Source organism: Notamacropus eugenii, chromosome 1 (assembly GCF_028372415.1).
Source record: "Notamacropus eugenii isolate mMacEug1 chromosome 1, mMacEug1.pri_v2, whole genome shotgun sequence".
In the NCBI taxonomy this organism is placed as follows: Eukaryota; Metazoa; Chordata; class Mammalia; order Diprotodontia; family Macropodidae; genus Notamacropus; species Notamacropus eugenii.
This window is the reverse complement of record NC_092872.1, coordinates 414,455,486-414,559,580: the sequence shown is the minus strand read 5'-3', so window position 1 is coordinate 414,559,580 and position 104,095 is coordinate 414,455,486. Positions and strand designations below refer to the sequence as shown.

Here is a 104,095-nt window from a genome sequence, read left to right as displayed (position 1 = left end):
ATGCCTCCCATCCCCCAACACATTCTACTCTCTATCACCTAGGTCTCTATGGAAAGTGGGCTCAGATTTAAGATAGTTTCTATATAGCATTGGTCCCAACAAGTTCACGTCCAAGTGCAGATGAGTTCTGGTCACAGCTACCACTACCCAATAGTTGTTCCTCAGAAGAAAGAAAAGAAGAAAGAAAGGAGGAAGGATGGAAAGAGAGAGAGAGAGGAGTATACTAGGTGCCAAGCACTTGGCAAATATTACCTCACTGAGTACTCACAAGCACACTGGGAAGTAGGTATTATAATTATTTCTATTTTATAGATGAGCAAACTGAGGCAGACAGAATTTGCCCAAATAACTGATGTTTGAAGTCATAGTTGAATCTGGTTTTCCTGACTCCGGGCCCAGCACTCTATCCATGGCACCATCTAACACCTCTCTCTCTCTCTCTCTCTCTCTCTCTCTCTCTCTCTCTCTCTCTCTCTATATATATATATATATATATATATATATATATATAGATATATATATATATAGATATAGATATAGATATAGATATAGATATATAGATAGATATAGATAGATATAGATATAGATAGATATAGATAGATAGATAGATAGATAGATAGATAGATAGATAGATAGATAGATAGATAGCTGATTCTTCTGACTATTCGAAACTTACAAGGTCAGGACCTTCAATTTCCTTTACCTAAAACAAAAGCACAATCCCCAAAGCCACATATTGTCCTAGGATGGGGATGGGTAGGTGGAATGGAGGCTTCTTCCTTCACAGCATTGTCTCTTACAAGCTGCCAAGAAGTCAAAACGAAAGAGAATAGATCAGACTGACTAGTGCCTTTGGAGTGTGACCTCAGGTCCAGCCACACAACCACAGTCAATCAGAAGCTTCTTTATACCATGTAGTTAGTAGGCTAGACCCAGTTGGAGTTCATGCTCCAAACTTCTCCAGCATACTTCCATTGAGTATCATCATGACATTCCCAGATGCAGACTACCAAACCTCTACCATAAGGAGAATTATATTAGTGGCACTCTTGCATGATTATAGTGGCCAGACTCAGTGGCCAGTCTCCCGTTACATTCAGAAGATTTTCAGTTTTATGTAGATTGTCCATTTTATTTTTTATAACCACTTCTGTCCCCTGTTTAGTTAAAACTTCTTCCTTTAGCTATAATTGTGAAAGACTATTCCCTATTCTTCTTCTATTCCCTAATTATGTGGGACCTTATATATTTGTGTCATGTTTCTATATCGAGTTTATTGTGGTACTTAGTGTAAAATACTGGTTCAACCTAATTTCTACCAGATTCCTTTCCAGTTTTCTCTGCAGTTCTTCCCCCCAAAGAGGGAGTCCTTACCATATAAGATGATATCCTTGGGTTTTTAAATGTTCTATTAGTCTTTTTTATTGAATATCTATACAATCAACTAAACTTGCTTAGTAACTATTATTTAAAATAATTAATTTCAACGCATAAAATCAGTACACATTTTCAGGCATTCCCTCTGTCCTGATAAGTCTTTGTGTATTCAATCTTATTTACTTTTCATCTTAAATGGTCATAATTTATGTTTTTCCTAGTCTTCTGGTTTTATTACTTTCTCTTCACAGAAAAGGTATTTTTAGATTTCTTTGTATATTTCATATCTATCAGTCATCTGAAATATAGTATTCTACTATTACTACTACAGTTTATTTAACCAGTTTCATCCTGGACATTAAGTTGTTTCCAGATTTTTTTTTCAATTATATATCATACTGCTACAAAAACATTTGCACAGTTTAAAGTGCTTAGATTGAGTAGATAACTCTTTTTATTTTTTTTAAATAATACTTTCAGGGCATATTTTCAACAATGAGATTATTGGGTTAAAGCATATGATTATTTTTCTAATTTTTACTCTGCACTGCTAGACTGTTCTCCAAAAAGAATCTGCATGTTTCCATCAATAACAGATGAATGTACCCGTTACACCACAACCCTTCCAGCACTGAGTGGAACATGCAGATATTTAAATCCAGCTCAGAACAGCAAGATATTGCCCTTTACCTTGCTTTCAATTCCCTTCAGGAGGATAATTCTCATAACTGATGCCACCTTCCTAAGCTCCCTTTCGTTGTTGAATTGTTTTTCAGTTGTGTCTGATTCTTTGTGACCCCCATTTGGGGGTTTTATTGACAAAGATACTGGAGTAGTTTGTCGTTTCCTTCTCCAGCTCATTTTATAGATGAGAAAATGAGACAAATAGGGTTAAATGACTTGTCCAGGATCGCATAGCTATTAAGGGTCTGAGACTGGGTTTGAATTCAGAAAGATGAGTCTTTCTGGTTTCAAGCCCAGTGCTCTATCTACTACGCCACCGAGCTGCCCCCAAGTTACTATAGCAACCATGGAACCAGTTAGTCCTGGACTAACCTTGCCAGTGCTTCCATGCGATGCTCACCAAGGATTACCTTTATCCACTACTTGAGGTTAGAGGTGGGATGTTATCTTAATGGAAAGAATACTGGATTTGGGTTTAGAGAGATTGAGTTTGAGGCTTACCTCTTGGTACCATCTGTGTGATTATGGGCAACTTTTTTATCATCTATTTAGATCTGGGAGGGATCTTATAAGTCACTTAGTTTAATCCCTTCATTTTAATCTGTAAGCAAAACTAAGACCCATACAGGTTAAGTGACTTGGCCAAGGTCATGCAGAGAAGCCTTGGCAGAGCCAAGAGTTGAAACCAAAACTGATCTCTTTAATCCACATCATGTGACATCTCTCAGTCTCGGTTTCTTCAACTATAAACTAATATAAAATAGTTACAAAAATACTAACACTTGTAAAGCTATTGAGGGACAAATGAGACTGTATATAAAACACTGTGTAAACATCAACAATTAGAATAGCCTTGGGTTCAAGTCATAAGATTATCCTCATTGTTGCTCAGTTGTATCCCACTCTTTGTGACCCCATTTGGGGTTTTCTTGGCAAAGATGCTGGAGTGGTTTGCCATTTTCTTCTCCAGCTCATTTTATAAATGAGGAAATTGAGGCAAACAAGGTTAAGTGACCTGCCTGGATTCATTCAGTTAACAAGTGTCTGAGGTTAGATTTGAACTCAGGTCTTCCTGACTCCAGGCCCAATGCTCTATGTACTGAGTGACCTAGTTACCACCTTGTCCTCTTTATAAGAATCAAGTAATTTTCTCCATCAATTAGGATGGTCTTTTGCAAATGTACATGGATTGAATCCTGCATTATAATTATTATTCACATTAGACTTTAGCCTCACGAATTCCCAATCTCTCCACTACGTGTTTTCTCCTTGGCCAAAGTATAGGCCCTCTCTCTTCTTTTCATCATTCTGGTCCTCCTGTCCTGCTCCCTTTGTCTTTTGCACACACTATGTGGCCTTTATGACTGCTTCCTTGACCATTGCTTTAATGGAGTTGTCAGTCAAAGGCTCTTTAGTTCTCACATGAAGAGATTGCTGGATAATGGCTTTAGTACTGGAAGGGATGGCATTAGTGGCCATCTAGACTGCTGACCTCCCACGGACGTTAAGTGATCTACCCAGGGTCACCCAGGTGGAAGTGGAAGAATCAGGATTCAGATGCTGGCCTCCATCTTCTCCCTGTCTTATCTCGCCATCTCCCTTGCTTTCCCCATGTGTATATGCTTTCAGTGCTCACAGGAGAAGAACCATCTTCTTGTTCTAAACTAGGAGGTTGAGAGTGAGGTAGGGAGAGCATCTTGGCCGGTCCTTCCTTGTCCTCTCACTTGCTTCTTATTATTCTTAACTCCCACCTCTAAGGGATATCCTTAAAGCTGGACAGTTGACTTTCTCGATTCACACCCATCATGTCCACATTAAGCATGGGGAGGGATCCAGACCTTGCTCAACAACACCAGTTTCTAAGGTACAGATTTCCCTCTGAGAACCAATCTAGGGGACTTTGTCCAAGGCTTTTTCTTTTACTATTTTGTAAACCTTGCACCAATCCCTAGCCCCTGACTTGAGGGACCCAGCCCCTTTGACCTTCATCAGACTCAAGCCTTCTTGGCTCCTTGGGTGATCTATTCAGGTCTCTTCCAGCTCTATCTGTGTGTTTTATCTGTCTCATAGCCAGCTCCTTCTTAGAGGGAAAGGGCCTCTCCGATACTCTCTGACCTTGTGATCTGTCATCCCTCTGCTATGCAGAATGACCTCCCCCCTTCTTTTGCAGCAGCCACTATAAACAGATGCCAGACTTTGACCTCTGTTCCTTTTCCTTACCACATCCTAGCTATATTTCGTGTAAGAGAGGATATTTATTTACAAGGGTAAAAATAATATTGATTCAGAAATAGTACATGACAGAAAGTACTTAAAGCATATTGCAGTAGAAAGAAGTCTGTGCTAGGAGTCAGAAGACATGACCTTGAATCCTAGTTTTGCCATTTTCTATCTATGACTGTGTGTGAATCAATTCCTTTCTCTGTGCCTCAGTTTCCTCTTCTGTAAAATGAGATGTTTGGATGAAATGATCACTAAGGGTCCTTCCAGTTCTGACAAATCTATGAATCATGAATCTGAAAGTGGGTTTAAACATTTTTTTTCACTCAGCCTAAGTGGGTGGTTCTCATAGAGAAGCAGAGATTTAAATCTGGAAGGAAGCGTAAGAGTTACCTAGTCCAATATTTCCATTTTACAAATGAGGAAACTGAGGACCAGAGAAAAGAATTGACTCACCCCATCATAAGATTTAGAGCTAGATGCACCCTTAGAAGTCATGTAGTCAAACCCCCTCATTTTACAGAACAAGAAACCGAGGCCCAGAGAAATCAAGTGACTTGTCTGAGGTCACGTAGTAAGGACCAGGATTTGACCTCAAGCTCAGCACTCTTTCCATTGCATCTAATCTATGTCACACACAAAGTGACAGAACTGAGATTCTGGTTCCAGTCTTCTGACTCCAAATCTAATGCTATTTCTACTGTTCCACCCTATTTCCCTCAGATTCTCCTGGCTGAGTGTGGTGGGCCCAGAAGGATTCCCCTATAGGCTTGGAGTCTGAGGTTCCCACATCTATTTCTCTTACTGCCTCTCAAACAGAATGCCCACCTTGGTCTGGAATATCCCAAGCACACTTGGTCTCTGTTCACCTGGGCCAAGCTCCTTTCCCAGTTTAGAATGACAAACTCTCCATCAGCCAATTAGGAAGTCTGCTGATTGTTGGCAGACTTCTTGCAATCCACCCACATTCCTAGGTAATTATTAACCAACTGCTCCTTCCTCCTACAATCATAGATTTAGAACTGAAAAAAACCATAGAGATCACTGAGTCCAACCCTCCCCCCACCCCTCATTTTGCAGAGGAGGAACTGAACCTGAAAAAGGGGAAGTGATTTGGTCAAGGTCCCAGAGATCATAGGAAGTAGGGTGGGATTTGAACCCAGGTCTTTGGACTCCAAAAATAACATTGTTTGCCCTACACCATGCAGCTCCAACTCCTACTGAGGAACTGATAAGAAAAGTTCAAGCAAGAGACCCTAGAATCAGATAATTTATACTTGGGTCACTGGGTGGCAAAGTATATAGAGTTCCAGGTCTGGAATCAGGAAGATTTGAGTTCAAATCCAGCCTCAGACACTTCCTAGCTGTGTGACCCTGGGCAAGTCACTTAGCTCTGTTTGCCTCAGTTTTCTCATCTGCAAAATGAGCTGGAGAAGGAAATGACAAACCACTGCAGTACCTTTGCCAAGAAAACCCCAAATGGGGTCATGGAGTCAGACATTATTCAACAACAACAAACACCCTTGGAAGAGACCTTGGAGACCAATCCTCAGGAAACTAAAGCTCATGTTGGTTAAAGGATTGGCCCAAGGTCACAAGGCTAGTAAAGAACAGAACTGATATCTGAATCCAAGTCTTCCGACTCCAAACCCAGCACTCTTCCCACTACATCCTGCTAGTTCAACCTGTAACATCATCAGTGTATCCAGAGCTCAGTGAAACAAGAATAATTTTACTGACCACTCAGAAGGTTTGCAGAAAGATGCTTCCTTGGATTCTATGGCCTCACCTGCTGTTCTTGGGCAGCAAACATTGATTCAAGCACCCACTGATATTATTTTCTCAGTTTTAAGTTCCAGCTTCAGTTCCAGCTTAACCACGTAACAGTCAAGAATCACATCTGTATTTGCCTCTGTATTTTTTTGAAGTAATACTTCCTTCTAAAGTATAACAAGGACAAATATTCAAACATCCTTCCCAACGTGTGGAGGCATCACCACCTCAGTCTCTAGGGAGGGGAAGGGGATTAAGTGCATGGCTTAGCTCAGTTCCTATGTAGCACAATCACATCAAGTTCCAAGTCCAGAGACCTCTTTGGTCTGCGTTCTGGTACTCTGGTTTCTCTCTGGGCTTCCCTTCTGGCCTAGCAGCAATATCCATCCTGGAATCCTGCCTTCAAAGTCACCATGGCTCAAGCTCTGTCATCTGGGGACTCAACTATGTGCGCCTAAAATGGAAAAAAGGCAAAGGAAGCAGACTAAAATTCCCAGCCTAATTCTTGGGGTCACAGGGATTAAAAGAGGGGAAGGAAGGCAGCCCTTCCTCCCACCCAGTGCAGTTCATGGTATCTGTGCTATCCATGAATGGGACCTTCCCTCTTTGACACAGCTGGAAAGAGAAAAAGACTGTTCTGGTCTGCTAGTTTTAAAGATGCAGCCTGTTCCTGATCTGCACCCAATGGGAAGACCTCCCACCTTCACACTAGGGGAACATAGATTGTCTTCTCTCAGAAGCAGGTCCCTGGCATCTTCTACAAGGGAGCCTTGTGGGGCTGGAGACAGTAGAGAGATCAGTCCTAAGTTCCCTAACTGCCTCTCCAGGACAGAGTAAGTGGGGATTTGGTTTTCTTAGGTATTGGGACATGGAAAGAGAAGAAGAGCCTTAGAAATGAAGCCCTCCATCTAGGGTCTGGTACCTAAAAGTTATAGGGCTTTGAGCCAGACATGTTGCTCTTCTCTGAGAATCTGCCAGTTACCATTTTTTTTCAGGCTGGCATCAAAGATTCTTTCACGACATGGAGGGCCCAGGTGCCTTTTGGAGAATTTTCTCACTCCTGAGGCATGACAACACCAGTCCTGGGTGTTGAGGTGCAATCCCCTCTGGCAGGCATTCTGTTCAGTGTTATAAGACAAAGATTTATTCAAAGGAAGAAAGCAAAACAGAAATCCTTGATGGATTGACCATTAATCCCAAAGTGAATCTCTAGTTACTCATAGTCCCAAATGTGCTTTGCTCCTCTGGCAAAGGCCAGAGATGAATTCCTGGAATTCATGGAAATGAATTCTTTCCCCACCCATGTCTCTCCACTATTTGTCAGATGCTGGGCGGTCCCATATTCGTCCTGACAGCTAAAGCAGTCTACAGAGCACCAGAGGGTGCAGGGGTTAATATCAAAAGCTCTACAGCTCTCAGAAAGCCAGCAAGCAGTATCTCTGATCTGTAGCCCTTGTGTGGTAGTAATGCTTGCTTTTTTGGTGTAGGAATTTTGGGTGCGTTTGGTTGTGTGTGCATTATACAATTAGACTTTTATGGCTTATACTGCCCCCACCCACCGGGAAATTGCATTTTCTTCCCTCCGTTCTGCATGTCCACGAAATCAAATAGATAATATACATGGCATAATGGAGGCAATAAAGCAAGAATGACTTACTCATAATCAGAAGTAAAGGAATGAAAATCCAATATATTAAAATACAAAATATAAATATATATGTTTGGTCATTTTAGTCAGGCCTGACTCTTTGTGAACCCATTTGGGATTTTCTTGGCAAAGATACTAGAATGATTTTTCATTTCTTTCTCCAGATCATTTTACAAATGAGGAAACTGAGGCAAACAGGGTTGAGTGACTTGCCCAAGTTCACACAGCTAGTGTCTAAGGCTGGCATTCTATCTACTGCTCCACCTAGCTGCAATATGTGTATGTGTATACAAATATATATATATATACACATACATACAAACACACATACACATATATACATGTACATACATATACACATATACATGTATATATGTGCATATATATAATTTTATGTGTACATGTGTACATACACACATATATACAGATAGATAAACAATTAACATGTCTGTCCCACCCCAATCCCCAAATCTCCCAGTCCCCCAAATATGTACATACTCTTCCCCAAACCAGCAATCTAGGCACTTTTTGGTCTACAAGCAAGCCAACGCATGAATTTAAAGGGATACATGTCAAGTGCTTAGATTCAGACCTTCCCATTGCCTGTAAGTTCAAGTACTTGGGTTCTAGCCTCCCTTTTAGCAAGTCTCACGGAGAACTAGAAGGCATCCTTCCCCCCGCCACCCCAAGCTATTTCATTAATGGTCAAAGTTCCCAGAAAGTCAACATCTAGTCAGCGGACTAAAGAAAGCGGGCATCTCCCACTGGTTTTTGATTACCATCCCCAGACCTTCCCTCTGACTACTGGCCAGCATGGCTGGTTCCTCGGCTACCCACAACAAGACTCTTCTCACTCCTCACTGCATGCTTACCATTTACGAGAGAGTGAAATTGGGATCAAGGGCAGGAATGGAGAGACTCCCCAATTCTTCCTTCTCTCTGAGGACACATTTGCATGCTGGGTGCATCCTAAGAGTCTTCCTAGCTCCTGTGCTAGAAAGGTGGGCAAGTGGGGGTAGGGATGGGAAGGATTGAAATGAAACGTAATGACATTCCTCGCTGCCTTTTACTTGTAAGTTCTACCTGGTCTCTTGGTAGAGTTTTATTCATATTATCTGCCACATTGAACCCAGTGATCTGTAAGAACTCCAGAATATTTTTAACTCATGTGTTCCATTAAGTATGATACTCTAACAGGCTCCACATTTAACCACCAGAGGGTGCTGATGCCCAGTTGACTGATCTTGTTCAATAATAAATCCCACCACTGGCACTCACTCCGACAGGATGGCACCCAAACCTGAGGGCTCTCTCTGGGTCTCAGGGAGCTGGCTACCTCTTTCTCTTTGGCCCACTCTTTTTGTGGATGTCAGTGCTCATCTTGTTAGTTCAGAGATGTGGTGTTTTTGATTTATCTAATTAGACTTGTATGGTTTGTGGTGCCTCTATCCACCAGGAAACTTCATCTGGTTCTTCCCTTCCTGTATTTCTATGGAGTCATTAACACCAGTAAGGTTTAACTTTTTACTCATAAATGAGCAAAAAAGAATAAAAACCAGATACATGAAAACAACTATAATGCTGGCTCACTAAACTACTATAAGGAGGCCCACTCATGGCAACCCCAAAACTGTCCATAGGCATGGCCCAAATCCAGGGCTCTCAAGAACGCTGGATGCTTAGATTCAGACCTCAGATTAACATCTTATATCCTTCCATAGGTATCCCCCAAGGCTCTTTTTACTCACAATTACACCTTGCTGAGGGTCAACATCCTGTTAAATTGGAGACTTTGTACTTGGCAAACCTTGACCAATTCTCTTCAGTGGTATCCACTTCTATCTGGATTAGATGCTGCTTCCTTTTCAGCTATACTGGCCTCCCCAGCTGCTACTCAATTCTCTGCCCTGGACATGCTTCCAGCTTTTTCTACCATATACATTCTTGGATCACTTTGTAGCACCCCGTCTGGGGCTACTTCTCAATTTTCATTCACATGTTCCCAGACAGCAACTGACCGTTCCTCTCTTCAGAGTCCCAGAAGTAGCCCTGAGGGGTTTGTGGGAGTGGGAGGAAAGGCAGAGTCCTAGTACTTTTGCTCACAACACCCCCATCTGTTGTGGTCCTCTTGATTATCAATTAGTCAGTGAGTCTTAATTACTTTTTAGTTAGGAGTATTTATTAAGCAGTCATAATCAGAACAGTTAGTACAAAACCAACTCCCCTAAGCTGGAGCGTGGCATACAATCTCCCACAAATATATACAGAGTGCAAGGGGAAAAGGAACTGTAACTTAGGTAGTCCATGCGCCAAAGCAGTAATTCAAAGTTCCTGATTATTAGAAGTTTTTTCCTCTCTTGATAGAATCCTCATGAAGTTCCCCTGGGGGAATAGTTTTCCGTTGGTCTCTGAGGGTGTCTTGGTACAGTTTATAGCTATAACTCTTTTCACCTTAAAGAGGTCATGCTTCCTGAAGCTGCCTTTCCTTGGAATACCTAGCTTAATTTAGCTTAATTAATTTATATAACAATTATTAATAATTCATTTAACTTAGTTCCATGGGTTACTATTACTTCCAAAACATTGGTACTAATTAGGCAGGGAAGTCCAAACATTCTGACTTTTTGACATATACTAGGTCATCCTCTGGTCAATAAGTTGAGGAGAGGAGAGTGTGACATTCCTTTTCAGCTCACTCCTGACCCTCCTATCCCTGACTGGTATATGATCCAATGGTATAAGGACCACTCATCACCTGTAGAAGTGGAAGCAGAGGGTAACAATCCTCTCCCTTCTCCCATATCAGGAATTCACCACCTCCTGGAACAGTCTATTCTACCATTGATCAGTTCCATTAGAAACATTTTCCTTTCATTGAGCTGAAACTTTCCTTCCTCTAAATTCCACCCAATGCCCCTAGAGTTCTGCCCTCTAGGGACAGAAGAGAGCAAACCTAACCTCTCTTTCCAGTAACAACCTTTCACATATTTTAAAGGCCAAGATCATATTCCCACTGTCTTCTCCAGGCTAAGCATACCCAGCTTTATTAGCCAACTCTTGTAACTTCATTAGCCAACTCTTGTACGGCACACTCTCTAATCCTCTCACCATCTTAACTGCCCTCCTTTGGATGTTCTCCAGATTGTTGGCGTACTTAAAATGTGGTGCCAAAAATGAACTTGATACTTCAGTACTCTGAGGTCTGAGCAGAGCATGGTAACTGACAAGAGGACTTTCATCTTCCTTCTTCTGGACCCTGTGATGCTCTTAATGCAGTCTAGGGTTGCACGAGCCTTGTTGTCTGCCATATCCTGGCTGCTGATTGCTTGGGCACTGACTGATTTATTGACTGACTCATACTGAGCTTTTAAAATATGTACAAGCACAGAAACAAATATGGTGAAGGAAGGAACTTCATTAAAGCCAATGTAAGACTTCCAGCAGAGGAGACCTCACAGGAACCTGGAGCCCACCTATCTTCTTTTTGATATGCAGATACCACAATACATTTATTTTTCCATAGCCTGTTGGGGTATAATGTGAATGGAACACATGTGCTCCACTTACTCCATCATGCCCACATGTTTCCGGGACCAATGTGGAGTTAATATATGCCTAAAGCCCCCATCCAGTGCCTACTCTATTAATAGACCAGGCAGCAACCATAAATCAAATAGCAACACATTTAATTGAGATGAATGCTAAACTGAATAAGGGAAAAGGCAAGTGGTAGAATAATTTTCATCCCCTCCTTTACACAAATGAGTACAAATCTCCCACTGACAAACGTGCTGATTTAGGACCTGCCTCCACAAGCATATTCCAAGAAAATTCATAATCCAAGGTAGAAAAGTATTGAGGCTTCCATGGTAACTGCCTCATGTCATAGTTAAAAGATTTCTCCTGCCTGAGTCCTTAAGGTTCCATCTCCCAGTGACCCCTAAGCTTGTTGGCTCCATCTCTTGAAGCTCTTTAGCATAGTCCAAGAGAACTCCCTTGTCATTAGTACTTTGCCCCGAAGCCCAGCAAAGATAGGTGGCCCGTTGGATAGTGTGTAAGATCTGGGATCAGAAAGATGTGAGTTCAGATCCAGCCTCAGACCCATACTAACTCCATGACCCTTTGCTAGTCACTTCTTTCTGCTTCAGTCAGTCAATCAATAAGAATTTATTAAGTGCCAGGCACTATTCTAAGTGCTAGGGAAACAAAGAAAGGCATAAGATAGTCCTTGTACCGAAGGAACTTACAGTCTAATGGGTGAGACAACAAACAAACAAATTCTGATAAAATTATTATTGTGATAAATTACGATTAAAAAAAAGCTATATACAAGACAAATAGAAAATAATTGATAAATTGGAAATAAGTAAAATAGGAAAATAAAATATATAATAACAAAATAATATAAAATATTTTATTAAGATATTACAATAATATATATTACATATAAAATAATACCAAAGTCTAGGATGCCCTAAAATTAAGAGGGATTGGGACAGGCTTCTGTAAAGATAGGGCTTTAGTTGGGACTTCAAGGAAGTCAGGAAAGCCAGAAGACAGGAGGTGAGGAGAGAACATTCTGGTGTGGGGAACAGTCAGAGAAAATTCCTAGGGCTGAGAGATGGAGTGGTCAGGAGGCCAGTGTCATTGGATGGAAAAGTATCTGAGGGAACGCAAGGTTTCAAACCAGAAAGGAGGTCTAGGTTATGAAGGGTTTTGAATGCTAAACAGAGCATTTTACATTTGATTCTGAACTTTCCTTAGTGGGGTAGCTACCTAGTCAGACCCGTGCTTTAGGAAAATCACTTTGGCAGCTGAGTGGAGGGTGGACTGGAGTAGGGAAAAGACTTAAGGCAGGCAGAGGTGATGTGGGTCAGCAATCAAGGGGTGGCAGTGTCACTGGAGAAGGGAGTGTGTATTAAAGAGATGTTGCAAAGGTAAAACCAACAGGCCTTGGCAATAGATTACTTATAGGGGTGGGTGAGAGATAGTGAGGAATCTAGGACGACTCCCGGCTAGTGAACCTGAGGCACTGGGAGGACGGTGGCATCTTTGACAGTAAAAGAAAGTTTGGATGGGAAGAAAGTTTAAGGGGAAAGATAACGAGTTCAGTTTTGGACATGTGGAATTTAAAATGTATACTGGACATCCAGCTCCACATAGCCGAAAGGCAATTGGAGATAGACTGGAGGACAGGAGAGAGGGCTGGATTGGTAGACTTGAGAATCATTAGCATAAAGATAATCATTAAATCCATGTGACCTGATGAGACCACAAAGTGACATAATATAGAGAGGTGAGCCCAGGACAGAGCCCTATGGGATCCCCATGGGATCATGGCCTTGGATGAGGATCCAGCAAAGAGGAGGTGTGATATTCACTTTGGGCTCACTCCTGACCTTTAGAGGAGGATCATTCAGACAGGTAGGAGGAGAGCCAAAAGAGGTAGAGAGAAGATAGTATAGGCAAGAGGAGAGCGATTGAGTGTCTAAGGCCGCAGGGAGGTCAGGAAGGTGGAAGATTGAGAAAAGGTCATTCGATCTGGCAATTAGAGATCACCGGTAACTTTGGAGAGAGTAGTTTCAGTGGAAGGATAAAGTTGGAAGTCACTTGTAAGGGATTAAGAAAGGAGTGAGAGGAGAGGAACGGGAGGCAATTGTTGTAGATGATTTTCTGGAGGAGTTTTACCATAAAAGGCAAAAGAGACATAGTACCATAGGGGGCATAGAAGGATCAAGTGAGGTTTTCCTTATCTGTGAAATGGTGGTGCTAGCAGCACTTGCTTCCAGGGCTGCTCCTGTTGTAAGGATAAAATGAGGTAGTATTTGTGAAGTGCTTTGCAAACTTTAAAGCATGATATCAATGCTGTTTGACATTCAGAAGTTCTCTCTTTTGCTACCATACTCCACATCCTTGCCTGTCATCCACTGAGGCTATCTGGTGCTGCACCTATCGCTGCTGGTCTCCATAGCCACCATCCCTCCTTTCTGTTGCTCTCCACCTCCAAAACTGCCATCCTCTGGAACTCAACCAAACTGTCACTGCTGTTGCCTCTCTCAAATAGGAGGGCGGGGGCTATTCCATCTTTGTTTTTCTATCCTATGTCTAGCCCAGTGGTGGAGAACCTGTGGCCTCAAGGCCTTCTAGGTCCTTGGGTGCGGTCTTTTGACTGAGTCCAAGTTTTACAGAACAGATCCTTTTGTGAAGGGGATTTATCATGTGAGGTTTGAATTCAGTCAAAGGGCCACACTGGAAGACCTAGTGGCGTTGAGGCCAAAGATTCCCCAGCGCTGTCTAGTCCAATTCCTGGCACTTAATAGGCATTTAATAAATGCTTGTTTAATACTACCCTTAGAACTGGGAGAGTTTTGGAAGACCCTGCTCATTATGAAAAAGCACAAAAATTATTAAAATTTAAATGAAAGATATAGAATAAAACATGTTAACTATGAATGACCTGTGCAAAGAAGCAAATATTACCTTAGTTACATGGAATATATGGCATAGGATATGGGAACATCCAAATACACCTAAATTAAGCCAGCCATTCATCCTTGATTATATGGTGTGAAGGTGGTGCAAAGGCTGGGGAAATGCAGCATGAAGACTGGTGATAAAGCTCTCAGTTGGGAGCTAAGGTAGCTACCACAGTGTGTATGGTGGTGGTGGTAGCGGGGATGGCCTCCATTCTCTGATACATCATTGGGATTTTCCACTGTGTCCCACCTTCACATTACCCCTGGATCCTGGGGCCAGACTAGTGGCTGGGGGGACCATGTACTGGGATTGATAGAACAGGTTGCTACCTTTGCCTGATTTTTCCAGCAACCCCCAGAGCCTTCCTCCAAAGCCTGACTTGGCTGTGGAGCCACCCCTGATCTGAGAACTCTATTGAAGTGATTTTTCTTTGGATTCACAAAGTCCTCTGTATGAAGGAGGGAAAATGACAGCCAAAAATATTGAGAATATTCTCTCCAACAGCAGGATGAAGTGGAGAAGTGCTAGAGTGACCTGCCAATGTCATGTTCCTGCTCCAAATATTTTTTTCCCTCCCACCCACAGAACACCCTTGGGACGGGACGCACCATACAAAGGAAGAAAGGAAAGAAATAAAAGTTTATTAAGCATTTACTCTGTGCAATTCACATGCATGTCAGGACACCACCTTCCTGATATCCTTGGTCCTCTTGAAAACCAAGGCAACAATAGCACCTACAGACATCGTGCTGAGTGCTTTACAAATATTATCTCTTCTCAGCCTTAAAACAACCCAGGGAGACAGGTGTTTTTATCATTTCCACTTGATAGCTGAATAAACTGAGGTATGCAAAAGTTAAGTGACTTGCCCAAGGTTACACAGCTAGGAAGAACATGGGTAGGATCACTCGGGTCTTCCTGACTCCATCACTAATCCACTTGGACTGAACACCTCAATTACTATCTTTGAAACCTTAGAAATAGTAAATTTAGATTTAGAAATACACTTTCCCATTCTCTGTTGCTTCAGGGGTGAGGGGAGGGGCAGTCAGGAGGAGGTGAGGAACTAGAAGTAGAGGATGTCATCGTAAGGAGACGGTTCAGTTCAATGCAAGGAGCTGCTGAGAAGCAACTTGAGTAAGAACAAATTGACCCCAGACATATGCTAGTGGTGTCACCATGGGCAAGTCATTTCATTCTTGCTACCCTGACTCATCGTGCATCCCTATTAGTAAAAAAAGTGTGCTCTTTTATAAATTATATGCATGGACTGCTATACTAATGTGTCATATTATGAAATTGACACAAAAAATAGATATTAAGGAGCTAAAGGTAAAATCAACCCTTTTAAAATATTTTATTTTATTAATGGCACAAAACTCTCTTTGCTTTAGCTAAAATACTATTTTTAATCTTTAAATGTTTATATTAGTTGCAAATTCTTTTTGTTCTGAGTATTTAGCTGCTTGTGACATCTTGCATTTACTTCTTAGGGTTCTTGAGAACTTTTTTAGAATTACATATTCTTAAATATTATAACATGTATTGCGTTGTCTACTTAAAAATTATGAAAGCTTTACCAAAATTCTTCATAATCACAAAGTAAACCACTGCTTCTTCAAATTTGTCTTTAAAATATATTGTAATCGGTAGTGCTCTGACTGTAACCATAAATTTACATTAAAAAGTTCTGTCTGAAGAAGGAGCAGATTGACAGTCGACATCAAAGTGTGAATACTCACTGGCTCGTCACATGGTGTAAAATAACGTCTTCTGTTCTATAAAGCTGTGTTGGAGGCTGAGTAGTTTGCAGACTGGGATATTTTAATTTTGCACTTTCCACGTTTAGTATGTGTTGTAGCTAGCATACAAACTAGAGGGGGAAAGTGTGGTGAAATTTTTAACGTGAAAATATTCTTATGTCTGTATCAGCATTTGAAATGTAGCCTCCGTTTGATTTCATTTTCTTAAATCATGATTTTGATTTGCATTTGATAGAGATTATTATTTTTATTTGAAGCAAGATTGTGTATATCTGAAGTTTTGAAAAACAAGTCTTTATGACATTTTATTCTCTGGTTTATTTGTACTGAAAACATAATGAAATAATTTTAAAATAACCATTTAAACTTTAGTGTAAGTTGCAACAAGGATCAGTTTTTAAATGATCTATTTCATGAAAATAAATATCATGCTTTCTTTGAAAGGCCTTTTTTTCCAATACGAAACGTGCCAAAACGGAGTCCTGGGCAACAAGAAAAGTTTGTATTCACTGTGTTTAATTCCTTGGCACAAACTTTTACAGCAGAGCACTGAGTCTGGAGTCAGGGGGACTTGAGTTCAAATCTGGCAGATACTTTGCTACCTGTGTGAACTTGGCCAAATCACTTAACCTCTGCTGGCCTCAGTTTCATCATCTGTAAAATGGGGGTAATAACACCTTCTCCCGCAGTTGTTGTGAGGATCAATTGCGATAATATTTGTAAAGCATTTAGTTCAATGCCTAGTACATAGTAGATGCTATATAAATGTTAGCTAATATTTTTTTCAGTTTTTCTTAGTTTTATTGGGAAGGGATAGCAAGCTAGTATAGCTAGGCAGATCGGTGGATAGACTGCCAGGCTGGAGTCAGGAAAACTCATCTTCCTGAGTTCAAATCTGGTCTCAGACATGTTCTAGATGTGTGTCCCTGGGCAAGTCATTTAACCCCATTTGCCTCAGTTTCCTCCTATGTAAAATGAGCTGGAAAAGGAAATGGCCAACCACTCCAGTATCTCTGCCAAGAAAACCTCAAATGGGGTCACAAAGAGTTGGACAGAAGTGAAATGAATAAATGACAAAGTGGGCTACTAGGTATACTCTAATTTCTGGGTATTGACTATTGATTAGTGTTGTTGAGTTTTTTTGTTTTGTTTGATTAGTGTTTCTGAATAAGAAGCTATGACTTTTTATGGCATGTGGAGGGATTGCAGTGAGCTGTTACGTTGTGAATAGCCAGTGGAATGACTAAGGGGATTCATTCTTTACCTTCAGTGCATAGAACTGTAATGTGGGTGTTGCATGGTCTACAACAGTAATCTACATTTAGACAGCCATTTGGTCTCTGTACATTTCAGTGTTTAAAATCACAATATAATTCTCACAAAAGGGTAAACATTTCATGCTAATTATTCTAAATCTTCATCAATAAACAAGTATACCTCAGGTATTGTGATATCAATCTTGTGAGATCCATCTTGTGATAATTTTTAATCAAATTTTTTTTCATAAGAGCCCCACAAAAAATGTTTGTCCCCTTCTTCCCCTGGTTTCCCTGGGGCAGCTCTTTGATTGTCAAATGATTCTTGCTAAAAATGGAACTGAGGACATTAAAAAAATTGTAGCTAAATGGAAACACAGTTCACAGGTTCTCGTCAAAGAGGCAAATGAAAGATTTGTTAGAGTTGGTTTTGTCAGGAACCTGAAAGCTAGAAAACTGTCATTTCATGGGATAATTAGTCACCTTGACTTGTATAGCTCAGAATGAGTGCAAAAAAAATCCCCATGAAGATCATTGTAGCCCATGCACCAATATTTGTTATGGAAAAGAATTTATATAAAGAACTCACCAGGATCCTCTGAGCTGAGAGAAATAATTATTAAAAACCAATGATTTGGGGAGATCCAGAGTTCTCCCCTTTTTCTAAAGTCTTGATTTCTAAAGTTCAACCTCTATGAAGAACATTACTGATAATGAGACTTGACTAACTTATTTAACAGTCTTGTTCAGACTCCACCCAGGTGGAAAAGCCATTGTGCTCTGCTCAGCTTTGGTTGAGGATAATACTCTTAATAGATTGCCCAAGGATGGCGGTAACTTAGAAATAAATGATATAATCAAAATTCATTTAAATATGTTCAGTCCTTCATTGAAACATTCATTCTTTCATTACTTGTCAACCAGAGTTGATTGCCACCCTCAAAAATACCTCTCTTCTAATAGTCATCTAAGCCATGAACCTGCCACCATGATTGTCTTTGGTCTAAGAGAGAGATGGCCAAATGCTCATCTTCTTATTAATAAACATGCTAGCATTATTAATAAAATTATTAAATTACCCAGAAATTATATTTCTCAAATTTTTAAACACCACAGAGCCAAATCAGCAGATACATTGATACTTAGTGACTCCAGTATGAAGGTGGACATAGTAAGGATGGAGATATATATATCACAAAATAAAGTTCAGAATTAAGGAATGAAACCATCGAAAGACTTGTAGATTACTCCAAAGTCCCTCACTTCAATGTCATGAATACTTCCTTTGGTTCAGTGGGAAGCTATGAAACATGGTGAATACCAAAGGATAACACTAAATAAATAAATAAAATAGATTATATCCTAACAAAGAAATGACTGGTTACTTACATTGGAGTCATTCCTGAATCAGATGTGTGACCATTGGCTAGTTGAAGCAAAGGTCAGAATCAATTCTGCATTAGAAGAAAGGATAAAGGTAAGAAGACACTATGTACAATTAACAGCTCTTTCCTATCTAAAGTAACTGTTGATTAATAAAAAGGGGAAATGGATGAAAAGTAATGGCATTGACCGTCATTATCTGTTAAGAAACATTAACAAACAATAGTTACCATAATCAAGAGGTCAATCAGGAACGCCCTCATTCAGCAAAAAACATGATCTCCCTGCAAATAGAAGAGACATGCCAGCCAAGCTCAGCACTGATTTTTGAAGAAAAATTCATTTACAAAACATTACAGAGCAGAATGGCATAAAATTGCAAGTGAAATCACCTCATAAAATAGCCAAGAAGCAGTGGAGGGGAAAAACATGCTTGCATAGAGCTTGGCAAGAGACCCAACTAAACTAGATTATACCAAGAATCTTTATGGAGGAAACAGAAAGGAGGACAGAGACCAAATTAAAGAGATTTGCTAGAATTTTTGTAGCAATTTGTTTTCACAACAAGCGTATCACATTTGGATTCTAACACTTAGGAACTATATGAAAATATGGAAATAATATTTTAAAAACAAATTGGGAAGAACAGCTGTACCTAACTGAACACATGTAGAAAAAAATATATGCAGAAGTAAGACAATTTTGAAGTTACTCGGGAATCAATTTTTGAAATTGCTTAAAGAGAGGAAATTATCAATATAGCGTGAAAAAAATCATGGTCATTTAATGAGGGACTGGCCATTGGTAGCCATTCATGGAGTGCTCCGCCTAATGCAATCTCCCACAGGGACGTTTGGTCAGGCGGCTTCCAGGCATGCATAATGAGGGTCCTGCTCTTTACTTAGGAACATACAAATGTATTTAATGACTGTTTCCTGTTCACTTAATATGTGGTGAGGAAAAGCTTTTCAATTGGCTGCTGAGCCAAAAATTGGCCAATCCTCTGTAATATTTGTAAAGTGTAACTAAGAAGGGCTTAGCAACCCATCCATCTTCTTTCTCAACTTTATAAAGTGCTTATGAAGGTAGTTTATGCGTGCATCAAAAATTTTCTTCATGAAAATGTGAAAAATAATTTGACTTTCATAGACAATTTTCTGAAGTAGACCACATCTTTAGTTATACAAACACTGAAATGAATGAATGACAAAGCATTTATTATGTATTTACCATGTCACATGCACTTTACTAAATACTAGAGATACAAATACAAAAAGCAATGCAGTCACTGTCCTCAAGGAGCTTACCTCCTAATAGAAAAAAGATATATAGATAGATAGATAGATAGATATATCCCTATATAGATATATATATCCTTATATATATAGATATATATATCCCTATATATATAGATATATATCCCTATATATATAGATATATATATATCCCTATATATATATATATATGGGAGTCATGGACAGGAAGAAAGATTTTGGCCTGGAAAGTCTTAAGGATGCTGAAAGTAGCAATTAATGAAATATCCTTTCCAGAAGTGGTAACATTGATTTGATGTGTGAAGAATACATTCTATGGCTACTGCCGATTTTAAGAATTTGATTCAGCAGATCAAAACACAGACTTGGAGACTCTTCTGCAGCAAGATATCTCCTTATACACATTCAAATCATGGCAGGAGAACCATCCCATGGAGCATGTTCATCATTGCCCTTTTGGGTACTAAACTACCATATATACTAGTTCAGCACTTGAGGACCCTGGAAATTAATTCTCTCTCTGCGTCTTGCTATATGGTGGCTCAACACTAAAGGACATGAGCACGTTAAAATGACAAAGACATTCCCTCATTGGCTGTTAAGCCAGAAGAGTTAATGATTCAGCAGACCTTTTAGAATAACAGACAGCTTTTGATTCAGTTACTTTCTTCAAGGCTCTCATGTGGCAAATGGTGTGTTCTTTTACTATACTCCTTATGAGAGCGTGGGGAGATAGATTGTCTTCTTTCCTCTATCCCACCACCATTCCCACATGGAACATGGAATCAACTAGGTGAGTCTATGACTTGGTCGCTGGTCACTGACTACTTCATGTTTCCTTTCCTGAGTTAGTGGCCAGATATCATGGAGATGTTCTTATGTGGGTTCAGAGGTCACCTTTCAAATTTAAAAGACTCAGAAGGCTTGAATCCATTGATTGGACTTGACTGACAATAAAGGAAACTTCTGTATCTGAATAGACAACCACTAACACTAGAAGGCCTCCAAGCCCCTGGACTGGCTTACCAGAAGACATGAACTTTGAGCAAGACAGTGCAGAGCTGAGGTGAAATGTAAAATATTTAATCAGCAGTCCTGAACATTGATTCTTATTTACATGTGGCTTAAGTGACAGACTTCCATCAGATTGTAGTAGCTCTATTTAGTTACTGTTTTAGAAGCCTGCTTTAAGTTGTTTTGTCAATGTGCACATGAACTTTTTGTATGTTAGTATTTCTGTCGAATATAGAAAATAAATCTGTCCCATATATGATTTGAGATGAATAATGAGTCACTTTTTCTTCCTTTGAGGAAATCTAGACATAAGCCAAAATCTAAGCCTTAAATACTTTTTCTCTAAGATGTCAGGGTGGGAGTTTAACAAGCTGAAGAGTGAGAAAAAGAATCTTAGCATTTATCTAAGTGGCCAGGATTCCCCAGGACTGAAGATTATAGAGACCATATGCATAGGTCCAGAGCATAGGGATGCCTTAGGGAGAGAGAAGGGATACAGTACCTACCCAAGTCTCCCTGGACCCAGCAAAGATGTTAATGTTAGACATGTAAGATTCATTGATGGATATAACTACAGAAATACACGATTTTATGACTATAAATATTAAGGAATACATAAAACAGGGAGATGAATGATCATCAAAGTATTTGCCTCTGCTATGAAGGATATCTTATGCATAATTTGAATGAAAGAGAAATTCCTCCTCCATATGCCCCTGTTTGTGGATGACATCATGCTATTTTTAAAAATATTGTTTTATTTTTCCCCAATTACATGTAAAAATAATTTTTAACATTTGTTGTTTCTTTTTAAAGTTTTAAGTTCCAAATTTATCCCTCCCTCATTCTTCCCGTTCCCTAAAATAGCAAGCAATTTGATATAGGTTATGCATGTGCATGTAAAACATGTAAAACATTTCCACATTAGTCATTTTGCACAAGAAGACTCAAAACAAAGAGAGAGAGAGGAAAAGGGAGGGAGGGAGGGAGGAAGGGAAGGAGGGAGGGAGGAAGGAAGGAAGGAAGGAAGGAAGGAAGGAAGGAAGGAAGGAAGGAAGAACAGATGGACAGAAGGAAGGAAGGAAGGAAGGAAGGAAGGAAGGAAGGAAGGAAGGAAGGAAGGAAGAACAGATGGACAGAAGGAAGGAAGGAAGGAAGGAAGGAAGGAAGGAAGGAAGGAAGGAAGGAAGGAAGGAAGAACAGATGGACAGAAGGAAGGAAGGAAGGAAGGGAAAAATAGTTGGTCTCTATTTAGACAATATCACTTCTTTCTCTGGAGACAGATAGCATTTTTCATCATGAATGTTCTGGGATCATCTTGGATCATTGTATTGCTGAGAATAGCTAAGTCATTCACAGTTATTCATCATACAATATTGCTGTTAAGATATACAATGCTCTTCTGGTTCTGTTCATTTCATTTTGCATCAGTTTATATAAGTCTTTCCATCTTGTAAAGGAAAATGCTGTCCACATCCAGAAAAAAGCTATGGAGTCTGAATGCAGATTGAAGCATACTATTCTCATTTTTTGTTTTTTCTTTCTCATGGTTTTTCCCTTTTGTTCTGACTCTTCTTTCACAACATGATGAATGAAGAAATAAATTTAACATGATTGTACATATCAGATTGCTTGCTGTCTTTGGGAAGGGGAGGGAAGGGAGGGAAAAAAATTTGAAACTCAAAATATTACCAAAATGAAAGTTGAAAACTGTCTTTACATATAATTGGAAAAAACCCTATTAAGTGCACATAAGTCTTTCCAGGTTTTACTGAAATCATCCTGTTTGTCATTTCTTATAGTACAATAATACTCTGATACAATCATACACCACAACTTATTCAGCCATTTCCCAGTTGATGAACATCTCCTCAATTTCCAATTCTTAGCCACCACAAAAAATATGTGCTATAAATATATACGCTATAAATATTTTTATATAAATATGTTCTTTTCCCTATTATTTTTAAAATTCTCTTTGGGATACAGACCTAGCAGTGTTATTACCATATCAAAGGGTATACACAGTTCGATAGTCCTTTGGGCGTAATTCCTCATTGCTCTCCAGAATGATTGGATCAGTTCACAACTCCACCAACAGTTCATTAACGTCCCAGTTTTCCCACATTCCTCTCCAACATTTATCATTTTCTTGTTTTTGTTATATTAGCCAATCTGATAGGTGTGAGGTGGTTAAGACACCATACTATTTTCATTAATCCCCCAAGTTTCTTCAAAGAGGACAATCAAAGGAGACTGGACTAAAAATCCATAGAGAAGAAGTTGAATGGATAAAGAATGGTTGTTGTAAGACAGTCATATAGATGTGTAGACACCTCATTGAGTTAGTCCTTTGGCAGGTAATGAATAGTACCTATTAATGAGAATCTTAAGAGTGAATTCAATTGCTTTTGAGACATTGCATATTGAAAATAAGAATTGGGCAAGAGGAAGCCAATGAAGTTATAAGAGATCAAGAAATAATAAAACAAAATACAAAAAATGAAAAATAGAAGAGAATGTGAAATATCTCATAAGAAAAACAACAGATCTGGAGAGAGATCAAGAAGAGAAAACTTAAGAATAATCAGATTACCTGAAAGCTATGATCAAAAAAAGAATCTTGATACAATAACACAAGAAATAATTAAAGAAAATTGCTCTGAAGTGTTAGAACAAGAAAGGAAAGTAGAAATAGAAAAAATCCACTGATCACCACTTGAAGGAAGGTCTATGAGGAAAACCCATAGGAATATTATTGTGTTTGTCCTTCGTTGTCGAAGAAGACCATGCCATCAGAGAAATGATGACATGACTTGCACTTGACTTTGTTTTGAGTAAGGGAGGGCTGTGCAGGTCACCAACTTCACTTCTCCTCCAGAGCCATCTGAACCCAGTGACCAGATATTCATCAGGATGACTGGAGATGACCCAGGATACACTGGGAGACCCTGGCCCTTTAGGCCAAGGTCTTTGCAGGTACTCAGTTAGGGTGAGGTAACGCCCATTCATTGAATAGGCCTGTTCAAGAAGCAACCAGGGCATGGCCCCTCTGATGAAGCCAAGGAATATTATAGACAAATTCTGACATTATAGACAACTCAAGGATGACATATTACGAGCAATAAGAAAAACACAATTTAAATATGGCAGTGCCGCAATTAGAATTACACAAGACCTAGCAACAGAGACACTAAAAGACCACAGATTTGGGGATATTATATATCAAAGAGCAAAAGAACCAGGTTCCAGACAAAAATATTATACCTCACAAAACTAAACATAATCCTGAATGGAAAAAATGGACATTTAATGAACTGTCAGATTTCCAGCACTTTGTTCAAGAAAAAAAAACAACTTAAACTTAATAGAAAATTTAACATACAAGAGCCAAGAGAAATACAAGGTGCATATCAAAGACTAACTACAAGAGACTCAATAAGGACAGAGTGTTTACCATTTATGTATATAAAATGTAAAACATATGTCTAAGATTTTATTATTATTGGTCAGTTCATAAGAAAGATTGGGGGATGGACCTGAGTGTGATATGACTTTTAAAAGTGAAAATGTTTAGGAATAGCTAAAAAGATTAATTATTTTATTCAGATGAAGTGAAAGAGGAAGAACCAACACAGAGGATTCAAATGGGGAGGAGGGCTACTAGTTCTGGAAACCTGCTTTCATTTGGGAATGAGTTCAAGAGGAAACAATATGTATGTGTGTGTGCATGTGTGTACATATACATATATATGTATGTATATAGAAAAGTCTTCTCAATTCAGAAAGAAATAAAGGGGATAGGGATGGAAAAGAGGATAAAAGAGGAATCTCTAGAGGGGAAGGGGAGGGAATAGGTATATGGAAGGGTGTTTAGATATATGGGAATGGGAGGGATTCTTGGAGGGGGGTAGGTTAAGAAATAGGAGGGCAAGGCAAAGGGGAGAAGTAAAGTAGAGGAGTTGAGGGATAGGAAATAAAAGATACTCACAAACATAAAACAATGATCAGAAGGAGAATTTGTTAGGGAAAGTATATGTCTATGTATGTATGTATACATGAGTATATACATATATGTGTATCTATATAGCTCTATATAAATATATCCATGCTTAACTGTAGCCTTGGGGAGTGCCGGGGTGAGGGGAAGGCAGAAAAAAGAACAAAGTCAAAGGTGCACAACAGAGAGCAAAAGAAAACTATCAAGGAAGCAAAGAAAAGATGGACAGTTCTTAACACAGTGCGTAGTATTTGCTATATAGGTTTTCTTGAAATGGAAATTTATTGCTGTATATTTTGAATCCTCTCATATTCTGCTGTGACATGGTTTTTTTCTTTTGTCATTTTGTATTCAAGTTTATAATGTATTTGTTTTTCTTTTCTTATTGTGTATTTAAGTTTCAGTATTTACAAAATCATTTAAAAAATAAAGAGACATTATATACTACCTTCAATGATATGGTTTTAGCACCACTGTTCTCTTGATAATGTTCTATACCTGTGAATCACAGAATACCATCATCTCCAAAGAATTTTAGGTGACCTTATGGTAGGTGACTCAAGGCAGGCATAGGTAGGCTATAGCATATTACCAATTATTTCTTTCATACAAGAAATGGTATAAAAGATATAATCTAGAAATTATGAGATCAGAAAATTCCATACAGCGTATATCAGAAATGAGGAAATGTAGATAGACAACCCAAGTGCTGCACTGGTTCTCAAAGAAATCAAAATACTTTAGAAAAGGCTGGAAAAAATAGGAAGGGCCCAGGTTGTGAATACCTTTTAATGACAGAGGAGCTTATATTTGATCTTGGAGGTCATAGGAATCTGAGGGGATTGGCAAGGACGATGGACTGTTGTAGGAGACTGAGGTGGCCATCCTAACCTCAGATACTGAGATAATGAAAATAACTAATCCAAAACAAGCAAAAAGGATAGTTAAAGGCTCTCCTTAGACAGTTAAGCAGGTAACGTACCACACAGGGCAAAGATACATGATGGTGGCTGTCAGTGGACAGATCCCTCTCTGTTTGTCTCTGTTTCCCCACAGGGAGGCTCATTCCCCTGTCCTGACCTCACAGCAGCCTGCCCAAGGTAAGGGTCTCATCTGGTCAGAAGAGCTATATATCCTCAGAGATGGGGTGCTGCTTCAGTCCTAAGAAACTGCTAAGGTAAGTCAAGACAGGATCTATGTGACTTGAAGCATGCCTGTTTTACATTTTCCAGCCTTGTTTTTTCCTGCTACCACCTAGTTAAATTCTTATTGTGGCCCGTGCCCTCAGTATATGTCTCTCGATGGAGGTTGCAGTAGGGCCTGGTCAAAAGCACAGCACACCTGTACTTTAGGACAATCCTGTTGGCAGATGAGTGGAGGATGAGTTGGAATAAGGAGAGACTTGAGGAAGGGAGCCCTGTTGGAAAGCTATTATAATAACCCTAGAAAGAGGTAATGAGAACCTGAATAAGGGAGGTGATCATGGAAAGGCAGATAAAGAAACAGATGGAAGAGAAGTTGTGAGGACAGAAAACCACCACATTGGGCAAATTGGGTATGTGGGGTGAGGGAGAGTCAATGGTTGGCTGTTGTTTGTTAAATATTCAGTGCGAACGTTGACACCTAGAAATAGGCAATCTCTACAGACCGAGGATTCATTTATTGTTTTGTTGGTTGTGTAGACTCAGAAAAATGATAGAGAAAAATCTAAATTATGCAGATTAAACTTAAAGTGTGTCCTGTGCACTTTTCCAGTAACAGGGTGTTAAACGTTTACCAGCACACTGATGTGTGAGAGCAAAAGTGGAGGTCGACATCAAAAGGTTTCAAGCATGAGTGACTTGGAGAATGGAGGTGTCCTCAACGGTATTAGGAGAGTTCCGAAGAGGGAAGAGTTTGGGACTGGGAGACAGCATGAGCTCAGTGTGGGAGATTTTGAGTATGAAGTGCCTGCATGACATACCCATTGTCAGACTACATTGATATGTTGGTTAGTTTTGGTGAAAAGTCTTTTTTCTCTATTTTTCTTTTCCTCTTTTCCCTCCCCTCCCCTTCCCCTCCCCTTCTCTCTGTCTTTCTTTCTGTCTCTCTGTCTGTCTATCTGTCTCTCTCTCTCTCTCTCTCCCTCCCTCTCTCCCCCTCCCTCTCTCTCTCTCCCTCTCTCTCTCCCTCTCTCTCTCTCTCTCTCCCTCTTTTCTCTCTCTCTCCCTCTCTCTCCCTCTCTCTCCCTCCCTCTCTCTCTCCCTCTCTCTCCCTCCCTCTCTCCCTCCCTCTCTCCCCCTCCCTCTCTCTCTCTCCCTCTCTCTTTCCCTCTCTCTCTCCCTCTCTCCCCCTCCCTCTCTCTCTCTCCCTCTCTCTCTCCCTCTCTCACTCTCTCTCTCCCTCTCTCCCCCTCCCTCTCTCTCTCTCCCTCTCTCTCTCCCTCTCTCACTCTCTCTCTCTCCCTCTCTCTCCCTCTCTCTCTCCCTCTCTCTCCCTCTCTCTCTCTCTCTCTCTCTCTCTCTCTCTCTCTCTCTCTCTCTCTCTCTCTCTCTTCTCTCTTTCCCTCTCTCTCTTCTCTCTCTCCTCATTCATTCCTTCCCCTTTTCTCTCCTTCCTTCACTCCCTCTCTCTCTGTCGTCTGTCTCCGCCTCTCTGTGTATGTGTGAATGTCTCTCTTTATCTCTTTGTCTCCACCTCTCTTTGTGTCTCTGGATCTGTCTGTCTGTCTCTCTTTCTCTCAGTATTATTGAGGACAGCACTGTGGCCACCTGGATGGGAAAGCCCACCAGAGATTCAGCAGGGATGCTGAGCTAGCAGCCTGTTTGTATGAGCCCAGGCTGCAAGACTTGAAGCTGATGTTGGTGAGAGAATTACTTACTAGAGCCTTTGGCTTGGGGGCCCCAGGAAGGCTTCCCTTGTCAGTGTTCTGGCTAGCCTAAGGGCAGCTGTTACAAACTGGAGAGGAGGAAGTCAGGTTGCAATTCATCTCTCAGTAGTGGGGCATCTGCTGCTACTTCGAGTGGCAGAGGCAGACCTTTTATTTGGGGGTGGGGGTGGGGGTGGCAGAGAACTCCCATTGTGGACATCCCCTCTGCTGATATACACATGCTCTGCAATTTGTACTCTTGGAAAGTTTCCTGAGCCCCTGAAAGCTTAAACAACTTAACCTCGCTAGGCAAAGGGCCTGAGGATTTGAACTAGGATGGTTCCAGTGTCCATGGACAGGAAGAGACAGATAGAAGAGACATTGTATGCAATGGAGAGAATTTAGCAGCTGACTGGATGTGGGGGGTGGGGTCAAAAATGACTCCAAGGTGTGGACCCTACATGGAGAGATAAAAGGGGAAAAGATCAAGGGTACATAGGAAGGGAACAGCCATTCTTACTTGACTCTGAATTCATTCTATTCTGGGCTTCATGAGGGCAATTGGAAAAGGGAGTTGATGAGGTTCTCCTGACCATTTTCATTTTCATTTAGCAGTGAAGGCTCCTCTGGGTGATTCTGTATGTGTGCACATGTACTCACACATGTGTGAGCATGAGGGTTTTGACTACACTAGAGAAGAAAATGAGGTTTATTGAAGGCTATTACTTCCAGCCAGGCAAATCCTCAGAAAGGCTGGAGACAGAGGTCTGAAGAGCCCTCAGATCTAACACCTTGAGTTGAGTTTTTGGATAGAATTTTATTTGCACTGCAGCCATCTGCAGCATTGTATTAGCTCATGAAAGGTGGTAACAACCCAGACGATTCACAGAGACCGTAACAACCCTCAATAGTTAGTAAGACTGAGGGCACCAAGGCTAGCACCAGTTTTTCCTGTTTATATGTGCCACTGACACGTTCATAGCTGTCCTTACTTTCCAAGGGTTCTAGGGCAGTAGTAAGGTAAGTTGCTATCTGTTCCCTCCACTCTAGATCTATATTTTGGGATCTTTGAGCATTGTAGTTAGTTGAGGGGGCAAAGGGAGAAAGAGAGTATGTCATTCCTTTGCTGACTTTGCAGATTTGTTGAGCCTTTTTTCATGGACTTGTCTATGTTTAAAACTTTTTTCTTATAGCTCAGAGGTCCTTTCTTCCAGACAGATGACTATACAGCTCATTAGAAAAGGGGTTTTAAGTCTCAGTGAATACAAATTTGGCAAAAACAAAAACAAAAAAACCAGAGGGACCATTACATTTTTTCATAGCTTTAATTTCTGGCTTAACTCTGACCTCTCTATGCAAGTGGAGGTACCCCTGTGGAAGTACCCCAAACATATCAACATTCATTCAGGGCTTTTGTTCAATATTTCATAAATTGGAGTATCTTGCAATTCTGAAACTGATCAGCATGCAATTACTGAAGGCTAGAATGGGTCTTAACAGGAACAAAATGGAAGAAAGCAAGGGATGCCTCCTGGCTGTTCACAGTGAAAGGGAGTGGGGCAGGAGGAGCTATTTTAGGCCTAATATAGTGTACCAAGGGTTGATCTGTGAACTCTGGCCCCCAATGGGGGAACACAAGCTGCTGGCCTACTGCCCAGGCTGAGAGAACCACTGAAGCCTGGCAAACTTCCCTGGAGCCAGAGCAATGATCAGTGAGAGGTCACCTGACCTTCACCTCCCAGACCGTGGAGTCCCTCTAGACTTGCCCCCATCTCATTCCTGGAGACCTCCAGTGGAGGGTAAAGCTGTTGTTTAGGGGTCGTAGGGTTGGACGCAGAGACATAAGCACTTGTTTGGAGGTGTTAGAGGATAGATTCATGTGTTGGGTAGAAGTTAGACAAAATGATCACTGAGATCCTTCTTGGGTGTGAAATTCTCTGACCCGGGAATAATCTCATCCAGGTTTTAGTAAAAGCAGCCAACCTCACACAAGAGAGGTGACTGACTGTGTAACTGAGACACACATTTTTGGACAAGGTTAACACGGAAATTTGTTTCCCTAACTTTGCATATTTGTTACCATGGTTTTGTTTTACTTTTTTATTCCAGTAGAGGAAGAGGTGGGAGGGAGAGAAAGTAAATGCTTTTTAATAGAAAAAAAGAAAATAAGCATTTATTAAATGCTTACTATATGCCAGATACTATGCTAAGCTCAGGGCATATAAATACAAGCAAAAAGAAAAACATTCCCTATCCTCAAGAGGCTTAGATTCTAATGAGGAAAGACAACACATTAAAGGGAGAGGAAGAGGGATATGGCAGAAAGACACCTACTCTCCCTAAAATGGAGCCCCCCAGAAGGAACTGACCAAGGGGAAAGGTGGTTGGTATGGCAGAGGGATGTTCCAGGGTTAGAAGGTCTCAGGTGCTAAGGAATTCCCAGGGAAAGAGGCAGTTAAGGCCTGGTGGCAAATTCTAGAGAGACAGATGCACAGATCAAAAGAAAAGAAGGAAAGGAAGAGGAAAGGTAGAAGAAAGGTAGAGGGAAGGGAAGGGAAGGGAAGGGAAGGGAAGGGAAGGGAAGGGAAGGGAAGGGAAGACACCTGTCTATACCCCCTGATCAAACAACCTCTAGCCTTTTAAGCCTGGAGTGGAAGAGACAGGGGTGGATGGATAGCACTATCAGTTCAGACAGGTAGGTGGCCAGTAGGTATAGATTTACAGAGGGAACTTCATCCAGGAGCTGGAGGTTTCTGAACAGAGGAAGTCAACTTAGCTCATACCCTCTCCCTCTTCCTCTCATCCAAAACCTGCTCCTCCTCCAGACTCATCTGTCATATCAAAGGCATCAGTGTCACCCAACATCTCCTTTTCCAGTCAGTGCTGGGTACATAGTAAGTGTTTAATAAATGCTTGCTGATTGATTTGGCCAAGCCAAATCTCCATTCTTCTCCATTCTTCCTTCTGAAGTCTCTCTCCTCCTGTCTATTCCCTGGGCTCCAATCCTAGTCAAGGCCCTCACTGCCTCCTTATTGGCTTTCCTGCTTCCAGTCTCTTCCCCTTCATTGCTGTTGCACACAGTCACAAGCTCTATTATTTACTACATGTGTGACCAAAGGAAATTGGCTTCCCTTCCCTGAACCTTGATTTCCTCATCTATCAAGAGAGATGGTTGGAAAAGACAATCCCCAGGATTCCTTCTAGCTCTGAATCCTATGATTCAATGAACCCATGAGTAATTGTCCTTAAATCCAGCTGTAGTCATGTGACTGTCTTGCTCAAAATCTTTTCATGATTCCTCATCATCTCATAGTTTGACTCTGGACTCCCTTTCTCATTTTTATCTTTCTCAGTTCCCCATTACAGAAGAATTCATATTTACCTAGTTTTCTTTAAGTTCTAAGTTTACAAAAAAGTTTTTTCTTAGTCCTTTGTGAATTAGGAGTACAAATATTCCTTTCCACATTTTATGGATGAGGAGACTGAGGGTCAGAGAGGTCATCCTCTCTCTGTCATGAGGTGGCCAGCATGTTTCGCCATGGTAGTTAGTCATTGTATTGAGCAGAGCTCTTAAGTCTTTCAAAGCTGTTTGCCTTTACAATATTATTGTTACATAAATTATTCTCTTGGCTTTGCTCACTTCATTTTTGCTTGAGGGTTAGGATGGATGCTAGCATAAGGATTTAGAATTAAGGGTTAGGTTAGGGTCTGGTTTAGCAGTGGAATATGGGTGAGATTTAGAATTTGGGTAGGTTTGGGTCCAATTGACTTCAGGCTTTGCTCTATTAACTGTCATACATGGTCTCTCTCTCTCTCTCTCTCTCTTTTTTTTGTGAGGCAACTGGGGTTAAGTGACTTGCCCAGGGTCACAGAGCTAGTGTCAAGTGTCTAAGGTCATATCTGAACTCAGGTTCTTCTGACTCCAGGGTCTGTGCTCTATTCACTGTGTCATCTAGCTTTCCCTATCTTTATTAGATGTTTTTGCTTAATTGTTTTCCTTTGTCACAAGGGATAATTCGAGTGGGAAATAAATGTTACTTGAAAGTCAAAAGGCAAAATATAAAGATATTTCAAAATTCAGAATAAAAACAGTACACTACATGCAGATTTCATAGGAGGGGACTGCGATGCCTCCTCTTCTGTCTAGATCCCTCCCCATAGGGACACAGGGGCACTCCCTTGACCCCATCTCCCTAAACATCCTTCTCAGGGACAAAGCCTTGCTCCAGGTATGCAGTGGATGCTCTTTCTGGGTATGAGGAAACTGAGGAAGGTCAGCTGTTGTAGGATCTCTTTGCCCTGGGTCCCCTTGGCTACACCCATGCAATCATTAATCCAGCTGTGGCCCCACAGATGGGCTGAGGTATCCTGAGGCTAAAGTCCCCAGCCAGAATTAGCTGAGGCTGCTTCATACATTTCTCAGAAGCAAAACGACCATCCAAGCAAGGTGTCCAGTCCGTGGGAGTGTTCCAGTTATAGAATACCCTAGTAGGGATTCCCACCTTTACTGTCTTTCTCATAATTCAGCCTCCAAATTTTGCCAGAACAATTTTATTGATGTGCAGATCTGGTTGTGACTCACCTGCTCAAAAATAAAAAATCCTCCAGTTATCTAAGAAGCATTTGTTAAGTGCTTACTGTGTGTGCTTCGCACGCTGGTAGGTGCTGAGGCTATAACTGCAAAAGTGAAACATTCTCAGTCCTCAGGTGGCTTATATTCTGTGGCTAACTTGTTCCCTTGATCTGGCTCCCTGTCACCTACTGAACAGAATTCAAACTCTTTTTGCCTGGTGTTCAAAATCCTCCATGATCTGATGCTAGACTACTTATCCAGACTTATCTCATGCTACTCCCTTCCACTATGCTCTAGAAATGATGCAGCACAATGCAATGAACAGAATAGTAAATATGAAGACTTGGGTTCTAATCCTACTTCAGACACTCATTAGTTATGTAGCGATAGGCAGGACAATTAATTGCTCTGTAATTCATTTCCCTCATCTATAAAATGAGTGGTTTGGAATCAATGGACTCTAAGATTTCTTCTAGACCTGGGAACCTGTGGTATATCTTTAATAAGGAGGCAGTGAGGCGGGAAGCAATACTGGCTCTTGTGTCAGAGGTCTTGGGTTCAAATCTCACTCCTGACAGTTACTATCTGTGTCATCTTGGACAGGTCATTTCACTTTCCTGGACCTCAATTTCCTTATCTGCCAAATGAAGAATTGGATTAGAAGACCTCTGAATTCTTTTCAATTAGGGATCTATCATACTATGGATTACTCTTTGAAAATGCCTGGAATTCTCTCAACTCCGTGCCTGTGCATGGCCTGCTCCCTGTGCCTCGAGCACCCTCTTTCCCTGTCTTTGCTTATGGAATTCCTACTTGCCCTTCAAAGCCTGACTCAACTATCACCCTCTCCAGGAAGCTTTCCCTGATCCTCACAGTCAGTTAGAGTCTTATTCTTAAGACCTCATAAGGCATTTTGCATCTCTCTAGTGCATCTGTCATGGATTACTGGGGAGCAGAATTTTTAATTGTGTGTATTATCCTCCTCCTTCTATTAATCTATGAGTTTCATGAGAGCAGGGAACATATCCAACCTAACTTTGTACCTCTCTCAGCTCAAAGCAGAGTACTCTGTTTAATAAACATTGAGGGAATATCTAATGAATATGAACCAGATTCTATGAGCCAATTTGTGTTCAACTTATCTTAGTTAAATTCAATTAGATTCAACTCAGTGAACATTTGGTGAGAGCTTGGCACTAAAGTAAAGAGATGACTAAGACACTAGGACTGAGTCCTTGACCCCACTGACAATCTAGTATCTCAGAAGTCACCTCATCCAGAATTTGTCCAGAAATGTCTTTAAAACCTCCACTAATCAACTGTGAAAGACTTGATGACGTTGATCAGTACAATGATCCAAGACATCTCCAAAGGACTCATGATGAAAAAAAAATGTTATCCATGTCCCTAGAGAGAACTAATGAGCTCTAAGTGCAAATTGAAGTATAATTTTCTTATTTTCTTTTGCTCTTCTTATATCATTAACATGAAATGTTTTGCATGATTTCACATGTATAATTGAGATAATTTTGCTTGCCTTTTCAGTGGGTAAAAGAGGGGTGAAAGGGAGGGAGAGAATTTGGAACTCCAAATTTAAAAAGAAAAGAACGAATTTTTTTTGAAAAAACAAACAAACAAACAAACCTCAATCAATGGGGATGTCTACTTCCTGAGGAAGCTCATTCCATTTTTAGAGAGCTCTGATGGTTTAGAAGATTTTCCTGAATCCAGATCTGTCTCCCTCTAATTTCCATTCAGTGTTCTGAGTTCTGCCCTCCAAGACCAAGAAGAACAAACCAAATTGCTCTCCTCAAAGATCTCTGATTAAAGAAAAATACTTGGAGACAACCAGTTATCCTTTCTCCCCTAAGTCTTTCCTTCTTCCAGATAAACATTCCCAATGCCTTCCATAGAACAGTGTCTCTGGTTCTTTTATAATTCTGGTTACTCACCCCTGAGTACTTACTAGTTGTCGATGTCCTTCTTAAAATGTGAAGTTCACCTATGCCCAAAGGGCTATAAAACATACTGGTACTAGGTCTATAGCCCAAAGAGGTGGTAAAAAAGGGAAAAGGACCCACATGTACAAAAATATTTATAGCAGCTCTTCTTGTGGTGGCAAAGAATTGGAAATTGAGAAATGGCTAAACACATTATGGTATATGGATGTAATGGAATACTATTGTTCTATAAGAAATGATGAGCAGCAGATTTCAGAAAAACCTGGAAAGACTTATATGAACTGAAGCTGAGTGAAGTGAGCAGAACCAGGAGAACACTGTACAAAGCAACAGCAACATTGTGCGATGACCAATTTTGAAAGACTTAGCTCTTCTCAGCAATGCAATGATCTATGACAATTCCAAAAACTCATGATGAAAATGGTATCCACATCCTAAGAAAGAACTATGGAGTCTGAACGCTGATCAATACATACTATTTTCCCTTGATGTTTTATTTCTCATAGTTTTCCCTTTTGTTCTGATTCTTCTTTTGCAACATGACTGATGTGGAAATTTGTTTAACGTGATTGTACATGCATAGCCTGTATCAGATTGTACACCATCTTGAGGAGAGGGAGGGGAAACATTTGGAACTCAAAATCTTATATAAATAAATGTTGAAGACCAAAAATAAATAAATAAATAAATGATGTGAAGTTCACATTTGTGTTCTAAATATTTTTCTAGCTCCCACATGCTGCCATTAGAATTTATATTCTAAAAGTGGTCAAAAGATATGAGCAGTTCTCCAAAAGATACTCACAAATTATTAGTAATTGTATGAAAGTTTGTGCCAAATTGTTAATAATAAGAGACTAGTAAATCAAAATATTTTTGAGCTTTCACTTTACACCTAGTAAAGTGGTAAAAAAGGACAAAAAATGGAAATAGTCAATATTGAAGGGGCTGTGGAAAGAAAGGCACACTGATATACTATTTGTGAAGGTGTATAGTGGTCCAGTCATTCTGAAAAGCAATTCAGAATTATGCAAAGAAAATAATTAAAATGTCCATATCTTTTGAACCAGATTTCATTACTGGGTTTATATCCCAAGGAAACTAGGAAATCAAGAAAATAAGAAGAAAATTCCTACATATTATAAAATATTTATATCAGCTTTTTTTGTGATAGTTAAGAATTGGAACAAAGTAGATGCCCATCAATTGGGGAATGGATAAACAAATTGTGGTACATGAATATAACAAAATATAACTGTGATATAAGAAATCATGTGGATGAGAAGTATGGAGAAGCATGTAAAGATGTATATGAACTGATGCAAAGTGAAGTAAGCAGAGCCAAGAAAACAATATACACAGTGACTACAACAATGAAAATGAAAAGAATGGCATGCCAAAAATAAAAAATAAATGTAGCAAAATTATAAAAATCAAATAAGACTCAAATGAAGAGAGATGAGGAAACACCTCCAAACCACACTTTTGTGGAGCTGATAGGTCCATATATATTACACACTGCACATGTTTTTGGACTTTTTCAATGTATTGATCAGTTTTACTAATTTTTTCCTTTCTAAAAAATATTATTTGTCTTATGGGATAGTTCTCTTGGAGGGGGAGAAGGAAACATACTTGGGATAACTACTGTAATGTAAGAAATAGAAACTATCAATTAAAAACTTATTTAAAAGAAAGAAAATTACTGATGTCTATACCTTTTGAATCAGAGATCCCAGTGTAGACATATAATCTAAAGAGGCCAAAGTGAAAAAGAAAAGTCCCATTTGTTGATTGTGATATCTATGGCAGCACTTTTTGTGTTAGGAGAAAGAAATAGAAACAAAATGGATATCCATTGATCTGGGAATGATCCAGGGGTGGGGAACCTGCAGCCTCAAGGCCACATGTGGCCTTCTAGGTTCTTGGGTGCAGCCTTTTGACTGAGTCCAAGTTTTATAAAACAAATTCTTTTATTAAAGGGATTTGTTCTGTAAAGTTTGAATTTAGTCAAAGGGCCACACTTGAGGACCTAGAGGGCCACATGTGGCCTCAAGACTGCAAGTTTCCGCAGCCCTGCAACATATTATGGTATTTGAACATGATAGAATATTACCTTGTTGCAAGAACTCAAAAGTGTAAACAAATAAGAGAAGAATAGGAAAACTTATATGAACTGATGCAAAATAAAGCAAGCAGAATCAGAAAAAGAACACACACAATGAGTACCACAATGTAAATGGAAAGAACAACTATTAAAAAAAAAACAAACCTGAACCTGTATAATGACCAAACTTAGGCAAACAAAAGAGATAAGAAAATGTACTTCCCTCCCCTTGTTGCTGGTGAGGAATTATAGAGATGAAATATTGTACATACCATCAAACACGATTGATGTGTTATTTAATTTCAATGAATTGCTTTTTCTTTCCTTTTAAAAATCTTTGTTACAAAGGACCGTTTGCTGCGTGATGGGGAGGGATATATTTAGAATAAAATATGATATAAAAACAAAAAACATCAATAAAAAATAAGAGATTTTTTTTAAAAATTCTGTGTTCAAAGGTTCCTTTCACATTCAACACTCTGAGTTCCATGATCCCCTACCCACAATTCCTGCTATAAACCTAAGCATCATGCTCACAGTACAATTATTTGTATCCCTAGACTCCACCTCAGTAAGACACCTATCCCTAGTCTTATTGCTGGCCTTTAACCTGTCCATTTTCCTGATCCTCTCTCTCATTATCCTTTGTCCTTGGGTAAAGTGGTTCTGTGTTTATGCCCTAATTCAGGCCTGCACAACATTTGGCCCACAGGCTGCTTCCCATGCATCGCTTGCAGATTGCGAAAAAATCTTGGGTGGCCTGTGAAAAATATAAAGGACGTAAAACAGGTCTATACGTATCTGCAGATAGCTTTGTTGGGCATCAAGAGGCCCACAGGCTTTATGTTGTGCAGTTCTGCCCCAAATGGTCCTCAGGCCACAGAACCTCTGGTCTATCAGAGGACAAGAGTGGGTTTGGCCAAGATCACAGACACAAACCCATATAGTCCAGATTTCCCATCCCTCTAGATTAACCCTATCTGCCTCCAAAAATCCATCCATCTAAAAATCCTAATTCTCATCCCAGGACTAAGTGTCAGGTTGTGGAAGTGGGAAGCTTCTCAAGTAGAGACTGTGTCACCATTACATATAGACACACCCACAAATGCAGGCTCATAGACACACATACACACAATTGGTGCTTAGAACAGCACATAGAACAGCACATAACATAGTAGGTGCTTAATAAATGTTCATTGACTGACAGAAATAGATTCATAAAAATAGATTCATAAAAAGACACACACAAACACATATATACCTGCAAAAGAGATACATGCATAAACGCACAGACAAGGGAGAGTTCATTTGGAGAATTCCTTGGAGAAAAGGAGAATGATAGGAGAAAGTGGGGGGGAGCCCACAGGAGCTAAGTGGGGGAAGGGTAAGAGGTGTGAGCTGGAGGGTACTGAAACTGGGGACTCTCAAAGGGAGGAGTGTCCTCAATGTGTGGGGTTCCAGTAACAGAAGACTATAGGCCTGGGGAGAGTTACTATCTAGGCAGTTCTGATCATGCAGGGGAGTGGGAAAACTGCCCAGAAAGAACCCAGGGGTGGACACCTCCATAGACAAAGACTCCTCCTGACGATTAGCAATTAACTGGGAGGAATTTCAGGGGAGGAGATTAATTAGGTAACTGTAGAAGGTGGCTGGGGTCCTGAGGGACTTTGATCTTGACCTGAGACTATAAAGGTCTCAGTCCCCACAAAACATTCCTACTTTGGCCACAAGGATTTTCACACTCAACTTTCTAGAGTCATAACCCAAGAGTCAAAGCCAGCCTCTGGGCAATCAGGTGAGTGACTGAGGAAGCTGCAGCCTAGGCTGGCTTTCAACTCTCACCCCTTCCAAGTCCCCAGACTCAGGCAACCTTGGCCCCACTCCTCACCTTTGCCCCTTCATCCCACTCTGTGGTCCTCTAGCCTTGATTTCCCAGTCTTTTAAAATCCTGATACCCTTTCACTTCAGCACCCTGACTCCTGACTCTCAGTCCCAGACAACCAGGACTCCCACATTACTTCATTCCCCACCATAGTCCCAAAGTCCATCAATCCCCAACCCTTTTATTCCAGCCCCAAGAGGCCTCCTGCCCCAGCTCCCAGCAAGTGTGTATCGGGTAGGGTTGGGGGTCAGGGAGCACACCGAGGAGAAGAAGGATATGGGGGTTGTGGAGAGGCAGGAATCTCCACTGGGAAGGAAGAATCTGAAAGTTGGAATATCTGGTCCTAGGGATCTCTCTGGTGTCTGTACCCAGGATGATACCTTACAGAGAGAGACACATGGGCCCTGCCCTATCCCCACTGCCAGCTGCCAGTCCTTGCTGTGTGATCCGAGGTGCAGCCTTTGCCTATACCCCCAGTCCTCAGGGTAAGAACAGAATACCCCCAAACCCAGTCTTCCCGCTTTGATAGGGGCTCCATCTATGGGGGTGCGGGGAGGAATTCTGAGGGTCCCAGGCCATAGATCTTGCCTTACTCTGAGCACCTCTCATTGGACCAAGGAGTCTCCTCCGAGGGCCTGCCACTAGCAGGCTGCACAGAGGCAGCATGCTGTTTTTCCATTGTCCCCTCCCCACTTAAATTCCACTTCCCCACAACCTAGGGCCCCAACTGGCAGCAGAGTCACTCAGCTATCTGTATTTCTCCCTAGTTCTACATCAGATTCCTGGAGCCCCAGCCTATGCCTTCCCCACCATCGGGCCGGGGGGCCTTTCTGAGTGTGGCTGTCTGTGTGGAGAGACCCTGGAACACTATGAGCCTGACCCACTGCCCCCCAAATTGACCCTGGAGGATACACAGAAGTCAGGTGCAAGGATGTGAAGGGGATGGAAATTGGGCTCCCTCCCCAGGTAGGGAGTGAGGAAGACAGATGGCCAGGCTGGCCCTCTGGATAGAAATGAGGGAGGAGACCTATATCATTGGGGTCAGTAGGAAAGAACCCTGTTATAGAGGTGGGCCCCAGAGAAGTGGATCCAAAATAAGGGGCCTGTGGAAGGACCTGGGCCACATGGAAGAGTTGGTAGGGGAGGAGAAGAGCAGGAGGGGAGGGACTCACCCTGGGACTGTGTCTCCCCAGAACCAGGGCCATCCCAGAGGCTCCCTTCGGCCTGTATCACTCTCCTCAAGGTTCCCATGATGCTTGTCTCCCTCTACCTCTTTGTCTGTTCCTTAGATGTGCTCAGCTCAGCCTTCCAGCTTGCTGGAGGTATGTAAAAGAGGAAGGGGAGGGCAGGCAGGGTTGGAAGGGAGGTCTAGGAACCATCATGGGACTGGGAACTGGACTTCAGGGACACTGGGCCAAGAGATTCAGAGCCTCTGGCTCAGAGTACCAGGATATGGACTGGGCCTCAGTGGACACTGGGCCATCTTCCGGCCAGGAAGGTTTGGGAGGCTGAGGGGACTGAGAACAGATGGCAGGTCTCTGATGCTGGCAATTGTCTTCAAGGGCCTTAACCCCAACACTTTCTCCCTTTTTTCTGCCCCCCCCTCCAGGGAAGGTAGCTGGTGACATCTTCAAGGACAACGCTATCCTGTCCAATCCTGTGGCGGGGCTGGTGGTGGGGATTCTAGTGACTGTCCTTGTGCAGAGCTCAAGCACATCCACGTCCATCATAGTCAGCATGGTCTCCTCAGGCTGTGAGTCTTGGGAGGAGAGTTAGGGCCTGTGGGTAATGGGGAGTGAGCCGGGGCACTGGGGCACTGGGGCACTGGGCAGGGAAGAAATAGAAGAGTCAGTATGAAGAATGTGGCCTCCACCTTCACTGACATGGTCACCTTCCAGGGATCCCAGCTCCCCCTCCAGAGCCTTGACTTTTTCTGGTTTCCAGATCATTCACCTTGACTCAAGGCACTGAGCCTTCCAGAGCTGCCTGTCCCCTGAACCTGCTCACCCCCCCAACCTCAGAGATGTATGACCCTTGATCTCTGATTTCTCCCCTTGCTCCCTTTCTCCTCTCATTGACATTGAACATCTGAGTCTGGGATCTGGCCCTCTTTTCCTTCTTTGTTCCCAGAAGAGAGCATTTTCTTTTTTAAAAAATTAATTTATTTGTTTTCAGTTTTCTATAATCACTTCCATAAGTCTTAGGTTTCCTCCCCCTCTCTCCTCCCTCCTTTTCCCCTCCCTCCCCAAGAGGGAATGCAATTTTATATGGGTTCTACAAATACATTCTTTTAAAACACATTTTCACATTAGTCATGTTGCATAGAAGAATTAAAAAGAATGGGAGAAACCATGAGAAAAACCAAACCAAAACAAAACCTAAGAGAAAATGGTCTGCTCCATTCTGCCTTCCAGTTCTACAGTTCTTTCTCTGGATGTGGATGGCATTTTGCAAGAGGGTATTTTAGGTTAAAAAAAAACCCCAAAACCTTTTATTGAAATAGTTTGTTTTTATTTTACCTTAATCTTCCAATATGTCCCTCATCTACCTACTCTATCCAAAGAGCCATAACTTTTAACAAAGAATAAAAAAAAGGAAAAGAAAAAAGCAGCTCAGCAGAGCTAACCAACATATTAACTAAATCTGACAGTATATCCAGTGTTCCACAACTGCATCCTCCCACCTCTGCAAAGAAAAAAAGAAAATAGAATATTTTCTAAAGTTTATGTAGAGGAGTAAACTAATCTATAGGGAAGCTTGGTGGTACAGTAGAGAGAGTGCTGGGTCTAGAGTTAGGAAAACTCATCTTCCTGAAGTCAAATCAGGCCTCAGATACTTACTAGTTTTGTGACCCTGGGCAAGTCATTTAACTCTGTTTGCCTCAGTTTCCTCATCTGTAAAATAAGCTGGAGAAGGAAATAGCAAAACACTCCAATCTCTGCCAAAAAAATGCCAAATGGGATCACGAAGAGGCAGACATGACTGAAACAGGACACAACAAACTAATCTATAACTTCAGAAATACTAGTGGGGATCATTAAAGGATCCCCTGAAACTTCCAAAGCAATTTTATCAAGTTGTGATTCCCCCAGGCTTTCTTTTCTCATGATCCTCTCCTGTTCATGAATCCTATGCCAGGGGCATCTAGCTCCCCACAGAGAAGAGCATTCTTTGTCTCAGACTAACCATTTCCTAATTTAGGAATTGGTCCACCTAGGCATTGTGGATTACGCTCACCAGCACACCCCTAGCTCACTCTCAGTCAATCAGAAAAGCTCCTCCGGTGGTAGTGTGGTGACTTCAACCCACATTCCCTTAATGCCTCACTAACTAATTTCCGTTCCTTTCTCCCTTATCCTTATCCAATCCAAAGTATTGCCTTTGCCCAAGGCAAAAACAAGGAAATATAAAGCAGGTACAAACAGGATTCCCATCACCTCAAAACAAAATGAGAATATTTCAGTGCAACACACTGGAGACAAAAGTTCATTTCATTTCAGCTGGGAAGCAGGACTGAGGGTCTAGTGCTCAGGCAGATGGAACAGAATAAAGGGGTTGAAGGCTCAAAATTCTGGGTTCCTAAGGAATGGGGAGCTCCTGGTGGGGGAGCAGGAATGCAGCCTTCCCCACCCAAACACTCAGAGTCCTGTGTGGGGGTAGGTTGGGGGTATAGAGAGAGGTGTCAAATTCAGCAACCCAAGGAGAAGCGGTATGACCTTCTTCATTATCTGTAGGAGTGGGGAGGGGGCCAATGGTAATGATGGAAGTGGCATCTAAGATTTTGCTCACAGTGCTGGAGGTCAAGTCTGCCATTCCCATTGTCATGGGCTCCAACATTGGCACATCTGTCACCAACACCATTGTGGCGTTGATGCAGGCTGGAGATCGGAGTGACTTCCGAAGGTGAGGAGGGACAGAGACAGACTGGTTGAGTGGAATGGTAGTCATGTGGTCAAGTGGGGTTGTGGGACTCTTCTGACTGAAATGACCATAGTAGTGTTCATTCTGGTCTCTGTTTTCTTTCTGACCCACTTCTAAACCACCTACTTATCCATTCCCAGACTCCTCTGCCCTAAACCTTATCCCAACTAGCTTCTCCTAACACCAACCTCCAATCTTCACCAACTACACCCATCCACTGACTACCACATCATAATTCTAGCCCTCCCAACTTTTCTTTGTTGACCCTGATCCATGCCCCAAACTCCCTCTGTCCTAATTCTCACTCCAAACACTCATAGAATAGCTTTGACCATCTATGTGTCCTAGCCTAATGCTGACCAATAAATTGCCTTTATCTCATCCAAACTGTTCCCTCATAACTCTGATCCTCAAATTCCCATTATCTTAATCCTTATTCCCAAACAAATTTTTTTCTTAACTTTGACCCCTAAATCCCTCATCATTCACCATCCCTCAAATTTCCCCATTCTAACTCAATCCACAAACTCTCCCACTTTTCAATTTAATCCAGATTAGTCCTAATCTCCCAAATGTACCCAAAGGATTCCCCAAACTCCCTTACAATCTAGCCTTGATCCCCAAATCCCTTTTCTGACCTTGATTCCAAAAGTTTGCTGATCTAAGTCAGAGTCCCAAACTTCCCTATCTTTGTCCATTCCCCAAATTCTCCCATCTTACCCCTGACCCATGTCTTCACTTACTCTCCAGTTCTGTTTCTAGACTCAAAGTCCTCTCCTATTCCCTCATCCCAGGGCCTTTGCAGGGGCCACAGTCCATGACTGCTTTAACTGGCTGTCAGTTCTTGTCCTACTGCCCCTGGAGGCAGCTACGGGGTATCTTCACCACCTCACTCACCTGGTGGTCACTTCCTTCAAAATTCGAGGTGGCCCAGATGCTCCAGACCTGCTTAAGATCATCACAGAACCCTTCACCCGACTCATTATCCAGGTGTGGATTGGGGACCCCTGGGCCACTCTTGGGATAGGAGAGGGTCTCTTCCTCTGTTGTTCCCCTCTAAAGACATTTCCCTCTACTAGGTATTGGTGGGAGGCTTTCAGTAGAGAGGAAGGATGGCAGAGTAGAAAGTACTGTGATTGGAGATAGGAAATCTGGGTTCTAGTCCTGACTGCCACATACTTACTCAATGAACCTCAGTTTTCTAATATGTAAAATGGGGTTAATAATATTTGTGCTACCTGCCTCATAGGGAAGTTGTAATGCAAGGGCTTTGTAAACCTTAAAGAGCTAGAAGATGGCAATATTAACTGTATGTGGTATGGTGGAAACAGAATTCAAACTGGATTTGAATCCCAGTTCTATGACTTTCTAACTTGGACTAATAATGCAACCTCTTTGGGCTTCAGTGTCCTGACGGGTAAAATAAATGGGTTGGGAGGCAGCATGATGCAGGGGAAAGAAAACCAACTCAATTAAGTCAGATGACCTGGGTTCAAATCCTACCACTGACACCAAGTTCCTTCTTACATGGGGTCACATTTCCTCATAGCATCCTCTCAGTGTCCCTAACTTCTCCATCCCAGTTGGATAAATCCGTGATCAATAGCATTGCCATAGGAGATGAGACACTTCGAAACCACAGCCTCATCCGGATTTGGTGTGAGTCCCCAGTCCCTCCACAGGTAAGGCTTAGTCCTCAACCTGCTCCTCCCAGATGAGTTCCACCCCAGCTCCACCCCCACCATGAATCAGAAATCCAATCTCTCCTCTCACTCAGAGGTAAATTCCTGACCTTTTGGAGGTAAGAACCAGCCAGGGGACACCAGGAGTAACACCCAGCTCAAGGTGAATCCCTAGACTCCAGACAGTGATTCCTGAGGCAATTTAACTCATATTTATTAAGCACTGACCTGTGCTAAGCACTGCTTTAGGTACTGAGATTACAAAGACAAAACCAGAAGCAATCTCCACAGTCACGAATCTAGCTGAGATGATATAACATGTACCCAGATAAATAAGCACCGAGTAGAACAAAGTCATTCCAAGAGGGAGAGGGTGCTGACAGCTGGGGAGAGGACAATCAGAAAAAGTCTTTGTTTAGCTTGTGGCACATGAGCTCTGCCTTGAAAGAAGCTGGGGATCCTACAAGGCAGAGGTGAGGAGGAAGGACCCTCCAGACAGAGGGGACCATCTGGGCAAAGGTATGGAAATGGTATGGAAATGCTTAAGCAACAGCTTAGCAGACCCATGCTAGAATAATGTCAAATATAAAACAATGCTGGAAAAGAAACCAGGAGCCATATTGTCAATGGTTCTTGATGCCAGCCTGATGATTTTATATTTTTCATACAGGCAGTAGGGTGGCATTGACAATTTTTGAGTCAGAGGATGACATAACTAGATCTGTGTTTTAAGAATAACAATTTGACAGTTGTATGGAGAAGAGATTAGGAGGTGGGAGAATCTGGAAGCAGGGAGACTATTAGGCAGCTAGGTGGTGCAGTGGATAAAGTATTAGGAGCAGTCACAAAGAACTGAGTTCAAATTCAACCTCAGACACTTCCAGTTGGGTGTAGTCCTCCGGCAAATCACCTAGTCTCTCTCCCCCTCAGCTTCCTCATCTGTAAAATAAGGATAATAATAGAATATACCTTCCAAGGTTGTGGGTCACATTTATAAAGTTCTTTGCACACATTAAAGTGCTACATGTATATATTTTAAATTTTATATTTATAATATATATTTATATATATGTAAGGTTTATAAATGCTAGCGATTATTGTCATGAGTGAATGAATGCAAAAGAAATCATGGAGGTAAAGTGAAAAAGACTTGACAACTAAATATGTTGTGAAGGAGAGGAAAGAGTCCAGAGTGATTCCAAGATCGTGAGTCTGGGTAATTAGAAGGATGTTTCTCTCAACAGGAATAGGGAAATTTATAGGACAAATGGATTATTGGGAAAATTCCTACGAAATGTTCAGGCTGAGCTGCCTAACAAATAGTTGGTCATGTGGGACTGGAGTAAAGGAGGAAAATTAGGGCTGGGTATATAAATTTGATGCTCATATGCATAGAGATGGTGACTGAACCCATGGGAACTGACAAGATCACCAAAAGAGAGAGTATAGAAATAGAAAACATGATCCAGGACAGTGCCATAGGGGGATATCCACCCCTGGTGGAGAGCAGGAATGGTCAGAGATGGGGAGAGAACCTAGAGAAAGATACTCACCACAGCCAAAGGTGCAAAGTACCTGGAGGTGAGTCATAACTCCCAGGAATGAGGGTCTCTCCATGGTGAGGACCATTTGACTTTCCTTCCTGGAGACACAGGTGCCTCTGTCACCCTGACTGGTCAGGGTCCCTTTGTGTTCGGTCCATACATTGATTACCTAGTCTTTACTAAGGCTGTACTGTATGAGGAGCCCTGTGCTAGGGATGGGCATGTCTAGGAGTCAGGACATTTGAAGGAGAAGAAAGAGAAGGAGACTCAGCTCTTTCCCTCGAGGAGCTGGTCTAAGAACTAGATTCAGATCTATGGAAGCATCAGCAAGCCTGGCATAGGGGAAGAAGCAAATAGCATGGTCAGAGGCTAGAGCTAGTGCTTCAGACAGTAGCAAGTGAGAAACATTTTCCATTTTGCTGAGAAACCAGCAAAAAGGCTTGCAAATCTTGGAGCTGCCTGCAGAGGGCACCAGGGTTCTGGCCTTGTGGTCCAAATATCCAAGCTTTGATAGACCAGACTACCTGGGAATGTGAAAGGTGAAGTTTCCCACCCCATAAAGCTCTTTTCATGAAAAGAATGCCTTTGATTAAATCACACCCTGAGGGGATGACTTATCATTAATGACTATAGATAAAAGGAGCATAGATTTAGGGCTCAATGCAGAGAGACTTCCTTTACACTGGTGAGTGGGTACCATAGTAAAGGAAGACTGTCTCCAATTAACCCTTGGACTCCCATATTCTCCCACCTTCAACTCATCCCAAACCCCCATTTTCCCCATTCAGTCCTGTCCCCGTATCATCCCCATCTTACCCCTATTCCCACTCTATTCCCATCCCTCCACCCTGTTCCCCATCTCAATCCATTCCAATTCTCATTGCACCAACATCTTATTCAAATATCATCCCCATCCCTTATATCATCCCTGTTCTCCATTTTGCTCTGTTCTGGGCCAAATCAAATCTAGGTCAGTCTAGTGATTCAGTCTCAGGGATTCAAATGCAGAAGCACCTGTGATCCGTAAAATGTAACAAAGACAACTGTACTAATATCAAAAGTTTAAAAGAACACAATTTCTAAAGTAAAAGAAGGATAGTGACTCAGATTAAGTGCCAGACCCTTCTGCCACCAGTCAAGGTTGGTCAAGTCAAGAAGGCTTTCCCCACAGGCCACTAAAGCCTCTAAAGTTGAGTACTCCTAGGCTGGGCCTTTCATGCCCCAGGCAGCCAAGAAGCCAGATGACCTCTCTATCTCTTCAAAGAACCGGCTCAGCCTTCGTAAAACAGGTGTTACTCCTACCATCCACTCTCATCTCCCTCCTCATCCCATCGCTCATCTAATTCACATTCCTCTCCAACAACACATCTCCATCCTCCTACTCACCCTCTTTTCCCCTGGCCTATTTTTCACCTCTCATGTCTCACCCTTGATCTTACTCTTTTCCAATCTTATCTTCTATCACCTTATTGCCACATTCTGCTCCCTTCTGCTCACCAGGCTTCATGAGGAGGGCTAAAGAAGACAGACTTGGCCTGGCAAGAAGGGAGCAAGATACAGGTCCTTGATCAAGCCAGTCTCTCCTTAGCTCCCTGACTTTGCCTCTCACCCCCTTCTCCAGGTTATTACTGACATACCCTGGGCAGAGGCCAATATCAGCTGGACCCTGGGGAACACCACTGGGGAGAAATGTAGGTCACTTAAGTGTGGGAAGATGCTGATGGGGAGTAGGAGTGGGTAGAGGGAAGGGTGGGGAGGAGAGCTATCCCTAGAGCCTATCCCCCAGAGGCTGGTCTATAAGGCCTCTGATGTTCCCTTGTCTGGGAGAGCAAAAAGTTGATCACGAATACTTCCCTTAGGACTCTTAAAAAGCACTACAGACTGATTCTGCCCTTTACTGGTAGCTCTTAGACATGTCCAGGTTGAGCACACCCATTGGGCATTCAAGTTGAAGGCCTGGATGTGAGTTCAGGTTTAAGATCTGGATTAAGTGTAGGTATAAGGCTTAGGCTGGAGCTCCAGTGGGGGTGGAGGGGGCTGGGCAGCTGTGAAGCCTCACAGGTTTTCCTGGAGGTTGGTTTCCGGGCCTGGGTGGCAGGCTCTCAGCAGTACTCTCCCCACCCCCTTCAGGTCAGCATCTATTTGTGGATACCTCACTGTCGGACCTGGCTGTGGGCCTGATCCTGCTGGCTGGCTCCCTCACTGTGCTCTGCACCTGCCTCATCTTCCTGGTGAAGCTGCTGAACTCTGTGCTCCAGGGACAGGTGGCCAAGGTCATCCAGAAGGTCATCAACACTGGTGAGTAGGCACCGGTCAAGACTTAGAAGAAAGTGGGAGCAGGGCAACTTCAGCTGGGTAAGGTAGAGATGTGCCTCCATATCACAGAGAACAGTCCAAGGTCAGGGGATTGATAAAGCAGTGAAAGGACAGCCTGGGCTGGGGTAGGGGGTGGGGAGAGCAGGGATACTCAGCCTCATACAGGCTCTGGCAGGACAACAACCTAAAGGAAGGAAATAAGCATGTCTGTGGTACCTACTATGTGCCAGGCAAATATTATCTTATTTGACCCCCACAACAACCATGGGAAGTTAATGTCATTATTCCCATTTTACAGGTGAAGAAACTGAGGCAAACAGAGTCTAGTGACTTGGCTAGGGGTCACACAGATAGTAAGTGTCTGAGGTCACATTTGGACACAGATCTTGACTCCAGGCCCTTCACTCTGTGCACTATGGAACCGCTTAGCTGCCCAAAAGCTAAAAGCTAAACTGAAGCTTTCATAGCTAGCCTTTCCCTTCCCCGCTGAATCCTCTATTTCAGAACCCCAGGTAAAGAAAAGAGAATGAGTGTCATCTACTGTCAGTTCATGTTCCCTTGCATGTGGTCCTCCAGCCTGGGATCACTTGTAGTTCTCATCCCTAGAAGAAGGCTGCCCAATCCTTGCCATTGAAAACTCCCTGGAGGTCAAAACTGAGAGAGAGCCTAGAACAGTGGAAAATTTGAAAGCAAAGGACCTGAGTTCAAATCCTGTCTTTGCTACTGATTTCCTATATAATATTAAGAAGACTTCATTTTTTTCTTCATCTGTAAAATAAAGGGATTGGATTAGATGACCTCTAACATCCCCTATGGCTCTAGGTCTAAGACTCTAGGAAATATATCTCTGAGGGCCCAGATTCTGAGGGAGACTTGATTTCTAGTACACATTACCCTCTTAACCTATGTGACTTTGGGCAAATGACTTTCCACTCTTTAGCTTCGTTTTTCTCCTCTATATAATGAAGGGATGTATGAATTTTATTTTAGCTCTAGCATTTTATATTTGGTATGTCTAACTCTGATGCTCAATGTTTTAAGGGCTCTATCAGTTTTGAAAGTCTGTGTCCCATATTTTAAGGGAATTATTCTATATTAATTAATTATAATATATTATATATATTATTCTAATTCTATAGTTAGTAATTTTGTGCGCAGGAAAAATTCAGTTGGGGGCAGGGATAGGGTAGAAGACAATCCACTCTGATATGACACATGAGTCAGAAGAGGAGAAGGTTAATTCCCCAAGAAAATCTTTCTTTAGTCTCTGTAGAACAACCAATGACCTCTTATTGCCAGCCCCTTGATCCAAAGGGTCAATTCTATAAGATGGTAAGTTTGACTCCCAAATGTCTTAACATTTTGTGGTTGTTGTTACTTTGAGGGGGATTTCCCTTTTCCACTTCTGTTTCTTGGATTTTTTCTGTTATTATATAAAAATGCTACTGATTTTTGTGGGTTTATTTTGTAGTCTGCAACTTTGCTGGTTATAGGTTGTCTCGATTAGTTCTCTGCGGATTCTCTCTTATCATCAACAACAGGAATGGCTTTGTCTAAGACCATAGGTTAGTGACAAGTTTTCTATATGGGTATTGATTGGTGGAGAGAATTTCATTACAAGGACTTTCATTTGCCCGTGAGATCACAGGCGTGGAACGACAACAATAACACAGAGATGCTAGACGCACTAAGTGTGGCTCGGCTGACGTTGGTCCTGGAATCGCTGCTTGGGTGTTCTGATCATTCAATCAGTTGTAATTCTACCTAACTCCATGTTCATCCAACCTCCACTGCTCCATTTTGTCTCCAAAGATACCATGAGACTTTGTCAAATGTTTAACTGATGTCCAGGAATCCCATGTTCATGGCATTCTCTTGGTCTAGTAACACTATCCAAAAAAGAAAATAAGGCTAGTCTGGCTGGAGTCTATCTCAGTGACTCTTAGTGGTCACTTGCCAATAATTTCCTGGCTACCTAGCACTCAATAAACCCTAGACCATTAGAGAAATGTGAGCTACCACCACATGTACTCTGTGGACTCCTGAATTACCATCCAAATGCCAGAAAGTTCTTAGGGTTCTCTCTAGAATGGTTCTTCTCCACCAACCAAACATAGCCTGGTGGAAAGAGGACTGGATTAGAATGAATAGACATGAATTTGAATCCTTGCTATTTATCAGCTGTGTGACCTGGGATAAGTCACTTGACATCAGTAAGTCTCAGTTTCTTCATCTGAAAAACAGAGACTGAACCAGTTCAACTCTAAGTTTCTTCACACTCTAAATGCTATCTATGTGAGCCTCTCCCCATGATCTTTAACACTGATCCAAGCTGACACAAAAAACTTCTTTCCCACTAACACAGACTGTGGGAATGGGGTGGGGTGCCTTGTTACAGATTTCCCACATCCCTTCACCTGGGTGACTGGCTACTTCGCTATGGTGGTGGGTGCCGGCATGACTTTTGTGGTACAGAGTAGCTCCGTGTTCACCTCAGCCATCACCCCACTCATTGGTGAGTGTCCCTGCATTGGGAGGTTGGGAAAGACTGTGGAATTAGGGAAGGGAATTTCTAAAGGGAGACCAGGATGGGAGAAGCTGGAAACACTGAGATGATCCAAGATTTTTCAGAAATTGACCCTTCTGTACCACCCATCTCCCCAGGCCTGGGTGTGATTAGCATTGAACGAGCCTATCCCCTCACCCTGGGCTCCAACATTGGCACCACCACCACTGCCATCCTTGCTGCCCTTGCCAGCCCCAGAGAAAAACTCTCCAGTGCCTTCCAGGTACCTGTTGGGGGAGGTGGAGGTAGGGCTGGGACCAGGGCAGAAGAAGCAGGGATGGGGTCCTCAAGAGGGAGGTGATATGTATGGGCTATCCTGGACACAGTGGCCTAGAGCAGCTGAGGCTTAGAGAGTACTAGAACCAGAGACCATTAGAGGTGGAAGGAACTTATACTATACAGTGTAAAATGTCAGTTTGAAGGATTCTTCGAACATAGACAATCAGACCTGGAATAATTCTTAGAACATAGGCTATCAGAACTAGAAGGGATCTTAGAGCATAGAAGTTATCTCTACATACAATATCAGATTGGACAGAACCTTACACCTAGTCCTAAGCATGTTTCAGATAAGGTAACTGAAGCCCAGAGAGGGTCAGTGACTAAACAAGGGTACACAGCTAGTCAGTGGTAGAGCCAGGATTAGAATCTAGGACCCCTGCCTTTGCTAGATATATGGCCATCCTGGGGCTGATGGCGGTGGGAGGCAGGGGGGATGGTGCTAGAAGGAAGATTGTGCTTATTTGTGCTCCACTCCCCCCTCACTTTCAGATTGCCCTGTGCCATTTCTTTTTCAACATTTCTGGCATCTTGCTGTGGTACCCACTCCCGTGCACCCGGTTGCCCATCCGCATGGCCAAGGCCCTGGGTCGGCGCACTGCCAAGTACCGCTGGTTTGCTGTGCTCTACCTGCTGGTGTGCTTCCTGCTGCTACCTTCACTGGTGTTTGGTGTCTCTATGGCAGGCTGGCAGACTATGGTGGGTGTGGGGGCCCCTTTTGGGGCATTACTGGCCTGCATTACCCTAGTCAACCTACTCCAAAGCCGGAGCCCTGCCCGGCTACCCAAGTGGCTCCAAAATTGGGATTTCCTTCCCCACTGGATGCATTCACTGAAGCCCCTTGACCAGCTAATCACTCGTGCTACTCTCTGCTGCACCCACTCTGAGCCACACTCTCCATCACTGCCTGCCCGAGTTTATCTTGAGGAGCTCCCCCCAGGCACACCCTCCCCAAGGCTTGGGGTGCTTCCCCAGCACAATGCCACCAGGCTCTGATGGGTGTCCAAGGGGTCCTGCAACTACAAAGGGCTCATGCCAAAGTATGTCTATGTGTGTGTGTATGTGTGTGTGTGTGCATGTGCACATGCATGTGAGTGTACGGGTCAATGTCTGTGTATACACACTTACTCATAAAATGTCAGAACTGGAAGAGATGCTCCTTACTCCCACCACCTCTTTTTATAGATGAGGAAATTGAGGTCCAGAAAAGAAAAGAGGGATTTGCCCAAAGTCAATCGTGCAACTGCTCAGGGGTAGAGGCAGGGGACAGGTAGTCAGCACTCAAACCTAGGTCTCTGACCATCCAGATGCTGTATCACAGATGTTTCTGCTTGTCTGTGTGTGTTTCTGTGCCACCGTTCATGTGTATTTGTGCATGCTTCTGTACCTGAATGCATGGGACAAGATAGGATCCACAGGCATATATATGTGTGTGTGTGTGTGTGTGTGTGTGTGTGTGTGTGTGTGTGTGTGTGTGTGTGTGCATATGTTTATATGGTGCTGGATGTGTATCTGTACAATCTATTTCCACACATTTTGAGTGCATGTTTGTTTTAGCTTTTATGTCTGTGTATGTGTGTGTCTTTATATGCTGGGAGAGGAGATACCTTTCTTCATTTTATGAGAAAGATGCTAAAAAAGTGATTTTTGTGGTCCTTGGAGCCCCTAAGGTAGGGTTGGAGGATGGCTTCTGGAGATTAGGAAACTGGTCCTAACCCACCCGGTACCTTTGGTCCTGAGCTCCCCTGCTCAGGCTTTCCCTAACCCTGAGGCACATTAGGCCCTCTCCCCTGGTATCCTGTTCTTAGGAGGGGTCTCTGTCCAGGCAGGGCTAGAGGCAGGGAATGGGTTGTGGGGATGGGAGGGAAGGACTTTGAAGAGACTTGGCATCACTTCCAGACTCCTCCTCCTCCTCCTCCTTCTCCTCTTTCTCCACCTTGTCCTCCTGGTTCTACTCCCCATTCCCATCCTCTTTCTCTACCTTTTCCTCCTCCTCCTTTCTGCTCTTGGCCCCTAATTGACCTAAGCACACATACACTGGAAAATCCATGTCAGAAGTTCTCTCCAATTATGTCATCACTTCCTGGCTGATGCCTCCCCAGACCCCTCCTCACTCTAGTCGTGGACTAGCTCAGGTGACCCAATCTGTGTCCCCTATAGACTGGCTAAAGGAGAATGGGGCCTGAGTCAGGCTGAGCAGAGCTCAGAGCTCTACCTTCTCATGTTTCTACTCATAGTGCTGCCTCAGATTTTATCACCAGCCTATCAAACCACCCCTCAGGACCCAGAGCTTGCCCTGCTCCAGCCTGGGAGGCTGCCTCACTTCCTTTTATCCCATCCTGACTGTCCTTAACCCCAACCAGACTGGAGTGGAGAATACTAGGTTGGCCAAAGACAGACAGGACCAGACCCTTGGCAATCATTCAGGTGTGGGAGACTCCTTGGCAGGATGTCGAGGTCCCTAGAAAAGAAAAAGAAATGGACCCACAATGGATCCCCACTCTCCCTGAACCAGATCCATAGAAGAAAGGGCTTTGGGTCTACAGTACCCAAGTCTTGTCCCAGTTATCAGCCTCCCTTTCTCAGATTTTCCCAGTTTGTTTGGCCCAAGGGGAAAACAAAATCCCTTCCCTTCATTTCCCTAAACTGCAGCTGGGTTAAAGACAAAGCTTTAGCAGAGAATTAAGGAGGGAAAGAACACCAAGAAAAAGTCATAATACTTTGATGGTTTATATATGTCTATAAAAGCACAGAACTGGACTCTCTTCTAACCCTTTCTGGCCCTGTGCAAAGCCTAGCCCTGGACCCTGGACCTTGCTGACCTGAGCAAACTTCCCAGGGCACCAGCACTTCTTTAAGTCAGCCCAGGAGACCTTTGCTAAGAAGTGTCCCCAAACGAAGGTCACACTTGTAGGCCACTACAGGGTAAGGACTACGGTAGACCTTTGGTCTCTTTACCATCTCTACCAATCCAAGCTATAGCCTTCTCTGCCGTGGGCATTCTTAGAGATCTGCCCACAGCATGGAAGGTCACAGGATTTGCCTGGGGTCACACAACCAGGATAAGCCTGACCCAGGACTGGAACCCAAGTCTGTGGAACTTCAAGACCAGCTTTCTAGACACCATATCACACACAGTATTCTATAAACACAGCAATAATGATAACAGTAGTAACGACAAAGACAACACTGGCTGGATCCTTCACTTAGCCTTCCCTTCCTTAGGAAAGGAAAAGATAAAACCTCAAATGGTGAAATGGGTCACAGCAAGCCAAGATGGCCCCAGGACCAGGGCCTCGCCTCAGCTGCTTCTGCCTTTCCCTTTTAGACCACAGCTCAACATCTTAACCTTTCTTTCCTAATTTCTTCCTTCCTTCTTTCCTTCCTTACTTAATTTCTTTCTTCCTTCCTTTATTTCTTCCTTCTTTCCTTCCTTCCTTCTTTATTTCCTTCCTTCCTTCCTTCCTTTCTTTTTTCCTTTCCTTCTTTTTGTTTTTTGAGGCAATCAGAGTTAAGTGACTTGCCCAGGGTCACACAACTAGTAAGTGTCTGAGACAGGATTTGAATTCAGGTCCTGCCTGACTTCATGGTCGATGCTTTGTTCACTGTGACACCTAGCTACCCCTCACTAATTTTTCTAGACTTGCCTGATTCCCAGGTGCCTTCCTGCATATTGTCCCTGCTTGACTCACAGAGTTCAGAGCCTTGCCACCCCCTTCCCATCCCCAACCTACCATCCCTAGATCTGTTCCTTCTTTCCTCTTTATGATTCCATCTCCCTATACTTTAGACTATCAAAGCATTTTTAAGGGATCATAGTTTTAGAGCTAGAAGGGATCATAGAGATTACCATTCATTTTATAGATCAGGAAACTAACACCCTAAGTTAGTAGAGTGATGTGCCCAATGTTAGCCAGGCAATAAGTGGCAGAATTATAATTTTGGTCTTTTCACTCCAAAATTCATTGGTTAATTCTACAACATCAGACTCACTTTCACCCTATTAGGAAGCCTCCTGATGTAGTGACAGGTTTGCATAATCACTGGCTTAGATAGCCGGTTCACCCCAGCTCCAACCTCAGTTCCCATCAGGAGAAAGCCAAAGAAATACAGATTATGAAGGTTTCTATCCTTACAGAAAGCAGGAAAATTCAACTCAATACATAGGGCAGCCCCAAAATTAACAATAGACACAGCTTCCTTTAAAAAAATTTTCTTTGAGGCCTCTCTCTTACATCACTGTTACTTCCCATTGATACCTCCTCTAACACCCCTTTCTTGAGTCTTATCTACCAGATCACCTCTTCAGTCTCTTAAAAACAGCACCCCCTTCCATGGAATCTGGAAAACTCTGGGTTTCACAGATGTCCAGGAGGAACTGGGGGCAGTGGATCTGGGGTTTGACCCCATCAGAATGTAAAGAAACTCTGAAGGGAGAATGCCCCTAAATTCCCTGGTGCTCATACATGACCTCTTGCCATTTGTTCTCCACCCCTTCCCCAAGCAAATTATAATTCCTCATGCCAGGATAAAGCCAGCTCCTGAAGGAAACAATTCCTACAACTCAGGAGTCCAAGGGAAACCCCACCCCCTTACCTGCAATCACAATCCCATTCCTTACCTCTCTCCGCTTGCTTGGTCCAGCCTTGGGGTAGGTCGGTCCAGGCCAGAGCCCAGGAGCCTGAATGAGGAGATACAATGGGTCCCAAATCTCTGTCAGTTTGGGTGACCTAAAAGATTCTTTTTTGACTCAGTGGCCACAAGTGGAAAATGGGGACTATATAAGTTGCCCATTTTCATGGTGAAATTTGCTCTGAGATCCTGAAGTGAGAGAGGCCTTCAAAGGTGGAGAGGAGGTAGAGGGAGGCATTTCATATAGAACTAGAAGTTTGAGGAAGCAAGGAACAGAAAAGGAAACCCTTGTGGGATTAGTGAAGAGGCTAGGGAGAGAAACAGAGCCTGAGAGAGGATGGTAGGAAATGGGAGCGCCCTGCCTCCTTGGGAGCAGACCTAGCTGTCTACTTTCTCTTCTCATAGAAGGCCAGATGGGTTTAGAGCTGAGCCTCTAAGACAGGGGCAGGGAGCTAGCTCAGACAGAGGTCTCAATTCCCTTAGGAATACTGGCAGCCTCAGTTATCTAGAGACCCCTGGTCTGGCCTTCTACTCTTTATGTCATAACTGATGTACCCTTGACTCCTCTGTCCAGACAGGGGAGAGGGCACAACTCTGATGCACAGCTCCCCAACCTCTCCAACCTCTACCTCGCGCCCCCCTCCTCTCCTCTCATTCTAATATCTGGCTCACACCAACTTCTCCCATGGCTTCCCTACTCTCTGCTTCCCCAAACTGTTATAGATTATGATCAATGTTATAGAAGATTCATTTATTCTCTATAATAAGATTAATAATAGCTAGCATTTCCATAGTGCCTACTATGTGCCAGGCACTGTGCTAAATACTTTACAATTATCTCGTTTGATCATTTCAAGGTAGGTGCTGTTGTTATTCCCATTTTAGAGTTGTAGAAACTGACTTTAAGTGATTTGCCCAAGGTCACATGGCTGCTAAGTGTCTGAGGCCAGAGCTAAACTCTGATCTTCCTGACTCCAAGCCCAGCATTTCTATTGAATATGCCATCTAGCTCTCCTGATTTTATCATTCATTAACAGACATCTATCAAACACACAAGCAAGGTGCCTGAGGAGAAAAAGAAATAAGACAGTCCCAGGCCTCATGAAGCTTGTGGCCTAGTCTGAGGCATAAGATACATACTAGGTAAATATAATAGAAATTAGAATGTGCTAAGTGTAAAAGAGGAGTATAAAGTACTACAAGATCTGAAAACTGAGGGATCATTTCTAGTATGGAAAATGAGGAAAGGCTTCCTGGGGGAGGCAACTAGACCTTGAAGGACAGGTAGAATTTGAGGGGGAGAGAGGGGAGAAGAGAGAGAAAGAGAGGAGAATGAGAGAGAGAAGAGATAGAGACAGATAGTGAGACAGAGAGACAAAGAGAGAAGGAGAAGAAGAAGAGAGAAGAGGAGAGGGAGACAGAGAGAAAGAAAGAGTAGGGGAGAGAAAGAGAAGAGGGTGAAGAGAGAGGAGAGAGAGAGGAGGGAGGGAGAGGGTGGAGAGAGAGGAGGGGCCAGAGGGGAATGGAGAGGGGAGGGGAACAGAGAGAAGAAGAAGAAGAAGGAAGGACAAGGAGAGACAGAGAGAGACAGAGGTGGGGGGAGTAAGAGGAGGGAGTGAGAGAAAGAGTTTCTGTGGGGGATAAATGGGTTAAATAATAGCTATGTATGGACATCAGAAGGCAACCAAAGATTTCAGGGCTTCCTGTGAAAGGAAACCATGACCTGGTCACCCCCAGACAAGCTGGTCTGTTTGAAAGTTTACTGATACAAAGAGAAGGAGCCCACAAGGGCTGGGCTGTCCTCCTGCAGAGAGTTTAAGATGCTTAGACAGTATTGCCATGTGTGTCTCCCAGGATTTGAAACAGACAACATATGGTGCACCAGCAGCCAAATATGTGCCATTTCACCAAATCCCTAGAACCTTTCTGAAGTGTAAGCACACACACACACACACACACACACACACACACACACCTGCCTACCCAGAGAATCTGGGATAATAGATGGGTATCACCCTCAGGGACTCCTCCATTTTATGCAACATGATTGACTGCATCTGCATGAGAGTATGTCCAAGTAAGAAAAGTCCTCCTGACTGTAAGAGCCTCCAACAAACAAAGAGGCTGTTTCCTTAAGGTAGTGAGCTCCTTGTCACTGAAGGTATTCAAACAGAAAATGGAGCTATCATAAGAGCTGTAAAAAGGACTAGATGTGGGGACAGGTGCCTGGGACAGGATGATCTATCAAGTACTTTCCCATGAGATTATGTGATTCTAGGAATATACAGAAGCCTTTACTTCTATCTAATCTGTCATCACCTTGGGGCAATAAATCAGTCTTATAGTTAAAGACCAAACACAGGTGCATTCAGTGCCATTGTGTGCAACACTCCTACCCCACCTCTTCCCCCACCTAACTCTCCTCCCATTCTCCACCTTTACCCTCCCCCAGGTTTCTGCCTTACCCCAAGTTTGGCAGGGGTTTGGATGATATAGAACTGAGTGGGAAAGAGAAGCACAGGTGTGACCCTTTCTGAAAGAAAGATTTCTTTCCATCTCCCCCCATTGAAAGAGCAGCAAGAGATTTCAATTGGGGGGATGGGTCAGAGGTATTTATGGGTTTCAAGAAACAACCAGAATGCTGGTATATGGGATTTGGAGGTTTGGTTCCAGCCCAAGCAACTGCATGAAAACTTTGGGGGCTGGGAGAGGGTAGAGAACTTGTTTCTGGCTCTCTTTGAATGAGGAGAATGTACTGTATGGTGACAAAAACTCTTCTAACTGGCAATGGAGCTGGACTAACCAATGCCTCTGCTGAGCTGTAATTGAGTGGGTCTACAAAAGGGGTAAGTAGCCCATATGTCACTGCAGCTGTGAGGGGGCAAGACTATTTACAGCTGTTCCCGAGAGTCAGGTGAGAGAAACAGCAACCCTGTCTCCCACTCAGCCTTGGAAAATATTACTCATAATTTTTGGTGGGTGAGTGTGCTCCCAAGTCCACTTTGGGAGTCAACCTACCAAGACACACATAATAATTATATGAACATAACCACACACACACACACACACACACACACACACCCCAAACCTCTGTACAGAAATGAAGATAGATGTAATTGATCATGATTGGGCTGTGCCAATATAATAAAAATGATGTTACCTAATTTACTTATTCTTTGCCATAGCAATCTAACTAGATAAGATTACTTCACAGAGCTAGAAAAAGACAGCAAAATTCATCTGGAAGAACAAAAAAATCCAAGGATCTCAAGGGAAATGACAGAAAAAAGTAGGAAGGAAGGGGGGGTAGTAGTGCCAGATCTCAAACTATGCTACAGAACATTAATTGTAAAAACTATTTGATACTAGTTAAATGAGCAAATGAAGCAAATGAATATAGTAGAATGGTGGCAGGTACAAGTAAATGAAAGTATTAGAATACTATTTAATAAGTTCAGACACCAACTTCTAGAGGGAAGCTTCTCTTTTTAATTTTTGAAAAAACTAGGAAAACTGGAAAGCAACTTGGCAGAAACTGGGTTTAGACCAACATTTACCACATGTACCACAACACAGTCCAAATGGCTACATGACCTAGACATAAAAGGTCATATTATAAACAAATTAGAGGATTGAGAAAAAATCTTTTCAACTACAGATGGGAGAAGAGTTTTTGACCAAGCAAGAGACTGACAGGAATGTAAAAGTTATGGAAATCAATTCTGATTAATAAAATTAGAAATCTTTGACACAAACAAAATCAGTATAATTAATTTTTTAAGAGAAACAGTTGTCTGGGGAAAAAATCTTTGAAGTGAGTTTTGTTAGTGAGGGTCTAATATATAACATGTACAGAGAAGTGATTCAAATATATAAGAACAAAGGCCATTCCCCCAAGAGATAAGTGGTTGGAGGATATGAATAGTTTTCAAAAGAAAAGTAAGCTATCAACAATTATATGTGCGTGTATCCTAAATCACTTATAAGAGAATATGTACATTTAAACAACTCTGAGATTTCCCCTCATACCTATCAGATTAGCAAACATAACTAATAAGGAAAATGAAAATTGTTAGAAGGAATATGGGAGAACAAACACACTAATGCATTGCTGTTGGAGCTATGAAGTGGTCCAGTCACTCTGGAAAGCAATGTGGAACTATACCCTATACCCTAGAAATCATTGAATTATGCATTCCCTTTGACCCAACAATATCACAGTCAGTAGGGGCAGCTAGGTGGTGCAGTAAATAGAGCACCAGTGCAGGAGTCAGGAGGACCTGAGTTCAAATGTCACCTCAGACACTTGACACTCACTAGCTGTATGACCTTGGGCAAGTCACTTAGCCCCAGTTGCCTCATCCTGGATCATCTCCAGTCATCCTGATGAATATCTGGTCACTGGGTTCAGATGGCTCTGGAGAAAAAGTGAGGCTGGTGACCTACACAGCACCCCCTCACTCAAAACAAAGTCAAGTGCAAGTCATGTCATTATTTCTCTGATGGCATGGTCTTCTTCGGCAATGAAGGAAGAACACACACCACAGTCAGTTAATAAACATCTATTAAGCAACTACATATGCTAGGCACTGCTAAGTATTGGGGATACTTGGGGAAAGGGGAAAAGGAAAGGCACAAGACCTGCCCTCAAGGAGCTCATAATTTAATGGAGGAGAGTTCAGAAAAAGAAGCTAAAAAGTAGAGGGGGGGCATTGAGAGGGAAAGAAGTGGGGAGAGAATGAGGTGGGGGAAGGTGGCAGGGAATGATGAAGACCTGTAGCCAGATGGGAAACGCTGAGGTGCCTGCCTTATGTCCCCTTCTTAAATGGAGCACCTAGGAGGACCTTCCACCCTCTCCTATAATATCTCCAAGAGGGAAAATTTGGTTGCCTGGAGAAGTTCACTGGTATAATACATCATTTTCATAATGTCATGCTTGCCTGGGTTCTGGATAATGGACAATGCTTTCATGCTTTCCCAGTCACCAATGGAGTGAAGCAAAGCTGTGTGCTTGCTCCCATGCTTTTTGCATGATATTATCAGATACCTTCAACAAGGACAAAAATGGCATCAAGGTTAGCTATCACACTGACCACAAATTATTTATCTTCAAAAGGCTACAGACCAAGACTGAAGTGGAGGGAGAGTTAGTGCACAACTTTTTGTTCACAGATAATTGAACACTCAGTGCAGGCTCTGAGACTGAAATGCAGTGGAGTATGGATTAAGTCTCTGAACTTGTGCTAATTTTGACCTGACAATTAACACCAAGAAAAAAGTTCTCCAGCAGCCACACATATATGGTACAGCAAATGGAAAATTTTGAATTCTGTGAATACTTACCTTGGCAGTATACTTTCCAGGGATATCCACATAGATGATGAAGTTGACTCATGCATTGCCAGAGCCAGCTAGGTTTTTGGGATGCTCTGAAGGAAAGTGTAGGAGAGAAGAGGTATTAGGCTGCCTACCAAACTGAAGGTATACAGAGCTGTTGTGCTGACCTCGTTGCTTGTATGCCTGTAAAACCTGGACAGTAGACTAGTGCCATGCCAGGAAACTGAATCACTTCCATCTGAATTATGTTAGGAAGCTTCTGAAGATCACCTGGAAGGTCCTTTCTCGAGCTGAACTGCCAAGCATTCAAACTCTACTGAGAGCACAATTCTGATGGATTACTCACATTGTTTGAATGTCAAATGTAGGTTTGCCTAAAAAACTGTTTTATGGAGAACTCACACAAGGCAAGTGCTTATACACAGGTCAGAAAATGCAATACAAAAACACTCTCAATGTCTCTCTGAAGGACTTTGGAATTGATTGTGAGACATGGGAGACAATAGCACAGGATCACCCAACATGATGTGCTTACATCAAAGGAATTGTGCTCTATGAGCAAAGCAGAATTGCAGTAAATCAAAAGAAATGCAAGATGAGCAAATTAGAGACATCTCCACTCCAAATGCTCTTATGAACCATTTGTGTCCTACCTATGTTATAGCCTTCTGAGCTCCTATTGGTCTGATCAGCCACAGTCAGACACACTGTATCTTGACCCAACATAGTGGTGTCATCTTGGTCTTCTTCAAGTACAAAGGACAACAACTAACTAACCAGAGGAAGAGAAAGGTAGGAAGGACTAAGGAGGTAAGAGTTTTCAAGCTGAAGTGATGTTTCAGTCAGATGAATTTCTGGAGACTATGATGAAGTCCAGGAGAGCAGCCAGGTGGGAAATGATGCCACTGCTAGGCTTCTACCCCAAGGAGTTAAAAGAATGGGGGAAAGGACCAATATAAAAAAAATATTCATAGAAGCACTTTTTTGTTGTAGCAAAGATGTAGAAACTAGGGTGTGCTCAACAATTGAAGAATGGTTAAGCCTATTATGGTATATGAATTTTAATGGGATATTTTTGTACTATAAGAATACTAAATGGACAGTTCCAGAAAAAAACATGTCCTGGTATGAACATTGATACAGGGTGACATGCACAAAATCAGGAAAATTTCACTACAGTACTACAAAGATAAGCAACTTGGAAAGACTTGAGAACTCTTCTCAATTCAATAACCAACCACAATTCCAAGGAAGGAAGATGAAAATAGGATTCTGGAAAAATGGTGGAGCAGGTCAGAAAACTTTCAGCTCTTCAAATCTTCTACACACACACACAAAAAGACAACATTGCCTCAGAGCAGGAGAAATTAAAAAAAGTTGGGGTAAAGCAGTTGTCCTCCTAAGACAATTTGAGAAGACCCCAGGAAAGACCCAACTTCCAGGGGTGGAGGTTTGTCCTGAGTGAAATACAAATACCTCCAAGCCAACTTTGCAAGAATCAACAAACAACAAGCCTGGGGAGCAGCTGTGTTGAAAGGCAACCTCAGCCTTAGAAACTTTCATCTCTCAGACAGTGTAGGGGCTCTGACAGCAGAAGATCGTAGGACCTTCCACTGTGGAGGGTCGTCAAACACAGCTGTGCTGACCAGACACCTCCCAGGCTGTGGCTGCAGGGAAAAGGAGCTTGCACACACTTGGTGAGTGCAGTAACAAGGGGCAGGGACTCGTTAGCTGTGGGCACTTGCAGAAGACCAGAGACCATGGTTTCAGTTCTGGGGCAGAGAGGACAGCTATAGTTTGCAGCTACTTGAGGGACCACAGAGAGTAAGACCATTTGTGGAGCAGTGTGACTGGGGGCTCTAGCTGTAGCTTAGGAGTGGAGAGGAGAGCCCACGGTTGGGCCCTGGCACAGAAGCAACAATTAAGAAGGCCCTGAGACTTGGGTATCACTCCTCGCACCTCAGGACTACAACTTGGTTACACTGATAGTTCCTAAAAACAAAATAAAACAGTAAATAAATAAATAAAAATGAATAAGCAAAGGAGAAAGAACCCAACAGCTACTGTGGCAATAGAGAAAACCTGGGTTCATATTCAGAGGGAGATGATGGAGCTAAAACAGTCACTCCTTTTTCAATAAGATACACCAAATTGTCCCAAGCACAAAAGAGCTCTTGGAAAAACTTAAAAAGGGCTTTAAAATTCAAATAAAAGAGATCAAGGAATAATAAGAACAATCCAAGAAAATTATGAAAAATCAACCAATTTGAAATAGAGAATTCAAAAACTTAAGAAAAGCTTGAAAATTAGAATTGAACATGGGGATACTAATTACATTCTAAGATACCAAGAAATCATAAAACAAAATCAAAATAATGAAAAAATTGAAGAAAAAGTGAAGTATCTCATCAGAAAAACAACTGATATGGTAAATAGATTGAGGAGAAATAATGTAAGAATATTGGATTACCTGAAAATTATGATTTAAAAAAGCATATTGATACAATATTACAAGAAATTACCAAGAAAAATTGCCCTGGAGTTCTAGACCAAGAAGGCAAAGCAGAAATAGAAAAAATCCACTGATCATCACCTGAAAGAAATCCCAGGAGGGAAACTTATAGGAATATCATAGTCAAGTTTCAGAGCTCCCAGATTAAAGAGAAAAAATTTCCAACAACAAGAAAAAAAGCAATTTAAATAGCATGGAGTTATAATAAGAATTACACAAGACCTAGCAGCTGCTATGTTGAAGGACTGTAGATTTTGGAATAGTATATTTCATAGAGTTAGAGCTGGGATTATAAGGGACTCAATAAGGTCAAATTGTTTACTTAGTGAAAATATTAGCAGTATTCTTATAATTCTTATCATTATTTGGGTAGTGAAAACGAAGGCGCGCACTGAGCTGAATATGATGAGGTGATTCCAAAAAAAAATGTGTAGGGAGCTTTTATTTCATACAAATGAGGCACAAAAGGAAAAACTGATACAGAAGAGGCTAATAGTGGGGAGGGCAGGTAGTGCTAGAACCTTACTCTCATTGGGAATGGATTAAAGAGGGAGCAACATGTATCTAGAAAGGTATAAAAGTCTTCAAAATTCAGAAAGAAATAAGAGGGCAAGGGGATAGGGTGGGGGAGGGAGAGGAAAAAAGAGATAGGAGGGCAAGGCAGGGGGTAGAAGTAAAGCAGAAGAATGAGGAAGGATAGGGTAAATAGGGTGAGGATACTGAGGAAAAATAAGATGGAGGAAAATACACAAGAAGTAATTGTTGTGAATGGGATAAATTTACCCATAAAACAGAAACAGATAGCAGATTAAAAATTTAAATTCAACAATATGTTGCTTTCAGAAAACATTATAAAAATGAGAGATGTACACAAATATAAAATAAAGGGCAGGAGTAGAATTTAGTATGTAAAAAAAGCAGGGATAGTAATCATGATCTCAGACAAACTTTAGGTTAAGATAGATTTAATCAAAATGAAAAACAGAGAAACTACACTACATGTCAACAATAATTTTGCCACGTTAGAAAAAAGAATAACAAAATTCATTTGGAAGAACAAAAGGTTAGAAACTTCAAAGAAACCAGAGGGAAAAGATATATAAAGGAAATAGATTCTGCATTATCAGAATTTAAACTATATTTTAAGGCAAGAACATTGTTGAAGTGTAAAAAGGATAACTTTGATTACTTTAAATTAAAATTTTCTTGCATAAATAAAACCTACATAGCCAGGAATAGAAGGAATACAGAAGGTTTGGGGGGGGGGGAAGTCTTTCATAGACAGTCTCTCAGATAGGATGTGATTGGATTGGAATATTGCAGTGGTATAGGAAATGATGAGCTGGTTGATTTGGAAAAACATGGACAGACTTGGACTTATGAAGGAAGATGCTATCTACCTTCAGAGAAACAGATGATAGGAGGAAATAAGCATAGCATGGTCTTCCATATATGTGAATGAGAGTATACGTGTATATTTGTATATGTTTATGGACATCTATGTACATGTATATAGATCCATGTTTAATTGTAGCCTTCTTTAGGATGGTGGGGGGCGGGAGGGGAAAAATAAAACTAAAAACTTCACAGCAGAAAACAAAATAAAACCAACAAGGAAGCAAAGAAAAGCTGGGAAGCTTTGAAAACAATATGTAATATTTGTTAAATGTTTTCTTAATATGGAAATTTATTGTTTTATATTGAATCCTCTCTTATGATCTGCTGTGTACATGGCAATTTTTTTCCTTTCTCATTTTGTGTTTCTTTAAAATTTTAAAAATTTCTTTAAAAAGGGAAGATGAAATATGCTTCACAACTCTTGGCATACATTTTTTCAGACATGGTCAACTGCGGATTTGTTTTGCTTGACTATACTTACTGATGAGAAGAGATGGACTTGAGGTTCTGAACAAAACATATTTTAGATATTGTCAATGTGGTAATAATATGTTTCGTCTGACTGCATATTTTTACAAGGGTTTTGGTTTCTTTTTTTTTTTCACTTGGGGAAATAGAAGTAAGAGGAAGAATCAAGTGTCTGCACCAATAAACATTTATTAAGCACCTACTATTTGCCAGACACTGTGCCAACAGCTGGACATACAAAGAAAAGCACATGACAATTCCAAGAAGTGCAAGGTCAGAGTTGATTTCACCTTGCAGAATGATGACTTTTGGGAGATCATAAAGTCCAGAAAAGCAACTGAGTTGGAAATAAAAAGATGAAATACCAGGGTCCCTCCTCAAACTGAAGATCCAAGACAAGCTCCCAGGTGTCCACTCAGTCACCTGCTTCAATTAGAGAGAGTGCCAAAGAGGTATGAGTTTCAGACTTGATTTCATCTTCTGAAATGATGATTTTCTAGAGAGCATGAAGTCCAGGAAACCAACAGGTTGGGAAATGAAGTGGAGTGGAGGGAGAAGGAAATAGCAACAGAATAACCCAAAAAGAGAAAGGGAAAATAAAGAAAAGAGAGTGATTGAGGTATTTTTTAGAGTACACAGAATACACAAAATTAATTAATCCAGGATAAGAGGGGAAGCAGTCAATAGGGGTGGAGAGGAATCTTTGTATCATATTTCTTAGATAATGGTTTGATGTCCAAAATATATAGACAGTTAACATAAATATGGAAAAACCATTACCCTAATAGATAAGGTACCAATGAATATGGAAAAACAGTTCTCAAAAGAAGAATTTCAAACTACTAACAATCATGTGAAAGAATGTTCCAAGCCATTCATGTAATAGGGTTGACCAATGAAGGCACTGAAAACTGGGAGCATTAAAGAAGAAAAATTGCAACTCCTCAGGGGTACTTTCTAAAACTTTGAGGGTGAGATACTATTGGTCTTGTTCTGAGAGAGTGAAAACAGAAAGAGTACTTGCTACATTAATGATAAGAGAAATGCACATCAAAACAACTCTGAGGTTTTACCTCACAACCAGCAACTTAGCAAAGATTACAGATAATGGAAATAATCAATGTTGAAAGAGACATAGAAAGACTGGTACATTGGTACATGGTTGGTAGAGCTGTGGATTAGTGCAATCATTTGGGAAAGCAATTTGGAATTTGCAAATAAAATGGATAAAATCCATACCCTTTGGCCCAGAGATTCCACTATTGGTTGTGGAAGTATATTTTTAAAGCCTTGCTAAGTTTCTCTAATAATATGAAGAAATATGATTTTTCCCTAAGCCCTTTTCCAAACCCTGGGGAAAGCCCTTTTGGAAAGACTGGTGACAGAAAGGCCCATAAATGATGAATGGCTTGAAAGGTAGTTTCCTCTTTTTACCCTCTGAAAGTGATTAGACCACGTCTACTCCTTGAAAAGTGCACTCTTAGGGGCCCCTATTCAATTTAAAATCTTGACACAGCTCTCTGTGAGGTATTATATTAATTCCTGTAAATGAATCGTCCAGGAGACAAGGGATAGCAATTTGGTTGCCCAGTTCTGAAATGTTGATCCACCCAGTACTTTAAGATATTTTTTTCTCATTCAAGATAGTCAATAGTCAATAAACATTTATCAAGCACTTATTATGTGCCAAGGGCAACTAAGTGGTGCAGTGGATAGAGCACTAGACCTGAACTCAGGAAGACTCATCTTCATAAGTTCAAACCCAGTCTCGTAACCCTGGGAGAGTCACTTAACTCCGTTTGTCTCAGTTCCTTCTTCTATAGGAGAAGGAAATGGCAAAGCACTCCAGTATCTTTGCTAAGAAAAACCCACCAGAAGTCACGAAGAGTTAGATACCACTGAAATGACTGAACAACAACAACACAATGTGCCACTTTGTTCTAAGTGTAAGGGACACAAATACAAAAAAAGAAAAGAAATGCCTGTTTTCCACCCTCAGGCTTAAAATCTAATAAGAAAAGATAATATACAAAATAAAGCTAAAAACTGTAGGGTGGGAGAGGTATTTGATGCAGGGGCAAGATGGAGAATTCAAAGAAATCCAAAATGAGTACAGCTGGGTGGGAAATGAAGAGAAGTCTGAGAAGATGTCTGTCCTGTTCTCTCTTCTTAAATGGAGTTTATGGCTTCACTTCCAAACAGAGGGGTAGAGGGTACTGATGAGATGTGAGTAGCAAAGCTTATTGGATCTTGCAAGATGATGAGATTTCCCAATGAAAAATTATCTGGGGATTTGGTGGAAAAATCAAAGAAGTATAAAATAAGTACAGCAGATAGAAAATGAAGACATGTCTGAGATAGCTTAAGATTCCTATAGGAATAAATGTTACCTCAAATTTTCTTGGGGCAGAGTCATGTTAGGAGACATGGGGGACTCTATAGGTTTGGATATCTCTCTCTCCAAGTTAGCTTTGAAAGTAAAATGTTGAATTTATTATAAAAGAAAAGGCAAGCTATCAGAATAGAGATTCACAGTTTCACGTGCAATGCTTTCTTTTCTGTTCCACTATGTGTATGGAAATGTTTGTTTTATTTGCTGTTAAGTTCAGCGTATTTTGAAAGACACTATGCTTGTTGGAGTTGTGCTATGCAATTGTAGTGGAATACTATCATGCTATAAGAAATGGTTTCAGGAAAACCTGGGAAGACATATGACTTGATGCAAAGTGAAGTGAGCAGAAACAGGAGACTATTGTACATGATTAATGGCAGATAATCAACTGTGAAAGACAGTTACACTGATCAAGACGATTCCAAAAGACCCAGAATGAAAAATGCTATCCACCTCTAAAGAGAGAACTGGTGAACTCTGAGGGCAGAACGAAGCATACTTTTCTTTATTTTTCTCATTTGTGTGTGTGTGTGTGCATGTGTTTTCTTTTGAAACATGATTAATATGGAAATGTTTTGCAGGACTTCACATGTATAATTCATGTCATGTATTCTCAAGGTGTAGGGAAAGACAGGAGTGAGAGAATTTGGAACTCAAAATTTAAAAAAATATTTAAAAGATTTACGTGTAATCAGGGAATATTTTTAAGATTAAAATAAATTTTTAAAAAGATATTATACTTGTTAGTTACAAGTTTTGTTGGTTTTTTAGTCTGGAGGAGTATTGGGAACAAAAAGGATAAGGACAGTAAGACAGGAAAAAAAGAGCATCAATGAAGCATTTTTAAAAGTGCCCAAAGCTAAATGGAAGTTGGTTCAGAAGAAAACAGACAGATGGGACAGCTTTGAAATATGTTAAATGTCTTTATATACTTAAAAAAACTAAGCTGCACATAATGGAGATTTGTTCTTAGTATAATCCTCTTTTTCTGTTCATTATATAGGAAAATGCAAACTGATGTTTGTGAAATTCAGAATAACAAAAATTTAATTCTTTTAAAAATAATAAACTATGAATAACTCTTAGAGAGATGGGACCTACTGGGGACAGGGTATTGTATATATGATTAGATGTAGTCCCAGTATATTGCTTAATTGTTACTCTTTGTAACAAATGAGGATTCAATCAGAAGAGGAGGAGGATTTTCCCTTCAGAACAGTGTGATCTAAGGATAATGTGTCAACAAGATGTAGAGTTTTAAACTGAGAGACAATTCAAGAGCTAATTTTATGTGACCATGGAAAAGTCATTTCCCTTTTCTAGAACTTAGTTTCTTCCTTTATAAAAAAGTGTTTTTTCCAGCTCTAAATTCTTTGATTCTAAGGTTTTGAGTGACCAGATCAAGAAACAGGATACTAACTAGTGTGGAGCCATCCAACTGCCAACACTAGCTGGCCCTGCAGCAGAACTTGGACTAGTTGGGGAAATGTACAAGGGGGAAATCAGCAGCTCAGCATTAGAATTTCCTACCACTGGGGATGCCCCACCATAGACACTGGCATGGGTGGCCTCAGAAGGCAGTGGTTCCTGTTCCTAGAAGTATAGCTGGGTGACACCTTGTTAGGGACACTGGAAAATGGGATCCTGTTGAGATGAGGGTTGAACTAGACAGCATTCAAGTGCTATTCCAACTCTAAGGTGCTATGGAAATTTTCTCAAAGGAAATCTGGGCTTGAGAGCCCAAGTGGCAGCATCTTCATGTTCCATGTTGCTCAGATCATAGAAGTTCCCGATAAGGTCATGGAGCAAGGCAGGGAAGGAGGAGATGCCACCAGGTGGTTTTAAGAAGTAAGGCAAGGGGAGGCAGGAGGTTAAGGATAGTACTAGTAAATAGTAAACAAAGCTTTTTCATGTAGTAGAAATAGTAAATGAAATAGCTTCATTTAATAGAAATGGGGAACCAGGAGGTCCAATATCCTTCTCATCCCAGTGCTTTGTAGCCCATAGCCTGAAGAGGAAAGAAGGAAAGGAGAAAAATGATAAAGGAAAGAAGCAATGGATTAATTAATTATGAATTTTCCCCCCAGAATAAAACAGCCAGGCTCCTCCTCCCCCCACCCCACCCCAAAGGGGTCTAGGGGCAAAGAGATAAAAGGGAAGGAACTTCAGAGTCCTGGAACCCGGCAGTGAACGAAATTGCTTCCATAGCTAAAATTCCACTTTCTACAAGAAGTCTTTCCCCATTTTCTTTAATGCTAGTGTCTTCTCTCTGTTGATTATCTCCAATTTATCTGTATAGACCTGTATTTCTGTATATACATGTATATGTCTTGTTTGTACATAGTTATTTGCACCTTGTCTCCCACATTAAACTGTGAGCTCCTTAAGAGCAGGGACTATTTTTGTCTTGCTATCCCTAGGGTTTTGCACAGTCCCTGGCACATAGTAGGATCTTAATACCTGTTGACCAGATTCTTCTCAGGAGGAAGGAGGTCCCTGGGCACCTTGTCCACAGCCCATTGCATGTCTCCAGATGACAACTGAAGACTAAAAGGGGTGGCTCTTCCCAGTCCCATGCCTCCCACAACCTTCAGCTCTGCACCCTTTGCCTCAGGCCACCCCTCACTCAACCCTCTCTAGGGCCCAGTTAGAAGAGGCACTGGGACCAAACGTATAAGTTAAGACCCCTTTTCAAGAAGTCCAATCCTTGTAAGTCTCATGCTCCTCCCCTAGGAAAAAAAAAAGAAGGGAAAGTGTAGGAGAAAAAGTACAGGACAGGTAGAGAAAAGTGAGGACTGGGTGAGAGAAAAGAGAAGAGGAGGGAAGGATAGGGAGAGGAAAAAGACTTGAGAGAATGAAATGTAGCAATATCAGAGGAATGAAGGAGAAAGAAGAGGAAGCAGAGAGGGGAGAACAAGAGAGGGAAAGGAATGAAGGGTCCGGTGCCAGGAAAGGCTGGGATAAGCTTGGCAATCTCCGCTTGTCACCTCCAAAAAGAGCCAGTGTGTGGAGTGAAGAGAGTTCTGGACTTCTGGAGTGGAGAGACCCAAATTCTTAAGGTTGTGTGACGTTGAGCAAAACACTTTGAAGTTTTCTGAGCAGTGTCCCCTCTCTGAGAAATGAGGGTAATGAAAATCCCGGCCTTTCCTTCCTCAATAGATTGTTGTGAGGATGGAGATAGGAAATGGGAGAAGTTTATGCTGAGGAAGGACTGATGACTTCAAACACCAGAAGAGAGAAGCCCACCTTCTAGGGTGTCCAGGGGCCTCCCAGTATTAGCCTTAGCCAGGCTCCCCATGGAGGTCCTGTCCCACCCCAAACAGGAGTCAGTGGAGGCAAACCCTAACCACTATACCTCCTCACCTGAATCTCCTGGTTTTTCTAGTCTCCTGGGAATGGGGGGAGGCCTTACATTCCACCTTCTCCAGTAGACTTTTCACTGTCCACTGTGACACCACTACTAATTAATATCTTCCCTTTCAGATTATCCTCTATTTGCACTGTATACATCTTGTATGGAGGAGGTTACTTAATGTAGTTTTCCCTGCCGCTCCCCCCCATTAGAATGTGAATTCCTAGACAAGGACAAACGTTTCTGCCTCTTTTTTTTTTTTTTTAATCCCCGGTGCTTAGTAGGATGTGCCTGACATAGAGTTTAATAATAAATAAGGTTTCTACCAGAAGCCTTTCCCAATCCCTCATCCCAATGCTTATTTTCTGTACTGGCCTGATCTTCCAAGACCTCAGAACCCCGATACATTCTGGGAAGTTGGCACTAGGGTTGATGCCGGACTCCCTGGTATTTATTTGTTCTAGAGGCAGCTGTATCTAGTGCCTGAGAACCTTCAGTGTCCTGCCTTTGCTGTGAGACTGTCCTGATTGATCTTCATGGCTCTCATCACTAGGTCGGAAGGATGAACGACCCTGACCCCCAGCGCCAGGATTCTAAATAACGATTTGCTCCAGGCAACCCTCTAAAACGGGCGGGCCACCCCTCTCTGGGGATCCATAGATCGAGACCCTGGACGACCCCCTAGCCCACCCTCTTGTCCCACTTCCCAGAATAGGGCTTAAGCTACATTACATGTATATTTATTCCCTGCCACTCGACGCTGGCTCCTGGAATCCTAGATACCCTGGAACTTCAGGCCCCTGATAAGATGGTGAGTAGTTTTGTTGAGTGTGCCCCCGTGCACGCCTCGTCGGCCCATGAGCACGATCAGGGCCTTTGGAGTGAGTCCCACGCACACAGAGCGGCCATCCAGTCCCTTGGTCCGGGCGTCCAAAACACCATCGCCTTCTTCTAGGAGGTGGTCGCGGATGACGCAACAGCGTCGGCCTGCCAAGCTGATCCCAGACTGCAAGAAGCTGCGGCGGTCGGGGCCCGTCAGTATGCCCACCTCCTGCGGGGAGATGGCAGCCAGCAGGCCTCCAGGTCTCGAGGCCCACACGCAGCGATTGTCCGAATGCCCCACTACCGCCACGTCATCGATGCGCTGGTCCCGCAGTACGGCGCTGATGTATGTCTTCCAGTCACCCATTCCAGGGAGATAGAGGACCCCTACCCTGCGCTCTGAGCCCTCGGGGGTGTCCTAGCGCCCACTGCTGCTCTCCCGGTTACCGCTGTGACGTCAGCGTCCTCTATGACACCAGCACCCTCTGTGACACCAAAATTTGTTCTGAACTCTCGTCTCCTCCACCTTCCAGGACTTGTTTCGGACCAGAGAGTACAAACCCCTTTATTGCTCCACGGCGCTGAGAGATGACCCAGAAGCCAAGGTAATGCTATCTCATTCTTCATTCTAGGCTCTCCCCATTACCAGGCCCCCACCAGCCCTGAGTGCCCACCCTAAGGGGAGTTAAACCCAGGGTCTGTTAGGAGGCAGTGTGCTCCTGGATCCATCCTAGGTAATTGGTTACGTTGGCGTAGACCCCAGGCTTGTTTCGGTTCCCACAGCCTGCGCCCCAGCTCACCACTCCGCGCAGAGTGAGCTTATCCGCTGCCTCTTCGCACACAAGCGGTCCCCCGGAGTCGCCCTAGGCCACTGACAAGTCAGTTCTTTGTCCCTGCCTCTTGCCTCCCTGCTCCCCTTTTCATGTGACCTGTTTCTCCGCTCACCTGGCAAGCATCTGTGCCCCCTTCCAGGAAACCCGCGCACAGCATGTCCTGGGTAACAGCTGTCCCATGCACTTCGGAGGCTGAGCAGCGCTCTTGGGAAATGATCGGAAGCTGGGCCTCTTGTAGGTAACTGGAGTAGTCCTCAGCCGCTGCAGCGTGGTAAGACGCGAGAGATGACCAGACTGTTCTTTGTTGGGTGATGGGGGCGGGGGGGGAGGGGGAAGGGGCGCAGTCGGAGCTCTCCAAGGTCAGGGTCTACTCGCTGCCACCCTCTTCCCCGGGTTGTTTTTGGGACTCACATTTTCTTCCTATCGTTTTTTCATCTCTCCACCCACCCCACTCCTGAGTCCTGTGCCCAAGGAACTCATTCCCAGATTGTAAACTGAGTTAGGGTGTGAGGAGCAATTCGGGGATCTCTCCTGAGCTGTTTGAATCTATAGGGAGCCAAGGACTCTCTAAGACAAGCAAATGCTGGAATTTCCCTGCATCATTGCAAGCCCCCCACTCCAAATCATGTAGGAAAGTCATAAGGTTCTTGACGATCTTTGACCCCTTTTGCCCCTCTCCCATTGGATCATAGGATTTTGAGCTAGCAAGGGACCTTACAGGGAATAATCCCTTGTTTTACAGGTGGGGCAACTGAGTACTCGAGTAGAAGTGACCTGCCCAAGGATATCCAGTTAAGTAGAGGTCAGGGGCAGAGAGGCATCAGACTTCACACTTCAAATCTGAAATATTTTCACTACATTTTTACGTTTACATTACCAAAGCTCTTTCCCATCCCTCTTTTTTAAACCAGACCTTGATTTCGTCAGTGCAGGGAACTCCAATAAGTACACTCTTTCCACCAACACAGATTAGCACCTGCTCTCCGCCTTACAGTTCTTAGAAGAAAGGTCTCTCTCTCTCTCTATGAGAGCACTTCGTGCCCAAGGTCACATAGCCTACTGGTACCGAGCAGAGGCAGGAGATGAATCTGGGCTTTCAAAGCCCGTGTTTGGCCATCTATCCTCTCACGCTAATTTGACCCTTTCATTAGCCACCCCTTCAAGGTCCATTCCTTGCCTCTTCCCAGGTCGTCTCCCGGGAAAATGCCACCTTCACTGCCCTCTGCTTGTTACCTTCATACTGGTGACCCCAGCCAGCGACTTGGCAGTTCAAGGAGTCACTCGGAGGTTCAGTAGAATCGGGGAGGCACACTGGCTGAACGAAGGGTGTGAACTGCGCGCAACTGCCGTCGTTTGTCTCCTGCAGCCGCAACAGCGCTGACAGCCCAGAAATCGACCAAGATAGAGCTTTGAATACTACTGGGTGGGGTTCGAATCCTCCGCCATCTCTAAACCTTTTTTCCTGTCTAAGGGGAGCACTGGAATACCGAGTTGGGTTGAGACCATCCTATTGGCCCTGGGCACGGCTTGTCCGCACCTACCAATATCGTTCTGGAATGTGTCGGTCCGGAAGTTTTCGTGCAGAATGTATTCCCGCACCGAGAATTCCTGGCACTGAGAACAGCTCTCGTTGAATCTCTCTTGGCCCAGAATCACCGTCAGCAGCTCCGGGGCAGGCCTGCGAGAACACTGTCTGGCAGCTTTGCTGCACTCGGTTAGACAACCTAGGTCCCATCTCCTACACAACCCCCTGCTTCTCATCTCCAATCGGACCCCCGGGTCTGATCTTAAAACCCAAATCCCTGAACCTCCCTGCTTGGGAGGGACAAGAGTGAGAGCGAGGAAACCCCAAGCCTTTTCTTTCCAAGAGATCTAGCTTTTCCAATCCCAAACTTAATCTTCCCTGCTGCCCGGGTCTCCCCCTCTGGATTACTCTCCCAAAGGAACAACTAACTAAATCTTGGGTTGGATTTAGTTGGGTTGGCCAAAGAGCCCTGGATCACTCACCTGCTCTCCAGACAGTGTGCTGCTGTGAGAACCCAGCAGGTGCTAATGAGGCTGCCTGCACAGAAGTTCTGGTCCAGGTAGAGCGCTGCTATGTAGGGGTGTGACCCTGGTAATGCCACCAGCCCTCCTACAACGCGAGTCAGTCCAGAGAGCCTCTTCTTTTGTCGCAGTCCGCAGGTCACAGCGTCAACCTTCAGAGAAGGCTGGGACCCGAGACTCTGACTGGACGATGCTGGGAGGGAACCGAGTACCAAACTGATGACTGATGCCCACCAGAGACACTGATATTCTCTTTTTCTGTGCTCACTCTATGCCCTCTATGTGTACCCCTTCACCTGTTTGTGATCTTATAGTAGTATCCCCTGCCTTTGTACTGCTTATCCTTGCCCATGTCCTTAGATCTTTAGATGGGGAGAGGAAGCCCCCAAAACTGAGCTCCCTTCCTTCCTTTCCCCCCACCATGACCAGTTACTAACTTGAGCTATATGTAATTTCCCCTTCCCAGAGTTTTTTCTTTTCTAGTCTTTTTCCATCCTTCCAAAGCCACTTTGATGTATACCCTCTCCTGAGCATAGCTGTTAACTAAGACTGAAATAGGTCTTTGAGGTCGTCTAGTGATTTGAGAGTGGTACCCTCTGCCCATTCAGTTTCCCTCATTGTGCCTATCCTGTGCTTGTGCACACTTTCCTGTGTTCATCCTGTGTTGTTACTTGCCTTATTCTTTCAGTGACCATTCTGTGATGGTACCATTTCTTCTGACAACTATCTATAGCTTCAATTTAATTCAATTCAACAAGCATTTATTAAGCACCTACTGGGTCTCAGAGTGTTACAAAGATAAAATGAAAAAGTCCCCATCCTGCAATAGAGATTACATTCTATTCTTTGTGCCCTCTGCCAGTGCTTACATATCCAATCTTGGTATTTAGGTTCATACCTATCCCCCTTCTCTTTGCCAGCCTCATTCCCTTCATGCTTACACTGTGCCAATCTGTGCCTTTTGCCTACCCTAGTTATGTCTACATCATATTCGTGCCATCCCCATGCTTTCTATGGATGACAGCCTCATGCCAATGCCTATCTCATGCTCTCTGTCCATGTTTGTCCCCATGCTAACGCCCTCACTTCTCTCTATGCCCACCAATGTCCTCTTGTTGCTATCCTATGCTTTCTGTTATCAGTCCTGTACCTTCTGCCTGTGCTGAGCCCTTTTTATTGCACTGTTCCTATTTCATGTGGTTTTGATGCCCACTTAGTGTCCTGTTTCATCTGCTTATACCCATCCAATGACCTCTGCCTGTCCTGCTCACTGTCTTGTCAGTTCATCTGGCCCAATTTTCTGTCAGTACTATCTTTATATCATGCTTGCCCTCTTACCTGTATCCAGACCCTCTGTGCTCACCTTGTGCCCACTGATATCCTCTGTCTATACCCTATGAATAAGCACCATGCTTTTTCTTTGTTCCAAAGCCTATTGTGCTCTCTATTGGAGCCAGTGTTGTACCATTTCTGTGCCCATCTGCCATAATAGTTCCCTGGCTTCCTTCTCTGCACAGCCTTTATTATTTCTTGTCCATCATGGAGCACCTCTAAAAAGTTCTTTCTGTGTTCATTTCATGCCCTCTGCACCCAACCTATGCTCACTTCCACTGCCAGCACTGTGCTTGCCCTGTACTAAATCTAGTGCCCTCCATGATAACCTGGCTGTTCTCAGTGTCATGAGCCTTGCCCAGCTGTGCCTACTACATCCCTGTGTCTGCTGTGCCCTCAGCCTCCATCCAAATTTGTTCAGATCTATGTCTCTTTGCCTACCCCATCCTTTGTGACAACCCTGGACCTCCTATCTGTGCCCATTCAGTGCCTTCTACCATTTCACACCCTCTGTGACCTCTTTTCTATGTGAATTCCCCACCCCCTTTACCTCTAAGAGGAGATTCTCCCCCTCTCCCCCTTCCTGTCCTCTCCTACTATGGTAATACTTTACCCCATCCTACCTGTGGAAGGTGATACAGCAGGAGTTTTTGAATGCTGTGCTGCAATGGCTGGACTCTGAGTTGGTTGCTGGCAGATGGCCAGACTACAGTACTCCCAGCTCATCCGGGGCCCAGAGAGAACAAAGCACCAGGGGCTAGTGTCATTGTCTGGGTTCCTGAAACCACATGTGAATGATATGAACTATAGGTGAAGATACTCCCCACCTCATATTCTCATACTCTCCTCAGTATCCTTTCTCACTTCTTTCCTGGTCTGGGTCCCACACAGACTCCTCTCCAAAGCCTCACTTATCTCTTCTTCCCTGGCTTTGTCTGAGCCTGCCTCTTTCTCCCCATCTCTTCTAGCTTGCTCCCCTCCTTCTCATGAAAGCCCTACTCAACCCCCAGTCCTCCTCACCTGCAGTAGGCGTGATGGCCCAAACCCTTGCTCAGCATGTATTCCCTGGACAGATTCTGGAATGTGGCCTCTGAGGACCAAGGTTGGCATTGCTTTCCTGACAATGTGGTATGGGCTGTGCCCCGGTAGGTGAGTCCCCGACCTTTATAACATATTGCACTGGTGTCTAGGATAAAGAGGAGCCATCCAGAAATAAAGAAGGGCCCCCAAAACTGGGCTCTCTTCCTCCAGTTGGCCCACCCTACTTTTATCATTTCTCCCTGTCCCTCCCTTTTTTTCTTCTTTCCTTTGAGAGAGAAGTAACCTGCATACAGGAAGAACTGGGACTAGAACCCTAGGTCTCTTAATTTAGGATGATAAGATTTCAAGCTGGAAAAAGCCTTAAAAATCATCTAGTTTAAATCCCCTTTTTCAGCAGGTGAGGAAACCAATCCAGTATTTGTTCCACTAGACCACACTCCCTCTCCCCTCTCCCTTTGTCAGCTTCTAAAAGTAGAAGGGGAGAATGGCAGACATCTCTCTGTACTTCTCTCTTTCTTTATGCCATAGTGACCATATCTCCCCTAAAACCCACCTCTGATGTCCTAGCCTGAAAGGGGCCTGGACCTACCTATTTCACAAAAGTACCCCACATAACCTGGAGGACAATGGCAGATAGGGTGGCCTTCTGCCTCCAAGCACTTCCCTCCATGGAGACAAGGGTTATCGAGGCAGGCTGCAGAGAGGACAGAGTTGTCAGTATAATCTTTTGAAGAAAAAGGTGAGTTGTGTCCCACTCCAGCCCTGACCAACCTCTCCCTACCAACAGCTCCCCCAGAGTCCTGCAATGGGTCTCATTTTCACAATGATCAGACCAGAGCCCTATGTTAGACTTGGATGGGACCACTCATCACAGAATGTCTAGAATTGGAAGGACCCTTAGAACATAGTGTTAGATTTAGAAACAATCCAAGAACATAGAACCTCGGAAGTAGATTGTATGTTAGAATATAAAATATCAAAGTTAAAAGTTGAAAAAGACCTCAGAATTTAGGATGGAGAATGTTAGGGCTAGAAGGGACCCTTGTTATATTAGAGCCAGAAGAACAGTGTCAGATACAGAAGGTTTCGTAGAACTTTGAACTTCAGAGATGAGACCTTAAAACACAAAACCCAGAAGAAATTTAGAACATAAATCATAGAACATAGGATGTCTAGAGCTAAAAGGGAACAAGAAAAAGAACACAGGCTATTAGAGCTGAAAGATGCCTCAGGGTATAGACTGTTGGAGTCTTAGAACAAAGAAACCTTTGGAATCTTAGAAAAACCTAAAGGAACCTTAGAACAAAGGCCATTAGCATGGGCAAGAACTTCAGAATATTAGAGAAGATGCACAAATAATGTTAGAGTTTAAAGAGGCCATAAGCCCCAGGACATATGTCAGAGCTAGATGAGACCTTAGAACGTAGACTCAGAAGTGGAAGGGAGACTAGGTAATAGAACACACCATCAGAGCTGGATGGAACCTTAGAACATAGACTGAGAAGTGGAAGGGAGATTAGACAGAACACAGAACAGAGCACAGAACATATCAGAGCTAGAAGGAATTTTAGAATCTAGACTCAGAAGTGGAAGGGGGCCGAGAGAATAGGGCACAGAACGTGGAATGTCAGAACGGGAAGGACCTTTCCAAAGAAATCTGAAAGGTCCTTTAGAAACCTTATAGTCAAATTCCATCTTACAACTGGGAAAATGAAGCAGAGCGCAGAAGCTTCAGCCACAGTGAAGAGGAAATCACCCCAAGTGAATCAGGAGGCTTTCTACTATCTATGGACTTGGGGCTTCATCCCTCTCCCACCCTCCCTGCTCTAGTTTCCCTGTGGCTGTCCCAGGCCAATCCTTACCCCGGCTGTGTGGCAACCACTTGCAGTCAGGACTGGAGCCCTTACACCGGCATTTGGCCACTCTCAGTGGCTCTGCATGAAACCAAGTCTCATCTTCATCAAAGAACTGCCTCAGCTGAGGCTGGTAGCACTTCTCTGGGGGCAGAATGCATGCTGCTTAAGAATATGTGGTTAGTGTTCAGTCATGTCCAACTCTTCATGAACCTATTTGGGGTTTTCTTGGCAAGGATACTGGAATGGTTTGCCATTTCCTTCTCCAGCTCACCTTACAGATGAGTACACTGAGGCAAACATGACGCCCAGAGTCACATTGCTAGTAAATCTTTAAGGCTGGATTTGAACTTAGGAAGATGTCCTCCTGACTCCAGGCCTGGCATTCTATCCACTGCACCACCTAGCTGCAAGGACCTATGCTAAAGGGCTGTGCAAAGAGTGAGAGTGTGCCCAAGAGATGCCAGGAATGGGCCCCAAGAGGCAAGGACCCTGACTCAGGGGTTTATATGTCCCCTTCTTGCATCTGTGAGATCATGCTTGGTAGCACACTGGGCCTGAAGTCAGGAAGATATGAGTTCAAATCCTGCCTCAGACACTTAACTAGCTATGTGACCCTAGCCAAGTCATTTGATCTCAGTTTTCTCATCTGTGAAATCATAACAATATGACCTCTCTCCCAGGAATGTTGTGAGGATACAATGAGATAATATTTGTAAAACACTTTGCAAATCTTACAGTGCTTTATAATTTATAATTATGTTATCTATGTGTATATGTATAAATATATCATATATGTATAATACTATTATCTAAATTATGACAGGCCCCCAAGGGCAGGAACCCCTCCCCATACCTAGGCCTTGGGGCCACCCTCCCTGTCAGGGTGATTGTAGTGAGTATTCAGAAGCCCTGGGTCTAGAGTCAAGTGAATTGGCACCTTTTTGACAGTGATGGCCACTGAGGTGGGGGGCACAAAGGCATCGAGGTCCATGAAAAGTGTTGATGCAGGTTCCTCCCTTTTGGCATGGGTTGTGATGGCAGTGATCTGTGGACAGAAGGCCCTTGCATTTGACCTCTGAGGGTACAGAGTCCCAGAATGGACTAAGAGAGAGGCTGGGGGAGGGTGATGACAAGAATGAAATTGGGGTCACAGGAGCTCTAGGAGGCTTCTATCTGCCTAAGGATTAAGACTGGGGACAGTTACCCCTGGGGCCCTTCTTTTTGGAGAAGTAAAAGGATAAACCCTGAGCTACATCCAAAGTCTTAGCCTGGGCATAGGGTGGGGGAGGGGCCCAAGGAATTTCTAAAATGAAAGAGAGGAAAAGAGAGGAGAGGAAAAAGCTCCACCCGAGGCACCTTTCACTTTCTTGGACTCCAGACAATAGGCCCACTGCTGATCCCGATCGTAGTTGTCGGTGGTTGCACACCTGCAGAAAGAGGGAGTGGTAAAACCCCAAAAAGCCCACCTCCCCCAAAATCCTGCCAGAGGATACCACCACCATCACTGGACTTCGGGGAGAGAGATCAGGAAGGCCTGGTCTCCTGATGCTGTTGGCCTGGGACCAGGAGATAGCAGGACCTTCTCAATTCTGGAGGATTGTAAGATTTACAAATCTTTATACTGTCATAACTCTGCAAGAAGGGAGTGCAAATGTCATTACCTCCATTTTACAGATCAGGAAACAAGTTCAGATTGGCCCCAGGCCATACAATTAGAATGATGTCAAAGTAACATATACCAGAAAAAAGGCAGTTTATTTGAATAGAGTAATATTCTCATTTGGGAGCCTTTAAAATACTGTGATCAAGACAATACAGCCTCGCAGGGAGAGGGAGGCCAGGAGCTTACCAGGCGTGGGGCCCTGGGCGGGCCCTCTTGATACATTTGTGGTACAGCTGGCCTCGATATTGGAAGGGGAAGTGACAGGGATCCCCGCTGGTTGTGAGGACTGCAATTAACCCACAAACACTTAATGAGCCCCAACAGCATGCAGCAAACCCCAGACCTACCCTCCAGGGGCCAGAAGTCTAGTTAGTGGGACAGGACACATGTCAAGTCAACAAGCAACGTTAAACACTAACAAAATGTGCCCATGCTAGGCATTGTGCTAAGTTGTCGGGGGATACAAAGAAATGTAAAAGAAACCAAAACCAGTACCTGTTCTCAAGGTGCTCACAGTGACAACATGCAAACAAGTACGCATACTGGATTAATCTCGGGGAAGGTACTAAGATTAAGGAAGAGTAGGTCAGGGAAGCTAGATGCCTCAATGGATAGAGCACCAGCCCTGGAGTCAGGAAGACCCAAGTTCAAATTCGTCCTGAAACACGTCTTAATTGTGTGACCCTGGGCAAGTCATTTAACCTTTATTGCCTCTTGAAAAAAAAAAAGGAAGACTAGGTCAGGTCTCTTATAGAAGGTGGGACTTTAGCTAAGACTTAAAGGAAGCCAGGAGGTGGTGGATCAGGGGACAGCCAATGAAAATGTCTTGGGAGGGGCATGGTAGGAGGGAAGGAAGAGTGGACAATTTAGAACTCTATTTCTTATTAAAGTGAATGTTGAAAGCATTAAAAAAAATGAAGAGGAAACTGGTTTGTCTTTTTGCTTCCTCTCCTCCCAGAGATGTTGGAGTCCTAAGACCTGCCTCGGAGTCCTGCTCTGCCAATTACTATGACTGTGAGTAAGATATTTCAATTCCTTGAACCTCATTTTCCTTATCTAGAAAAAAAAAGGTGAGGATGTAATAATACTTGCACGACCTATCTCATGTGGTTGTTGTGGGAAAATGGTAAAGCACCATGTGAAATGCGAGCTATGAGTAATAATGTAATGGGGGCCATTCTGTCCCCTATTCCCTGTAGAATGTCCTAGAATAAATACTTTACTAATTCTCCTAAACTCTGCGGGAGCTTCAGGGGATCATCTGGCTATATATGACTCATCACTAAGATGCTCAGTGAGAGTATATTCCTTTGCCCCAAAACTCTGTAAAACAAAAAATTTCTAAACCCAGTAAAACTCACTTATTTAAAAAAAAATTAAAAATAAAATTCTAGTTTCGCAAAATAAAAAAAAAGAAAGAAAGAAAGAAAATGTCCAGTCAGGAGATAGAATGTCATATGCAAGTAACAGCAACAAGGCCAGTGTCTCTGGGTCACAGGGTCACAGAGTGTGTAGAGGAGAGTACTCTATTCTGGAAGTAGTAGGGAGCCATAGAGTTTGTTGAATAGAGTGGGGAGGGATGAAGTTTAGTTGTGTGCCACTCTTTGTGACCCCATAGAGAATGTCCAAGCTGGGAGAACTCTTACAACACTGGCTGTCAAAATTAGAAAGGATCTTAACAACACACAATATAGGCTATCAGAGGTGATCTGGTTCTATTGTACTGACAGTAAAGCTGAGTGATGGCTACTGCCTCTGGGAAGGTAGGGGATTCCACTATATTTCACTGCCTCTTTATTCCTTCATTGTCCAAACATTTGAAAGGCAGATTACATACAGTAATAAAACTCCAGTTTCTATAGTGCTTTTCAGTTTATGTATTTCCCTCACAACTTCAAGGTAGCACAAGTGCCTAACAACAGTGCCCTGTACGTAGCAAGGGCTTAATAAATGCTTGTTGACTGATTTATTGCCTGATGTATAATAGGCACTAAGTAAATGCTTGTTGATTGATGGGCTGATTACAAACGAGGAAACTGAGTACATCTCAGAAAGGTTAAGTGATTTGGCCATGTTCTCATAGTAATGGGCCCAATGATGCTTCTCCCTCCATTGTGTACTCCCCACAGTGCCTGGCGCTGCTGCCTACACAAAGCAGGTGCTTGGTGTTTGCCATTTCACAAATTGGTGGCCCAGGTTGGGGGAGGGGAGTGGGACACCCAGAAGGAAGGAAGGGAGGGAGGCATTAGGAATGCAAGAGGTATTAAGACGGGACTGAGGGGTGTGGGTGTTTTGGCAGAGGAAGTAGAAAGTCTTCCTCCCTCCCCACACATAATTACAGTAATAGCAACAACTCATTTTCATACCACCTCCAAGCCTAAGCCTTCACTCAAAGAGTGGGGCTAGAGTGTCCCTGGACAGCCAGACTCACCCCTGGATCTCTATCCCAACATGCCCTTTTGCTCTTTCCCAATGAAGGGATGGTCCTTCCTGGAACCCTGCACCCTACCACAACCCCCACCCCCAGCCCCACCATTACCTCACCCTTGGCCACTTGGCCAGAAGTCCACCTGAGAACATTTACCTGCTGTGGTCATGGATTCTTTTGGAGTTTTCCAGGGTGGCGCCTATAAGAAGTTAGGATGGGAGGAGTGCCACCTCAGTCTTGCCCCTCTAGGTCCCCTACTACATCTTAAACTCTTTCTTTATCGTGTTGCCTCATACATACTTTCCTTTTGTCCTTCTTTTCTCTCCCCCAGCTCAGAGATCCAAAGCCCACCCACTTCACACACAGCATTACCACCTAGGTCAGCACCCTGAGCTTCCCCATTTCTTTTTCTCCCACTAAGCTCTGATTCATCCTTCTCAGTTCCTATTCTTGACCTCTTCACCTCATGTTCCGGAGGCCCAGTGTGGGGATCCTGAACCCAACCTCATCCTGAGTTGGGTTTCAGAATCACTAGAGGCCTTTATAGTGGTCTAGCATCACTTCTACCTGAACAAAATCCCCTCTATGACTCGTCTGACAAATAGTCTCCCAGATTTTGCTAGATCTTCAGTGAGAGGGAACTTGCTACCTTCAGAAGCCTACATCTTACATCAAACCTGAATTTGTCTCTGTAATAGCCACCCATTTCTCCTAAGTTCTCCCACTGGGAGTAAAATAGAGCAAATCTAATCCTTTCAAGTGATAGTCCCTCAAGTAATTGAAGACCTCTGTCCCAGTATTCAGTTCCAGTCTTTTTTTCCCTCCTCACCAGGCTAACAAGTCCCGTATTTACAATACTCCAGATGCAATCTGATCTAGGCAGAGTACATTAATAATTAATAACAATAATAAACAACTAGCATTTATCTCTTTAAGGTTTGCAAAGTGCTTTACAAATACTATCTCATTTGATCAGGACAACCTCCTTATCTCAGGATATTTTGCATATCTCACAGGAACCTGAGATCACATTAACTTCCTAGGCTGCTGTATCATACTGTTGACTCATATTGAGTTTCCAGGAACTAAAAACCCCAGAGTTTTTTCAGATTGTTGTTTAGCCATGTTTCCACTATCTTGCCATTTTGTGTCTTCTTATTCTTATTATGTTTCCCACTGGGAGGCACCTTGGATTCCTAGAAAAGCTAAATGCCTGGGGGTGCTCAGGTGGGAATAAGACCAGAGCAGAAGACTTCCCAACCCTGGGGTACCAGACACTTGGAGAAAGTAGGAGAGGGGAAGGGCCTGCTGGGGACTCTGGTTCTCTTCCCTCCCCAGCCAACAACTAATCTGCCGGATTCAGGGGCAAAGCAAGGGACCCAAGGTCAAAAAAGTAATGCTTTCCCCTAGGGATTTCCTGAAACCATTATTCCCTTCCACTGGGGACCCTATAATATAGCCCAGGACCCCCTGACTCAACCCCCAAACTCCCTCTGAAACCATAACTCTGCCCCTATTTGATTTCCCTTGAGACCACCCTTAATCCTTTCCTCATACTTGATCTTTCCCCTTCTCAAAGGAGCCCTTAATCCAACTCTCATCTCTCCTGGAACCACCTCCTGGAATCCTTTTCTCCCAGAACCTGAAAACAACACACACACCCCAAGCTTTTCCCCTTTTACAAGGTCCCCTAGACCCTGTTCACCACCAGGGTTCTCTCACCAGAAGTGCCGGCCCCAGGCCCAACATTAGGGATTCCAGTAGCAGTAGGAACCGCATGGTATCTGTGTGTCTGGATCAATATGATGGGGTAAGGTCCAAGGGAAGAGTTGGAGTCCAAGAAAATAAACTCCAACCAGGCTGAGCCCCCTCCCCCTGACCCTGACCCTGACCAAGTTCAGGGCCCAGAGCCAGTGGGAAAAACCAGCCTTCCTGGGAGAGGCAGGACTAGGCTAGGCTTGTCTAAAGAGAGTGAACAAGGAAGGGGTCATGATGATATAGGATCTCTGGGACTTCTTACCCTGAGGGTCATGGATGGGTTCAAGTGAGGAGGACAGGCTTTCTGGATCCACTATCTTTGTTTCTAATCCTTTCTGGGTAACACATCAAGGTCTGGTTCTGCCACTTACTATTGGTTGGCCCTTGGGAAAGTTACTTTGCCTTTTTCATCCACCTATAAAAATAAAGATTTGGTAAGGAGGTAGAATGGTAGGTACAGCAGAGGAAACACTGACTCTGAAATCCCACCAAGGATTTGGTTTCTAATATTTTTCTAACACTTACCTTCAAATGTGACTCTGGGCAAGTCATTTAACCTCCTTCAGTCTCATTTTCCTTATATCTAAAGTGAGGGGTCAGATTCTAAAGTTCCTTCTGGTTCTAGATCTATGAACTTATGAAGAGAAGTTTCTAAAAAAATGCACTTTTAGTTTGGCATCCTTATTCCATTCCATATTCCTCTCTTATTCCATTCCATTATAGCAGTTCTGGTTGTTAGAAAGTTTTTCCTTATAGGAAACAGAAATCTACCTTGCTTGCTTTCTACCCACTGCCCCTATTTCTGACCTCTGGTGTTGGGCACCTCAAATGTTTTTAGATTGTGTTCATGTTCCTTCTAAATTATCTCAGAATAACTGAAGTTGTTCCTCCTGTTGTCTCTTAGAATAACTGAAGTTAACAGGCTAAACATTCATAATTCCTTCAGCCTATCCTCATATAAGGTGCTTTTCAGTCCCCTTTGCATCCTGGTTACCCTCTTCTAGACACACCACAGCTTGCCAATGTCCTTCCTAAAATGTAGTGTGCTCCAGATATGGTCTGACAATGAAGGAGAAGAGCAGGATTATCACCCCACTTGTTCTGGACTCATCCCTTCAAGGTACACCTTTGATTCTGGCAAGTTGGGTTCCTCTAGGGGTGGCTGCTACTCAGGGCTGCAAGGGTAACCCTGCAAGTAGCTATCCTAATACTGAATCTCATGAGTCACCAATGGTTTGTTTCCCTTTAAAAATCAGTCAGTAGGTTCATTTCTTTAGAAATGACACCTCCTTAAATTGTACAACAAAAGCAGTAGCTACAAAGCATTACCTCCAAATTTGGGGCACAAATTCCCACAAATACAGAGTCCATGAGGGGAAGAGTATGCACAAACTCAGAATACAGTGGTAGATTTTGGGGTCACTTGGCCAACAAGATAGACTTGACATTTTATCCATTGTTCATGATCTCTCAGATCTCTCCAAAATAAGACTTATGCACAAGAGATAAAACAATTCCATCTGCCTCTATGATCTAGGACACTAAGAACCCTAAGGAGGCAACAATCCAATGAATAAAGGAGGCTAATTCCTAACTCCTAATGCTCTCACTCAATACCCCTCCTCCATCTCTCACTATACTTGGGCAGGGCTACACAAGCCTATCTAAGGGCTTACAACATAACTCAATTTTACCCACCATCTCTCTCCCATCTTCCTCTGCCACAGAAAACCAAAAGGCATTTTAGGGACAGGAGCATGTTAGTGCTCTGAGCTGCAACAGAACTCAGCCAAAGACCTAAGGAACAGGTGGAACTGGCAAAAGGCACATGTGTGTGGCTGTGTGGCACTCCACTAAAGCTGAAGGGAAGAGCCCAGTATGTATCTGGGGCCAGTTCTGTCCCCCCCATAAGTCACGAGGTAGAAACTGAAGGTGCATTGCCCAATGTGGGAGGGGCCTGATAGAGCTTTGAGGTTCAGACACCAGGGAAACATTAAAGGAGAAGGAGTCAAAAAGTGAGCAATAGAAATCTAAGAGAAAAGACCAAAATTATCAAAGATCTAAGAGGGAAGGAAAATCAGTTAATAACCTAAGCATTAACAGATAAATCAACAAAGATGTTAATAACAGACAGAAATATGGCCACTCAGATCAACTAAAAGAGTACAGATATCTTTGAAAAATATTTCAAGACAAATTAATAGCTAATGAGACAGAGGACCCTGTGAATTCTGAAGAGAGTACAGAACCACAGTACTTTGCTCCTGAATAGGTTCAAAGAGAAATAAGAATTGTGAAAGCTGTGACCTGTATAGCAGAAATAGTTGGCAACTTAATGGTACATAAATTAATCTCAAAAACTGAGAATTACAAAGATGGTAGAGTAGAAGGACAGACCTGCTGTAGCTCTATACCCATAGCCCATGAAACGCCTGTAAAAAAATAACTCTAAACAAATTCTAGAGAAGCAGAAGCCACAAAACGACAGAGGGAAAGAGATTTCCAGCCCAAGACAGCCTGGAAGGCTAACAGGAAAGGTCTGTTGTACCAGACTCAAAGTAGAGTGCAGCCCAGCATGGGTCATGCTGCATGGACAGGTCTGGAGCAGGCTTCAGGGTGCAGAATCACAGGTAGCAGCTGCGGTTCCCAGATTTCTCAATCTACAAACACCAAAGACAGCTTCAAAGGTCAGTGAGAAAGCTGTTTCACCTGGGTGAGAAGGGAGCAGGGTCTGGCCCTGGGTCCAGCCCCAGGGTGGTGGCAGCCACTGTAGCAGTACCGTCCATTTTTGGAGCCCTCCACCTAAGACCCTGGGGGAATTAAGAGGCCGATTTGGATCTCAGCCTTGAGTGGCATTCTTTGGGTGAGGGAGAGTGCTGGCATGGTGGAGCTGGTGGAGGCTCTGGAGAGGGAATTCTACTCAGAGATCCTGGGTAGAAAAGCTTGTTGTTGCTCCAAGACCAGAGTGCAGGCCAGGAGAGGAGCAAACTCCTCTCCCTTGATTGTACTACCTTAGAGGAACTGAGAACTTACCGGTCCCCAGAGTATACCCTCTACTTGACAAGGGACTCAAAAGTCAAGTAACTGACTGGAAAAATGCCCAAAGAGAGGGAAAAAAATAAGACTATAGAAGGTTACTTTCTTGGCAAAAGGTATTTTCTTCCATACTTTCAGATGAGGAAAAACAAAGCAAACCATGAGAGGAAGACATAAAAGTCAAGGCTGCTCATCCAAAACCTCCAAAAACATATGCAATGATCTCAGGCCATGGAAGAACTCAAAAAGGATTTTGAAAATAAAGTAAAAGAGATGGAGGAAAAATTGGGAAGAGAAATGAGAGAGATGCACGAAAATCATGAAAAGTGAGTCAACAGCTTGCTAAAGGAGGCTCAAAAAAATGCAGAAGAAAATAATACCTTTAAAGACAGACTAACCCAAATGGCAAAAGAGGTTCAAAAAGTCAATGAGGAGAAGAATGCTTGAAAAAGCAGAATTAGCCAAATGGAAAAGGAGGTTCAAAAGCTCACTGAAGAAAATAGTTCTTTAAATTTAGAATGGAGCAGATGAAAGGTAATGACTTTATGATAAATCAAGAAATTACAAAACAAAACCAAATGAATGAAAAAATAGAAGACAATGTGAAATATCTCATTGGAAAAACAACTTACCTGGAAAATAGATCCAGGAGAGATAATTTAAAAATTATGGGACTACCTGAAACCATGATAAAAAAAAAGAGCCTAGACATCATCTTTCATGAAATTATCAAGGAAACTGCCCTGATATTCTAGAAGCAAAGAGTAAAATAAATATTGAAAGAATCTACCAATCACTTCCTGAAAGAGATCCCAAAAGGAAAACTCCCCAGGAATATTATAGCCAAATTCCTGAGTTCCCAGATTAAGGAGAAAATATTGCAAGCAACCAGAAAGAAACAATTCTAGTGTTGTGGAAACACAATCAAGATAACACAAGATCTAGCAGCTTCTACATTAAGGGATGGAAGGGCTTGGAATATGATATTTCAGAAGTCAAAGTAACTAGGATTAAAACCAAGAGTCACCCACCCAGCAAAATTGAGTATAATATGTCAGGGGAAAAAAATGGTGATTCAATGAAATGAAGGACTTTCAAATATTTTTTATGAAAAGATTGGAGCTGAACAGAAAATTTGACTTTGAAACACAAGAATCAAGAGAAGCATGAAAAGGTAAACAGGAAAGAGAAATCATAAGGGACTTACTAAAGTTGAACTGTTTACATTTCTACATGGAAAGAGAATATGTGTAACTCTTGAGACTTTTCTCAATATTGGGGTAGTTGGAAGGATTATATACATATAGACAGAGGGTACAGGGTGAGTTGAATAGGAAGGGAGGGCAAATAGGAGGAGGGAGTAATTAGAAGTAAACACTTTGGGGAGGGACAAGGTCAAAAGAGAGAATAGAATAAATGGGGAGCAGGATAGGATGGGGGGGAAAGTAGTTAGTCTTTCATATGACTATTATGGAAGTCTTTTGCATAACTACATATGTATAGCCTATATTGAATTGCTTTCCTTCTCAGCAGGGATGGATGGGGATGGAGGAAGGGAGAGAAATTGGAACACAAAGTTTTAGGAACAAATGTTGAGAATTGTTTTTGCATGTAACTGAGAAATAAGAAATACAGGTAATGGGGTATAGAAATCTATCTTGCCCTACAAGAAAAGAGAGAACATGGGGATAAGGGAAGGGAGGGGTGTGATAGATGGGAGGGCAGATTGGAGGAAGGGGTAATCAGAATGCATGGTGTCATGGGGTAGGAGGAGGGGAGAGATGGGGAGAAAATTTGGAACTCAAAATCTTGTGGAAATGAATGTTGAAAACTAAATATAAATTTAAAAAAAAAATCTGAAAATAACTCTACCAGATTTCTTTTGTGAGACAAATATCATCCTAATACCTAATACCTAAAGTCCTAAATAGCTAATACCTAAAGAGGGAAGGATGAAGTATAGAAGGAGAACTATAGACCTATATCATTAATGAACAAAAAAAAGTTAAACAAAATGCTGTCAGACTACAGTGATTTACACAAGAAATCATTCATTACAACCAAGTTGAATTTAAACCAGGAATGTAAGGATGATTTAACATTGGGAAAACACAATCATACATTTCGGTCCTGATTAGTGCAAATAATGGATCCCCTTAAATGATTGCATTATTTGAATTAACATTGCATATTTCCATTGGGCAAGAACTATTTACTATATTTTAGAGAAGCATAACTTCAAGTAGAATGAGTTTGATGTGGGACCACTTTAATGGATTCATTATTCAAACTAATTGAGACCTAGTTTTACTAAAAAAAAAAAATCCCAAACCATAGAGTTTTCTCAATATATCTGGAGGGGGGGGAAGTTTTGATAAAATATAGTACTCATTTATGCTAAAATAAAAATACACACACAAAATATAGGAGAAAAAAGACTTTTTAAAAAATTATCTCTTTGAAACCAATGTCAAGTATCATATGCAATATAAATATACTAGAAACTCTCCTAATAAATAATTACAGGAATAAAACAAGGATGACTAGTCTTCACACTATTATTTACATTGTATACCTAATATGTTCCACTAATCAATCTCTCTATTTCCTACACAGTATCAATTTTTTTTGATGATTATATCTTTGTAGTATAGTTTAAGATCTAATACTGTTAGGTCCCCTCCTTTTGCATTTTTTCTTCATTTATTCCCTGATATCATATTTTTGGTCCTCCAGATGAATTTTGTTATAATTTTTTTCTAGCTCAGTAAAGTAATTTTTGGTTGCTTGATTGGTATATCACTAAATAAGTAAATATAGGTAGTGTTGTCATTTTATTATATTGGCTTGACCCAACCATAAGCAATTAGTATTTCTTCAATTATTTAGAGTTATGTTTATTCATGTGGAGTGGTTTATATTTGTGTTCATACAGTTCCTGTGTATGCTTGGCAAGTAGACTTCCAAGTATTTTATACTTTCAATGGTTATTTTAATTGGAATTTCTCTCTTATCTCTTTCTTCTGGATTTTGTTGGTAATATATAGAAATGCTGATGATTTGTGCTCTCTGAACTATTATTTGATTTAGTTCTTGAAATGCTAGCAAGAGCAGTCAATACAAGAGAATGAAATTAAAGGTGTAAAAATAAAGAGGAAATAAAATTATCCACATTTGCTGTCATGATGATTTACTTAGAAAATCCTAGGGAATCACAAAGATACTAAGTAAAATAGTAGCTTCAACAAAGTTGCAGACTACAAAAATGAAAAAAAATAAAAAGTATAATAACAACAAAATCCAGGAGGCAGTAATAGAAAGGGAAATCCCATTCCAAATGACTATAAAACACATAAAATATATGAGGATCAATCTACCAAAGCATACAAAATATTTGCAGAAATTCAATTTAAAAGTGCTCCTTAAGCTAAAATGGATAATTTTGATTACATAAAATTTTAAAGATTTTGTACAAAGAAAACCATGGAAGCTACAATTAGAAGAAAAGCAGTTAACTGGAGAAAAAATTTTGTAGCAAGTTTCTCTAATAAAAGTTTCACTTCTAAAATATATAGAGAAGTCAAATTTATAAGCCATTTATAAATTTAGAAGCCATTCTTCAAATGATAGATGGTCAAAGGATATGAATAGATAGTTTTCAGAGAAGAAAATCAAAGCTATCGGTAGTTACATTTTTTATATGCTCTAAATCACTTATAATTATCCAAATAGAAATTAAAACAACTCTAAGATGTCACCTCACATTCATCAGATTGCCTAAGATGACAAAAAAGGAAAGTAACAAATGCTGGACGGGGTGGTGGGAGTAAAAAGGTTCACTAATGCACTGGTGATAGAACTGTGAACCAGTATAATCATTCTGGAAAACAACTTGGAACTAGGCCCAAAACACTATTTACATGTCCTTTGATCCAGCAATACCTCTACTAGATCTGTTGCCCCAAAGAAATCAAAGAAAGAAGAAAAAGATCCATATGTACAAAAATATTTGATAGCTCTTTTCATGGTGGCAAAAAATTAGAAATTGAAGGGACGCACATCAACTGGAGAATGGCTGGACAAATTAATGTATATAAATATGATGGATTACTATTGTGCTTTGAGAAATGATAAAGTGTATGGTTTCAGAAAAACCTGAAAAGTCTTATATGAACTGACAGAATGAAGTGAGCAGAACCAGAACAACTGACATGGTAACAGCAATATTGTAAAGATAATCAACTTTGAAAGACTCAGTAACACTGAACAATAAATACATTGACCAACTACAATTTCAAGGACTCATGATGAAATTGCTATCTACCTCCAAATAGAGAACCAATAGGCTCAGAGTGCAGATCGAAGCATATTTTTATCTACTTCTTTCTTTCTCTTTGGAACATGGCTAATATGGACATTTGTTTTCATTGACTATACATATTTGCAATAAGTTCTATTTTTCTTGGAGTTCAGGAGAGAATTTGGAACTAAAAAGAAAATGAAATTGAATTTTTTTAAGTGCTCTTTAAAGAAATAACTTAAATAGTGTGAGGAATATTCAGTGGTCATAGTTGTGCCTTGTCAATATAATAAAAATAACAATACTACCAAAGTTTGTTTGCAGTTTTAAGGCTATACCAATCAAATTGTCAAATAAATTCTTTTGGAAAAATAAAAGATAAAAGGAATAAAAATGAATTAACAAAGGAAATAATGAAAAGATGTGGGAATAACAGGGGATTAGCCGTTCTAAAACTCAAATTACATGATAAAGCAACAGCTAGAAAAATTAGCTGATATTGATTTAAAAATAGAGAGGTAGATCAAGGGAGAATCAGAAACAATGAAACCAATAACCCAGTGTACAATTAACCAGGAAATATAAATTAATTAAGAAAGAATTCTTTCTTTGATAAAAACTGCTAGGAAAACTTTCTAGAGAGCAATCTGAAAGAAATTAGACTTAACCCAATATCTTATACAACATTCCATAATACATTCTAAATGGATACAAGAACTTAATATTAAAGATCATACAATTAAAAAATTAGAAGAGAAGCAGATTATATATATATATCTCATAGCTAGGGGCAAGAGATTTATTATATATTTTAAATTTATTTCATTAAATATTTCCCAATTACATGTAAAAATAATTCAACATTCATTTAAAAAAATTTTGAGTTCCAAATACTCTTCCTCCTTCCTCCCTACCAACCTTTGAAAAAACAAGCAAGATGATATTGATTTTATATATATATATGTGTGTGTGTGTGTGTGTGTGTGTGTGTGTGTGTGTGTGTGTGTATGGAAATAATGCAATGCACATTTCCATATTAGACATGTTGCAAAAGAAAACATGCCCAAAAAAGGGAAAGGAAAAACGTATACTTCATCTGCACTCAGAGTTTATCAGTTCTCTCTCTGGAGATGGATAGCATTTTTCATCATGGATCCTTTAGAATTGCCTTGAATCACTGTCTTGATCAGAATAGCTAAGTCTTCACAGCTGATCAATACACTATTGAAGTTGCTATGTACAGTGCTCTGGTTCTGCTCACTTAACTTTGTGTCAGTTCATATAATTCATCCCAGGTTTTTCTGAAACCATTCTGCTTATCCTGATAGCACAATAGTATTCCATCACAATTGTATACCACAATTGATGGGCATCCCTTCAATTTTCAATTCCTTGTCACCACAAAAAATAGTTGCTATAAATATTTTTATATAAATAGGTCCTTTTCCCTTATCTTTGATCTCTTTTGGGACACAGACCTAGTAGTGGTTATTGCTGGATCAAAGGGTATGCACAGTTTTACAGCACTTGGAGAGTAGTTTCAAATTGTTCTCCAAAGTGGTTGGAGTAGTTCATAACTCCTCCAACAATGCATTAGTGGACCAATTTTTCCACATCCCCTCCAGCATTTGTCATTTTCCATTTCTCTCATGTTAGACAATCTGATAGGTGTGAGGTGGAATCTCAGAGTTATTTAATTCATATTTCTCTAGTCAACAGTGGTTTAGAGCATTGTTTTGTGCAGCTATTGACAACTTTGATTTCTTCTTCTGAAAACTGCCTATTCATATCCTTTGACCATTTATCAACTGCAAAAAGGCTTCTATTTTCATAAATTTATCTCAGTTCCCCATATATTTAAGAAATAAGGCCTTTATCCGAGAAACATGCTGTAAAATTTTTCTTTTGTTTCCCTTCTAATTATTTCTCCATTAGTTTTGTTTGTGCAAAAACTTTTTAATTTCGTGTAATCAAAATTATCCATTTTACTTCCTCTCTGTTTCTTATTTGGTCATAAACTCTTCTCTTACCCATAGATCTGACAGGTACCTTTTCCCATGCTCCCCTAATTGACTTATGATATCACCCTTTATGTCTAATTATTTATCCATTTTGACCTTATCTTGGTATATGGTGTGAGCCATTGGTCTATTCCTGGTTTCTTCCAAACTGCTTTCTAGTTTTTCCAGCAATTTTTGTTAAATGGTAAGTTCTTACATAAAGCTTAGATTTGGGGGTTTATCAAACACTAGATTACTATTGTCATTTACTACTGTGTACTATGTATTTACTATTATGTAGTAGGTACCTAATCTAGTCCACTGATCCACACTCTGTTTCTTAGCCAGTACCAGATTCCTTTCATGATTAACACTTTGTAATATAGTTTGAAACCAGACTGCTAGGCTGCCTTCTCTAACATTTTTTTTTCATTGATTCCCTTGATGTTCTTAACCTGTTGTTCTTTCAGATGGATTTTGTTATTTTTTTCTAGTTCAATAAATTACTTCTTTGGTGGTATGGCACTGGATAAGTAAATTAACTTAAGTAGAATTGTCATTTTTATTATATTGGCTTAGCCTACCCATGACAATTAATATATCTAGGAGACATATTCTTAATCAAATGGGAGATAAAAGGAATTACAAAAGATTAAGTAGATAACTTGGATTACAGAAAACTGCAGAGATAAAATTAATGCACCTGAAATAAGAAGGAAAGAGTGGAATGAATAAAAAAAAGAATCTTTGGATCAAAGATCTCTGATAAGAGTTTTATATATAAAGTGTGTGTGTGTGTATATGTGTGTGTAATGCCAAAAGTCATTCCCCAATAGAAAAGCAGTCAGAAAATAAACAGTTCTCAAAAGAATTGCAAACCATTAACAGCCATATGAGAATACTCCAAACCACTAACAGTAAGAAAATAAATTAAAACAACCTTGAGGCTTCACCTTACATCCTGAAAATCAGGGGAAAAAATAACCCGAAAACTGGGAATAGTTAATGTTGGAGGAGTTGTAGGAAGATAAGCACACTGGTACATTGTTGGCAGAGTTGGAAATCAGCACAATCATTTTGGAAAACAATTTAGAATTATGCAATTAAAAGGCTAAAGGCCCATACCCTATGCCCCAGAGATTGCCTTATTAGGTTTATATCCCCAAAAAAGTCATTCTCCATAAGAAGAAATTCTCCATAACACTCCAAAATATTTATAGTAATATTTTTTGTGATAACAAAGAATTGGAAACAAAGTAAATACTTATTGATTGGGGAGTGGTTAAACAAATTGTGATACATAAACATAATGGAATAATTACTATCCTATAAGAAATGATGAATATGATAAATACAGAGAAGCATGGAAAGAGCTATATGAACTGATGCATAGTGAAGTAAGAGGAGCCAAATAAATATACACAATGACTTCAATAGATGTAAAGAGCAACCACTACAAAAAATCAAAAGTAAATGTGGCAAAATTATGAAAAAAATAAGTATAGCCAGAAAGAAGAGATTTGAGAAGTTGTGCTCACCTTATCCCTTTGCAGAGGTTTGGAGGGCCACAAGTATTGTACATAGCATATATTTTCAGACCTTTCCATGTATTAAACAGTTGTACTGATTTTCTCTTTTTTTAATTTGTCTTTTAAATGTTATTTCTTACATTGGAAGATTCTCTGGAAGAAGGGAGGGAAGTATATTAGGGAAAATTATGGTAATGTAAAAACAATTAAAGACATCATTAAAAATATGTAATTTTAAAAAGTACAGTGACAGTGAGGCATGTGTTTAGGGAAGAAACATGGCCAAGGAAACTCACAGCTCATGAACTACAGGATCTTGATGTCTCTTATTTCTCTAGAGGAACCTCATTAAGTTAATTCTGGGGTATAGCATCAGTAATGGATAAGTCACTCTGGCTGGCTCTTTGAAGAGGATAACATCTTAGCTGGATGGGTCAATCCACGGCCAGGCTGGGTCAAGCAGGCCACTCGGCTGTAGAGCTGGCTCCTCTCCTGCAGGGTGTGGTCAACAGTGTCTCTAGTCTCAGAGAGATCAGAAGAGAACTGAAAAAAGTCCATTATGTCTAACAGTTAAGTGGTCATTGATAACTTTGAGGAGAGCATTTTTGTCTGCTGAACTTTTGGGGGGAGGGGGTGGGTTGGGATGGACAGGGTAGATCTTGATTCTATCATTCAACTCATTAACTATCCCTTCCAACTATATGTTATTTGAGAATTTTATAAGCATGCTATCTGTGCCTTTGAAGTCTTTGATAACAGTCCTCTCTGTGTTGTTGTGCCATAAGGAACAACAATATGAAATATTCGAAGAATCAGTGGAAGAATTATCTGAATTGATGCAGAGTGCAGATGCAAAAAAAAAAAAATGTATTTTAGTGCCTGCAGAAGACTACATCAAATGACAACTAATCTCCAGTAAAATACAATGGACAAAGTTAGTATCAAATTATTAAAGTACATATCCTTTCTTTGGTAACAAGTTGTTACATTTCTTTCTGTTTATATTTCTTACTGTTATCACACAGTAAATCTGCAGAAGGAAAAAGTAGTTGGAAGAGGGGTTGGTTGGAAAGATAGGCATACTAGTGCATTGTTGGTGGAATTGCGAATCATTATAACCATTTTGGAAAGTAATTTCGAATTACACAAATAAAGTGACTAAAAGCCCTGCCTTTGATCCAGTGAGTCTACTACTAGACTTATACCCTAAGGAGGCCGTTGATAAAGAAGTCCTCATGTATAGCAAAATATTTATAGTAATATTTTTTGCAATAGCAAAGAATTTAGGAACATCATTGGGGAATGTTTAAATGAATTCTGGCATATCAACATATATCACATTACTGTGATATCACTCTGCTAAAAATGATTAATATATAATAAACACAGGGCAGCATGGAAAGATCTACATGAAGTGATTCTTCTATGTGAAGAAACATAAAGTGAAGTAAACAGAGATGAGAAAACTGTACACAATGATTACAATATAAATGGGAAAAAAAACACCAAAAAAAGCCAAAGCAAACGTTGCAAAATTATAAAGAGCAAACATTGCTCAAAAAAAAAAAAAGACTATGAGAAGACACTATCAAACCATTCCTTTACAGAAGTGGGAGATGCCAAGTACAATGCATTACATATATTTTCAGATTTTTTCAATGTATACATGAGTTTTGCTGACTTTTTTTCTCTTTAAAAAACTGCTTTTATAAGGGGTCAATCTCTGGGAAGGAGGGAGGTAGGGGAAAAGATTCTGAGGAAATCTGGGGTGTTTTTTTAAAGGCATCAATAAAAGTTTATTTTAAAAAAACAACCATGGTAAACTTCAAAAGTGAAAAGTGTCACAGTAGATTTATTAAATTCTTTATGCAAGGCACACAGCTAGGTTTGGGGAATTCAAAGAATATAGGCCTGTGGGTAATGCTTGGTACATGAAACCTCAAAGGGATCTAGCTAGCTTCTAAGGTACTCTCTAGTATATCCCAACTTAAAAAAAAAATCTGATTCATGACCCCCCATAAGTGTTTTTACTTTGGCTGGTGAGTCAAAAGACACAATTAGTTCAAAGCAAAAATTTTTGAATGAAAAAGGATAGTAAGAAAAGTAGCATTATATCCCCTATAAAACCATACCACACTCTTACACAAAAAAACACCCCACCAGTGGGAAGAGGGCACTTGTCTAGGGAACATTCACCCAGAGACAAACATTCTAGAGCGCATGTGTGGAGGAGGAGCAACTCACATCTCTGATGCTCCATCATCACCAATATTTTGGGCAGCACAGAATTTCTCCTCCTCAGGCTGCTATGAGCCAGTCTCACATGATGTGTAATCTCTATCCAATGCAGAAGTCTGCATTGTAGAGCTTTTCTCTTTAGCTTTCCTTAAGACTCAGCTCAAGTAATCCTTATACCTGAAACTTCTCATCCGTGTGTGTGTGTATGCATGTATGTATGTATGTATATATATGTATATGCAATAAAATACAGGCCAGCGGTGGATAGAGTGCCTGGCCTTGGGTCAGGAAGATTCATTTTCTTGAGTTCAAATACAGCCTCAGACACTTAACTAGCTGTGTGGCCCTGGGCAGGTCACTTAACACTTTTTGCTTCAGTTTCCTCATCTCTAAAATGAACTGGAATGAAAAAGAAATGGTAAACTGTTCCTGTATCTTTGCCAAGAAAACCCCAAATGGGGTCACAAAAAGTCAGATCCAACTGAAACAATTGAACAACAACAATGAACTATGTGTCATTATATATGTACGTGAACTGTGAACTATGAACATGTGAACTATGTCATTAAATGTATATCTGTGTAGATATATACTCATTTAACAAAGTATGTTATATGTAATATTATTACATCAATGTAGACACACATGTAAGGAAATAGATGTCATAAGTACATACATATATGTGTGTATATACACACGTATATGTGATGAAAAGTTGCCATTATATCTGCATTGTATGAATATATACAGATATATAATAAAACATGTTATCATAATATCTGCACATGTAAGTGTGGATACATATACACATGTATTGAATACATGTAATTATATGTGTGTATTATGTACATACACACGTATAGCAAAGTCTATGTCATCATGTGTGTGGGTGTACACACATATAAAATTAAATGTGTCATATAGGTATATTACGTGTGTGTGTATGTGTTGTATAGTGAGAAGAATACAGGATATGGAGACAGCGTCACTGAGCTTCAGCGCTGGCTCTTCTGCTCACTACCTGCATGACCCTGAGCAAGTCACTTAACCTCTATGACCTCAGTTCCTCCTCATCTATAAAATGAGGGGGTTGGACTAGGTAACTAGAAGGACTCTAAATCTCTAAATCTGTGATTCTATATTGTCTCCCCTGACAATATTCCAAGTTCCTCAAAGTCAGAAACTGTTTTCCAATCCCTGCCTTTGTATCCCTAGCATTTAGCACAATGCCTGGCACATAACCAGCCTGTCTCTTTGATAAGTGATTATTGATTGATTGATGAATTCCATCTTCTGCTGAAGCCCTCAGCTGAAACGCTACCTCTTTCACATAAGAGGATGAATAAGCTTCACCAAATCTCTTTAGCTTAAAAACTAAAAATTTAAGCTTCAGCTCTTTTAGTGAGGGAAGTAGGCCCTTCCACAGACATTTTACGGGGCTAGATAAAAACCTTTAGCTGTTTTTTCTCTGTAGGAAATTACTTCTACCAATTGTCAGTCAGTTATCTATGGCTTTTCTCTCCAGAAGAGTCTTGTCTCCAGGGACTAAGTTCTTTTAGACTATAAAGCAGACTACCAGCTAAGTAAAGTGCATAGGCATTTAGTCTTTTTTTGTACCTACTGTCTTCTCTCCAGAAGCAACATTTCTATGCCAGACCTCTATCTGACTTAGGATTATAAAGTCCTCTTTAACACCATCCCCTCCCCTTCTTTTGCAGAGGTAAGGAGGAAGGAAGTCCATGGATGTGGAACATTGTATGTAATGTCAGATGTTTGTGATTTTGCTGATTTTCTTCTCTTTTTTTTCATTTTTTGTTATAGAATAGCTTTCTGGGAGGGGGTAGGATACAGGAGGAAAATTAAGTCAATGTAAAAGTAAAAAATTACAATTAAATCCTGTTTTTAAAATGTCCCCTTTAGATAAGGAAGGGATTTTTGTGAGATTATATACATATGTATGTATATGTATACACATGTACACACAGAAATATATATGTATAAAATTTCACATTCTGCCTCCAAACTATTCCTCCCAGAAAGTCATCCCTTATAGCAAAAAAATTTAAAGAGGAAAAAATTTTAAAATTAAGTAAAACCAATCAATATATCTAAAAAGCCCTGACATTATTTTAGTGTTTAACACCTGGAGGTCCCTCCTTCTGCAAAGGAAGGGCAATTGTTGTCTTCTACTATCTCTTCTTTAGTGCCAAGTTTCAGATTCCTTTGGGGCAGGTTCTATACATCTTAAGGATCCAACTGTATTATAATTTTTTGAGCAGACTCTTTTTGGAGCAAGACTACTTGCCTTAGCATGTAGGTCCAATGGGGCTAATTTGGGGTTTTTAGGCTTAGGCTGCTTTCCTTTCCCTGTGACATGAGTTCAGATAGCTCAGGCAAAAACCCCAAAGACTCATTACACAAGTACATCTGTGGAGTCTGCCTGAGAGTTTTACCTCTGCAGATAGAGGTTTAGCTTTGGTTTTTTTTTTTTGGTTTTTTGCTTTTTTTGCTACTTTTAGAATTTAGGGATATTTTTAAAAAATTTTCCTGTTCTTTACTGTGGTGAGCTGGGAAAGACTCTGACAAGCACTCTTGAAGGTGTGAAACTGTAGGAACTTTGTAAAAAAAAAAAAAAAAGCTGTTGAATTTGTAAAATTATGTGTTTGGGAGTCAGTGTAGACTCCAGGCCCACTCAGCCTGGGAGGTCTGGAATCACACAAATGATGGTTAATTTTGAGTGTGTCAATGACCACTGCTAGAGTACTTCTGGACATTGCAAGAACTCGGTGCAGGGAGGCAGTCAGGAAAAGGACAACAGCTAAAGTCTTCCCTCAAGTCCCCAGGGAGTCCTCCAGAATAGGAGATTGACCAAAAATGCCCAAAAGTTCACCAGTTTGATGTTAGGACAGTAAATATTTAACTGAGAAATTAGTAACTGAGAAACTGAGAATGTGTTAAGGGACTTCCCTCCAACTAATTGGATCAGTCTATGGTCAGGAAGGCACTTCCTTATGGAGAGTGTTGACCTCCACATTGGCACCATGTTAAGAGGGAAAATGATAACTCTTGATTAATTTCCTATCACTAATACTGCCCTCAAGATGATTTGGTCAATTAGAACTCTTAGAAGACTGAACTCTTATCATAGCAGCCACCCATCTACGTATAAAAGAGAGCCAACACAGGCCTTTCTTCTACATTTCTCTTGCACCTTTATTCTGTAGCATAGCCTGGAAAGCGGTCAGGGGATATAGGGGACTTCTTCCTTCTCTTTTCTTCACCAGAAACAGCTAATGATGCCTTGGGGCAGATGCACATGATGAGTTGCCCATGTGACCCAAGAGGAAAACCTCTGGACCCCAAGGACCAACAGCCTGACTATCCCTCCCCCAGCCTAAATTTTTAATCTGAGATATTGACCTCCCAACTCAAGAAATGGTAGCAAATAGGGCAAGATTAGAATACGAAGAGCTCAGAAACAGGCATGTGCTTGACCAGATTACCTGAAAAGAGAGATCATGAGTAATGCTCCTGAACTCCAGCCTCCTGTGCAGAAGAAGATATATTTAAATATTCAGATAATTTGATACTAGACTACCTTTCTAGAAGAAAAGGGAAACTGGGTAGTGGGGGGAGGGGGAGGTAGGAGGGGCGGGGTACAATACAAACCTTCAGGGTTGTCTCACAAGTAACCACAAGTTTGACTTAAGGGATCTGATTTCTGTGGAGAAAAGGGGTATTCCAGAGCATCACATGTCTTAGAGGAAGAAGAGACGGGTAATAATAGGACAAAGACCTGATGTTACTGTGAGTTATTTGGACAGTGAAGGCATGATAGGAAAGCAATAGTCTCAAAGTATGTTTCCTCATAATGTTTCCTCATTATCAGTCTAGAAGGTACCATGTAGTACATGGTGGGAGACCTAGAAATACACAGGAATACCAAGGTATTATCATTCTGGGAACCCCAAATTCAATCCCTTATTAATGGGAATTTGTGAATTATGAGTGATTTATGTGTTTTCCTTATCTTTTTTATGGGCTCTTTTGAGCCCTTTAAAAATTCTGCCCACTCCGTAGGCTGTCCTCTACCCAATATACATTTGTTTCCCTAAGAGCTTATATAGGAAGTGGGGGCCATATTTCCCACCTTTGTGTGTAACAGGTATTATGGACAACGAGTACATTTAATGGTGATGCCAAATTTTTATCCATCCACACTTGATTTCTTCTGCTTTCTGCATCTTATGCAGAAGCATTGTTGTTCATTTGTAACTCTTCGTGAACACATTTGGGGTTTTCTTGGCAAAGATACTGGAGTGGTTTGCCATTTCCTTCTCCAGCTCATTTTACAGATAAGGAAACTGAGGCAAACAGGGTTAAATGATTTGCCCAGGGTCACATAGCTAGTAGTATCTGAAGCCAGATTTGAACTCAGGTCCTCCTGACTCCAGGTTCAGCACTCTATCCACTTCACCACCTAGCTATCCCTTTGTAGTAGTATGCTATCACATAGTTAATTAATCAATTAGTTAACCAGCTAGGGAATATTACATACAAAACCAGATAGCACCAGCTTCCAGCAATCACTAGGAGCTCTGTTAAATGATAGTTTTTTTAAATTTTTCTTTTTTTTTCAAAGTTTTCAACACTCATTTTTATAAGATTTTGAATTTCAAATTTTTTCTCTCCTTCCCCTCCCCTTTCCTCATGCAATTTGATATAGATTATACATGTACAATCATATTAAACATATTTCCACATTAGTCATGTTGTGAAAGAATCAGAACAAAAGGGAAAAACCATGAGAAAGAAATGAAAAAATAGTATGCTTTGATCTGCATTCAGACTCTTTCTCTGAATGTGGATAGCATATTTCATCTTGAGTCTTTTGGAATAGTCTTAGATTATTGTATTGCTGAGAAGAGCTAAGTCTATCAAAGTCGGTCATCGCTCAGTGTTGCTGTTACCACGTACAATGTTCTCTTGGTTCTGCTCACTTCACTGAACATCAATTCATATAAGTATTTCCAGGTTTTTCTGAAATCTGCCAGCTCATCATTTCTTATAGAATAATAGTATTCCATTATATTCATACACCACAACTCATTCAGCCATTCCCCATTTGATGGGCATCCCCTCAATTTCCAATTCTCTGCCATCACAAAAAGAGTTGCTATAAATATTTTTGTACATGTGGGTTCTTTCCTCTTTTCTATGATCTCTTTGAGATACAGCCCTAATAGTGGGGTTGCTGTGTCAAAAGGTATGCACAGTTTTATAGCCCTTTGGGCATAGTCCCAAATTGCTCTACAAAATGGTTGTTCACAACTCCACCAACAATGCATTAATGTTCCAATTTTCCCACATCTTCTCCACATTTATAATTTTCTTTTTCTGTCATATTTGCCAGTCTGATAGGTATGAGGTGGTACCTCAGAGATGTTTTAATTTGTATTTCTCTAATTAATAATGATTTAGAGTATTTTTTCATATGACTATAGACAGCTTAGTTTCTTCATCTGAAAACTGGCTGTTCATATCCTTTGATCATTTGTCAATTGGAGAATGAATTGTATTCTTACAAATTTGACTCGGTTCTCTATATATTTTAGAAATGGGGCCTTTATCAGAGACACTAGCTATAAAAATTGTTTCCCAGCTTTCTGCTTCCCTTTAAATCTAGATTGAATTAGTTTTGTCTGTCCAAAAATTTTTTAATTTAATGTAATCAAAATCATCCATGTTGTATTTCACAATGTTCTCTATCTTCTGTTTGGTCATAAATTCTTCCCTTCTCCATAAATCTAACAGGTAAACTATTCTTTACACTCCTAATTTGCTTATGCTATCACCTTTTATGTCTAAATCATGTACTATACAGTGTAAGATGTTGTTCTATGCCTAGTTTCTGCCATACTGTTTTCCAGTTTTCCCAGCAGTTTTTGTCAAATAGGAGTTCTTATCCCAGAAGCTGAAGTCTTTGGGTTTATCAAACAGTAGATTACCATAGTCATTGACTACTGTGTCTTGTGTACCTAACCTATTCCACTGATCCATCACTGTATTCTTAGCCAATACCAAATATTTCTAATGATTGCTGCTTTATAATATAGTTTTAGATCTGGTATGGCTAGGTCACCCTCCCTTGCATTTCTTTTCATTAATTCCCTTAGTATTCTGAAACTTTTGTTCTTCCAGATGAATTTTGTTATGATTCTTTCTAACTCATAAGATAATTTTTTGGTAGTTTGATTGATATGGCACTGAATAAGTAAATTAATTTAGATAGAATTCTCATTTTTATTATATTAGCTCAGCCTACCCATGAGCAACTGATATTTTGCCAGTTATTTAGATATGATTTTATTTGTGTGAGAAGTGTTATGTCCATATAGTTCCTGTGTATGTCTTGGTAAGTAGACTTCCAAATATTTTATATTGCCTACAGTTATTTTAAATGGAATTTCTTTATCTCTTGCTGCTGAGCTATGTGGTTTTTTTTTTCCAAAGGCTATCAAGGGTACTTGGACTACCCAAGTAGGACTACCCACACCCCCATTGCTCGACTTTT

The 104,095-nt window shown here is 41.5% G+C and overlaps 3 protein-coding genes and 1 long non-coding RNA gene across 7 annotated transcripts; 2 read left to right on the top strand and 2 right to left on the bottom strand.

Moving 5' to 3' along the window:
- The first annotated feature begins 38,048 nt into the window (after positions 1–38,048).
- SLC34A1 (solute carrier family 34 member 1) lies at positions 38,049–52,819 on the top strand. Of its 2 annotated transcripts, none has more exons than XM_072631185.1 (13): positions 38,049–38,153; positions 38,588–38,725; positions 39,008–39,163; positions 39,434–39,562; positions 39,850–39,993; positions 42,032–42,143; positions 42,956–43,151; positions 43,745–43,843; positions 47,009–47,078; positions 47,518–47,685; positions 50,102–50,218; positions 50,368–50,492; positions 51,041–52,819. In XM_072631185.1, exons 2-13 carry the CDS (start codon positions 38,614–38,616, stop codon positions 51,542–51,544), a joined length of 1,932 nt encoding a protein of 643 aa, XP_072487286.1. In that variant the 5' UTR covers positions 38,049–38,153; positions 38,588–38,613; the 3' UTR covers positions 51,545–52,819. The 2 variants fall into 2 exon arrangements, with proteins under 2 accessions (XP_072487286.1, XP_072487287.1); XM_072631186.1 differs by having other exon boundaries at positions 38,053–38,153; positions 38,613–38,725.
- An 18,544-nt stretch (positions 52,820–71,363) lies between these two features.
- PFN3 (profilin 3) lies at positions 71,364–71,978 on the bottom strand. The gene has a single exon (XM_072631184.1). It carries the CDS (start codon positions 71,826–71,828, stop codon positions 71,415–71,417), a length of 414 nt encoding a protein of 137 aa, XP_072487285.1. The 5' UTR covers positions 71,829–71,978; the 3' UTR covers positions 71,364–71,414.
- An 89-nt stretch (positions 71,979–72,067) lies between these two features.
- F12 (coagulation factor XII) lies at positions 72,068–84,490 on the bottom strand. Of its 2 annotated transcripts, XM_072631182.1 has the most exons (14): positions 84,383–84,489; positions 82,817–82,859; positions 80,419–80,518; positions 79,926–79,996; positions 79,507–79,614; positions 78,576–78,710; positions 77,303–77,407; positions 76,693–76,858; positions 76,296–76,450; positions 74,302–74,533; positions 73,836–73,972; positions 73,528–73,671; positions 72,407–72,555; positions 72,068–72,324 (listed from the first exon to the last, which is right to left on the bottom strand). In XM_072631182.1, the coding sequence occupies exons 1-14, from the start codon at positions 84,437–84,439 to the stop codon at positions 72,163–72,165; spliced, it is 1,764 nt and encodes a 587-aa protein (XP_072487283.1). In that variant the 5' UTR covers positions 84,440–84,489; the 3' UTR covers positions 72,068–72,162. The 2 variants fall into 2 exon arrangements, with proteins under 2 accessions (XP_072487283.1, XP_072487284.1); XM_072631183.1 differs by lacking the exon at positions 73,528–73,671 and having other exon boundaries at positions 84,383–84,490.
- LOC140518776 (uncharacterized) lies at positions 73,924–96,399 on the top strand. Of its 2 annotated transcripts, XR_011972010.1 has the most exons (9): positions 73,924–74,008; positions 76,641–80,168; positions 81,191–81,246; positions 85,461–85,538; positions 86,146–86,294; positions 86,882–87,105; positions 87,593–88,628; positions 95,622–95,852; positions 96,069–96,399. It is a non-coding gene; the product is annotated as an uncharacterized lncRNA (long non-coding RNA). The 2 variants fall into 2 exon arrangements; XR_011972011.1 differs by lacking the exons at positions 85,461–85,538; positions 86,146–86,294 and having other exon boundaries at positions 96,069–96,398.
- The last annotated feature ends 7,696 nt before the right edge of the window (positions 96,400–104,095 follow it).

What these genes read in the sequence shown, in the direction of transcription:
- SLC34A1 (XM_072631185.1), top strand. Translation starts at nt 38,614, where the DNA reads ATGATACCTTACAGAGAGAGACACATGGGCCCTGCCCTATCCCCACTG. An exon ending in GGAGGATACACAGAAGTCAG is followed by an intron (nt 39,164 to 39,433) that starts GTGCAAGGATGT and finishes GTGTCTCCCCAG; the next exon opens with AACCAGGGCCATCCCAGAGG. An exon ending in GATCGGAGTGACTTCCGAAG is followed by an intron (nt 42,144 to 42,955) that starts GTGAGGAGGGAC and finishes CCCTCATCCCAG; the next exon opens with GGCCTTTGCAGGGGCCACAG.
- PFN3 (XM_072631184.1), bottom strand. Translation starts at nt 71,828, where the DNA reads ATGGGTGACTGGAAGACATACATCAGCGCCGTACTGCGGGACCAGCGC.
- F12 (XM_072631182.1), bottom strand. Translation starts at nt 84,439, where the DNA reads ATGCGGTTCCTACTGCTACTGGAATCCCTAATGTTGGGCCTGGGGCCG. An exon ending in AGAATCCATGACCACAGCAG is followed by an intron (nt 80,519 to 82,816) that starts GTAAATGTTCTC and finishes GGTTAATTGCAG; the next exon opens with TCCTCACAACCAGCGGGGAT. An exon ending in TGGCCATCACTGTCAAAAAG is followed by an intron (nt 78,711 to 79,506) that starts GTGCCAATTCAC and finishes TTCTGCCCCCAG; the next exon opens with AGAAGTGCTACCAGCCTCAG.